The sequence below is a fragment of the Rhipicephalus microplus genome, unplaced genomic scaffold, assembly GCF_043290135.1.
Source record: "Rhipicephalus microplus isolate Deutch F79 unplaced genomic scaffold, USDA_Rmic scaffold_18, whole genome shotgun sequence".
Taxonomy (NCBI): Eukaryota; Metazoa; Arthropoda; class Arachnida; order Ixodida; family Ixodidae; genus Rhipicephalus; species Rhipicephalus microplus.
The window spans coordinates 2,569,966-2,714,144 of record NW_027464591.1 but is presented as its reverse complement, the minus strand read 5'-3'; the positions used below and the strand labels follow the sequence as shown (position 1 = coordinate 2,714,144).

Here is a 144,179-nt window from a genome sequence, read left to right as displayed (position 1 = left end):
CGGAACCTGCTCGGAGGAACCAAGCCCCTCCCATAGCTTTCGATGTGAATCCCAGACTTCCGAACCATAAGCAACAACAGCTCAAGGCCCTGCTCCTGCAATACGAAGATTTCTTTTCGTCGTCATCAAAAATACGGCTGACCCCAATCACAAAACATCGCATCATAACCGAAGAAAATGCCAGACCACTCCGTCAGAGTCCGTACAGGGTTTCGATGCGAGAACGTGAGGCCATGAAGAGACAAGTTGATGAAATGCTGCGGGATGATATTATCCAGCCGTCCAAGAGTCCATGGGCATCCCCCGTGGTGTTAGTGAAGAAAAAGGGTGGGACCCTACGTTTCTGCGTCGATTATCGCCGCCTGAACAAAATCACAAGTCAGGACGTGTATCCTCTCCCATGAATAAAAGACGCACTTGGTCGGCTCCATAACGTCAAGTACTTTTCGTCAATGGACGTCAAGACTGGCTATTGGCAAATCGAAGTCGACGAAAGAGACCGAGAGAAGACGGCGTTTATAACACCGGACAGCCTCTTCGAGTTTAAGGTGATGCCCTTCGGTCTTTGCTTAGCGCCTGCAACTTTTCAACACGTTATGGATACAGTACTGGCAGGATTGAAGTGGCAGACTTGCCTTGTGTACTTGGACGACGTCGTCGTGTTTTCCTCGAGTTTCGACGAGCATCTTCGGCGCCTTGAAGCTGTACTTTGAGCCATCAAGACGTCCGGACTCACACTGAAGCCAGAAAAGTGCAGATTTGCGTACGAGGAGCTCTTGTTTCTGGGGCACGCTATTAACAAGTCTGGAGTTCGTCCCGATCCACGGAAACAGCCGCCATCGCCGACTTCCCGCCGCCCACTGACAAGAAGGCAGTGCGCCGATTTCTAGGCCTGTGCGCCTATTATAGGCGGTTCGTGAAAAACTTCGGCCACATCGCCGATCCTCTCACTAACCTTACCAAGGCTGACGTGGAGTTCAAGGGGGAAACGTCACAGGAACACACTTTCCAGGAGCTTAAACATCGCCTCCAGATGCCTCCGTTGCTTGTCCATTTCGACGAATTCGCCGAGACACAAATACCTACTGACGCAAGCAGCGTAGATCTTGTCGCCGCTCTAGTGCAGAGGGCTGACGGACTTGAAAGGGGTAATAGTTACGCCAGCCGATCGCTATCCAAAGCAGAAGCCAATTATTCCACAACAGAAAAGGAGTGCCTCACCATCATCTGGGCTACGTCGAAATTTTGCCCATACCTCTACGGCAGGCCCTCCAAAGTTGTGAGCAACCACCACGCCTTGTGTTGGCTAGCCACTTTGAAGGACCCTTCAGGTCACCTCGCACGATGGAGCCTGAGACTTCAGGAATATGACATTACTGTCATTTACAAGTCCGGCAAGAAACACTCCGACCCTGACTGTCTCTCTCGTGCGCCTGTCGACCAACCACCCCCCGACGACCCGGATGACGACTACTTCTTAGGAACAATAACTACCGACGACTTCGCTGAACGACAGTGGGCCGACCCGGAACTTAAGGCCCTAATAGAATACCTCGAATGCAGGACCGCCGAAGTCCCGAAGGTATTCAAGCGCGCACTTGCGTCGTTCTTCCTTTGAAACGGTCTTCTACAAAAGAAAAACTTTTCACCACTTCGAGCTAAGTACCCCCTTGTGGTGCCTTCATCTCTGCGACCAGAAATCCTGCAAGCCCTGCACGACGACCCGACGGCAGGCACCTCGGTGTTTCTCACACGCTCGCGAGGATTCAAGAAAGGTACTACTGGCCACGTCTTACCACCGATGTCACTCGTTATGTGAGGACATGCCGGCACTGTCAGCGACGCAAGGCACCGCCGACAAGGGCAGCGGGAATTCTGCAGCCAATTGAACCACCTTGCCGACCTTTCCAGCAGATTGGTATGGACATACTAGGGCCGTTCCCGACGTCGGCTTTCTAAACCAAGCGGATCGTGGTAGCTATTGACTGCCTCACTCGCTACGCCGCGACAAAAGCCCTTCCCAAAGGCAGTGCATCCGAGGTAGCTAAGTTATTCGTCAAAAATATCGTCCTACGTCACGGTGCCCTGGAGGTCCTTATCACCGACAGAGGAACGGCATTTACTGCTGACTTAACTCAAGCGATCTTGGCATACAGCCAGATAAACCACCGCTGGACGACAGCGTACCACCCACAGACCAACGGCCTCACCGAGTGGGTAAACAAAAACGATCGCCGACATGCTGGCAATGTACGTCGATGTCGAACACAAGACGTGGGATGCCATTCTTCCGTACGTGACCTTCGCATACAACACGGCGGTGAAAGAGACGACCCAGATATCTCCATACAAATTGGTCTACGGAAAGAGCCCGGCAATGACGCTCGATGCCATGGTACCCACTGTCACCGATGATGAAAACATCGATGTGAATGAGTACTTTGAACGCGCCGAAGAAGCCCGACAACTCGCGCGACTCCGTATCAAGAATCAACAGACGCCGTTACAATCTTCTACGACGCTTTGGGGAATACTAGCCCAGTGAATGTGTTTGGGTGTGGGCGCCGATACGCCGACGTGGACTAAGTGAAAAGTTTCTGCGACGGTATTTCGGACCGTACAGGGTGGTTCGACGTCTCGGCCCACTTGATTACGAGGTGTTCCCCGACGGCATCACGAACTTTCAACGACGCCGATCGCGACCTGAAGTCGTCCATGTCGCGCGCCTCAAGCTGTTTCATGCGCGTTAACAAACTGAAACAGTGTTTTTTTTGTATTATTGTTGGATTGGATTGGATAAACTTTTATTTTGTATTAATGTTGTATCGTAATTTATTCATTGTAATTTCTTGCATTATTATTGTACCTTAATCTTTAGTTAAAGCATCGGGACGATGCCTTCTTTAGAGGGGGGCAATGCCACGTTTCATTTCTCAAGTTTTGTTATTGCCCCAAAACATTACACGATTCAGAGCGCAAAACGCGCGTGCAGTTTTCGGGAAGCTTCCGGACTTTAGTAGATCATTTCAATCACGCCCACTCTGCGAACTGTACAGATTATTCTGGAACCTACGCCACCGCAAGCGATAACGCTAGAACATTCGATGGCAAGAGTAGAAATGCCGACGCACTTCGCCGCTTGTCAGTAGTTGATCGACGGCCGACGCTCTGTTCGCCGCTATCAGTCCAAGGCTGCTACTGTAATCGGACTTTCCGTTTACCGGGCACAGGTTCGCCCAAATAAACAGGTAAATTCCAACGCAAAGTCTCCTGTCTTAGGACACGTCACGACACCGTGACAATATTGATCCATATGTGGGTATAGTAAAAGCTGGCATATGGACATATAAGGCCTTATGTGAGAGCCCATATATGAGTAATAAAAATTTGTCAGATATGGAAATAGATGCGTTATATATCCATATCTGCCTAATTTTTATTATACCCGTATATGAATTTTTTTATAGGTCCACATGGAATTTCCATTAAGAATAGTATCCGAAATAAAAAAACCGGTAAAAAGCCCGGCGAAGGAACCGCAGACGCTGCGACATAGATCCCGAAAAATTCGGAAGAAACTCCTTTAGAAAAGCCGTCGATGCTGCGGCACGGTACTTAGAAAAGAAGCGCTAAAATAGTTTCTGTGAAGGATCCGTGGACGCTGCGACATAGCAGCAAAAAAATACTAAATGAAAAGCTCCTGCCGAGAAGCCGTAGATGCTGCGGCACGGTAGGCAGAAAAAAGCGCCTAAATAGTGTCTGCGAAGGAACCACGGACGCTGCCACATAGCATTCAAAAAATATGAAAAAAGGCTCCTGCTGAGAAGCCGTAGATGCTGCGGCACGGTACGCAGAAAAAAAGCGTCAAAAGAGTTTCTGTGAAAGAACCGCGGACGCTGCGACATGGCGAAAAAATACAAAGAAAAAGGCTGCTGCCGAGAAGCCGTAGACGCTGGGGCACGGTACTCAGAAAAAAAGCGCTAAAATAGTTTCTGTGAAGGATTCGTGGACGCTGCGACATAGCAGCCAAAAAAATACGAAATGAAAAGGTCCTGCCGAGAAGCCGTAGGCACTGTGGCACAGTATTCAGAAAAAAGCGCCAAAAGAGCTCCCGTGAAAAAACCACGGACGCTGTGACAGAGCAGCCAAAAACACGGGAAAATGCTCATGCCGAGAAGCCGTAGATGCTGCGGCGCGGTAGGCAAAAAAAAAAGCGCTAAAAAGTTTTCGCGAATGAAACCATGGACCCTGCGACATAGCAGCCAAAAAATACGAAAAAAAGCTCCAGCCGAGAACCCGTAGACTCTGCGGCACGGTATACGCAGAAAGGAAGAGATAGAGAAGCAGACTTTATTAATTTCCGGCAGATTGCTGGGATGGGCTCCCACCTAGGGACCAACAGAGAGACCGTGTCTCCCGGCAGCTTCCTTGGCCTGCTGGATCGCCCAAAGTTGTTTGTCCAGGCCCGAACTGAGCAGCGCAGTCCACCAACGCGCCCGAAGGTCTTCATTGGAGGCCGCGACCCCAGAATTTCTGACTAATGCTGGACATTCCCATAGGGTATGGTCAAGATTGGCTCTGGTGGTACAGCACTGACACAGATTAGAACTATAGACGTCGGGATATATATGGCGCATGATGATAGAGTTTGTGTATGTGCGTGTTTGTAGCTGCCATCACTTAACGGACTGGGCTCGATTTTGCTTGGGGTGAGGCGCAGGGTACTCCCGCCTTTGCAATTGATATTGTTGAATTATGTCATTAAATTTAGTGAGCCGATTGTCCCATTCCCACACTGGCGCAGAAAGGTCCGTTTGGGTGGCCGATTCGTCTGAAGTGACTCAGAACGTAAGACCTCGAGCTACGTTGGGCGCCTCTTCATTGAGACTGTCCTCCCCGTTACCTAGTGATGTGTGGGCAGGGAACCACAAGATGTGCACGTATTTGCCTGCCTCGTGAATTTCGCCTGTACTAAGAATACACAATGCCTCGGGGGAGATTCTGCTGCTGGCGTAGTTTCGAACGGCTGTCTGCGAGTCACTGATTACGCATGAGGCGTTAGTGTGGGCTATGGCCATCACGATAGCCACTTCCTCTGCTGTTTCTACGTTCCACGTGATGATTGACGTGCTGCTTTTGCATTGTTGTGTGTGGCTTACGACAGCAGCCACGAAGCGGTGACGTTCCTGGTAGCGTGCTGCGTCCACAAAGACTGCCTCATGGTTGTGCCCAAACATCTTTGACATGGCTCTGGTTCTATTGACACGCCTGCCCTTGTGTTCACGGTGCATTTTTCTTGGTATGGGTGGTACTGTCAGCTTAGCTCGGATAGTGCGTGGTATGTCGTGTTTCTCTCCATGTTGTGTGTGGTAAGAAATACCGAGGTTACATAAAATCTGGCGGCCTGGCTTAGTCTTGGCTAATCGCTCGAATTAGGAGATTTGTTTTGCCGCAGACGCTGAGGCAAAATACGCAGAGAGAAGCGCCAAAAGGGTTTCTGCGAAGGAACTGCGGACGCTGCGACATAGCCAAGAAATACGGAAAAGAGGCTCCTACTGAGAAGAGGCTCCTGCTGAGAAGCCGTAGATGCTGCGGCATGGTACGCAAAAAAAAAGCACCAAAAGTTTCTGCGAAAGAACCGCGGATGCTGCGACATGTATGCACCCGACTGTGGACCAGAGGGTAAGATGAATCTTTTTGGGTCACCTCAGCATTGTTGGTACCGACCGCTAGGGATACCAAGGAAATGAAACTCTTGCTGAACACATTGAGACGCTGAAGTGTCAATGCCCTTTTTGGCGCGTTTTCAAAGGCTTCCTCGGCGCTTACAGCAAGGCTACGCATGGAAGGCTTGGTTTTGCTGCGCCTGTTGGCTGAGCTGTGCGTTCTAGCGCTACCATCAGATCTCGCAAACTTCACTGTCGGGTGCCTATAACATCCGGGTGATTCCACGAGAGATTGATACAGGTCCAAAAGTAGATATTTTAGATTTAATTGAGTATTTTATGTTTCGAGCACCTCTCACCAGGTAGCCCGAAAGTCAACTTCGTTTTATGATTAACGGCATAACTTACGAAAAAAAATATCAAACTTCACCAACACGGAGGCACCAATTTCGTCACCTGTCATTTTCGAAAATTGCAGATGCTATAAAAAAACAAATATTTTTGTTTCAAGGAAGATATTTTTTACCTGAAATGCATGTCTAATGAAGAATGAATTCTTATGGTTTTTAGTTTGTAGACCTTAAGAAAATAGCTCTTAAAAATGTCTAATTTTGCGACAGTTAAAAATAAGTTACGTATTTCCGTTTTTTTTCTCCGAAAGTAATGCAAGCAGCGTTTTCAAACTTGACACGTTTTAGGATATAGTGTGTTCATTAGGTACATAAATTATTGCTGCCATAGGGAAATTGTAAATTTTCATATATTGCCTCAAAATTCTCATATTGGCCAAAGTGTACTCCACTGAAATTGGAATAATAAAAAACCCCATCTTCGATTTTTCTTAAAATATTGTAAATAGACAACCGAAGGCCATCATACAGTAATATAGAAAAACATGTTGCACTATTTTGTTTTTAGTGACAAAATTCGTGGTACAAATCAGAGCTTTTCGATAATGCACTGATAAGCTGAGAAATCTAGAAATCAGAACGGAAAAGCGGCAATGAGCTTCAAACGCGAGTAAACGTCACCGCATTTGGTGAGGAAAGGCTGTTTTAGCAGATAGGAGTAACTATTTTGAACACGATATTCTACAGTATCTGAATTCACTCTTATACGTAGAGCACTGAGACTTCTAATATGTGGTGCCTCTCCATTACTGACACACAGATGGAGCTGCTGTGACGGCCATGTGTTTGCAACACGTTGGGTAAGAGAATTGAATGTTGAATGAGTTCATAAACGATTCATAACAAATTTTTAACATTTGGGGCACAAAGACAGCCGCATTAGACTGAAGAACACGCTTCAGGGCAAGTTGTCTTCCGTCGTCTGCTCTACAAATGAATTGCTGTGCGCCGCATCTCGGAGGCAATGCTTTAGATCATATGGTTCAAAGTAGGGACAAAGATTACGCCTTCCGTAATTTTATCGACAAAAACATTGTGAAATTCATTTTAACGTACTATACTTCAGTTTTTATACACCAATTCAAGGTCATGCCTTTTGGGTTGTGCAATGCCCAGGTTACTTTTGAACGTATGATGGACTCTCTTCTTCGCGGTTTCAAATGGTCGATCTGCCTTTGCTATCTGGATGATGTAATCGTTTTCTCGCCCTCCTTCAAAAGCCACCTGTCTCGTCTCTCGACAATTCTTGACGTTTTTTGTTGCGCTGGTCTCCATTTGAATTCGTCGAAATGCTCATTTGGACGCCGGCAGATTAAACTACTCGGCCACCTTGTTGATGCACTGGTGTTCAACCCGACCCTGACAAAGTCCGTGCAGTCCGAGAATTCCCGGTTCCGCGTTCCACACAAGAAGTTCGCAGTTTTATTGGGCTCTGCTCATACTTTCGCCGCTTTGTCTTCAACTTCGCGGATATTGCTAGGCCCCTCACGGATCTCCTCAAAAAGAATGTGGGCTTTTCTTGGGGTATAGGGACCAATAACATTCCTTCGCGTCGCTAATTACCGCCCTCACATCACCACCTGTGTTGGCTCACTTCGATCCAGCGGCTCGAACAGAGCTTCGCACCGATGCAAGCGGCCATGGCATTTTTTTATTTTATTTTTATTTGTCGCAAAAATATACACGCATTGAGGTAGTATATACAGAAGGAGGTCCCATAGCCCAAGGGTGAAAGGGGACCTCCTGTTAGAAAATGACATGTTGATAAGTACAACAAAATGGCAAAAAAGCGATTAAGTAATTATTGATAGTAACAAAAACAACGCAAACATGCAATAAAACATGCCAGTAAAAATGGTAACAAAACAATGTTCAGTAATTGTGCATAACAATGAAAACAACGAAACATGCAATAAAAATGGCAGTATAATCGGGAACGAAATGACGTTAATTAATGATATACAGCTATTAAAAGAACTCCAATGTGCATGGGTAACAAATGTGAAAATAACGCACACAGCAATAGCTGTAAATGTAAGAGAACGCCGATATAAAAATGAAGATGAGTTATGATTGCGAGATGAGATGTTTAAGTTCTTTTTTAAAAGCAGGTAATGACAATTGTTTAGTGCTTAGTGGTACTGATATCCAAAATTGGATAGCTGCTATCCAAAATTGGATAGCTGCAAATATGGTAGTATGCTTACCGTAGTTAGTGCGTGCATGTGGTAGTAAAAAGTTGTTGTTTAAGGCAAACCTGGTAGGATTAGAGTTTAACAATTGAAATTTCTCTAAAACGTTGACTGTTATGGTACCGTTAAGACACTTAAATACCAGAATCCCCAATTTATATTTAAATAAATTACACACTGTTAGTACAATATGTTGCTGAAAAATTGGGGATGCGCAGGAGATTGGTGAACTGAATGTTAGGATGCGAATGGCTTGGTTTTGGAGACGTTGGAGTGGAAGGATATGAGATGAATGAGTATTCGTCCATGACGTGATACAGTACGTGATATGACTGTGGATGAAGGCGTAGTACAGTTTAAGCAAAGTCTGCAAATTGAAGAATGGTCGTGCTTTAATTAGTGTTCTGATACCATGAGCAATCCTCTGTCTTATAAGTGAAATGTGATGATGGTACTTGAGATGAGCATCTAGAACTACTCCCAAGAGTGTGCACTTAGTAGTACTAAGATGTCTGTGGCCGTTGATAGTAATAGCGGGTGTAGGTGAAAGAGGGTTATGACTAGAATGAAAGACAATGAACTGTGTTTTATTGGTAATAATGGTTAAACCATTAGCTGTGCACCAGTTCTGAATGTTATAGAAGTCAGAGGACAATTTATTAGTTAGCGCATTGATAGACTTGTCTTTAGTAACTATAGTTGTATCATCTGCGTACAAGAAAGGTTGACTGTGTGTTAAAACTGAGGTTAGATCATTAATATAGATTAAGAATAAAAGCGGGCCCAGTATGGATCCTTGCGGGACACCTTTGTCAATAGATTTAAAAGTGAAGAGGATGTTAGAGACACAAACAGCTTGCTATCTATTAGATAAGTAGCTATCAATCAGCTCCTTCGCACTACCGACGACACCTATTGAGTTGAGTTTACCTAATAGTATGTTATGAACTATGGAGTCAAATGCCTTAGAGAGGTCAATCAACAGTGCTCCTGCAAAACATCCAGAGTCAAGCGCTTGTTTAATATAATCGGTAAAGAAGAGTAGTGCGAAATCTGTTGAATAGCCTGCACGAAAACCAAATTGTTGAGTGGATAAAATACGAAACTTATTTAGATATTTAGATAATCGTTTTTCAATACACTTCTCTATGATTTTACTGTAAGATGAAAGAATGGCAATAGGTCGGTAGTTACTAATAGAAGTTCTATCACCTTTTTTAAAGACTGGAATTATCTTGGCCTTTTTAAGCTGTGATGGGAAGACGCCAGTTTTAAACATAAGGTTAATGATATAGGCAAAGGGGGTCGAAATCACGTGAGAGATGTATTTCAGGTGAATAGGCAGAATGTTATCGAGACCAGCACTTGTTATTTTCATGTGATTAATTATTTCCACCAACTCATCTGGGCCTGTTGGAAAGAGGTAAAAAGACTGAAGACATTTCCTAATTGTTGGCTGGTAATCATGAGGCAAGAGGGAAGTGTTAGCACAGAAGTACTTGTTGAAGGCGTTCGCAATGTCGTCTGCCTTTCTAAGAACACCCTCTGATGACCGTAATTCCGTTATAGCTGGCTCACTTACTGATCTGTTTAGAAATGAATTAATTGTTTTCCATTGATCTTTGCTGTTATTACCAGCGTTATGTATCCTGTGCGTATGATAATTTCTTTTAGCTTCTTCAAGGACTTTGTTAAGTAGGTTGCAGTACTTTTTATATCGCGATCGCAGGGCAGCATTGAAAGGCCGTTTCTTTAACTTTTTATATAAAGTGTCTTTCCTTCGCAAGCTCTTCATTAGGCCAGATGTGAGCCATGGGTTGTGAGGGGCCGCAAAGTTCTTGCGACATTTGACAAAGCTGGTAGAATCGTCTAAGCACTTTTTGACGGCAGATTAAAAAGAATTAAAAGCATCTTCAGGATCACTAATCAGTTCTAAGAAAGACCATTCTATGGCTTCTACACACTTGACGAAATTTGTTTTATCCAATATAGTTTTTTGAAAAGAGCTTCACTGATTAGGTATGGCACATTCAAATCGGCAAACTACAGGGTAGTGGTCAGTTAAGCTGGCTTCGAGGACGCCACAGTCGTTTGATGGAATGAAATGTGATAAAATGTGATCGATTAAAGAACTGGATGCACCAAGTACGCATATAGTAGGAACCGAGATTAGAGATTCGTAGCCAAATCCTAGAAAGCACGCAGTGTAATCAGAGTACGCTGAGGTGCTTGCATCGAGAAGATTGATGTTTATGTCACCTAGGATCACGACATTCTTGTTTTCAAGAGATAACTTGTTGAATATGGATGAAAGTGATGAACAGAAATCGGGAACAGAGGATGACGGTGAACGATATATGCAGCCTATGATTGTCTTATTACCGCTCGATGGCAAAGATGGGTTAGCGATTTCAATCCATACGGACTCGGTATTCTCAACGGAAAGGCGGAGGTCATATCTTCTTTGATATGGAATTGATGCAGATACGAATATAGCTGCACCGCCAAAACTACCAGACAATTGATAACAATACTCGGGAACGTATGATGGGAAACAGAACATATTTTTGTCGTGGGGCGATAGCCATGTTTCAGTGACGCAAATGAAAGAAAAGTTCAATTGATATGACGACAGAAAGGCATGTATGCTATCGAAATTTTTTTTAAGACTACGTGCATTAAAGTGAACAACAGGCAAATATCGATCGCAGAAAAACTGCTGAAGTTGATCCGCGGTGAAATACATTGTGTGGAACCGGTAAAAGAGAAGAAGAAACGAGAAAAAAAAGATATGCGCTGAACTGCTCGGTAAATAAGCTATAAAAAAGGTTCAGCCGGTCTGCTGGAAAAATGAGAGGTCTTCTTCTGAATAAATACGGAAAACACGGCTTTCATTCGACTTTCTGGCTTTAATCTGGCAATTATCAGTCCATAGATGTTGCCTATGTTTTTCTTTCTTGAGTGATAGAGCCTTTGCGAAAAGCCGCTTGTTCTCTGGAGTGAGGTGGTCATTGACAAATACAGCGTTTGAATGAGAGCCAGAAAAGCCAAGGTCACGAGAAGTAAGCCGAGCCTTTCTCGCTTTGTTTACGAATTCTCGTTTTTTTTGCCCGAGAACAAAATCTGGCGACAATGTTTTAGATGCGGAGCATCCTATACTCGCGCCTTGTAGTGCGCCGTCCGCGCCGTCCGCGCCGTCCGCACCGCTTCTCGAACATTCGACAGCTGACGCGCGCGCATGCGCCGTCGCCCACTCTTCCACCATCTGTGCATCCCTTCCTCCTCTACACACCGCGCGTGCTTCACTACTCCACCATCTGTGCACCCTTCCTCCTCTACACACCGCGTTCGACATCTACAATTCTCCTGATTCTCCAGTGGACGCGCATGTGGCGTCGCGCTTCGAGAACATTCAACAGCTGACAGTGCATGCGCCGTCGAGCTGTATATATACTCAAGGTCGGCGCTCGCTCGCTCAGTTGCCGCTCGTCGGTTGGTTTGTACGGCGCGTCGACGTCCAAAGTCGCGGTGAAATGAATTCCAACGAATCCACAAACACAATGATCGACGTCCCTTCGACCAGCGCCGCCCTTTCGCATACGTGTGTACGTGTTCACTCATTTAACACCCCCTCCTACAACCACGTTAACCAATTTAGCCATCGACCCAAGTAAGTCGCAATTTAACACCCCATTTCACAACCACGATAACCAATTTAGCCATCGACCCAAGTAAGTCGCACTTTAACACCCCGTTAACCAATTATATGCTCCGCATCCTCCTCAGTGTTCCCCCGAGGGAAGCTGCGGGCAATTTTTTGGTAGACTCAGTCTTTGGGGGCACTCGATGAACGATGTCGATATCGGAGTCAGAAATCGTGCAGTCAACTTTCGAGGCAATGGTTCTAATGATCGCAGAACAATCCTCACCCTGAGAGTAAGGAACTCTTTTCAATTCTACGTTGTTCGCCTTGAAATACTGTTCCATTTGGGCAACTTTTTTTGCTCAGAATTTCGTTCTTACGCTCCAGATCCTTGTTGGCTGAAACGAGGGCTGAATTTTCTGATTTGATTGCCTCAATCACCGAATTCAGTATGGTGATACTAGATATGAGGCTCTCGATTTCAGCTTTAGGAGTCGCAACATCCGGTTCAAAAGAACGCATCTTCTCTTGAAACTTTACAAGTAGCCTTTCAGCTACCTCGTCCAGCTTGCTTTCGGATAAAGCCTCAACTTTTTCTAGCCTTTTGGCCAACTCGGTACAAGTAGGCATTGCGACTAATGTACAACAAAAGCACAGAAAAACAATGCAGGTACACTGGCAGCAGCAGTTGCAAAATATAAAAAAGCAGAGTGACAATGAGCAAAAAAAAAAAAACAAGCTAACCTGCGGGTACAAAGAAGTGAGTATAAGGCCCGTATTCACGAACGCTCCTCCACTCGACCCTTCACTCGAAACGCTCCTTAAGTGGCGTTTTTTCATTCACAAGCCACCCTTCATTTGAAACGCTTCCTTCACTTGAAAAAATCTTGAGCGTTTCCTCGAGATTGTGAAGGAAGCGATCGAGCTACCTTGAATCGTCCCTCGAGTGAAATATTTGCGCCAGCATCGCGTCCATGGCGGAGCCCGTCTCACTTTGACGGCGTTTCTCGATCAAATAGGCTGCCACTGCCGCGTTTTTTCGACAATGACGGTGCGCGTTTACTACGGAGCTGTCTTCGAACGGTTCAGCAATGGCTACTGTGGCGCCGGGACAAGCGGGCGTGGTGTCAAAAGGGGAACTCACCAGTGCCGTGATGTGTTGCGTTCCGCGCATGAGCCAGTGGATTACCTGCCTTCGGGTATGCGTATACTCTTCGTGCGAGTGTTCCATGACTTACTGCGGAGTCCAGTGCTTTGAAGTGTTTTGATGAAGCTCGCACACCGCATCAGTTCAAGCGTGGTGCGAAAGCTTGACAAGCAAGCGGCATAGACAACTTTTGATGCGCTGGGTTCACCGTACTTTAGAGTGGCTTCCTCTCCGGTGAACCTTTGCTGTCCTAGCCGAAATTTACGACGAAGCACACCTCCGTTAGATGACCATCTGAACCAATGAGAAGGAAAGTTCTTCTGTGTTTTTTTTTATTTGTTTTCCTGCTTCGGTCAGATTACTATTAAAGACAGTTTAAGAAAAGCACAACACAACACATTGGGCGCAATTTGTGTGCTGCTGTAGCTACTACGCGTGAAACATAGCTTCTTTATACAGTGTCTATGCAGCTCACAATACCAATGAACAACCAAGTACATATTTAGGGGATCAAGCAGATGATCATGCTCTGTGAAACCTGCATGTACGCAAAAGTGCGTCGAGTGTCGTATGAAAGCGCAAACATATGAAATATAAATACAGCAGATACATAATGAGATTGTTTTTTTAATTTAACCCCATTCCTACTCCCCGAAGAAGAATTGCTGGCTATGGCACTGATTCGTGCAATTAGATAATGAAATTATATACCCATATGCCTGGTCAGCTGCCCAAGTGCCTGAGCCAAACATGTGTCAAAATAGTCAAAGCTCAATACTTCAACCTTGTCTGTTCTTGAACGTGAGACATACTAATGAATGTGTGCACAGCTAGAATTAAAGAAAAATGCGGCTTTTGTATCCAAGCTATTACGTTTTTCCAATATTATTTCTTGCCTCTTTTGTGCAGGGGACCAGCTGCCGACAGAAGAACACAGAGAAAAGGCCTCCTAGAATCTGCCGTATTATCAATGCATTGCAGAGTTTGCACGACTGTATACAAAAGCACAAAACAGCAGTGAATGCGTGCAGCTACACTGCATTAGGCGCGCTATGGTGTCTACTTCCTTAATCTTATTTATCATGTCCTCCGAGCTCGTACTTTATTTTTACAGTGTGGAGGTTGCATATGTTTGATTGACGAACACTTTTCATTTGCATTCTTATGTTTGCCACGTTGCTCCTCATCAGCCACATAAAATAAAGGTCCATTTGCCATTCACAACTTCTGTTTTGTTCATTTATCAATACATAATTATCGTCGTGTTTGTCTTTTCATGATGAGACAGGACTGCAAAAACCACTTCTCCGATACTACAGGAAAGCAGTTCTAGGAAAATTAAACTTGTTTTATATAAAGCAGCACCACTCCTCTTCCCAGTTAGCAAGTCTACCAGTTAGTACCACGCTGAGATGGCGTGGTTCTAACTGGTAGACTTGCTAATGATGCAGCAATAGCGAATATTTTATTTACAGGGTTATGACCAGATGTATCCGCGATGACTGCAATACTCTTGAGCATTTTTCACCGCTTTGTTGCACTGGTCTTCAATAAATAAGCAGAATAATATACGCTGCTCTTGACGACACTTTCTTGAAGGTTAAGAGAACCCACAGGATAGTTTTAAGTGTGAATACACTTTATAAGCGACCCCAAACCATCCACCTACTTCGGCGGCGTCCGCAGTCTTCTCTCTATATTTAAAAGAAAGAGGACTGGGCGGGCCGCAGCGCGACGCTCTACCGAATAAGCCACGAACGCGGCGCTGATATCGGTGTCAGTAACGCGCCTTATACCCCCTCCCCCTTCGCTCGCGCCTCCACTCTCCTCGCTCACTGCAGCTGCGCGCGCACCCCTCCCTCTCGCGCGCCCGCCTTCTCTCTCAGTCTCCCGTCGAGAGCGGGTCGTGAAGGGGAGTAAAGTTAAAATCCGTTGGCATTCGCCAGTGAGTTAACGTAAACTCCCCCGCGTGATCAAATTGCGATTCCCAGGAACCATTACACCATAAAGGCACTATAGTGTGATTAATAAATATAATAGTGCGAATTAATAAAAACCCCTCATAGCATCACCCCGTGTATTCGCACTTAACCATGTTCACCCTCGGGGAAATGCTTGGGAGTTTTTAAAACAGAACAGCGCTAAAAGTCAGACGCGGCTTCAACTTTATGATTTCCAAAAAAATAAAACATCCCCTATAATTTATGTTGTGCCGGGGCTTTGGAATGCAGCACAGACACCACAATCCTTTTCAACAGGTATTTCCAGTAGTTATATTGCAAATCAAATCCAAAACGTTAGTGCGAACGTCATTCATGCACTAAAGATCGTGCTTCTGAGCATTCAGATGAAGGAGACGGGAAAAAAAATTTAAGACGTTGCCGCTGTGTGAACTTGGAGACGGAAGCTACAAAAATTTAAAGGTTACTTCTATGCGAATCTGTCAAATTAGACGCATCCACAAATGCAGGGCAAATAGAAAAACAATGCAAAAACAATAACTTATTCCTTGGAAGTTTAAAATGTTAGAGTTGACACACACACACACACACACACACACACACCAGTCCCTGTTAACCGACTATATATGTTACTAAATGATGAAAACAACTTTAAAATGTATTTTTCGCCAATAGTGAAAGAAAGGCACACGATCGCTTTTCTTAACTTGCGTAGCAGTCTAATTCGAACGCTCAGCCACGAGTATAACATGCCTAGTTTTCAACGCTACCCTGGTGTAAAGACGAGCAATGTCTTTCAAGTTTCCTATTATACGCAGAGAAACAACTACGAAGGCGCCACGGTGAAATTCGCAGTAAATGAGAAAAATAAACATTGCACAGGCCCCTGAAATTAGGAACTGTGCACGTACTCCCGTAGCGAGAACGAACTTACGTACGAGTAATCCTTATACATAATGCGGTGGCGAATGCTAAAAGCACGCCAACATAATGTGATATATAGTAAAAAATACTCATTTCACCGCGTTATTTATTAGGTGGCTACATTAGTGATTAGAAGGTTCTCAGTAAAGCGAAAGTAAACAAAGCAACAAACCATCTATTGCGCTTCCTGCCATCACTCACGTACTTCGTTAGGCACCCCGGCGAAAGTAGGTTCTCAAACGACACATACGCAAACACTACAGTAAATATAAACTGCAATTAATAGACGCATACAAGACAAAATAAACTAAGCAGGTAGACACGTTCAGCAGCAGACGACATGCCATCAGCTCTTCGTTCAGCTGCCTGGGTTCGACTGTTGCCAGACTTGAAGGAGGATTTCGCTAACTCTATCGGCACAAGGCTTAGGAAAACAACACTACCACTCTAAATGCACGTATTTTGCTGTAATGTCAATTTAGAAAAAAGAATAACTAGAAAAGGCGTTCTCTTAATGTACATAGATAGGCAATTCTCAACCACAATTGCGAATACTGTCGTTATCAGGCGCTTTTCTCGGCGCATGCAGTTCACTCAAGTAAAGGGAGCATTTCCAAGGCCTCCCTTGGCGAAGGAAGTGTGGAGGAGCGTTCATGAAACGCAGCGGCCCCTTGAGTGGAGGAGCACGCTCCACCTTGACTTCGTCAAGTCGAGGGGAGCCCTTGAGCATAGCCTCCTATATTTTTTTGTGCCCGCGCATTAGCGCTAAATACATACGCGCCATCCGTCCCTTATAGTTTTGGCGCTCGCCGCCAGATGCCGCACCGATCCCATAATAACAGCAGACGACGCGGCCTATGCACGCTTGCGTTTATGACGGTCTAGAAACCGTCTACATTGCATTGGATTATGCGTATACGTTAAGAAGTGCGCACACACCAAATTTTTAACACAAGCACTGTATGCAGAATGCAATGTGAGCTTTGTTATTTGATTTCGCGCTCAAAGCTTGAGCACTTTTCGAGACAATGGTTTGACATGAAAATCTTTTGCCAAGTCGTGTTTGTCAGTCACACTCGTCGCGAAGTTCAGAAAAAGTGGGCGGAGAAACTTCACGAGCACAACCTCCAAAAGTTTTTTATGATGTCCCGGGGTCGAGCACTTGAGTTTGTCACGTTTCTGTAGTATTTGCGCGGCGTTGTCAACGGCAGCCTTCAGTGGCTGATTCATCTTTCTCGCTCTTGCGAGGAAAACTTCCGCGTAATTCTTTAGAGAATTTAGAACCATTACGAGCTCAGTTGACGGATACAGGAGTCCACCTCTGTCCTGGTGCCTAATTAATGCATCCGATGGCGCAGAGGTGTTTGGTTTAGTCACCAAAGTGAAGCATTCATCACAGGAAATGGTTTCGTGGACTGTTCTTGCAATATAGCCACCAACCATTGCTAGTGCAGCAACATCTGGCGTTGGGAGCAACGTCTTCCCCCTGTCGAGGCTCTCCTCGAGGATCGTGGTTGATTCTGCTGGAAATGCTTCACCGTCATTCTGCGCTGCTCTTGCCGATCGCTGTAGGAGTGCTGATGTGGAGCAGCTGCTGCTGTCTGCAGTAATCACGTTGCTGCTGCTTGACGTGCAGGCTATGCCAGTCTTCAGTGCTTTCTCAATCCCAGACAAAACTGCCCTAACGTCTGTCTGGTCGTTCGAGCCTGCAGATTTCCTCAACCACCCAAAGAAGGCCTCTATTGGGTCAGAGGACATCTTCCTAGTCAGAACGAAACGGAAGCGTGTGGCCGTGAGAAGGTACCGAACGCACTCCACGTTTGAGATGGTTGTTATCAGCAAGCCCTCGTACGTTTCCTTGGTCAGAAAATTCTTAGCCGGGCTCTGCCGCTTGATTTCGGCCAGGTAGTCAAGAAATGATGTTTCAAGCCAACCTAGCCGTTCGTCGTCTTCGGATTCGTACTGCTTGCAGTCCGGGTTGTTCTGGTGGAAATGCTGGGTGCAGTTGCTTACGTCTATAAGGGTGAACCACCGGTACATGGTGTCCATGAATACGACGGTTGGACCAACGTGGGCGAAGCTTGCGTCACATGTATGACCTGCCTGCTCTTTCAAGAGCTTCAGGGCCGCGGTCACAGGTGGCGAAACGACTTGCACTGCCCTCCTGACGTTCATTTTTTCCATGCTAGTCGGGTGTACGTGCTTTCTTGTCAAGAACCGCACTGGCTTGACAATACTGCGCTGTTGCATTTTGTAGAGGTCTTTCAGGTACTGGGCAGTTATTTCGCCATCCTTTCCGATATCGCGTGACAGAAACTGTGACCGTACGTTTTTAATTAAATGACACTGATCGAAAGCGAGAAAAAGTTTGCCATCTTGATTTGTTGGATGTGGTATGCAGTGCTTGAGGTTACCCCCACATAGCAGTTGGAACGCCTTCACGTTAATCCGATGGTTGTCGGTAACGATCCGCACGATTCTAAAACCTATACTCTCAACTTCTTTGAGTACGTTCATCATGATCTGGTGAAGGTTTTCACCGGTGCAATTTCTAGTAAAAAAATAGGCTACGGGAATCTTATATCTCGTTGACAAGCCACTTAAAATGAAGCAAAGCAGCGAGTTTGCAAGATCTGGCTCTTCTGGCTTGCTCGGTTGCTTCTGCGGCAAGCAGTCACCGTAGTCTACTTCGCCAATGAAGGCATCTCTCTGCTTGAGATAGAGTAAGCGCTGCTTGACCCTCATTTCGTCCACAATGAGCGAGCACGTCTGTGACTGAGCACTCGTGTGTGAAGCGAGCTCAGCTGACAGCCTCTGCTTAATCAAGTCTGTGACGCCTACTTCATTGCGTGACGAACCGAGGAAGCGCTCCAGCGTGCTTCGACAAGGTAGGCGGAGTAGCCCTGAGCTCCTTAAGTGTTCGTATGCCCTCGCTGAGAGGTTACGAAGGATCACTGCGTGGCGGACTGTAACTTCGGACCACGTCGGTTTCACCTTCTGAAAATGTTTGACCTGCTCCAGCAGTATTGAGGCAGCCAACTCATTTTCACTTGCCTGCTCGACAACCTGCAAAAACGCTGGGACATAGCAGTCTTCTTTAAGTTTCTGAAGCTCCCTTTTATATTTTTCAACAGTTCTTTTGAGCCTTTCAACCTGCGCCCTCAGTTCGCGTTCCTTACGCTTCCACTTCCGTCTTTCGATGGTTGGCAACGAAATGCGTGAGGCTACTTGCACTGCTCTATCCACCTGCGCCGTTCTCGGTACGAAGCCTTGGTCAGTCCTGCTGCTGGAGTTGGGCACTTCTTCAACAAGTTGGGAGTCCGACGCGCACGACTGGTCATCTCGTAAGTCCGTAAACACATGTGGTGCACCACCACCGACTGCTCTTTTTTTTCTTGCTGGCTCGTCAGTTAATACAGCCGCAGCACGCTTCCTGAGGGCCGCATCGCTTCTTTCGGTTTGTTTGCAAGGTTGCAAATACGACGGGTACTCGTGGAAGACGCTGGGCACAGAGCCTTTCTTCAGTCTTCGCGTCGTGCACCCTTCTTTAAAGTCGGACGGGACGAAGTGTCGGCTGCAAACGGTAGAATAGCAAGATGTGCTGTTCGGGGTCCAGTTGTCTCTCGAGATTACCTTAAGCCACTTTTCGCGAAGTTCTTGGTCGCTCGGAATTTCGTGAAAAGATACTCCGGTTTCTTTCCGGCCGCTCCATGATTTGCAGCGTGGTACGCAGCAGTACGGCATTGTGGAGCGTTCGGGGCGCAGCCAAACTTCTGACCATGCATGGGCAGTCGCCTTTCTTTTTACGGTAGTGCTGCAGATAACAAAAATACAGCGTTTAGGCACGATTCCTTGCAGCAAGCGAATGTCTTAACGATGTAACACTTTTAACAAAGAACTTACCCGAATCGCACTTGATACAGTCACGGTTGTCTCAGCGAGCGCTGCAGTTAACGAAGCTCTTGGGGGAGACTATTGTGCCAGAAAAAACATCAAGGGCAAGCAGAAAACACAATGGGCCAAGCACAGTTTTACATCGAGCACGCCAAACCAAATTTGCGCGCGACGGGAAAACCGCGGCGTAGCGGTGTGCGCCTGTTGCTGCAGCAAGCGAGGCGCGAGCTGGATGGAATGGATGGATGGATGCTATGAGCGTCCCCTTTATAACGGGGTGGTGACAAGTATGCCACCAGGCTCGACAAAAAAAAAACCTTTTTTCTTTTTTTATGTTGGCCTAATGCCTCTACTTCGATAGATTCTATCTTAATGGAAAAAAAGGTAAATTTTCAGCTTAAGTTCTCTGCCATTTACGGCACACTGTCCATATTTTATTTTTCCAATATTTATTTTTGTCCTTTCTCTCTAATTTTCTGCCACCAATACTCTAACCGTCTCTTACTTATTTCAATCGCGGGTGTGTTCAGCTTTCCATTGTTGTCCCTAAAACCCAAGGCTTCCTGTAGGCTCGTGCCCAAACGTACACCTGGGTGGATATCTCCACATTCAATCAGAACATGCTCCGCCGTTTCCTTATCTTTCCCGCAGCATGTGCATTGTTCTTCTTCTTTACTGAATCTTGCTTTATAACTACGCGTTCAAAGGCAACCCGATCTCGCTTCAAACAGTAAAGCGCTTCCCCTTGAATTATCGTAAAATGCCTCCCTCCTTATTTCATTTTTGCCCTTTCGGTAGTTACTCAAAGCCGGTTTTTTCTCCATAGCTGCCATCCATTCTCTCGTTTTGCGCCTCGGCGCTCCGCCAGGAGCGCTCGCATCCCATAATAGCTCGGGGGATGGCGCTGAGGGACCGACCGCTCGGGCACAAAGTTATAGAGGAGGCTATGCCTTGAGTGAAGGAGCGTTTGTGAATACGGGCATCAGCGTTCAGTCAGCGTTCCGCTAACTGCAACCGCTGCTGCCAAATGAAAGCCGTGGCCAAGGTTGCGTTGGCTTTTATGCTGAAGTGGTCCGAGATGCTGAAGGCAGTGCGCAGGCAGTCCACGCACGAAGATAATCCGAGCGTAATCCACGCTGGCGGACGGGACGCTGATCGGCAGAAGGGTTCCACGCTTGATCGATATGACGCAAGAGCAGATGCGTTGAACAGGCAGCACGAGCTTGAAGTTCACAAAGGGGCCATTCACACTGCGGGCATTGGTGCTATACTCGCTCAGATGCAGATTGGCACCAACCGTGTGATAGCCTACGCTGGCCGCCTTTTGTCGCAAGCGGAACGAAATTATTCTATCACTGAGCGGGAATGCTTAGCCCTTGTTTGGGCTATTGCGAAATTCCGTCCGTACTCATACGGACGTCCGTTTCAGTCATCACGGACCATCATGCGCTTTGCTGGCTGTCGACACTTAAGGACCCTACAGGAAGACTCGGCAGATGGGCACTTCGGTTACAGGAGTACACGTTCTCGGATGTTTACAAATCTGGAAAGCTGCACAGTGATGCTGACTGCTTATCCCGGCACCCCATTGATCCACCTAGCTCCACTGATTTGGAATCCGATGCCTGCGTTTTAGCCATCACTGACTTTCTGAACGTGACCGACGAACAGCGCCGAGGTCCATCGCTGCTCACCATCATTGACCGCCTTCAATCGCGTTATGTCGACCCTTCTCTTAGCAGATACCTGCTTCAAGACAACATTTTGTACCGCCGCAACTTACACCCTGACGGCGCGGAACTTTTACTCGTCGCACCGCATCACCTGCGAAAGGATGTTCTGCGACAATTCCACGACGCTCCAACTTCTGGACATCTAGGAGTCTCCAGAACTTACGACCGCACTCAACGACGAGTATTCTGGAAGGGTCTCTACCGCTCTGTCCGCCGTTACGTCGCATCTTGCGACCTCTGCCAGCCCTGAAAGAAGCCTACGACTCCCCCTGCCGGTCTTCTTCAACCTATTGAAGTTCCAGCCGAGCCATTTTATCGAGTGGGGTTGGCCTTGCTAGGTCGTTTTCCTACTTCTACAACTGAAAATAAATGGATTGCAGTGCCCACAGACTATGTCACTCGGTATGCAATCGCTCGAGCGCTACCAACAACCTCCGTCTCACCTGCTCACAGACCGTGGTCGCTACTTTCTATCTCGTGTGGTTGATGATCTACTCTGATCTTGTGCTACCCGTCACAACTTCACCACATCTTACCACCCTCAGACTAACGGCCTTACGGAATGCCTAAACCGCACATTGACAGACATGCTTTTCATGTACGTATCTACCGACCACACTGATTGGGACATAGCTCTTCCGTTCGTAACCTTCGCCTATAACTCGTCGCGTCATGAAACAGCGGGCTATTCCCCTTTTTATCTACTTTTCGAACGTCATCCCTTACTGCACTTCGACACACTGCTCTCATGAGACCACCCATCCTCCACTTCGTACGCTCAGGATGTGATCACCCGTGCCGTCACGACACGCGCGGTAGCGCGCGCTCGGTTATCGTCGTCGCAAACAGCACAAAAGTCCCTTTATGACCGTCGACATAGAGATGCCGTTTTTTCTGCGGGATCACTTGTTCTCCTGTGGCTCCCATCTCGACGTGTTGGCCTCTGCGAGAAACTACTATCGCGATACGCTGGGCCCTACCGAGTCATTTGTCAGGTCACACCTGTGACCTACGAGATTGCCGCTACCACAAACTCATCAGCTGCTGCACCCAGAACGGAAGTAGTCCACGTTTCTCGTCTCAAGCCCTACAACGCCGACTCGCTCATTTAACAGGCACCGAGACGGTGCCTTACGGGCCAGGGTGATGATGCGTGTATGGAACTGTCGCCCTGACACAGCTGAATTGGCACCCAAATGAAGAAGACGACAACGTGGTTGTTGTGGGTTGGACTCTCGAGCTTCTCCCGTTGGCCTGCCTGACTGTGCGCTCTTTAACCCGTTATTAAGACCAGCTCTTGGTGAATAAATCTTCCCCGTAACAATATATATATATATATATATATATATATATATATATATATATATATTGTGAGCATTATTCATACGCGTCATCTTATATGTACATATTCATCATCAGTCTGACCTGTGTTGTGGGGCAGAGTCTCGGCAAGTAAAAGAAGTGTCTTGCAGCCAAAAACGTTGCCTTACAAGTAGTGCAGAGCGCTTTTCGGTCCCCTGTCCCCTCCTTGCAGCGCTTTTTCGTTATCTTCGACTACGAACCATCCCTGGAGCTCCGGTCGGGTCGCCATGTTCGCAGTCAGCCTACGGTCATGTCCCAAGACGAGCACAACAACACGGCTTCATCCACCCCGCCTGCACCCCTGGGAATGCCTTCTTGGACTGTCACCGCCCCTCAAAAAGATCCACCGATGTTCGCCGGCCTTCGCGCTGAAGACGTTGAACACTGGTTGGATGACTCACAAGAGTGGAAGCTAGGGCTATTTGGTGCGTAGTCATATTTGCAAGATGTTTCAGCGCGCGAACAAAGGAAAAAGGACACGGTAGACAGAAAGAGCGCTGACTTCCAACTAACTTTATTTCACAGAGTGGCAAGAATATATACTGCTAAAAAGGATGATAACAGAGCATGAAGGTAAAATGCAAGCCTAATCTACACATCAGTAACAAAACACGTGTGACGGCAAGAGAGGACCCGTCACACGTGTTTTCTTACCGATGTGTAGGTTAGGCTTGCATTTTACCTTCATGCTTTGTTATCATCCTTTTTAGCAGTATATATTCTTGCCACTCTGTGAAATAAAGTTAGTTGGAAGTCAGCGCTCTTTCTGTCTACCCTATCCTTGTTACTTTGTTCACGTGCTGAAACATCTTGCAAATATGGTTGGATGAGTACGACTGTGTGAGTGCGCTTAACTATTGGCATGATTCTGTCAAGCTGTCCCGCGTACCATTCTATCTGACGGGTGTCGCTAAAACATGGTTTCTCAACCATCAGCTGGATTTTCCAGACGGGCCTACCTTTAAGCTGCAGCTCCGTCAGGTACTTGCTAACCCTTCTGTACGTGCAGACATCACCAAACGGAAGCTTGCTTAACGTGTGCAGCACTCCGGCGAGTCCTATACTTCGTACATTGAAGATGTCCTCGCCCTATGCCGTCGCGTCGACAGCTCGATGGCGGAGCATGACCGCGTTTGCCACTTGCTCAAGGGCATAGGCGCCGCCGCATTTGACGCTCTGGCGGCAAAGAACCCGACCACGGTCGCCAATTCATCAGTACGTGTCAGCGACTCGATGGCCTTACTGATACGTTTACAACCTGAAACAGCTGATATCAGGCCAACGCATGACGGTAAGCTCCGTGCGCTGATACGGTCCATGATCCGCGAGGAGCTGCAGTTCCAGGCCACCTCATCATCTTGTGAGCTCCGCATGACGCCTTCTGCAGGCAGCCTCCGCAACATTGTGAGGGAGGAACTAGCGTCCATGACGTGTGAGCAAGTTCCGAGCTAGCATACCACTACAAAACCATCGTACGCTCAGGTGGTTGCAGCGTCACCTCCTCAGCAATCACCACAGTATGGGTCAACTATGCAGCCTTCACTGAAATTCCTCGCCCCAAGAGCAACGCCTGCTTCTTTTCAAGCCTGGTGTCGATCTAGACCAATTTGCTATTATTGCGGAATGCGCGGCCACATCTCACGGTTCTGTCGTCGACGTCAACAAAAGGTGTGGCTATGGTGACTTCGAGAGGGAGGAGTTTGCCCCTGCTCCACAACATCGCCACCCATACCAACTGTACCAACGCCGCTCACCCTCTCCACAGCACTTCGATGCAGCCAGTACCTTCCGCTCCTCGCGCCGTCGCTCCCCGTCACCTATGCGCCGTTCCTCGTCACCACTTCGTCCGGCTACAACGGCGTCTGATCATCGCCCGGAAAACTAAACAGTGCAGCTTCAGGAGGGAAAGCTGCATTTTGCGGGCTGCATCGAACTCCTCCGGAACGCCCCTCAAATGTACTTTCGGTGTGTTGAGGGCATATGGACTGAAGCCTTGGTGGACACAGATGCATCGCTCTCAGTTATTAGTGTGGACTTGTGTTCCCGTTTGCGCAAAGTGAAGACACCGTATGATGACCCTCCCCTTCGCTGTGCTAATGCGGTTTTTGTTCAGCCTTCTGGTGTTTGCACAGCACGAGTTTTTGTTGAGGGCATCCTTCACCATATACAGTTCGTCGTTCTGTCATCCTGTACCAATGCGCTCATTTTAGGATGGGACTTTCTCTCCTCAGCTTCAGCCGTGATATCTTGCCGTCAGAGGGTCATTCGCATGTCAGATACTGCGCTTTCTTCTGATAACTATGCCCATAGCCAGCGTTTTGTCACCGCTGATGGCTGTCTTATTCCTCCAGGTAATGAACATATTCTGACCCTGACATCAGATAAGATGGGTACTGGTGATGTGTTCCTAGCACAGCGTGGATGCTACATCTCTGGTGGACTTACCATCGCTTCTAGCCTGGTGCGCTTTCGTGATGGCAGAGCATTAGTTACGGCAGTGAACCCCACTTCACTGCCTGTTGCACTGCCCCAGGGCACCAGTGTGGTTTGCTTCACAGATACCGAACCACTATCTCTGGTGCCCCTTCACGCAGACTCGCCATCTTTCTCTACGAGTACTGATGATGATGCTACGATGGCTGCTTTAACAGCCACAATAAATCCCGATCTCACGTCAGCGCTAAAGCAAGAACTTTTGGGTATGCTTCAAAAACACAGCGCTTCATTTGATGTATCTTCCAAGCTTCTGGGTCGCGCTTCTGTCACCGTGCATCGAATTGATACGGAAGGCAATACAATCGTACGCCACCACCCATATCGAGTGTCATCCGCAGAGCGGAAAATCATCGAGGACAACGTTGCTGATATGCTCAAACGAGATGTTATCCGGCCTTCGTCCAGCTCGTGGTCATCACCTGGAGTGCTGGTCCGAAAGAAGGATGGTTCGGTGCGATTCTGCGTCGATTATCGATCACTTAATAAGATCACGCGCAAAGACGTCTACCCGATGGCACGAGTCGACGACCCACTTGACTCTCTGCAAGGCGTTGAATTTTTCTCCAGCCTCGATTTACAGTCTGGTTATTGGCAAATACCTATGCACGAAGCGAACAAAGAAAAAAACTGCCTTTGCAACACCAGACGGGCTGTACGAATTCAACGTCATGCCATTCGGTTTATGTAACGCTCCTGCCACGTTTGAATGCATGATGTACACAGTTCTACGCGGCCTAAAATGGAAAACATGTCTCTGTTATCTAGATGACGTCGTCATTTTCTCCTCTTCTTTTCGTCAGCATCTTGATCGTTTGGACGAAGTTTTGACGTGTATTTCTAGTGCTGAACTTCAGCTTACCACAAAAAAATGCCATTTCGCCAACAAGAACATCAAGGTGTTGGGCCACCTTGTCAGCAAAGATGGCATTCGTCCGGATCCAGACAAGCTTGCTGCCGTGATACGCTTTCCTCGGCCAGAAAATCAGAAACACCTACGAAGTTTCCTGGGCCTGGCATCTTACTTCCACCGCTTCATTAGTCAATTTGCTGCCATCGCTTCGCCACTGCACAAGCTGCTCACATCCGTATCAACTTTCGCTTGGAACGATGACTGCGAGCGTGCCTTTCAAGCCCTCAAGAATGCTTTAACGTCCGACCCTGTTCTGTGCCATTTTGACGAGAACGCACCTACATGTCTGCACACCGACGCGAGCGGCCATGGCATTGGTGCAGTTCGTCTACAGCGGGATGCCACTTCACGGGAAAGAGTTATAGCGTATGCTAGTCGTGCTCTTACGTCTGCTGAACAGAACTACTCCATAACTGAGCAGGAGTGTCGTTTGGGCCATACAAAAATTTCGACCGTATCTTTACGGACGCCACTTCACGGTTATTACAGACCACCACGCCTTGTGCTGGCTCTCCACACTGAGAAATTTGTCTGGTCGCCTCGGTCGTTGAGTGCTCCGCATACAAGAGTACGATTTTCGTCATCTATAAGTCTGGCAAAAGACACCAAGATGCAGATGCTCTCTCTCACTGCCCTCTTCCGCTTTCATCATCAAGTACGTCAGCTTATTGCTCGTCTGATGGGCAAGGCACTGCGTCACCGCTCACATTATCACACCATGCGGTTATCGACACGCCGGCTTCAAATCGCTACACCCAGTTCACCACATGCCAGCGTGATGATCCATATTGCAATCGCATTATCCAACGCCTTGATGGCGTATAACCTACTCCTAATGCTAGATTGCGCTGACAACTACGGCAATTTAAGCTCGATAACAATGTGCTCCATCGTTATGTTTACACTACTGATGAACACCGCTGGGTTCCAGTAATTCCGCGTTTTCTACGTTATCAAGTTCTCGAAGCCTTTCACGACGACCCATGTGCAGACCACTTGGGATTTCGCAAAACACAAAGCCGCATCAGAAACAGTTTCTTCTGGCCAGGCATCTCTACCTTTGTGGCCAAGTACGTTGAATCTTGCTATCTGTGTCAATGGCGGAAGCGACCAACTTCGTCTCCTGCTGGCCTTCTGCAACCTATCCCGTGTCGCGAGACTCCATTTGCCATCGTTGGCATAGACCTACTCGGACCTCTCCCCATCACGCCAGCAGGTAATCATTGGATTGTGACTGCTGTCGACCACCTGACACGGTACGCAGAGACTGCTACACTACGCACAAGTTCTGCTTTAGACGTCGCAGACGTCTTTCTCAACGTCAATGTATTGCGTCACGGTGCACCTCGCGTCCTTCTGAGTGATCGCGACAACACGTTCCTGTCCACCATAATCGAAACCCTGCTCACAACCTGTGGCACAGTACATAAGACGACGTCAGCCTACCATCTCCAAACTAATGGACTGACAGAGAGGTTTCATCGGACACTAACAGACATGCCTTCGATGTAATTGATATTGATTGATATGTGGTGTTTAACGTCCTAAAACCACCATAATGCTGTCGATGTACATCGCACCGAACCACAACAACTGGGATACAATTTTGCCTTTTGTGACGTTTGCCCATAACACCGCTGTTCAAAGAACTACTGGCTACTCGCCTTTCTACCTCGTGTACGGCCATTCACCGACATTCACCATCAACGTCTCTTTCCTAAATGTGCCAACCGACGCCTCGGCGACCGTATCAGAGCAGTTCATCACAAGGCTCGAAGAATGTCAGCAACGGGCTCGCCTTAATACAGAAGCAAATCAGCAAGATCGCAAGCAATGCTACGACAGCTCTCATCGCGACGTCTCCTTCAGTCCGGGGGATGAAGTGTTGCTTTGGACGTCCATTCGTACTCCAAGATTGTGCGACAAGTTTCAGTCACGCTTCATTGGACCATATACAATCAATGAACAAACGTCCCCCGTGAACTATCGTGTCACTCCCACCGACCTTTCTTCGGATCGTCGCTGTCGTGGTTCGGAGATTGTCCACGTATCGCGTCTGAAGCCATTCATTCGACGTTCCGTTTCCATCTAAGACGCGTTCGGGCTGGCCGCTTACGCGTGGGGGGAAATAAGTGTGAGCATTATTCATACGCGTCATCTTATATGTACATACTCATCATCATCAGTCTGACCTGTGTTGAGGGGCAGAGGCTCGGCAAGTAAAAGAAGTGTCTTGCAGCCAAAAACGTTGCCTTACAATATATATATATATATATATATATATATATATATATATATATATATATATATATATATATATATATATATATACATAGTGTGTGTGTGTGCGTTTTTCTGTGTTTTCCAGGTCTTCATCACCAAGAGGGTCGGCTACACGCTCGCGCATATTCTATCCAGATAGAACAATACTTACCTTATAAGGCTTTCAGAGGCATTGAACAAAGAAGAAGCCCGTGGTTTTGAAAGCAGAAATGAGATGATTGTTAGAGATTCAAAATGAACGAGAGAAAGCGCGAACTCACCATGGCTGACGCTGGTGACGAAGGCGTGGTCTATAAATCCGCAAAAGCAGGCAGTGGGCCAAGGAAGGCGTGAGATGGCAACTAAAATTCTGCTTGGAGCACGTCTAATTTCACTCAAGCCCGAGCAGCAACAATAAACGCGGCCGTGAACGCGTACCGTGATTACCGTATCTTTTGTACACAAAGAGAGACGCTTTAATTTGATTGCACAGGTCAACATCGCATGTAATAAGCGGGTAACCAGTCCAAGTCTTGATAGGTTGCCGCGGCCGCTCTGCAAAGGCGCTGTTGGTACCCGAGAACTTCGAGTAAGGTCGGATTAGTAGCGTACGAGGTGGAACAGCCCACATCACATTTATAAGAAACAACATAAGCCAACCATAAAAAGGTCAAATAATGCAAGCTTACCTACACTTGCGCTACAAGCACTAAGCTGATCAACAATAATCAACTTTGTCCCGATGAAGAGAATCGGCAGTTCCAGGATGAATACTTGGCGTAGAGCCCCTGTGCCACTTGTACGGGTGTTTATTAACATGGATAGCCAGAGCGGTCAGTTTTGACTTTGTGTTAGTTTAACGTTTTTACAGCCAGTGTAGGCGGTGCCACTTCTAATAAAATCTTTTATAACAGGTATGCGAGTGCTCACCAGGTTGGATGCGGTGCTCATTCGGGATATTGAGGTGTCGCGAATCAAAACCACCATATGGTGACGAGGCCAGTTGTAGCGAAAGAACTCCAGATTCGTATTGATATTCATAATTGATTGAAAGTGCACCTATATCGAAAGACTACACAGCTGTTTCTGTGTTTTGACCCCATTGGGCTTCTGCTGCGCTGGACTGTGGTGAGACATGCCGAGGAAGTCAATCTTCTTGTCCCAATGCGTCCTGTTCAGCTGTTTGTCACTGCGGAGAAACAATATACGTGAGCCATTCGGTGCCGTTTCTGCGGAGTGTCAATCCAGTCGGTCATTCAACATTCTTGCTTCGTAATTACGTAATCGTTCATTCTGTGACATTATACCTGCTACTCTTGATATACAATTCCCATTTCGCCTTCTATTACGAAGAGCGCAGTTCTAAAAGCGACTACTTGGTGCTAATGACAGAAATAAACGCCTCACATCTACGCAAGTTACTTGCCTCAACCTGAGCAATACGTCAAGACCAATGGCTCTGGCTCACATGCCACAAGGTCTGCAGAAGGTTTGATTGCAGAGCGGTATTGGCGAGGCTGGAAGCCACAGCCACAACTATATCTACGCCCTCATTCATTCAGACAAATCTAGATCAATAAATCATGCCTTGCGAGCCGCTCAACTGCGGCAGTGGCCTATGAATCGCTCCTTTGGTGCAGCTATATATTTGTATACATATATGATAGCGTTTGAGGCCGGACGGACTTTGACTACACTAGCGCCATTCTCTTTAGGCAAAATGTGGTTCATTTGAAAAGCTTGAAACTATGTGACTTCTCAACAGCATGATGACTCAGCTCCGAGATGTTAATCACTCTTCCCGGTTCATCATCATCATCAGCCTGACTACGTCCACTGCAGGACAGAGGCCTCTCCCATGTTCCGCCAGTTAACCCGGTCCTGTGCTTGCTGCTGCCAATTTATACCCGCAAACTTCTTAATCTCATCTGCCCACCTAACCTTCTGTCTCCCTCTAACCCGCTTGCCTTCTTCGGGAATTCAGTTAGTTACCCTTAACGACCAGCGGTTATCCTGTCTACGCGCTACATGCCCGGCCCATGTCCAATTCTTGCACCGTCTGCATCGTTTCGAGATGCGCGCGTTGAAACGAGTGAAAGGGCAGGCTGCCGGGTGATACGGGACGAGCATGCGCAGTACGCGCTCCCGGACAGAGCCGTGCAGCCGCCAGAAGGCGCAGAGACGCGCCTCGGCACGCGCTCCCGTGGTCTCTAAAATTATGCACTCGACTGTACACCATGATCGCAACATCGGCACCACTGAGCGGTTTTATTTGGACTTCTTTTTGCCACGTGTAAATCCCTTTTTTTCATCGCAAGACGTTTTAATGTCTAAAACGGAGTTGGACCTCCTATCGTTCGGAACATGCCGGGCCTTGGCGCATCCAACCATTCCAAAATGGCTTGGTTGGTTCTTACCTCAATGCATTTCTGATGAGACACGTGTAGTTTCGCCTCAATCACATGCGAGTACCGAAATTCGTACTGAAATATGGCGCGTGTAAGTAAAGTGACGAGTCGGATTAAATTTCGGTAACGGTCGAGTCCACTCACCACTCTTCGCAGTGCGTGTCCTACTTTCATCGCTGCGCAGAAGTTCAACCACTAAGAGGTGCTATCTTCGGACCGTATTCCAAATTAGAAATATCACCATGATATCACTATTGGTGCACGCTGATGTGAGGGCAGACGAAGGCGGGCACGCTGTGACGGCCGTCACAGAATTTGCCAGGTTACACTTCGCACAGAGCGACACATTCAACGTGAGGCTTGGAATACAGTACTTTTCTTGCTCGCTGACCTCTTCTACGCAACTAATTCTCATTACACTTTCCATGCTGCGCGCTATCAGGTAAAATATGAAAAAAAATAACATGCTCATTATTTTGTTTGATACTGTAGCCTACAAGCCATTTTCGAAGGCCACACCCATCTGTCACATACGACTCATTATCCTTTTGTACCTACAAATTGCGAATGCTTGCGATAACACAAGAAGGCCGCCGGCACTAGGCATGCTATCGGCAACGCTCGCAAATGTTTCTGCGATGCTGTAATGACAGGGTAGCTTGGCAAACAATCTTCTTTACCGTTGATGAACTGAAGCCGTCATCTTGATAGCCAGGGCTGGCACTTCGAAATCTTAATCACTGATCCGGTGAACGTGTATCATTTTCCAGAGCCCTGAGTCAATGGTGATAACATGTATCCGCTGACGCCCTCATGACCTCTGTCGCTGTGGATGCGACAACTTTCATATCTATAGAAACAGTAATACGGTGAGTCTTTTCGCCCTGACAGATTGACTCAGCATGTACTTATTTCACAGCACAAAGCATTAGCTATTTTCCTCCTCAGGACGTTGTTTTCCAGACTCGAGCCAACGCATCACACGTCACCAGTGACGACGGCTCACAAAAATCATTTGTCAGTTAATCCCTCGCAAGTTTTTTTAAATGCGTGGCTGTCGTGATACGCAACAAAGTACCGCTGCCAACATCCTTAAGTCAATGTTAGTGCTAAAGCTAGTACAAAGAGCGCTCGTCCAAGTTACCAATCGTCGTATCCGTGTTAGTAAATCCCCTAACACAAAGAAGAAACAAGAGAAGCACAAAATTAGTACACTTGAGTCGGCAAAGAGCTCACTATATACGTGCCCCGTTAGTACCAGACAAGCCTTACCTCGTCCGCGGCGGTCGAGTTCCAGACACTTATGTGCCTGCTGCGCAGCGGTGGCGGTACTGGCCTGCGGTAGCGGCCGCGCTCTTATCAGCAACGACTGATATGTCACCCAAGCATCGCCAGAATTGCCGCGTATTGCCGAGCATATCATGCTGTCGGGTGCTCGGCGAGGAGGTGGCACCGTAGCGCATGCGCATAAGGGCGCAAACAGAACACTATGGCTGTGAGCTCTGGCGTGGTCAGAAACCGCCATGAGACGTCGTTCAGTTGCCGCGGTGACAAATCGCTTAAAATATCGACGGCTCACGCTGGTTACGCCTAGATGTAAGGTTGGAGACCATTCACTTTGAACAGGATTAGGGAAATGCTTGCGGCCCGGATGGGTAAGAGAAAACAAGACTGTGTGAGCTTGGCTGACATTCTGACCCACCAAAAAAAAAAGAAAGAAGAGAGGAAAAATGGAAAAAGGGGCGAGATTATCGTCACCTGCATTTGTCTGGTTTCAATATAAATATGTGCATAATAGTTAAACGCTCGTGATTATGATGATTGGAAAAGGCAAGGGTCATAGAGAAGCGCGCGCGCGTGTGTGTCTTTTGAAAGCCTTGCGTGCACGGGCCATTCAAACAAGTTAGATATATATGTGGGGTTCAACGTACCAAAACCACCATATGATTATGAGAGACGCCATAGTGGAAGGCTCCGGAAATTTCAACCCACTGGGGTTCTTTAACGTGCACGGGCCATTCAAACAAGATAAGCCAACTGAACATGAAAAATGAACATATATGCAGCTAAGCAGGTGGCTTGCCACGTGTGATATACAAGCGCCTCCTGTATTTTGAGAATGATAGCCAGATGCATCTGATCCAGCCGTTCATTGCCATCTCTTTTAGCCCTTTCCTGTTCTCCCCATTACCGAGCTTGCGAGCGCTTTGCGGCCACGGGGAAGAGAGTCCCTCATGCAGTGCCGCACGACGGGAATAATATAAAGTAATTGTTGTTCAGTTGTGTACATATTCGGGGGGGGGGGCGTCTTGCATTCTTTCTCATCACAATGTTGGTGGTCACGCTGGCTCTGTAAGCGATACGATGTTTCGAGCTAGCGCATTGCCGTTCGCGGTGCTATGCTTGCAACGAATGGGAACACGTCATGGGGACACTGCTGCAAAACTATAGTCGGTGACAACCTGAGAATAAATTTAGACTCCCCCCTACGACACCGCATTGCTTCTATTTTCCATGCATCCACGCTACAAAGGTAGTAGTTCCAAAAAAAGGGCAATAATTTTATAGCATACAAATGAACTGTGGTATACTTTACTTTTTATGCTCTGCTTCTCACCGACTGTAGCGCTGTGAGGTGGCGCCACAAAAAGGAATGCAAAAGAAGGAAGCTGACAGACGCATGGCGAGCGGCCGTGCGCATGATACTGGAGTGCGAAACACGTACTTACATCGCGTTTCCGGGGGAAACTGCTCGGAAGCACGTGTGGGTCACGCAGCCATGCCCCTCAAGTAGCATGACGATAGTTATAGCACGAGAACAAAACGACGACACCGAGACAAGAAGGACACGAACGTGTCCTTCTTGTCTCTGTGTCGTCGTTTTGTTCTCTGCTATAACTATCGTCATGCCATACCAACTAGCCCAAGCTGCCAAACTTCTAAGCCTCATGTAGTGTCACGCCCCAGCCACTCTCTGAACTAAGGCGCATCGGCGGCTCCCGTCGAAGAGCGCGCGTTTGGACTGGTATTGAATGAAGTAAAGGAGACTGTGATAATGCAAATCCACGTCTCAGAAGTGACCCACTGGACGGTTAGGAGTCGCACTGCTAAGCTTGAGGGCATGGATTTAATACTCGTCGTCTGCTGAGCTCAGCGCGCATGTTCGTACGATTCTTTCCTCACGCTGCATTTTCTACACAAGAACATTTGTGCTTCGTTTGTTAATAATAATAATGGTTGGGGTTTAACGTTTCAAAACCTCGATATGATTGAGAGATGACGTTATGGGGAACGGCTTCGGAAATTTCGACCACTTGGGGTGATTAACGTGCACCTTCACTATAGGACGCAGGAGTTCCTTGCTTTTCGGTCCTATCTAAATGCTGCCGGGAACAAAACTCGCGCCCTGCGGTTCGTTGGTTTCCAATTAAGCTTTGAATAACACAAGTGGCCTCAAGCGTTACGAAACTTGAATGCAATACTGATTTCGAGTTGCGAGCACGTTCTTCTGCAAAATTTTGATGAAATCCAGCTCTTAAAATGCGAAATAATTATTACATTCGCGTTTCAGGAGCGCGACCGAGCACAACCATAACAACCTTAACCGTAACCACCACAACCACTGTAACGCTGAAGCGGACTGCGCAATGTCCCTCGAAGAATCGGGTTGGAACTATAAGGCAAAAACCACAATCATAACAACCATAACAGTAATGACTACAACCACTGTACCGCTGAAGTGGACTGCGCAATGCCTGGTTATGGTAAAGATTGGTATATGCTCGTGTTATAGTTCCAACTTATGGTCATGTTATAGTTCCAACCGATTCTTTGAGAGACATCGCGGAGTCAGCTTCAGCGGTACATTGGTTGTAATGGTTAATGTTAAGGTTGTTATGGTCGGGTTTGGTTGCACGTTAGATCCGAGCCGAGGTGATAGCATTTCGTTGGAGGTGAATGTGCCAGAGGCTCGTCTACTGTTCAATGTCCGTGCAAGGTAAAGAACACCAGAGGGCCGCAATTTTCGGAGCCGTTCACTACAGCGCGTCCCATAATCATGTCAAGGTTTTGGCATGTGAAAGCCCAGATATCACGAAAGGGAATGTGAACGATTGTTAACGCACTCCAATGATGTTTTGTAGCCAATCTCAAGGGAGTGATTTAAAACCTCTCTCGAGAGGCGCGATTCAGGAGCAAGAAAATAGGCAGCCAGTCGGTTCGAGACCTTAAATGGCCTCTAAACCACCCAAAGGTCGACTTTCAGTTGATATGGGGAAGTTCTGCACGAGTGCACAACGACAATGGACTCGTGAGAATTTTTCTAAATGGTACCAAAATAGCCTCTCAACGCAACGCTTGGTGGCGCTGTAACTCTTGATAGCCAGCGCCATCTTTGCTAGAAAAATAAAAACAGGGGATGTACGTCGCATGTTTTGCCTTCTCTACGCCGTGCCGCTGCTCGCTCCCGTGTACGTGAAAGGCATTTGCAGCGCCGCGATAAGCAAAGCTTGAAAAAAATCTTCCAGCGGGACAGACACTTCGAAAAGCAAACTTAACCAAAACAGAAGAGCTCAATAACGTCTACGTTGTGAAGCAGATGATAGCTGCGCCTGAATTTACACGAAATGCATTTCCGAAGTCCGCGACATAACCTTCTATGATAGGTCAAAGTAACCTTCGTTTTGTCATACCTTAAAGTGGCCCTGACACACTTTTTTAAGTAACGATGGAATGAGTTCACTGAAAGAGCTCATTAAATGAGAAGTGAGCGCCTGTGGGTCCTCTCCCAGTTGTTTGAGGTGAAGCCGGGAGGAGTGTTTTTAAACTCCCAGAGCATGCGTTTTCTCATGAATATAACGCCATGAAAATTTTAAGAATCCATCTGGTGCGAATGAATTAAGTTACAAAGATTTGACGCCTGCTGCAATTGCATTCTTTCTTTTCTCGTCCCGACAAAAGAGTCGGAAGCTAAGCAGGCAGAGATGGCGGAGGCAAAGAAAACACGTCACGCGCGCCTCGCGACCTTAAGTACTTTTTTTTGGAAAGCGCGGGTTTTTCGGTGTGATCGGGCGTGCACGCGTGGATAATTCGGGGCCTGGCGTGGCGATCTCTGTAATGAACCAGCGCGCCACGTTCAAATCAGCCAGTGGCTAATAGATGGCTTCCTATGAGCGATTTTTGGACTGTTGTGCCAATCCCCCGGATCCATTGAACGCAACGCGAGCACATGAAGAAAAGCGGGGTTTTACAGTCATCTTCGAGCACATGACAGTGTTCATCTTCACTGTCACCGTGGCAACACGATCTGATCGGGAGTGATACAGAGGCTGTGCCAAGGGCCTGTTTTCCGGCTGACATCTAATACAGACCAGGTCACCACGTTCCGGCCTTTGTCGTAGTCACAAGGCAGTCATTGTGGAGCTCCCCTATAAAATATGCTGTAAAGTAAAACAGTAAATAGGTTTTGACTCATAAAACTTTTCATCAACTACTATATTGTAGCTTATTTAGTGAACCTACGTTTCGTAATTTAAGAGAGCTAAGGCCACTGTTCGTATATGCCATTTGAAGCCAATAGGCTAACACTGCAAGGCATTTCCTAATTAGCAAATACATGAATGAATCAGAAATATTTTTTCACGTGAAGTGCTTTATTTTCTTTTCTTTTTACAATAATGCTTACACGTGTATTTGAAGTGATAGCATGGGGAGGCTAGTATCCGGTACAGTGTTCAAATTAAATATTCAGCTCTTCGTGCGAGCAGGCAAAATACACGCTGCAGCCAGTTTCATGTCAGGTTACCGTCGAATTTTGGTGTCTGTCCTACTTTAACTTTCATTAAAAAAAATCTTAGTAGAGGCGGCGATGCTCGAGACAACGTGCCATCGCAATAGAGGAAGAAGAATCTGTCCGTGATCTAGCACGTGCTGCTCCACGCGTTCTTTTACGAACACTAGGCCTGATATTGAAGATGCATGTTGCTTTCGAAGAGCCTGGGGAACCTGCTCTGCAAGCGCCCCAAGGTGAGTCAGCGCCAGTTGATTATTTCCTTAACGATTCCTACATGACTTCTTATAGTGCGGACAGATATTGTGGCGCAAATACATCGAATAATGATTGCTTACATTACATGCGACAGGAAAACTGTCTTGGTTGATGCACCTGACGCGTAAGCTTCCAGCCGTTGCAAAACCATAGCGGGCTGCCGTTATAGTTTGTTTTGAGCTACAGCGCTAGTAGGTGGGAGTTGTGCGCTATAGCAGGTGGCACTATTGTGGTGGGCCAAACGCAACCACAAAGCGTCGTAACGGCTCTTCCTTTCAATGTACTGCGTCATGCCACACGATTTTGCTGTAGGGCGCAACAAAGGAACATATTTTTTGTGACAAAGGTATCTGCTTGCGATTCTTCGGTTCACAGTGCGTGGCCTTAGATGACACGGCCACAGAGGGTATGTCTTTCAGTATATCAACAGCGTATACACCATTAACTGAGTGCGGTAGGCAAATCTTGGAAGAGTTTTATCGTGTTATTTTGATCACCGATAAGAAGGCACGAAACACGTTTTTTTAAAAATCGTCACTCCGATCGTTGCATATCGCTAACTCTACCACCTGTTAATTGCCCTACAGGGTGTGGTCACCCATGCGCACGAGCTTACCTCATGTTCGGGTGGTTTGCACGGTTTCTGTTTTCTCTAGAAAGTTTGTATTGACGTTACGTAGCAAACAATTGTTACTTCCCTCACCGCAGTGACCACTTCTGCCAAAAGAGCGTTCTGCTGAAACACGAAGCAGGAACTGTAACAGGGCTTATTTCTCAGCTGTCCTTTGTGTACCTGAGCGTTCTCTTTTGTGTTTGAGGAGTGTGTTTTAAGTACTAAACTGTGACAGTTTGAAGTTGGTGGTCAGCCCATGTGTGTTTTTTTCGTGCACTCGTTGTGCTTGAGCAGCGCGCTGCTAGTTCCGAGTTGCTTGCCGTGATTAGCGTGACATTCCGATTTGTCACTATCGCATTTATTGCTTCGCCTTAGCGGTGAAACATACCTTTTTCAATGAAGCACATACGTTAATGTTTGAAAAATAAAACTCGCAGTCATGCCTGACATTTATATTATCGGGGCATAAAATTGACAAAATGAAGGCCAGTTTACTTTCAAGACAATTAACCCTTGAAGGCTCGGTGATTCAGAAACGGATGGTAATTTTTGTAGGTCAGTCAGCGACCACATGGTAAAAAGTGAGTTCCTCCGCAAGAACTCAGACTAATAAAGTGGAATGCTGGGCCAGTTGGTACATACTTCTACATTAACTCAGACTAATACCCCTGTCACACGTGGCACCTTAAGTGCACTTTGTGTGAGTGTACTTACGCTCACGGAGAGTCATTTCGGCGGTTCGCTGCTACATGAGAAAGTGAAGTGCACTTAGAAAATGATGGCAGTGGCGATTGCCAGATTTGTAGCACAGCGTATATTTGTTATTTTCGCACCTGCGTATCATCTTCAGACCACGTTGTCTTCGTGGAAGTAGCAGCTGTGGTACATGTCATCTTGAAATACTAGAAAACACCTTACCTACACATGTGCAAGTGCATCTGGAAGTAAACAATGCGACGGACGCAGCCATTGCTGTGCATGTGCTTCCGCATCCCCCTAGCGGGGTGGTTGGAAACAGCCCAACGGGGAAAGTAGCGAGCTTATTGTCCTATATTATCACTAGTTTTATACACAACAATATCTATCGTAACAAGAACAATGGTTTAAACATATAAGCGCCGCTTAGGCAACAGCGTCCTTCTGTACAAGCCACTGCTATACCGAGGCTACACACTTCATCGCAGCTGTCGCAGTGAAGTAAGGTTAAGGAGCACGCTTGCCACCAAGTGTACTTTGCAGCGAGTGACACTAAACTTGCTCGTGTGAGAGCGCGCAAATGACACTCGCAGCTAAGTGTACTCGCTCAAAGCGCACTTAAGTTGCTACGTGTGACAGGGGTTAAGTACATACTGTCTACCCGGCGCACACAGCAAATACAAGCCATCTGTTTTCGGAAAAAACTACAAAAGCGTTACAAATTTAAAAATAGCCGGATCATAACATTAGTCACTGTGGCGATCAGCTAACGTGCTTCGGTCACCGAGACGGTGCCGCTCCGGACTTTTTAGCCTGTATACTACTCACCAGGCGTTTCATAATTATGAGGCGACAGTACAGAGCCAGCATTGCGGAAATTGGCTATAAAATATGTTTCTCAGATATTTACACAGACATAAAGGCGTGTGCTACGGCTTAAAAAAACAATATTTGCGCTGCATTCAATGCCGGTGTTGTGTGAGGAATGAAACGTTTGGGCGAATCGCCGCGTGCGACAATGGAGGCTTTATTTTTTGTCGAAAGCTACAGTGGAATATCGTTTACTGTATTGAAATGCCACTGCTGTTGTCGCATAAAGGACATTAGATGTTCAAACACAGGAGCAGCGCGGTTACGAAGAATATCGGTAGGCACAGCTTGGAAGGAATTGAGGCAAAGATCTTTTTTTCAGGCAAGGCGGCTGGTATTTTTGCCGCAGCCACGTAATACACGCTACGCCTAGCTCAATTACGTAATGTCCTGTGGGCGTGCGATGAAGAAAACCAAAAGCGAATATTCCGATCCAACACAACGCCTTTCCAATAAAGGTTGTTCGTTGTTCAGCACCATTACGACGAAAGCAGTCTTATAAAATTGCTTCAAAGGGCGCTAACTTAGGACTCACTGTCACGTATACCTCACAGCAGTGGCCCGCTACTATTGCAGGTGCCAATGAAGCTGGCGATGTTAAAGCGGGTAGCGCAGAGTGTGCGGCCTCCGAGGCGCTCCATCCCGGTGCATCTCCCTGGCGCCAGCTTCTGATGGTGCTGTGGAAGAATATCTACATAAAGCGCATGCAGCGCCACAAAACCACCACGCTGCTCGAGATTGTGCTGATGGTGGTGCTGCTGCTGGGCATCCAGGACGACGCCGTGGTTGTTGAACCCTTAGTGCGCAGAGGCGACACCTACTTTCGGCCCATCAGCACCTATACCTACTGGAACACGCAGCCCGACATGGCACAGATCACCCAGGTGGGAACGTATACGTTAGTCTCCAGTACACTTCTACGGTGTATCACGATTTTACAGAATATATTCGAGCACAGTGGCTGAGCAGTTGTAAGATTAACGAGGTGCTACAGATTATTTTTACGTAAAACACGTGGGCACCGCCATTTTGGTTTCTTAAACGAGGAGGAGGAGGATGAGGAGGATTGAAAGAGGAAGGTAGGGAGGTTAGCCAGTTCTCACGAAACGAGTGTTTCCTCCTTTTTGTATATTGCGGTGTGAATCGATAAGGGCAGGAATTGCACCAACCCATTGCATATCATGGCGTAGATAGCAGCACCTTTCCCGATATAGTTCATTACTAGTACAGTATTGTGGAGAGTACCTAAGCCCTCCGTACTGAACGTGCTATCGCGTCTTAAATTGACTCTCACGTAGAACTGCTTCGGGCCTTACTCCCTCCAAGCACCTCCACCAGAGAAGCCGGCAGCACTGCACAACGTTACAGCGTCCATGAAAGCACCCATCGCTGTTACTTCAATATGCTTTGATATAAAGAAGGGAAGCTCTGCCAACGCGTACAGTGTATCGCAACATTGCTTAGCTAAAAAAACAAAAAAACAAACCACCATGACTTGTTCCGACAGTATATACTAGTAAAATTAGTTGTTGAAGGCTCAAGTCACCACACTGTAGTCACCACACTGACTGCTCTGTAGCAGTCATATAGTAAACTCGAAACACGGCACAATACAACAGATGGAGGTTACAAAGAAAATTCGAAAAGGAGAGATCAGGTCACCAGGTTTACATCAGAACCAATGAAGTATCCGTATCCACTATTGCGCAGTATTCGAAAGAGGCCTAGTTAGTCCGAGCGACACATGATACAGAATTTTTTCTTCTCTGAGTCTAACTTTTATTTAATAGTGTGATTATGTACCAAGAGCACGTAATCGAGCTTTTATAAGACAGTACGTTACGAAACAAACAACGAGAAAATGAATTTACAGGAGAGGCACTCACATGACTTGAAGCATATAAACCCAGCTCCTGTGATGTCCTTCGTTTCATAACGCACTGTTTTATAAAACAAAATTAACAACCAACTCGTCCTAATTACCATATAGTGCCCATCCCAGTTGACAAGACAGCAACTCGCGTATTATGAAATGCTGGAAGAAACCAAGACTGTTAACTTTTTCTGATACGCTTAAGAAACACGTAATGGCCGCATTATGGTATAATTTTCCGCACAATTGGACGATAATGAACTTGGTGATGACACTAAAAGAAGTTTTACTATACTTGGAAAGATGCTTGCACTTTGTTAAACCCCGTTTATAAAAGCCTCCAGGCAGAACATCATGGCCACTGCTGAAATTGCCCGAGCTTCCTAGTAATTGATACTGTCACGATCAAAAACCGACCCAACGACAGAGGATATCGAAGTGTGGGGAACGAGCAGAAACAGCCGTTTTTTTGTGATGACGACGGTGTTCGAACCTTTTTTCTTTTGATCTTTCAAAGTAGACCTTGCCTTTTTCCACAGCGCCAATGTGCAATGGTCTCGCCCATAATGAGACGATATCCACAAAATATGAGAGTGCATTGCTTTCTGTGCCTCTTCTTTTCTCATAATGCTCCCGGACAACTGTGATATACCAAAACATAAGACTCTGCGCCATATTGTGGAGATATAAATATGTAGCCTCCATCATTGCGAGTCGGTGAACTTGCACGCAGCCTGTTATTTTAACTCTTTCGTCAGCATTAGAGCCACTTTACACCGCACCACAGAAACTCCGCAGTCAAAATTACCACAACACCAGCATAACATTCATTGGCTACACGTGACCTTCGGGAACGACGTAAGTATTCTTGCTCCATGGCGTTGCACCACACAACCCGGCTTACAACCATGACTTTGCCGTCTGTTGAGGTGCCATTGGAGGTGATGTGAGTTGAAGCTAATAATTACCTTATTATCACTGATAATTAAATAATTGAGAATGCCGCTATATTTAACGCGAAAGTAAGAACGAGCGTTTACGATAATTTTTAGAGACAAGCATCGTCCTGTCCTGGTTGACTTGACTGTGTGGTGCGGCCCGTACAGGCCCCGCACTTTGCTATGTATATAGAAAGGCACGTCATTAATTGTTGAGGCATAAATACTCAATGTTGTTCACTTAAATTATAATTACTTGCATGTTCCGTACTCATTTGCACTTTGCTCACGGGCCTTCAGGTGTACTTCGCACCCGTAGAGAACAGGTACCTTGCGAGATTAACGCATGATGCCATGGCGGAACTGCGGGTGCACCACTTGACTGGATTCGCGACCGAAAAGGAGCTCGTGGCAGCCATGCGCCTCCAAAACGGCACGCTTGTGCACACAGTGGCGCTGCTGTATACGGACGTGGCTCCAGGGGACCGAGACAGCGTGCCAGTCAGCCTGCACGTCAACTTTTTCGGAGGTCGGCTACCATTCGACGTGCGCGTAAGTACACGAGATGCTACGACGGATTCAAGCACGCGCATAACAGTAACGAAGTAATAGTAAGGAAGTGAGACGAAGCTTTCGACAGCAAGTTCATAAAGAAACATCATTACTGTGATAGCTGTCTCAGATCACCTCCAACCGGTTTTCCGCCATCGTTGTGTATGCGATGTTCCGTAGAATGTACTGGTGTAACCAGCTCTAGTCGCCCACTGCATGATTTACGATGTTAATACCAGTTAAAGCTGGGAAGAATACCAGTAGGGAGGCACCAGTAAAAACTGGGAGGTATGTGTTTGCCAAGAAACTCTAGTGGTTGCTAAGCATGAAGGGCGTCGCGTTGCCTCACCATTTCGCGGTCGATGGCGCCAAAGTGAAAGAACACCGACGTATTAAATATGCGTGAATGTTTAAGAACACTGGGCGGATAAAATTATTCTGGAGTTTCTTACAGTAACGTTCCCCAAAATATTTTGAGTGCTAGAAATGTGCTGCATGGCACAATCACCTCGACCAAGGTGCAGAAAGAAAAACGAGAAGAAAGGGTGCGGACGTAGTGATTTATTTTTCATAATCACCAACAAGCCTAAAGGCTAATTAATCTGCACCCCCAGAGCTTTCCACTTGTTGGGTCCCCTCGGGCTTCGATTGCCAAATCAGCACTGTATTTTGAAGGCGCTCTTCTTGTGTGATGCTGCCGCCCGACTTCCGTACTCCATTATGACGTTGTACACAATGTTGGCGATTATTGCTCAATGATTTGTAGTTACCTCGAGTAAAATAAGTCTTTATCAAGGTGTCTAGCAGGAACTGGCGTGTACCACGTGAGGGTCATTTTATTATTAGATGGGTTTATAGGTGCGCTTGAACTTCCGCAGGAACGGTAAGTTCAGATTGAAATTCAGCTAGCTACACCTAGAAGTTCTGAATGGGAACGTCATTTGGTCGAAAGAGGAAACGGCAATTTTTGAGACCATTTGAATTGGTGCAGTAGAGTCAGTTTGCGTGCCCTAAAAAAGCAACTTCAGAAGGTTCACATCCAGCACACTATACTTCGCGATAACGATGCAAACGTTGCAAAGTGAAATCTGTTTGATGTCAAGTCACATCTGTTTTATTACTTTCACTCAGCAACTGCACATCTTTTAATGGCACAGATTGCGCGCCACAGTCGCTTAGAAACAACTGGTGCAGACCTGTTGGGGCGATAGTAAAATGAACTCACACCTTCCCTTATTCTTGTTTCCAAGTTACAAAATCACAAATAAAATAATCAGGGTGACCTGGAACACACCGAGGGAATAGACAACAAAACGACACAGACCGGTGATGAGTTTGTTGAAAACCAGGAAGTGTACGGATTTGTTTTGCGATCTTTCGTTTGGTCGTATCAGAACAAACCGATGCAAAGCGATGTCGTCAAAGAGGTAAGCAGCAAGTAAAATGACGGAATTCGGCGCTGTATTATTATGTGGAATAATCTTTCATCGTGAACCGCAGCTAGTTCAGCTGACCTTTGCTGCTGCTGCCTAAAAAATTACTTTCTAGTGATAAATTGACTTCCTACGCTCAGTTTTGGTTTTTCCTCCCGGTCTCCTATTTCAATCTAGTTCCAGTTCGTACTTCACTTTTTGTTACTTTCCTTTTCAGTTCGCGCCATAGCTTACCTCTGTGACAAAACAAGCAAATTCTATATCAAAGCTTGAGCTCCAAGGAAACATAAGTCGTAAGTGATGGGGAATATGATCGCCGTCATGTCTCACTACATTTGCTGGGCGGAGAGTGCGACCAGGAGATGCAAATTAATATTCACCGGAGCACGTTGGATTTAAAGGGACTGACAACATCCCAGAACCTCAAATGATGTGACCTCACGGATGGGAAGATTTTTTGCCGCATTGACTCAAATGAACCCTGTTTTTTTTTTCATGAGAGGGTGCTTTGTATGTTTATCTCTTCATTGAAAGCCACGAAAAACGACCTGTAATGCTTCTTGCGGCAAATTATGAACGATCTGATGTCTCCGGACCACGTGGCCATGGACTGCCGTACGTGGGCGACAACTTTAAATGCGAAGCGTTTCTTAGCGAACTTCGGACCCTTTGAGCATTATCTATCTATCTATCTATCTATCTATCTATCTATCTATCTATCTATCTATCTATCTATCTATCTATCTATCTATCTATCTATCTATCTATCTATCTATCTATCTATCTATCTATCTATCTATCTATCTATCTATCTATCTATCTATCTATCTATCTATCTATCTATCTATCTATCTATCTATCTATCTATCTATCTATCTATCTATCTATCTATCTATCTATCTATCTATCTATCTACGACATTTAGTTCTCCTGGCCGTTTTCATAATGATATCGATACGAAACTTGGTATGGCATAACATGACCTAATGAAGTTTGTATTTGACTAGTCAAATACAAACTTCATTACTTCACATGAGACGTCATGATCCTGCAGTAGTGGTAGTTTCGTTCACCAGGCATATTGCAAAAGCTGGTATGGTATGACATGACAGTCCGGTGAACACAAGAGACAGACCCTAACATGAAAATTATGACATGCGTGTCATGTAACACGTGACTGCATGCCACGCTCATGATTCACTCGCGGCCGTTTCGCTGGCGTCACATGTACCACATATGGTATAACAGTACGTGAATGGATGACGAAGGTATGTGACTGGTGCAAACATGATAATCATTAGATGCGTGTCATGTGATAACATGACAACATGCCACAGTCAAGGCGCTAGTACATGGCAACGTGACGCGGTGCGCGTGCTCAACGGCGTTCGTTTCGTCGCGTCACGCCGACGGTGCCTCGCCAGGCACCGGTGCTGCCATATACTCGCAGGCGTGCTCCACTCTGCGTTGCTTTGACGCGTGCGCGTTTCAGCGTATCCGGCGTCACTCCGTCACGAAAAAAGGGGGACGTACTGTTGTCTGGGTAGCACATCGGCGCCAAATGCAGCATGTCGCGTTTCGCACCGGTTACCGTCGCACCGCGCCAATGAACGCTGGTCGCACCTGGCGTCAGACTATATAGAATGCTCGCGTTTCGCTAACGTAGCGTCGCTATGCCCAGCGTGCGCGCACGTCAACACTTATGATGCGCTCGCGGCCGTTTTGCTAGCTCCACATATACCAAATTTGGTGTTACGTGACGTCAATGGATGACGATATATATGACTGGTGCAAACAAGATAATACTGACACGCGTGTGATGTAAGAACATGACAACATGCCACGCTCATTGCGTGCTCGCGGCCGTTTCGCTAGCTCCACTTATAATAACTTTGGTATCACGTGACGTGATTAGATGACGAATGTAAACAACACATCCAAACATGATAATCACGACACGGAAGTCATGTACGCATCATTACCTCCACCTCATAACGTTGTGCTGATTTTAAACTGACATATTAACATTTCCTATTCGTGCTGCGCATATCATCGATTTCCACCGTACGTGGGATCTGCCAATTTTTTTCAATAGTATTCAAGTATTGTTTGTTTTGTTATATCAAAACATGTTACTCCACAAAAATGTCAATATAAACCTGTGTTATCTTCATGCATTAAAGTAGCACTTCCTTCGTGTGACGTAATGACCCTATGATCATCAGCGCGTCTTGAGCTACATTTCAGCATGCTCATGCCACCATGCACGCAATTTCCAGGTCGCTAAGATTTTGGAGTGGCCCCACTGCGGTGGTATAGTGGCTAAGGTACTCGGCTGCTGACCCGCAGGTCGTGGGATCGTATCCCGGTGGCGGCGGCTGCATTTTCGATGGAGACGGCAATGTTGTAGGCCCGTGTGCTCAGATGTGGTTGCACGTTAAAGAACCCTAGGTGGTCGAAATATTCGGAGCTCACCACTACGGCGTCTCTCATTATCATATGATGGTTTTGGGACATTAAACCCTACATATCAATCAAGATTTTGGAGTGACGTAGTTTGGCCACCTACACTTCTTCTCAGAAACGACGTGCACTGCTACTCAGCATCACCAGATGTTTTGGATGGTTTAGCTTGGTTCGTGTACTGAGACAGCAGCAACGCCGGGGCACGCCAGACATGACACAGGTGCACGAAGCATGTTGCTAATACAGAGGTGTATGATGTCATGTCATCTCAACGTAATAGCGTGTTGTTTTTGAAAACAGTCGGAAATTCGAAATCACGATGGTCAAGCATAGTTACAGGAACTCCAGCGAAAGCAGAACGACGACAGCTTTCTCAAATTGCGAGAAGGGCTGGTGGCGTCTCTATAAATTCTCAATGTTGATGGAGCAAAGGTACATCTGCGTTTAGAGCCTCTCATGCAACTAAGTTCTTGTGATATTACCTTCCGCAGGTACAAATACTGCTGAGAGAGATATTAAGTGTGAATACACTTTATAAGCGACCCCAAACCATCCACTGCCGTCGGCGGCGTCCGCAGTCTTCTCTCTATCTTTAAAAGAAAGAGGACTTGGCGGGCCGCAGCGCAACGCTCTACCGAATAAGCCACGGACGCGACGCTGATATCGGTGTCGCTCCTCTGCTCTCCTCGCTCGCTACAGCTGCGCGCCCACCCCTCTCTCTCGCGCGCCCGCCTTCTCTCTCTGTTTCCCGTCGAGAGCGGGTCGTGAGGGGGAGTAAAGTTAAAATCCGTTGGCATTCGCCAATGAGTTAACGTAAACTCCCCCGTGTGATCAAATTGCGATTCCCAGGAAACATTACACCATAAAGGCACCATAGTGTGAATAATACATATAATAGTGCGAATTATTAAATACCCCTCTCAGCATCCCCCCGTGTATTCGAACTTAACCACGTTCACCCTCGGGGAAATGCTTGGGAGTTTTTTTTCTATTACACCGCAAAAAATAGATCAAGAAACGTTTCATCTTGGTCCCCTTAGGATAAAGTTCCGAGAGACCTGCGCTGTATGTATATTTTTATCGGAGAGCGTTAGATCTTCTGCAAATATTGTTACAATTTTTATTCTACGTACGTGTCTACAAGCGGCTTTTAAGAGGTTTCTGCACTTTGTCCGCAGGTCAACTATCCACAACGCCTTCTGTCGCAACCCGAGGGGCCCTCGAAGGAAGAGCGCTTCCCCGAGGTGAACACGCTGCTGCCCATCATGGGCGCCCTGCAGCAGCGGCACCTCGAGTACCAGTCAATTAGGCACAATCGCACCACGAGCCGGATGCGGCCCGTGCTCCTACAGCGATTCCCGTACCCGGCCTACATAGAGCACAAGGACACCAAGAACTACGCGCTCGTACTGACGCGGTTCTGCGTCGGAATGCTGGTTCCGTTCGCCGTCTTCGTTGCTAGACTCAGCGAGGAGAAAACGTCTGGTGCGAACAAAGCTTTTTCTTTTCATGCGGACTTTTATGACTTGCGAACATATGTTTTATATTTTCTTGTGTATCTTTCTGCCGTTTTGGAAGGGCTCTTATAGGGGCCTGAAGAACAGGTATTGGGATAACGAGAGCCTCCAAGTTGAAGGAATGTTTACTCCAGGTAGTGCGCGTGTTTAGAAAAAGTGGTGAACGATTCAGAGTACTTGGTAGTCTACTATGGATTAGCCCAAAGCCGTCCCGGCGGCCAAGACTTGTGCCTAGAAAATGTGGGTAACGATTTAGAGCACAAGGTATACTCTACTATGGGAGAGCTCAAAGTCGTCGCGTGGTTCTCAATGTCTGAGTAAGCGTTGGAAGATATTTGATTGTTTAAAAAAAGTGGTTAATGATTTAGAGTACTTGATACTCTACTATGAGTGTGCTTGATGTCGTCCCGTAGCGGAAATTGTGTTTATAAGAAGGTGTTAACGATTTTGAGTATGGCCTGAAACTGCGCCATATTGCTGTGTAGGAAGCAGATTTCGGCATCACGCGCGAAGAGCACGACACCATCGAGTGCATAGAAGAGGTCCCCCTATTTGCGCCGCTTTTCATTTCTTGTGATACACTCTATCAGGGGTTTGTAGACGATTTGCTGTTTCTGAAGTGATGATCTGGTATATTCTCAAGGTCACTTCTTACATTACATCGCCATATTTGATTCCTAATTAAGAACACATGACCATTATTATTGCCTGCAGAATTGGAGTGTATAGCCTCTAAAAGGGTGTAAGATTCAATTTATTTGTATCTTGCAACGTGGCTTCTAAGTACTTAGATGGCGGCACAATTGGCCGATGGTGCCGATGGGCTGATGGTGCATTCCGGGCTCAATAACAGGCCAGGGAGTCCGAGTGCTGGCAGCAACTGCGCGTACCCATGATTCGGCAAATTTTCAAGCCGCTCTAGATCGCGAACGCGAATGCAAGCGCTGGTGGCCGGCGGATGCTGCAGAACCACACAATCGAGTTACCTTGCCATGTCAAACGCTTGCACCAACGCGAAGTGGTGGCGTCAATGTGGTGATTGTGGGTACGCGTTCGCTGGTAGTTTCTGCAGCTGTCGTCTCTGACCACTGGAGTCACAGGTGACGTCTGTGACCACCTGTGGTTCGAAAACAACCACTGTGATTGACGCGTTGTAGAACGAACTTAACCACTCATTACAGTACTGAATGACAGTGAAAATGCAAGGTATATGTGCTGCACGTGAAATAAGCATTGTGGTAACCCCAAGACAAACAACGGGTGTGTGACTTCATTAAGAAGAACGAACTTGCAACGAATAATGGTGAAAGCCCCGCCATGGTGGTCTAGTGGCCAAGGTACTCGGCTGCTGAGCGTCAGATCACGAGATCGAAACCCTGTTGCAGCGGCTGCTTTTTTGATGGAGGTGAAAAGCCTGTAGGCCCGTGTGTCAGATTTGGCTGCACGTTAAAGAACCCCAGGTAGTCGAAATTTTCGGAGCCCACCAATACGGCATCTTTCATAAGCATATGGCGGTTTTGGGACGTCAAACTGCACATGACCGTCTATCAATATTTGTGAAAGGCTTCAGGGCTACGTCGGCTTGAAAGCACTGCTAAACACCATAGCCGCACGTTTTAGCTTTCGCTGGTTCACGATTTGTATGGAGGGCTTGGCTATGCTTTTTTATTGTATGGTAATAATAGGAAGTTTAAATTGGAGATCGCTACTACGTAATCGATAATGCTGAAATTTACTTGAGCTAGTGCAGCTTTCGCATATGGCTGTATTGTGTGTAATGGGTACAATACCATAAACTACAAGCAATTGTGCAGGTGAAATGTCTTTGAACTGGCTATGCACCCGATACGTAGTCTTAAGGGAAAACGCGCAGTAGGCTGTGGGCTTTTTTAATGGCTCGCCGGCTTTACAGCACAAAGTCATTATAATAATCACTTGTTCCGACACCCGATGGAAAGTTATACGCTTGAACCACGCGACATTAATGCGACATTGCATGTTGCATTACGAATCCTGTGTACAGAAAGCGTTTATACATCTTGTAAAATGCTTTCACTGAATTTCCAACCAGCGGAAGGTACCTCCAGTTTTTTTTAAGCAGATACGTGGCTGTGTGGTAGAACATTTACTGGTTCCACAAACGACCCAGGTGAATTTAATCCTCACTTAGGGCCAGCAAATTTGATTTTTTATTTTATTTGACTTTTCTCAATATATTTGATGACGGACAAGGTATTTTTTCCCCACAACCGACCCCGGCACTAGAATTTCTGCGATATGAGTTTTTTAACGCTACCGTTCATTTATACGAAATTGAGATGCTTCCCTTCATGTTAAGCGACATTGTCCATCAAGAACAATTCTATTGCCAGTACTTGGGGTTCATCGCGTGAGTTGTACGCAACCCATATGGCATACCAAATAATCACATGTTCATCAAAAAATTTAAGGGTGCTATAATCGGCACATCTGAAATAATGACATAGATATATTACGAGTTTGAATAATGAGTTCCTGTTATTTGTTTAAATACACTGAACTGAATGCTACCAGGTATTCTGCATGAGTGCGTGATACAGCAGAAAAAAAAGCTGAGGTGTTGCGTGTGCCGAAGCTGGATAACGGCGAAAACGGGGTCACTGGGGCTGAGCGTGTTCGCGCATGTGGCACGAGCTTGAACCGCGTCCCCAGAGGAGCCCACTTTCCTTCCATTAAATGAAAAGAGCAGTCCACTCGAACGCAGCAGAAGGTGAAATTTTTGTATAATCAAGAGCTTACTATGCATGTTGTTCGAAAAACACGTTGTGAAAGCCGTCACTACTAAGTGCTATGCCATAACTTTCAGGCTCCGAAATATGACTGCAGTATGACATAGGTAGCTTCTGGCTGGTAATTTGAGCATCTTTTTACAAGTAAATGATTATCAAGTTTCAACGAAAAGCGGCTATCACTTACATTGGCTACAGTATAATTGCTCTAAAGCAGTTTCACTCGTTGCTAAATGCATGGAGTAATTAGTTTGCACGCAGAAAATTAGTTTGCTTTATATATTTTGTCATTGTATCTGAACCATCTAAATTCCCTTTCTGGCGACATATCCAGCTATGTACCATCACTACATTTTTTTAGTGGCGCATTGTGCGTTATCGACTAGTTAGGAACCTTACTTAAAATAAATAAATTGAAGAGTGTAAGTACATAAGGGCAATGCATGGAAGGAATTGCTGCGGTAAGTTTTCTGAGTAACACGACTTAACACTTCAATGTAAAACGTTGCTAATTCATGCTTCGTTAGCGTTGGCACTCAGCCTGCCTTTTTTTTAGAATTTTTTGCTTGTAGTACTATTTTTTTCTAGAAATACCGTGTTTCTAAGTAAACTTATAACTTACGTGCAATGGCCTTCTTTTTATAGAAAAAATTACAGCTAGCACAAGTGGCGCAAGTTTGAAGGAAATAGCTGCGCTGGTGGCCAACTGACCTTCAAACTTTTTGCTTGTAATGCTGAAGGTATGGTCACAGTAGTACTAAGTAGGGTCCCACATGGTAATTCACCCATTTGGATCGATTCGCCCCACTACGTAATTCTTGTATGATTTTGGCGGGGACTATAGCTGTTACGTGGTTTCGGTCGGGAACGTGGCACTTGACATGTAATATGATGTTGCGCGAACATAGCGACGTGACTGATTATTACGGGCGTTACGTGATTTGAGCCAAACTACAGTTGTTCTTCGATACGACATAATTTTTCGTCAAGTGACACGCTTTTACCCGACACCGACACCATGTCATTTTAGTCGCGTGTGTATGTCTTGTGATGTTACACAATAGTGGTTACATGATTAGTTGTTATACGCAGTTTTTTGTGGCAACAAGTCATGAAACTGGCGGTTACGTGATATTTAGTTACGTTACTATTGACACGTAACCAAGTGACATCAGTGCCCGTGTCCCTGATGTCACTTTGATACGTGATAGCACATAATTTTAGTAACGTTATGACATGTGATTTTTAGCCGTGTCACTAAGCTTTATCTGACATCATATTTATTTCTGTCTTGTGACTTCTTTTCGCATGAGATTTCTCGCTTTTAGTGAAATGACCAGATGCTTCGTGATATTGCGCGTATATATATTCGGGACGTGAGGAGTTGCTACGTGAGGATGCGTTACTTTAGTCTCGTGACTCGATTTTTACTTGATTTTAGTCACGTCACTTGTTACGTGATGTTACGTTATTTTGGCCATTTGACTATTGTTACATAACATTGTGTAATATTTGGTTACGTGATTACAGGTACTTGATGTGGAATTTTTGTCTGCTCACTAAGTAGTTAAGTGGTGTTGCACGTTAAATATTTGTCAACCCTAGTTTCCTACTTCTCTATCTTAACGAATCGGAGGACGTGAAAGACGGAAGTGGAGTACGAAGCGAGCGCATGTCACTGATGGTTTCACGATATATGCTCTTTCCACTACATGGCCCTGAGCCGTGCTCCCAGTTCGGGCTGCTGAATCCACGTCTTTTCCTTTTCTCAACCTCTCTTTTTTCTCACTACGCGGTACAATAACAGGCTTAAGCAGTTGAACTGTTGAAACTCACACGCCTAAGACTACTAGAAGTCAAAAGCCATCCTCTTTTTATAATTACTCTTCGTCTTCTGTATGTACTGTACTGACCCTATCTCGATACGTTTTCTGCAGCCTAAATGGCTTTGCATGGTCTCGGTGATCGGCCTGTTTTCGGCACCAAACGCCGATGTCGCGAGATGATGTCCTTATATGAGGCCATGGTGACGACATTGCGGTGTTACAGGGACTCTCTGACGTTACATCTTTCTGCTTAAGTGACAGCATGTCTTGTCACAATGAAACTTTGGAACCATCGGTACGCCATCGGCCCACGTACGGGTACATGAATATCACGTTAGTTTTGACAGTTTATTATCACTTGGTTGGTCTTTTTCGCATCATTCGTGCTGACATCACCGTCTCGCGATGATACGGCAGGATGCATCAAATTTTTTGATTTCATGGCAAGATGAAGCATGTAAGGCTTCTTCCTTGAAACATGCTTGGTGATAAAAATCAAGGGCCTACCAATCGTTCGAAACGCATAGGGGCAAAGACGTTTCGGTGGCAATATGGAAACGTTGATCTAAGTTATCGATTGATATATGGGGCTTAATGTCCCAAAACCAGCAGGGTGATGAGAGACGCCGTAGTGGAGGGCTCCGGAAATTTCGACTACCTGGAGTTTTTTAACGTGCAGCCGTATGTGAGCACATGGGCCAACAGCATTCTGGTCTCCATCCAAAATGCAGCCGCTGCAACCAGGATTCGATCCCACGACCTGCAGGTCAGCAGCCTAGTACCTTAGCCTCTGGACTACCGTGACGGGGCTCGATCTAGGTTCTCGTAGCTGGACTAAAATGGCTCTGTGTTTCCGTGTGCGATTGTGTACAATTGGTCAGTGCTTGATTTATTTCGCCACGAGCTTCCGACCGCACGGGTTCACCTATAATTCTATATTTTAACGAGTGGTTGCCTTTCGCTCAGGTATGAAAGAGATGCTGCGCGTGGTAGGCCTCAACGATTGCGTCTACTGGGTGAGCCACTACATCAGTGGCTTCTTCATGCACCTGATCATTGTGACCCTGATGCTGCTCATTCTGTGCGTCAAGAGGAACGAAGATGGACGCGCGTTCATCCAGTTCAGCGATCCGTTCCTTTTGTCCTGCATCCTTATGTGCTTCTGCAGCTCGTGTCTCAAGCACGCCACGTTGCTCTCCATGATTTTCGCCAGTCGTGAGTATTTTTAAATGTGAAGCATTTCTTAGCGAACTTCGGCGACTTTGAGCGTATCTATCTATCTATCTATCTATCTATCTATCTATCTATCTATCTATCTATCTATCTATCTATCTATCTATCTATCTATCTATCTATCTATCTATTATCTATCTATCTATCTATCTATCTATCTATCTATCTATCTATCTATCTATCTATCTATCTATCTATCTATCTATCTATCTATCTATCTATCTATCTATCTATCTATCTATCTATCTATCTATCTATCTATCTATCTATCTATCTATCTATCTATCTATCTACCTATCTAATCTATCTCTCTATCTATCTGTCTGTCTGTCTGTCTGTCTGTCTGTCTGTCTGCCTGTCTGTCTGTCTGTCTGTGTAGCCGCCTAGGACTTCTAGCTCTCCTGGCCGTATCGGTAATGGTATTGATTCCAAAATTGGTATGGCATTAAATGATTGTATGATGAGCATAAGTGACTAGTCATAACATGAAAATCAAGACATGTACGTCATAAATGTCATGATTTACATTCATGGTCTTGCTGCTCTTGCGGTGGTTTCGTTCACATGACATGTTGTAAAACTGGTATGGTATGACATGACGGCATGGCGAACACAAGCGACAGACTGTAATATGAAACTCATGACATGGTGTCATGTAACAACATGACTACATGCCGCGCTCGTGAAGCGCTCGCGGCCGTTCCACTATCTTCGCATATGCCAAAATTAGTATTACGGGACGTGAATGGACGAAGGAGGTATGTGACTGATGCGAACATGATAATCATGAGATCCGTGTCATGTAAAAACGTGACTACATTCCACGTTCTTGATGCGCTCGCGGTCGTTTCTCTAGACTCACATATACTAGATTTGGTGTTACGGTACTTGAAAGAATGACGAAGGTATGTGACTGGTGCAAATATGATAATCATGGCCTGCGTGTTATTTATTCACATGACTACATGCCACACTCATGATGCGCTCGCCGATGTTTCGCTTGCTCTACATATACCTAATTTGGTTTCACGTGGTGTGAATAGATTACAAAAGTAAATGACACGTACAAACATGATGATCATGACATGGTTCTCATGTACGCACCTTTTACCTCCGTCTCGTAACGTTGTGCTGATTTTAAAGTGACCTAGCAAGCTTCTTCATTCGTGCTTCGCATGCCTTCTATTCCCACTGTACGATGATTCTGCCAGTTTTTTTACATGCGCTCTCTACGTCAAAAAAAATATTTGCGCATTTAACGGTATGGGAACGTATTTTACCAGGAAAGGTGTTCAATGAATTTTGTGTAGTTCTTGTTTTTTGCATTTATGGTAGCACAGCCAACATATGATCTCTACTAGACTCTTACGCAGAGGGTACAAGTAGTCGCTAGCCTGCATGATAGTGGGCAGGTCTGCTACATTATTTTCTGTCTCACATTTTCCTTGTAAGGTATATTGGGCGTGGTTAAGACTATAGGTACCAGTAAAACGTCTCAATTGTTTGTGAAGAGAAGAAAAGCTCTACAAATATCTGCTCTGAGGCAAATCCCTTTTTAACCCGACCAAGACGTGAACAAACCATACACACAAACCAAACAGCACTTGACTATCTGTGCTTATAGGGCTCTAGCTTGCTTAAGCAACCCTTCTATTATTTTCAAAAGTGTGCACTAGACTTTGGTTTTAGTCGAGGACCACATGAAATTTTTGTCTGCACCTGGTGGTTTTCTTACCACAAACTGCACCCAGTTTCGTGTTTTTAAAGATTGGTGTAGCAAAAACTGCCCAAGCTTCATGCTGTATATTATAAAGTAATGCACTAAATATTTGCTGAAAAACTTTTGCTGCTCGCTTAACTGTGGTGAAACTTAGATATAACCCAACTCGGCTCCCGTGTCTTCGCGTTTCAAACAAACTCTTCCTCGACTAAACGTTGCACTAAACTTCGCTTCAATCCGTTCTTGCAGCACCCGCGTTGACGTTAGTTTCAACTGGGTCGACGCCGTGCGCACGACTGCTGCTTCGCATCCCATCATGGTTCATAATTTTTTTGTGCTTGGATGCACAAAAATGCAATTTCAGAGTCAGCGATTCAATAGGTCACTATCTGACTATCCCTCATTTTCAAGAATGCTGTGCTACTTACATACAAGTCGGCAGAATCAGCTCTACGAAACCCTGATCTAACTGCGTTAGGTGGGAGTTTGAAATCAGGCCAGTATTGCCAACAGTTAGGCTGGACGCTGAAGAGAAAGCCTCGAGTGCAAGTAGTAATAGGTAGCGCCTGATGTGCCACATGAACCAATTCATGATGCCTATATCAAGCTAAGTAAAGCCTATGAAATCCTTGCTTCTTCAACTTATCTTATGTTCGAATCTGTATAGAATTCATCGCACATTAGAAACCGGCCCCAGGTGCTCCTGTGAGCAGACCAGCGTGCCAGCACACGCATTCTGTTCAGCCGCCATCTTGTCTTTGCAAGTTATTAGCCTGCACGCTTTTGTATTGGACGCCGACACTGCGAATCTGTCTACTATGTCGCCATGGTGTAAACACAAGACTTCAATTGGCCCGTAATGCTTAGGTGTATATTGATTTACGTGCAGCTTTATTGAATATCTTATTATTATAATATATTATATTATATTATATTATATTATATTAAATAATAAATTTCTAACAAGCAGCTCTAAAGTATTATCCGCTCAAGGTGGAAACTGCTCAGCCGGAGTTCTTGCTTGAGGTTTTGTCCCCTTTATTAACGCTCCATTTCCCAAGTTTTTGTTATCGTCCCAAAACACCACACGATTCTCAGCGCAAACCGCGCCTGGAGTTTTCGAGAAGGTTCTGGACTGTAGTAAATCATTTCGATAAGATCACGCCCACTGTGCGAACGGTACAGATTGTTCTGGAACCTACGCCACCACCAGCGATAACGCTAGAGCATTCAACGGCAAGAGTATTAATGCCGACGCGCTTCGCCGCTTGTCAGTTGTTGATCGAAGGCCGACGCTCCGTTCGCCGCTATCAGTCCGAGACTGCTATCTGTGCGAGACTGCTGCTGTAATTGGACTTTCCGTTTACCGGGCACAGGTTCGCCCAAATAAACAGTTAAAGCCCAACACGAAGTCTCCTGTCTTCGGCCACGTCACGTCCCCGTGACAATATTTATAATCACTTTATTATTTTTATGTCGTCCGTAACCAATGCCTGTAAACTATTTGCCTATATATTATTTCCTTACCTCTTTCCAGTTATACAGACACGAAATATGCAGTAAAGAGGTACCATTTCACGCCCAATAAAAGTATTACGCAGTCCGTCACGTAACTTCAGACATTGTGGCATTTTAATGAAAGGTATATGACATCAATTCCGATGGCAATATCATTCCGTGAACCACTGAGGTACTCAGCCCTTAGCTCCTGGGAGTTCGCAGTGGTGAACGCATGCACTTGCCGAAGCAGTGGGGCTTCTATATCTGTAGTCACAGACTCCCCAGAGGAGTATGAAGTGACGCTTTTAGCCAATGAGCGTGTGGGAACAGAACGTTGCAAGCGCAATGTTTACAGAGTCTCGAACGGAGCTGAAAAGCATATCGAAGACACGTGATGAACTCACCACGACGTAGAGCCGGAAGGGCCTCAATTGCACCTAAGGTCACCTAGCATTAAGTGGACAGAGTAGAAATATGGCCTAAAACTCTCAGATTTGTGGTTCTGCACACCTCGCCCTTTGCACTACCTTTTTTTCCGGCGCAGCACACACTGCGGTAGCAGCTGCCATGTTGTACTGGACCTTCAGCTGCCTGATGCCGTTCCTCGCGCTCGAGAATGCCGGTGGCCAGGGCTACCACTTCATCAAGCGAAGCCACAAATTGTTGACGCCCATCTTCCCCGGCATGAGTTTGCACTGGAGCTTCCGCGTTCTCGAGCGCTTCGAGAAGTTCGGTGAGACACTGCAACTTACTGCGTGCCTTTCGCCGTGCGCAAAATACTGAGAGGGAAATTGTGCCCACGTCTCACATTGCGTGCTGTCTTATCAATCAATCTATATATATATATATATATATATATATATATATATATATATATATATATATATATATATATATATATATATATGTGTGTGTGTGTGTGTGTGCGTGTGCGCGCGTGCACGCAGGAAGCTGTTTGAGCAGATATGCGTTGTAATATTCGCTCTGAGAAGGAAATTATCAAGGTAGTATATAGCGGTTGACACGACAGCACGAAGCTCACCGAACATATATGCAGCCTTTCACACCAGCCGATTTGCATTTCTTTTGCCTGTTTTTAGCTTCACGGAGTTGGCATTTTTTTTTCAAATAATTAATTGTGAGAGAGGGCCGCCAACAGCCTATCGAATCTTTGACGATGACTCTAATTCTACAGTTCTTCAAAAGTACGATGTAAGATCAGGTTGTGTGACCTTTTGCGAATAGCATTGTACAGGGGATCGTATCAAATAGGAAACTATTTGTCTGGACAGACGACATTGGAGGTCAGAGGGCTATCTTCTTGTTCCAGACTAAAGTTAGCTGGAAGTAAGCATTTGGTTAATTCACCGTTAGAATTCAAATTTTCAACGTGACTCAGCGCAATATACAGCTCAAGAGCACACGCAGGCGTGATCATAAGTGTGCAGACCACCGGATTCCGTGGTCAAAAGCATCGACGCGCGATCTAGCGACGAGACGCCTGTTCCGGTGTGTATGCGCGTCCCCATACTCCTCTCCCTAGAACACTGGCGATGTGTACATAAGCGGTAGAGCGCGCGTTAGGAATTCTCTCAAGGGCGTCTATAGATGGCTTTCGCTTGACTTGTAGCTTTGATTGACTCTAGTAGATGCGATGGAAGTAACAGTATCTTCAACCAGTAGTCGGGCACAACTCAACATCAGCATCCCACCACTCGTAGAGACAACGCTTTTCTTTCATTTGATAATTAGGAACAATAAAGACGAAATAACAATTAAGCAGTCCCAAACCATACCCAGTTACGCAATTTTCGCGCGATACCCACTCCCCCCCCCCCCCAATCTCACTCGGCGACGCATTTACTCGAGTTTCACCTTGGGAAAATGCGGGCGGCTTTTTGAAAGCAACGCTCGATTGCAAAATCTCTCAGACTAACAGGTACTGTTGGAAACTTAGTTACCTGCATGACTTACTCTAATTTAGATAGAAAGCTCAAGTTATATTTCCAAAATTAGTGTTGTTATCGTTGCTTTATTTTCTGAGTTCTCTGTGGTTGTTTTATGCTCTGGGGGCTTTGCAGTGCCCTTTGGGGCAAACTGGTCCAACTTCGCTAGCCACGCCGCCACACCTGACAACGTGACTCTTGCCGAGATCGTGTTCGTGGGCCTGATGTGCGACTGCTTAATTGGAGTAGTGGTCTGGTACTTGGACAACGTAATGCCTATTGGGCCCGGAATCGCCAAGCCCCTCCTGTACCCATTCAAGGTGATTGATGTCTTAGTTCATTGCGAAGCACCGTCTAATGGTCTACTCCCACAGCAGAAACAGATTTAGAGTCTTACAGCGTTTTCTCGAAGATGATACAGAGGCCACAATGATCGGCGTGTGCGTGGAAAAAGGGGAAAGGGGTGCACTGTTGTAAATTGTACCAGTTACCAAGAAAAGGACAATGCACTGTTCACTTGTCGGGTAAAAATGGCGGAGGACACTAGTAATGACTGCTCGTTCATTTCAGGTCATGTAATTGGCCGGAAATAGATGTGGCGTACTCGAGAGCCTGAATAAGGTAGACTCTTTGTAGCCAATCTGAAAATTAAGTGTTAGGGAGGAGGCCGCCATGTATGAAGTGATCAGCAGGACGACCTTACATACCTCATCACATTCACACAAACGTACATAGCTGCTGCTTTGGGGTCACTTTGAGAGGTACAAGCGAATCGTGCTGCTGAATAGATTTAATGGTGAAACTATCGATAAAAAATGTTTTTCCACAATATCGTACAGACCCTGTTTTATATTTGCCCCGTGATCCAAACCTCTACGTGAACACGAGAGAGGACCTTTAAAAGATGGCACTGTAATACATGGGTTGAACTTGAGAGGTATCCTCATCTCGTTCTTGTATGTAAAGTTTGAAAGTAAGAAATATGCGTGCAGTCTTCATAAATATTCATGAAAATAGTGCTGATCCAGCAATCATATGGTTTTCCTCCCAATATACTGCGCAGATGGAGTATTGGCTGCCCAGTATGACGTACCTCAAGGAGCCTTTGAGGTCGGCTAAAGAGGTTGCAAACTTCGAGCTGGAACCAAGAGATGAATGTGTCGCTATAGACCTCTTTCACGTCAGCAAGGCAAGCACCAATCGCCATCAACACCGCGACCCGAAGCAACCATGATATCGCTCTTACTTTCCCCTAATAAATATACTTGTATACTAGTTCTTAATAGTTTAAATTTTGCACTTGGTTGTCTTGGCGTCTCGGGGAACATTTTGAATAGTTCCATGTACTGAGAGTGTGCCAAAACAAAAACGAATTGTCTAATCACCTTCCGCTCAATTACATTCAACACAGGGCTTGCGGCGGATAAGCTTTCAGGACCGAGAAGAGCTTTCAGAACGAGATGGTCTGCTTCTAGCAGCTAGCTAAGCATAAACAGTTTTCAATCAATAGGTAAAGCAAAGAAGGGCCGCGTACATACAACTAGGCACTTCCGATATATGTTATCTCATGCAGTCATATGACCATGAAAAGTGAATACCAGTTGACATTCTGATGGACCTAATAAAAGTTGTTTTTTATTGATTCATTCACAAGTATTTACACTGCACAGAAAGGAAGTTTGACACGTCGCTTCTGATGCGTACGTGTCGCAGGATTACGATGGTGTGGAAGCCGTTCATGACGTCAGTTTGCGCATCTTCAACAACCAGATTACCGTGCTTCTTGGTCACAACGGCGCCGGCAAGACAACGTTGCTGAACATGATCACCGGTAAGTTTGACAAGGTTTTTCAGAGGCTCAATTCACGGAGCCTGCGAGCGAGTGGCGTCCACAAGCAGTACGGCGCAGGGACAGACCCACTAGATGTCTCAGCAGAGGATCAGCCACTACAGCGTTCATTTCTTTTGGTTGGTACCATGTTCCCTAGCAGTCCTGCAGAGCTTTCTCTAACCAAGCCTTTGATCTCCCATGTGGAGACGTTGAGGCTATTTAATGGCATGATTTGGCCGCAAAAGAGACACACACAAGAAAAGGAACAGTCAAACGACAAGCACAGGCGGCACAGGCGGTTGAGGCTATGCCTGACCACCAGTTCACGGGCTTACTTGGACGCCCAAATTTGGTTGCCGAGGCTGGGTATCTGCAAGGAAGTGACCAACTTTGGCTACAATATATGTCTGGAGCTCTCAATTCTTAATATTCACACTTAGTATTGCGGTTGCATAGTGGAACATGTTTCGGCGCAAATTGCATTGAATCACTATTGATTTGCCAGCGTTTTAAGATTTCCTTTGTGACGCACTCTCAGTAGATTTTTATGTTGACATGCGATACCGAGAACTTAGTACAAAGACAATAATGAATTGGAACTGCATAAATGTTAAAGCAAGTTCTCCGTTAAAGCAAGTGAACTCAATAGGGCTATATGTGTAGTACTGGCGATGCCCGAGAGGGAAGACTTGGGCTACTTCCGCACAAACTAAACATCTATTAGTGCGACTTCAAAAAGCAGCATTGCTGCTGTTTTTGAGTTCGTGTAGAAAGTTGTTTAGACATCACCTGCCACACTGGAATTTTATCGTCATTAGGCAGAGCCTCTGTTTTCTTTTTGTACGTCTTGATCTAATGCGCTTCCGATGATTCACAGATCAGAGATTTCGAGTTAACAAAACAGTGCCTTGAATTTCTGCTTTTATATGACTCCATACCTCCGTAAATTATTCCACCAGCACATTGATCATCAAGCAGAGACTCAGCTTGGGAATAAGCGCTGCGAAAACCTATTCCAAATGAAAACCCCCGTACGACGAAGCGTAGTTTTTATATGCATTGACGTGGTGTTGAAGCTCAGATACCATTACATTAAAACCATGCAACCTCTAATGCCATTATGCAACGGCGGCTTTCTACTTATGCTAATATCCACATCGATGGCAGCGAGAATGCCTTGCGATGAGCTCAATTTCAGTTAAATTACGTAAAATCATAAAAAGTGTAAAATATAAGAATAAGTGCACGGAAAAATGTTAAAATAAGGCCAAGTCTTATACAGAAGTGTGCATTTTAAAGCACACCTTCTTGTGCTTATGGAGGAATTGAAAGCAAGTTCTTTTTGTTATTTTCAAAAGTAAAATGTTTCATTAAAAGAGGGACTGCGCAAACACTTCTCACTTAAATTCTAACGAATAACTAATTTGTTCTAGACACATGAAAGAAGCTTTTACAAGCGCAATCAACTAAAACAAATCCGACAAGATAATAAATAAAACGTGAGGGCATGTTACGAAAAATATTGCTTTGACAACAGGGACACCATTGACACCATTGCAGAACAAGCCTTCATAATATACTTTCGTGCAGGGTTATATTTCTTGAAGTTATAGCAGCAGTCAAATTTTTTATTTGTAGCTTGGTTTTCAGTGTCAGTGGCACGACAACATGCTTTCTCCATTGCAGTGTTGTTCGCTTGTGAGGCAAGCTCATGCAGTGTGGAGGCAAGTTCATTGAGAACTTGCTACCCGGCATCAAATATGAGTCTGTACAGACATATTTAATTGACTGACAGCGTCACGCAAAGTAAATTTGAGGATCGTTAGAGTCACGCGCACCTGGTTGAGTGCAAGAACACATGTACGACATTGCGAGTTTATCAAGGGAAAGTTTATGACTTTTGAGGTTAAAAATGTTCTCTTTCAGTTTCACTTTCGTTCGAAAGAGGGGTCTAACACTTTTTTCTTTTATCTGCTGAAAAAAACCGCGTAAACAGAATAACTTGAGCAACATTATGACCAAATACAAAAAAAAACAAAAATACATTTTCTTCCTGGCCTCATACTTTGATATTTGCACTGGAGAAATCTCAAACCAAAGAGTAGCAGTGATATTTAGATAAGGTTCTGACACGCTGTTGGCAACAACAACGAGCTTTCTTAAACTAACATTTCAGGGTTCACTAACTCCACCTCGGGCAATGTGCTGGTGGGCGGATATGACGTCTTGACGTGCACCAAGGATGCCCGCGAAAGCATCGCCTACTGTGCTCAGGACAACATCCTGTTCGATGACCTCACCGTAGAAGAGCATCTAGTTTTCTTCGCTGTCGTAAGCTTCCCATTGCTTGTATGGTTGCATGCATCACATGGCTTCTGCGTAATCTTAACTACCACCTTGCCTGCTTGACTGTTCACTGTCATTTCCAGGTTAAGGGCACCCCATACGACAGCGTTTGGCTGGAAGTGGTCACCCTGTTGAATGAAACTGGTCTGATTCAGTACCGTTCTGATCTGGTGGACACGTTGTCCTTGGGCCAACAGCGACGCCTCTGCGCTGCTCTGGCCATCGTGTCCAAACCGAAGGTAGGGGACAAAATATGCAAACGTTGGGAATGTTGTACACCCTGTATTCAAAACAATTGTGCAGCCAGACATGGTACGATGCATACGAGCCATTCATTTTATGCCGTATCAGTGCATTGACAATGCGTTCTGTCCGGTAACAATGATTGTACCCTGTGGCGTTGTTATTGCTGAAATAGGTTCGTCTTTAACACTTCCCTTCACACTGCTGTAAGCATCAGCAATGCAATGGTACTTAGAGCACAAACAATACAATGCAGAGGTGTGTAACAATGCGAAAACCACGTTTGTAGATTCGCTCAATCTTTTTATGATATACCATGATATTGGGCTGGGGCTGCACTTGTTCAATTTATTCTTATTCTAAACGATAGAATGCCGAAGTTATGTTTCATTCTCGATAGAATAATAGCACAGAAACAGTTGTCTACCCACAGGCATATTTAATAAAGTACTGATAATTGCTTGGTAAAGCTGAAGATACGATGAAAGTGGCCGCTGTTGTCATAGTGAACTCAAGGCAGCTTCAATACACAAGTAATTCTAATTCAAGGCTATGAAACTCACTTTGGCACACACCACGTTCGTTCATACGTGAAGGTGGTGGACGAAAGTTCGATGCAGCATTGGACAAGTGGGTAACAATAGCTGCTTTCGTCCACCACTGTTGCAAACCACATGCGTTCTCATAGGCTTTGCTCTTTAAAAGCTAGCGAAGATGACTGATGCTCACAAAGGAAAAAAGCGTCATTGAAGTGCAGTAGCATAAAAATGTTAAAAACTACACCCATCCAGCACTATTAGACAAATCTTTGCCGCCTATAGAAAATTCTTACTGGCCCATTGTCATAGTTGATATTAGGTCCTTTGTTCAGTAGTCGCTCTGCCATGTTAGCTGACAAAGAGGCTGCCAGATTCCAACTGAAGCAATTGACAGTTGAAACGTCTGATATGAGAAACTAGGCTAATTAATCCAGGGAAAACACGCGCGCTGTAGAGAGAGTTAAAATAGACTTTGATTTGAGGAAACGCATTATGCGCCCAAGGTGGGTGACCTCCTTATGAAAGGTAGCCGCGGGCCTTCGCCATCTCTCGCATTCGTTGAAACATGCTTCTCTGATTCTTCAGGCCCAGGTCTGATAACTGGGCCTCCCACTGCATTTCGGTTAGTGTAGTGGCTCCAGAACGTTATTGAGAAGGAGTGGTTGATGATCCACCAATAATTTATGACTTTCTTTTAACAGTGATGAAATATGTCTTTCTAAGAAGGTTTTCCTCGCAGCTATAGGCTGTGTTTCGCTGTAAGGCTGGATTTTCACCTTCAACTCTACAGAATGTGTGACAGTGAGGGAATGTGAATTTGTGGACTGCCGCAACTTCACCAGATTTAATCGGGTGCCATTTTTTTTCTCGCGGGCTTAATGTTATCATAGCTATAGCGTGTCACTGACTAAATCGCAGTAAACAACTACCCAGGTGATCATCTTGGATGAGCCTACGGCCAACATGAACCCGGAGGGCCGCCGTGAGATGTGGGAGCTTCTCCTTAAGCTCCGTAGGAGCTGCGCGCTATTCCTCACGACCCAGCATCTTGATGAAGCGGACGTCCTGGCTGACCGCATACTCATCATAGTGAATGGCAGAATTCGGTAGGCGCCGCAGTTTTCATTGAATGTTGGGAATCTATGAGTAGCTATACCGTTCTCACGCATGTTACGAAAATCCTGACAACACAGCACAGGGATGCCTGTAATGTATTGCGCGCATGGTTTTAGAAATGGTAATGTCGCCATTTTGACTCCTTTTACTTCGGGCTGCCATGAAAAAAATGCTTATACTGTGATGATCTTCGTGCCAGAGCTCGAAGCTTCATCATGCATGCTCACGTGCATGCCCATTCGTATAGTTCCTTCTTGGTCTTAAAGGGGATATGTGAGCACTAGAACACTGCTTTCGGAGCTAAGCTTACAGTACTTCTTTGTACCACCTTATAGATCCTGGATGCTGCCTCTCCGAGTATTAGACTGCACAGCTACACATCATGCACTCTTGGTGGCTAAGATGACATGACTTGTGTGATTATGGCAGCAATCGGTACCGTACAGATGCCTTATTATCTGTTATTGGTCCACATAAGTGTATGTAGAGTGTGTGAATAGGGGATTTGTTTTCATTTAGTCGAGAACGAAATGACTGAGAATTATTCCTACAAGCAGAGCACGCGTAGTGAGCTATTTAAATTACCCACTATACCAAGCCAGCGAAGGGAACGCTACAGACGCATTTTATGGCACGATTCGCGTACACGAACTAAAGATCTTAAGCTTCGTTGCACTGCTCGTTTATTGGTGAAAGGGGTAAAGAGGCGTACAGTATAGTCACCCTACGTGCTTGGTGTGGGCTGCCCCCTGGAGTTTATCTTTTGCGGCTCTTTCCTTTCAGACAGTCATACAGCATATTGCACGCCTAAATGGCCTACGACATAATCATAATATATAATAGTTCTACTAACAGTGGACACAACGCCATTACGTGACTCTAAGTAAACAAGTGTTCCTTGAAGGCACCTACGAACTAAAGTTTAGCAATAAAGAATATTTCGTTTGGGGTCATTCGTATGCGCAACGGTTATCTTCAAAAAAGGAAAAAAGAACCAGCGAAAAACCACGCGCAGACAGTGAAGAAGAACACCACACAGGACAAGCGCTTGTTCTTTTCGCTGCCTTCGTGTGTGTTTTCGCTGGTTCTTCTTTCCTATTACTGTAATCAACTCGACCAAAAAGCTGACAATGATAATATGTAGGGTTTAGCGTCCCAAAGCCACCATATGATTATGAGATACACCGTAGTGGAGGGCTCTCGAAATTTTGACCACCTGGTGTTCTTTAACGTGCCCCCAAATCGGAGCACACGGGCCTACAACATTTCCGCCTCCATCAGAAATTAAGGCGCCGCAGTACCTTAGCCACTAGAACACCGTGTCGAGGCTCGCCCAGAAAGCTACGTTACTGATTATCTCCGAACTCCATATAATGTGAAGTTTATATAACAAATCAAATGCCAACAATTCTCTAACTCCCAGTGAGAGAGTTGTCTATAATAAGTTATTTGAGCAATAACAGCGCTGAAAAAAAGGACCTTGTTCGTTTTACCATTACGGAGACATTTATTTAGGCACATAAAAATGAAAGCTCATTCTTTTTGTTTTGTCCAGATGTGCTGGTTCTCCGACATTCCTAAAGCAGCGCTTCAACACTGGCTACCGAATGTTAATCTACAAGAGCCCCACTTGCGACGTGAATCGCATAGAGATGCTTCTCCGCAAGTATGCACCTAAAGTGAAACTCCAGAGCGACTCCTTCAACGAGGTCATCTTCCTTTTGGGACATACTCCCTCCACTAAACGTATCATCAACATGTTTCGGGTGAGTTCACTCGACATGTTTTAACGCAGCTGTTCGAGGGCTGTACCAAAACTGAGGTTACAATTGAGCTACAGTCTTGAGAGAATGTGCTAGGGTAATTACAACAGCAGTACCATGAACAGTGAATCCCCCTCTCTCGAGCACACCCGTGCGTGATTCGCTACGTCCCTCAGTGTTCGCTTGGCAGCCGTCGGAGATGGTGTTAATCACCGCTCCCGTCGAGTGCGACGTTTGAGCATTACTTCACTTTCTCCACGCAAGGAAACGGCCACCCATGAAGGTTCATAGGAAAATTACCGAGGTTTACAGTGAATAGTGTATGTCCGTTTAGCACGTCCGCAAATTGTGCAGGGAAACAACCTATTGTTGTTGCAGGAAGGCAACGAAGTGAAGTTGTTGGACTCTATCGTCACGGGATATTAAACGTGGGTGTTTGATTATACCCCAGAAAGAAAACAACATTCTCGTTTGTGGCGTCTGTCTGGTTCACCGCCACCACCCTTCAAGAGCGACGATCATGTCTGAACAGAGGCGATGTGCTTCCTCAATGGGTTGGTGGGAGGCTTCTTCAACTGAGCAATACAAACGCTGGAACACAATCTTCAAAAGTGTGTCGAAAAATTGAAGCTACGTTAAAAACCAGACAAAAGTGTAAGCTTTTTAATGACGTATCAATTGACAACAATATCAGTTTTTATTTGTAAAAAGTGTGGGTATTTTACTTTTGGTAGAAAACTCGTACATTATAAAGCACAGGCAGGAAGTCAGTGTCACGCAAAAAAAAAAACAGTCCTTCAACTCATTTTTGCGAGTCCTTACTAGAAGGCTATATTTGTCTTTAAGAATAGAGGTGAGTTCTCTTTGGAGGTTTTTATGCCATTGTTAGAGAGTTGTACCAACCAAAAGGTTGTTAACACATCTCTTAAAAGACGTGAAATAGGCGATGAGTAAGATAAGAACACAGTATACTATACAGATGGGAGACTTCAATGCAAAAGTAGAGAAGAAACAAGCTGGAGAGCAGGTAGTAGGAGATTATCGCATCGGTAGTAGGAATGCTACACGGTATTTCTACTACAGGAAGCGAGGGAGCCGTAAGTGGCCATGAAGGAGCCCTAATCGCGAAACTAACAAAGTAGATTTTATACTGAGTGCACACTACGGCATCGTACAGGATGTGGAAGTGGTTGGCAAGGTACGATGCAGTGACCATAGAATGGTACGGTCCCGAATTCACCTAGACTTGAAGAAGGAACGACAGAAACGTATACGCAAGAAGCCAATCCATGAGTTAGCACCGAGAGGGAAAGTACAGGAAATCTGAGTCTCGATTCAGCACAGGTACTCGACTCTTATCGAGGAAAGCAGCATTAGCGTTGAGGAAATTAGTGATAATCTGACAAGTATCATTACGGATTGTGCAGTGGAAGTTTGAGGTACTGTAGTTATACAGGACACTAGCTAGCTGTCCCAGGAAACGAAGAATCGCATTAGGAAGCATCAAAGCATAAAAGCCTTAAGTACAACAGACAAAATAGAGTTGGTAGAGCTTTCGAAGTTGATTAATAAGATTAAGGTATCCAATGCAAAGAGGTATAACATGGAGAGAATTGAACACGCTCTGAAGAACGAAGGAAGCGTCAAAGCAGTGATGAGAAAACTTTGGATAGGCAAAAAACAACAAAAAAACAGATGTATGCACTAAGGTACAAAGAAGGCAAAGTAACTACCAATATGAATAGGGTAGTATATTATCGGAGAAGTTTTACAGATATCTGTACAGTTGCCAGCACAAACACGACCTTATTATAAGAACTAGATGGAAACCTGATGACACTCCACCAGTAATGATGGAAGTCAGAAAACCCTTAGAAAGCATGCAAAGAGGCAAAGCTGCTGGTGAGGATCTGCTGAAAGATGGAGGACAGATTGTGTTAGAAAAACTAGCGACCCAGTTTACGAGGTGTCTCCTGACGGGAAGAGTACCAGAATCTTGGAAGAATGCCAACATCATTTTAATACATAAGAAAGGAGATGACAAGGACTCTAAGAATCACAAGCCGATCAGCTTGCTCTCCGTAGTATACAAGCTATTTACAAAGGTAATTGCTAACAAAAGTAAGACAACGTTAGAATTCAATCAACCAATGGAACAAGCAGGATTTCGAACAGGCTAATGAACAATCGACCACATTCATACTATCAATCACGAAATAGAGAAATGCTCAGAATATAGCCAACCGCAATACATAGCCTTCTTAGATTACGAGAAGACGTTTGATTCAGTAGAAATTTCAGCAGTCAAGCAGACACTGCGGAATCAGGGCGTCGACGAAGAATATATAAACATCCTAAAAGAAATCAACAGGGGATCAACTGCTACCATAGTGATTCATAAAGAAAGCAACAAAATATCAATCCAGAAGGGTGTAAGAAAGGGGGATACAATCTCCCCAATGCTAATAACCGCGTGCTCACAGGAGGTTTTCAGAGGCCTAGAATGGGAACAGTTAGGCATAAGAGTTAATGGAGAGTACCCTAGTGACCTGTGCTTCGCCGATGACATTGCATTGCTGAGTAATTTAGGGGACAAATGGCAACTCATGATTACAGAGTTAGACAAGGAGAGCAAAAAAGTCGGTCAGAAGATTAATCTGCAGAAAACGAAAGTAATGTACAACAACGTCGGAACAGAACAGCGCTTCGAGATATAAAACAGTGCACTTGAAGTTGTAAAAGATTACATCTACTTAGGATAAGTAATAACCATGGAGCCGTACCAAGAGATTGAAGTAACTAGAACTATCAGAATGTGGTGGAGCGTATTTAGCAAGCACTCTCAACTCATGACTGGTAGGATACCGCTATATAACTCAAGAGGAAGGTATATATCAGCTGCATACTTGCGGTACCTAGCTACGGAGTAAAAACCTGGAGACTTACAAAGAGGGTTGAGCTTAAATTGTGGATGGCGCAACGAGCAATGGACAAAAAAAAATTGGACGTGTAACCTTGAGAGACAAGAAGAGAGCAGAGCGGATTAGGGAACAAACCGGGGTTAAGGATATCTCAGTTGAAATCAAGAAAAGTAAATGGAGATGGGCTGGTCATGTAGCACATAGACAGGATAACCGGTGATCATTAAGGGTAACCCACTGGATTCCCAGAGAACGCAAGTGGGTTAGGGGGAGACTGAAGGTTAGGTGGGTATATGAGATTTAGAGGTTTGCGTTCAGAAATTGGCAGAAGCAAGCATTGCACCAAGTTGACTGGCGGAAAATGGGAGAGGCCTTTGTACTGCAGTGGACGTAGTCAAGCTGATGATGATGATAATGATATACGTGACAAGTGGGAGCTCCACAAAAAGGATAACACATAATTGGTTTATCTTTAAAAGAGTGCAGTGAATGACTTCTTGCGCATGCCCCATTTTACTAAAAGCACAGCCTGCCACCCCAGTGTTTTTGTAGGCAATCAGTTTCAGTATGCGCGTTCTATCACTATACGTTGAACCTATTCAGCCTCCTTCCATTTTGCAGAAGTAGACGTTGCATGCAATAGCAAAACTTCCCTTAAATTGCTTCATCATCTCCCCTATCATTTTCTAGAAGCTACCAAGAGTCAAATGGAGTGCAGTGAATACAAAGAAAAAAATCATAATATTTCAACGTTACAGGACATCGAAAAGCAGAGCAGGCACTTGGGCATCGAGTCGCTGGGCTTGACGGTGACCTCACTCGAAGACGTCCTCATAGGTGTCGCCGAAGAACACCACGTGCACCACCATAAGCTCACTGAGACCATCAAGCAGCATGAAGCGTCCATGATCGAAACCAAGGGTGAGTCTTACACCATGCACAGCTATTACAAAATCACGGCCGGCTGTTGCCTACCTACGAGCTGGACGAAAGTTCATATTGCTTTGAATTCGTGTGAAAAATAGCAATTGTAAAAATGTGGTAACAGAATAAAAAAAACTACAGCAGAATGGCCAAACGTATGACTAAAGGATGCGCCCGAATCACTCGCGGACTACAGTATAAAGCTCCTGTACATTATCAGTGCGTCCACGTCCACCTTACGTGAACGCCACAAAACTGCTTAATTTGAACAATTATTCCATTTTTGGCGATGTCTTTTCTGCGAATCCCACATTGACACGTAACTGATTTGAAATTTCCAAACATTCTTTAGATTATAATATACACGTAGACTGAGCAATAAATATTAACAGCGTGTGCTGCATGGAATTGCTATGTAGCAAATGATATTTGTTGTTATCGAATCACTATAACCTCTAAATCTGGGCCTATTTTAGGAGGAGATTCACCACTTCCGCGTGCTCGAAGCGTCGCTTTCTTCTCTTGTGATCTTTCCTCGGTATCGCGCAGTAACGTGGCAACTTTTAGGATAAGATATTTCCTCTCTTTTTTAGTGCGAAAATACCTAATGAGTAAGTAGGGACGATTTCATAGCTTGGACATTCGATGTGGTCAAACAAAACGATATTTGCTACAGAAATCTTTATTTGATCATCAAGTGTGCTCCTCCATCTTTCGAGTGTCACCGGTTGTGACTCGGGGGACAAAATAGAAAGACTGTGTAATTGCCAATATTCATAAATGCTTTAAGAATCATGAGGGGTGGTACTCATAAGGGAGCATAGCTTGAAATAACCATGCCTGGATTTAGTGCTCTTTCATGAGAGGAAAACAGATGATATATGGAGTGTTATGGCACAAGGGTCAATACGATGAAAACTAGTTAAACTGCCACTTCTTACTTCGTTTTGTAGGAAACGTGCCGACATAAAGACTTGGTTTTGTGCTGTAAGATGCCTTTCAACATCTTTTTTAAATATAACGCAGAAAACTGATCTGGTGTAGTAAAACAAAATAATGAGCGTTCTTAGCTCATGTACACACATCTGCAAGTGTGATTCGAATTTTTTAATAAATTATTTGTGGTGCAACTAAGATAAGCATGAAATAAAGAAGGAGACAGGGTAGTGTGCGAGACTCGAATATTCCCTCATATCACCCAAGTATACTTGATTACAGAAGACGCACAAAGAGGGAGCGCCGCCTAAGTGACTATCACATTGCACGAAAGGAAAGTTGACAATTTTCTTGTATTTTAAGCACCTTTAACACTTTGATTCCTTGTGACGATGGCCCGCCGCGGTGGTATATAGTGGCTGAGGTACTCGGCTGTGGACCCGCAGGTCGCGGGATGGAATCCCGGCAGCAGCGGCTGCATTTTCGATGAAGGCAAAACTGTTGTGGGCCCGCGGGCTCAGATTTGGGTGCCCGTTAAAGAACCCCAAGTGGTCGAAATTTCCCGAGCCCTCCACTACGGCGTCTCTCATAATAATGGGGTGGTTTTGGGACGTTAAACCCTATATATCTATCAAATTCTTGTGACCACGTAAAAAATGTTTTATCTCCTATTATCCAGCATGATAAAGGTATGACGTTTACGCATGAGCCACCTAAAGACAATCATATGAAGTTTTTTTTTACACCAACCTGTTCGCACATTCGTCTTGACTATACAACCCCCGTTCACGCAAGACCTTCTACCTTACGAATCTGCACCCCTCAAAAACCATGAAATGAGCTGTGGAATGCCCTGTCGACGAAGGACGGATATCAACATGAAAACATCCATTTTCGATGAAGGCGTTGATGCTGTAGGCCCATGTGTTCGCATATGGGTGCATGTTAAAGAACCCTAGGCGGGGAAAATTTGTGGCGCCCTCCACTACGGCGTCTCTCATAATCATATGGTGGTTTTGGAACGTTAAACCCAGCTATCTGACGCAACATCACAACTAACGTGCGTTCGCCATGACACAACGCTTACATCAAACGCTTATCTAACCCAAAGAGTTGTTTTTATCGTGCAGCAAGATGTTTACCTACTAACCAACCACGATGGACCATCTATAAATCTGCATCATCCATCTACATATCTGCACTGAAATATGCTAAAGACAACTTCCGTACTCACGTTTTGCCGTCTATGTTACACAATAATGCGAAAAAAATTCTGGCGAGCTATTAACACCTATCTGGCAACCATATTTTCTTGATTGACGCATCCGGTAACAAACTTAGTGAAGCCCATTGCGCTGCTGTTCTTAACGATTCGTTTATTTTTCGAGAAATTACTAGCAAGAATGACATTATTACATAGCAGTCTGACATTAACGCTATATCTAACTGGTGTGAAAAATGAATAATAGACCTAAACACTAAAAAGTGTAAAAACACGCGTGTATCAAGAACTTGCACTACTTCACGTGTTTGTTATCTTAATAACACTCCTTTGGATTCTGGTAACTGTTATAAGTATCTTGGAGTTCACACAACAACTAACCTCAACTAGTCACCTCATACTGAATACAATATTAACAATGCTAACCACATGCTTGGCTATTTAGAACGTAACTTTTGTAACGCTTCACAAGGTTAAAAACTGCAGCTTTATAAAGCACGAATACGTTTCAAACTAGAATATGCTACAACAGTGTGGGATTCTGCCTATACTAATCTGGTAACTTTCCTTGAGCTTCATAATTGAAAATTTTCTTGAAGCGCACTAAAAAAACAGACGGACAGAAGAGGCTGACAAGGACAGTGCTTGCCTTTTCTGTCCGTCTGTTTTTTAGTGCGCTTCAACAAACTTTTCAATTATGAACGTAATCCAACTGGCCCAACTTGCCATCTTCCCTTCAGCTTGTTCAGAATAACTCCGTTCATTTTATATTGGCAAGTTATAACAGAACCGCGAGCGTTTCAACCATGAAAACTTCTCTTGCCCTCCCTTCCTCAGAATCTCGCAGAAAAGTCCCCCGTTTAACTTTATTTAATAAGATATACCATCATCCAATCTTGCATGACCGACAACTACCTCGCTGACAGCACATCTCCCACCGCATTGACCACCATCACAAAGTAGGCATCCCTTCATGTAACACACAAAAACTTTCTTCAATTCATTTTTGCCTTGCACATCAAAGTTGCACATCAAAGGAGTAGAACAGACTTCCCGGTGACATTGTTGCTATCAGCGATAACAACTTCTTCCGTGTCTCATTAGCTAACATTGTGTAATAAGTTCTTTTTGTTACTGTAGCTAACATTGTTTACATCGTGAACTTACTTACAGCGCAACACCAGAAAAAATACAGGACAGGGAAGGAGCAAAAGAGAAAGAAAAGACGGCACTGTCTTTTTTTTTTTTGCTCCTTCCCTGTCCTGTATTTTTTCTGGTGTTGCGCTGTAAGTAAGTTCACGATGGATCCTAACCAACTGGCCCAACTTACCGTCTTACTAATATTGTATAATTAGGTTCGGTGTTGTGTTACTTAACATGCATTATTATTTAGTGTATTAAAAGACTTTGTACTTTTCAGAGATTTATTTGTACGATCTAACCGTATATTGTATAATTAGGTTCGGTGTTGTGTTACTTAACATGTATTATTATTTAGTGTATTAAAAAACTTTGTACTTTTCAGAGATTTATTTGTACGATCTAACCGTATTCACTGCTTTTTGCTCATTAAATTTTTTCATTGTAAATAGCCCACCCCCCTCTTGATTGTCATATGTCCCTGAGGGTAAAATAAAAAAATAAATAAATGTCAATCATATCATCAGGAAAACATAACTGTTTACTGCCCCGCCGTTGTGGTCTAGTGGCTAAGGTATTCGGGTGCTGACCCGCAGGACCCGGGTTCAAATCCCGGCTGCGGCGGCTGCATTTCCGATGGAGGCGGAAATGTTGTAGGCCCGTGTGCTCGGATTCGGGTGCACGTTAAAGAACCCCAGGTGGTCAAAATTTCCAGAGCCATCCACTACGGCGTCTCTGATAATCATATGGTGGTTTTGGGACGTTAAACCCCGCAAATCAATCAATCAATCAATCAATCAACATAACTGTTTACTCGATCTGTTGTAAAAGCGTCAGATCGAACACATTGACGCCACGCTTGTCAGAAGCAACAGAGCAATCATCAAACCGAGCCTGGAAGCTTATGTTTTATAGCAAGTAGTGGTGACGTAAGCCTCCGATGAAGTTGCGGTGGCACTGTTCCTAATCGGAAGTGTGCTGCAGCGAGTGGCGGTGCACGTCGGCTTCACCAGAGACGAGACGTGGCTGCGCAGGTTTGTGCACAGTGTTTGCCAATGTGTCTGCGGTCTGCGTTGTTGAAGTCATGCGAGTCCACCATGACGGACAGTTCCAGGTGTTCGAATCTCTGGTCCGCAAGCTTGAATGGTGCAGCAGGTAGCACGAGGCTGTGCAGAAAAAGAAACCACGGGTTCCGGCAACAATAAAAAGAAAACGTTCTACACAGGCGGGACGTTTCAGTGGTCGTTTCGGCCCCCAATTTGCTATTGCAGCTCTGTGCCTGAATTCTCTGTATTTGGTGCTCCATCTCTCGAAAATAGAGGAGCCGCCGCAGCGAAATTTTGCAGTTTTGCCCCTAGACGCTCAAGTGCAACTGAGTACGAATATAGAAAGCTTTATGCTGCGCCGACGTGCTTAGTATAGATGCGCACGACCATGCATGGACTTGCCATTTCGTTGTGCTTCGTGCGGCTGCGCACCACTGTTCGGACGAACTCCTGTGATAGGACGAAGCAGGCAGACGTTAGCACGTGAAGTACTTGATGCATATCAGATACAGATAAAAAGGAACGAATGCGTCAGGGTCCCATCAATCGTTTTGTACAAGAAAGAATGCCTATTTCTAGATCGCGCTGTGCTATATCTTTGCTCCATTTTTTATGCAATGTGAGAGTTGCTTGTGCTGCACTTCCTCTTTGCGCACCTTCTGGAAGCATATATATTTGGGTGATGTGAGTAAAAAATAAACGAGTTGAAAGCCCGGCGCTCAACTTCGTCGACGCCTTTTTTTCTCTGCTTAGCTGAGTTGCGCGACAAATATTTTATTAAACTGTGCACCAATTTGCCCAACGTCCCAATGTTCTAAAACAATTCTGTTTTTTATTTCATTCGGGCACATAGCATCTCTAACTGTGGTATCTTGGTGTTGGAGCAGATATACCCAGCAATTACAGTCGATTCATCATTGCTTGAAAAGGTCAGGCTATACAGGAATCAATCCACAAATTCTATTCCGCCTTCGTGCAGACACCTTAGTAAACGTAATGGCGAGCACGGTCTCCTCGAATCCGGGATGCGCACGCCGCATGTGGGCGGTGTTCTGCAAGCGAGCCACCTGCGTCTCGCGGCAACTCAAGATCCCGCTCTTCAGTTGGCTGCTGCCCATGATGCTGCTGTGGCTGCTCTTCACTTTCGAGGACGTGGCACTGTACCGCAACGCCATCGTTGCTGAACACGTGGGCAACACGCTTTCCTACAGCTTCGTCGAGCTTGTCGGCAAGGCCAACGTAAGACTATTTATCAGCGTGGTCCTTTTTTAGTATTAACTAACACGCCAAGGATGACTAGGTGCATTTGACAAAGATAGGTCCTCCCATCGAAACGCCGGCGAGCCTGTCTAAGACAATTCCACTGTTCACCCTGATTATCCCACTACGTGTTTTTATCTGTCGTCTCCCATCTAGATTCTGAAAAAAAAGAGACAAATTTTGGAGCACGCTGTTGAATGTGTGTCTAATTTCTTGCTTCTAATATTATATCAACAAATGAAACACGCTGACCAGCATAACATAAACAGTATCGTGGTCATTTTTTGTTATTAACTATTATTCTCTCTCTATTTGGTGTTCCATCTCTCGAAAATAGAGGAGACGTCGCAGTGAAATTCTGCAGTTTTGCCCTTACACGCTCAGTGTGACTGAGTACGAATAGAGAAAGCGCTATGCTGCGCCGACGTAATTAGTATAGATCCGCACGACCATGCGTGTACTTAAGTATGGTATATACACAATGCTGGAGATAGTTTAGCGATGCCGACGTCCAAGGACCTCTTTTTGTGATAATTATATACCTTTCTATTGCGAAAAAAAATGCAGATCACATGCCAGGCGATCAAATGAGAAGCATTCTTGCCTTTTACGTTGTCTTTACAGACAGACGCAGGAACGTCGTGTCAATCAATCTTGAACTGACTAAATCAACACAGGACGTGAAATTGCCAGGTCTCAACTTTTAGATGCAAAGCTTAAACGGAGCGTTTTGCGTGAATAGTTAGAAATTTTGATATTACGATTAGATCGACGTTTTCCTAGTGTTAAATAAAAAAAACATCCCATATTGTAGTTAGTTAGGTGAGATCTGCATGCTCAACGCAGAAAAGCGAATGTATTCCTTCGGTCCTATTTACTTCTCATATTTCTCTTTTTTGAGTGGCTGATCCCAGCGATGTTAATTTTCCTTCTAAGACATCCGTACAAATAACAACGCTGTTTTACGGAACCATACTGGAAAACGTACACGTCATATCTCACAAAACAGGAATACAAAACGAATTTCATTGCAAAAAATGCAGTGCCAACTTTTTCCAATTAGCCCACGTTTTCTACAACCTGCGTTCAGGTTACCTTACGTGGGTTAGGATTGACTGCCTAGGTAGTAGGTTAAGCATGACTGAAAGAAACGGATCTTCTCTCCGCTCTCTCCCTGTGTCTCACAGAAACGTGTGAACGCACACAAACATGTGTGGACGAGCAAGAAGTCTAGCGATTATTTCACCTTGAAAACTCATCCGAATTGTTTACCTCTCCCCTCTACAATTTTTCCTTGCTTTGATAAATAACAACTGCACGTTTGATGTGTTCTTAAGCCTTTTGCACGCAGTTAATAAGATAGTAATGAACGTAGCTGTGTCTCTTTTTGTTTTCATTCACGATCACGGTGCGGCGGCTCCAAATCAGTGTATGACAGGCTAAGCCAAGTCATTAACACACAGCTTCTAATCAGTGGGTTCGTAGTCCCTTCCTCGTGTCCCGATTTGAAGCGGCTTTTTCTGTCCCACCTTGCGTTGTCTAGCGAGGAACGTGAGATACGCAAATGCAGCCATCGTGTCGGTGTCAATTTCGCCACTGTTATTTGAACACAGCCAAAGCAGAGCAGCTGAGGCTGCCGGTGGCCAGCTCGCCAGCAGCAAGCTCGTTCTTTGTGCTCGAACGCGTTTTGAGCTCTAGCATAAGTTGCGCGAGTGATGCGTAATATGAGGTAATATGTCGACGTTGAAGAGCACTATGACAATGGTGGTAAATTGAAATGATGACGCCATAGCTTTAATGGGTGGTTCTAGTGGCTTCGTGCCACACACTGTGAAACATTGGAATGGGTTGGTGTAAAATGCAATGAAAGAGGCATTTCAAAGATCATTTCAAAAACGACCCAGGTACTGGCTCAACTTGGTCGTACATGCACCATCCCTTGCTTCGCAGCGTAGCATGCGTAATACAAAAGTACAGATGTAATTCTATAGTCGTCGTTCTCTAAATTTTCAGGTTTGTTCATCTATTTAATTATCCACAAGGCCCACATGGATTACTTAGAATTGGGCATTACGTACGTTCACAAGAATAAAAATGGTGATTTTCTTTAATAGAATAATACCTACATTGTGTAATACATTGGTAATACTACAATATTACACACTATGTAAGCCAATGAATTTATATCAAGACATTCGAAAAAGAGAAAGAAAAAAATAGAAGTAACATTGTGAAGCACTAAAAAGGGAAATAGCGCCTTGCATGGAAGAATATGAAACATAGCAGTTACGATTTGTTCACCAAACGCAGCAAAAAAGAGTTGTGAGGTCACTGGTAAAGTACGCATTAAAACTACAGTCGTTAACTTCAGCCCTTAAGGCGGTAAGACAATTCCACTTTTTCAATGTACTCAGTGAACAAATTAGGGAATGTGTGAGTCTGCATGATGAAAGTTCTCGTGTTTTACATGTGTGCAGAAAAGAGCAGGCGACACTATTAGACGCAGTTTTTCTGTCGCTGTCATTATCGAAACAAGTCCAAGTGATTATAATCTTCCGGCGTGATGTGCTTTATGGAAGCAGTGAAGCTCTGCCGACGAACATGGCTCGAGCAGTGATGAAACGAGCCGGGTGTCTCCGCCGCGCGAAAGGAGCATGAAGGTTGCCGAAAAAAGCTGTGGGTAGAGACGCCTTTGGTGAGGAACACAGCCAAAAAGGCTGCTCTAGCCTCCCCCGCAATACTGATAAGGGTGGTGTTGGAGTGAAAATAAATACTAAAAATACTGAAAATCTGCATTTTTTCTGAAAGTCGATGTTTCTAGCTTCTGTACTCCTGTACGAAAACTTTTCTAGCCACGGATTTCCTTGTCACTCAGGAACAAAGGATATCGATTTACCATCTGGGTGGAGTCACCCGGGGTAGCGCACGCCCTGTCTTTACAGGTTCTAAACAACGGTTCATACTTTTGTGCGTGTCGAGTCCTCGTCGCCAAGATCGTTTTTAATTCAAAAGTAGCACGAACGCGGCGCCATTCAATGCTGCGGCTGTGTTTACCAGCGGTGATGTAGGGGTCACGGCGCTCCACAGCTGTCTTAATTGCAGGTCATACGATTGAATCATGGCCCCGCAGCTGCGTTTTATATGAAGGTGAAAATGATTCAGGCCCATGTAGTTGTAGACTTAGATGTTTTTAAATATAAAACCCCATATGAACAAAATTTTTGGAGCTGTCCTGTGACTTAATACGAATGGCTCACTGCAGAAAAGTCAAAACTCCAAATTCTGATTAAGAGAAGTCAAAAACAAGCGCTAGGTTTGCCTTAAAACATCAGCACTTAACTCCCCCTTCAACTGGGTTTACATTTTACCCTTGAGGAATTTATCGAGGCACAAGAAATCTTCCGATTCAAGTGATTAGCCAAGAGTAAGCCATGGTGCCAGATTCTACCCAATCTCAGAATTTCTTACCACATTTTACACAGAGACAAACATGAGATACCACCCACTATCCGTGCTGAGCTCATAGTACCACACATACTAAAAACATGCACCCTGAACACGACAAAAGCATACGTGTCACTAGAGCCAGAGCCTTGTTCAAGATTTTTGGGCTCAACAATGAGGTGGTCTTTGTCGACGCAGCACGCTACCAAGAACGTCACCGCTTCGCGGCTGCTGTCGTAGATCACTAACAACAATGCAAAAGCAGCGCATCAATCATCTCACGATACGTAGAAACGGCAGAGGAAGTGACCATCTCGATGGTCATAGACTACATGAAGTGTCATATGTGATAAAACGACTCCCTGACGGCCGTTCGAAACTACGCCAGTGGCAGAATCTCCCCCGAGGCATTGCGGATTCTTAGTACAGGTAAAATTCACGAGGCGGACAAACGTGTAGACATCTTTTGGTTCCCAGCCCACACACCCCTAAGTAACCCGGTCGTCAGTCCGAATGACGTGGCTTACAACATGGCTTGACATCTATACTTTCCGAGTCGCGTTAGACGAAGTGGCCACGCAAACGAAGTTTTCTGCGCTGGTATGGGAATGGGACGATCGGTTCGCTAAATTTTGTGACATATCTCAACACTACCGAATGCCAATGCGGAAGCACCCTCCACCTCACGCCAACCTAAATCGGGTCCGGTCTGTTCAGTGGCGGCAGCTACAAACACGCACACACACGAACCCCATAGTCATGCACCACGTATATCCCAAAGTCTATAACACTAATCTATACCAGTACTGTACCTGCAGAGCCACTCTTGTCCATATCCTATAAAAATGCCCAGAATTAATCAGCGATGCTTAAATGGCAACCTCCAATGAAGACATTCGGGTGCGTTGGCGGAATGCGCTGCTAAGTTGGGGCCAAGGAAGCAGCCGGGAGACGCGGCCTCTTCGTTAGCTCCTATTTAGGTGGGAACTCCACCCAGCAATCTGCCAGAAATTATTAAACAGTACCTCGCTCTCTATGAGAGTGTATTCTACAACCAAATAAAGTTTTTGGGACGTTAAAGTCGATCAATTATCATGACTTAGAAGCAAACGAATAGCCTTACCTCGTAGAACATTCCGATTTGTTGCTATCGCGTTTATTGATGTACTTGTGTGGAAAACATATTCTCGCTTTTCAGGGGTTCGCACAAGTTAGAGAAGATGGAGTGTTCTACGTCGACTACATACTGCCCTTATTAAGGCCAGGCGTAACCACCGTAGAGGTCATCCTTCCTGACGAAAACGTGGACGAGTGGCTGCTCCAGTTGGCCAAGGACGATTTGCGTCATTACGTCTTCATGACGCACTTTGGCGTGCAGCTGCTGGAACAAGGAAGGTACCACCGTCAGGTCACTAAGCTACCACTGCGAAAAACTGTTCAGAATAAGTGATAGGCATGAATGGGCAAAGCGAAGGACGCTGCACTTCAATAAGTGTTATTAGGTGTAGCGGCAGCGAGTTACATTTTTTTGTGTGCTTCTTCCAAACACGTGCAATTGATAACTTACTTCAGGTTTTGCGGCTACTGACAAAATGCGCTTAACAGAAGTAAAATTGCTATGATATCTATACTTATACTTTATGTTATGGTATTTTACATAAATATGATATTGAAGCATATGTCTGAGTAGTATAAGGGCCAGTTATTTGTCAGAATACTTGTTAAACTCATTGAAACAGCAGGTGGTTTTCATGACAGCAGCTAGCGCCGTTTCGCCTCCTGCAGGCTGAGATGGCAATCCTGATCTTTTTTCTATGTGGCTTCTGCGGTACGCTTCGGCAGTGCGACGAATGCTGAAGCACAAAATTTCAATATAAGCGTATCGTGTTGTGTTCGGCGTTACTATTAGGTGATTACACTCTGAAACCGGCAAGTTTTCCGCTAGCGCCGTATCTTGAAAGCAGTCGCTTAGTAATTGTTTCCATTGAGCCCATCAGCACACCATACCTCCATTCGTATTTTCATTTAGGACACTAATTATTGAGGATTCTGATCACCCAAACCCTTCGTCATTTCACGATCCTCTCAGAACGGTTCTCTGGTACAACGGCGAGATCCAGCACATGGCGCTATTGGTACTGACGCTGTTCAACAATGGGCGCCTGCACTTCGTCGCCGGTAAAACCGACGTGCTCTTCAGCTTCGAGGTGACTGTGCTCGACAGCGCCAATGTGGGTGGTGAAGGAGAGCACAGTCACCTCGAAGCTGAAGAGCACGGGGAGAGCCATGGCGCCTATCGGGAGCTGCTGCCTCAGATCCTGCGCTCCATATTTCTGCCCATGGTGTCCAGCCTGATGTGCAGCAATTTTGTGCTTTTTCCGATCACCGAGCGGGCACTGCAGGTATAGCTTGCCAAACTTTCATTTTTTTAGGGGGAACGTGGCAATAAGAATGAATTATTCGGTCAAAATGTACAATTTTTCAATTTATCTTTTTTTGCAATCCTTAGACCATGTTTGTTTATTGCATGGGGATATATTAGACCAACGTAAGTAAGGTAAGTCAAGAAAAAAAGCATTTTATTAGTGTGCTCTCATCAAAAACTATGACAAAGTGGAGCTTCGGAAAATGAGTATCTGCAGCTTTCCTTTAGCACACAGTCACCATACTAAGCATAATTAACATAATTGTAGAGAGGAGATATTCGAGCTCTAGATAGCATTAACGCTGCATTTCTACAATAAAAATAGACCCTACTTTTTTCGTATATTGGTTTTCTTAGCCTCTAGCTCCAATTTCTGAGACCGGCATTTTCTCAGCTTCCATTTTCTGAGCTGTTTCTGTCAATGAACTCTGAGCCATTCCACATCATATGAAGATATAGCCATTCTGTTTTCTTCACCTACTTCCTAAGACATTTGTGAGTACCATAAAGCTTCCCACATAGAGGTGCACATCGTACAGATTTTTATATTTGGCTTGTTGTGAAAAGTCCGAGCAAGAAAATATGTAGAAAGCTTTAAAAAATTTATGTGTCTCTTTGAATATAAAAAAAGCAATAGCATCATGGCACAGCACAAGCCCTTGTGAATATTATTATGCAAAATTTTATCACATTGTTTTCCTAAATGACAAAGACCTTCATTGCAGCTTGCCCACTAATTTCTACCGTCTTACATGATAATGCGTGTGAGACACTGCTGAACACATGACTTTTTTATATATTGCTTGTTCTAGGTATGAAGTGGACACAATATTTTTCAAGCAGCGCCTTCCTAGTAACGCATTTCAATTTCGTTTGAGATAATGAGTATTAGTATGTAGTGCTTTACACGCCTTTAGTAGGCCTAGAAGACGAACAGAAGCAGTCTTCTACGGCACAAAACTCATTATATGTCCCCACAAACGTTTAAAATGAAGAACACCTTGTGATGATGGTTATTTGCAGGCGGCGAAGAAGCGTCTTATAAATGCCCGAGGTATTTATTTCGAAGTGCAAACCACACCCACAGCCACCACGTTTCCGAAGTTCGAATAGTTTTACGTCCGAAAACCATGATATCATTAAGTTGAATTCTGTAAAGGAGGGCTCTTTCGCCCAGAATGTCTGGACTTCCTAAAGCCAAGTGCATGACCCTACGACGTTTGGACTTAAATGAAATACAACTAAAGCGGGTGGAATTCAACCCTCAAGTTTTCTTCGCCTGCATGAACGCAGTTTATTCGGGATGCAGAATGCTAATGGGACGTGACCGAAAGGCTGATTTTGGATATACCACTTGTATTCAGTGTGCTTTGCTGGTGAAACAGTGATCGGTCAGCTGCATTAAATTACAAGCCTCGGTAATGCGGGCTGTAAACATTAACTAACAAAAGAGTGCTCTTTATTTTGTGTATCTGCCATATTGATGTCCAGGTGTGGCTCGGCGTTTTACTCTATGGGTACTCTAAAGAGCGAGGAGCAAATACACCTTAATGAAAAAAAGTACTTGAGGTCAGACCTCATATACACCGATTTTATAGTGTTTGACTGAATGGCTGTATTAAGGGAAATCGACAGGGTGTGGTGATTTGTTGTGACTTGGCTTGACATGACGAGATTTTGTGATACCCCGCGAAGTTCTGAAAGAAAACTTTGCAATAGTATTGATTGCTCCAACTTTGTGGGATCTCCGCACTCAAAACACGTGCATTCGGGATGCTGAATGCTGATGGGACGTGACCGAAAGGCTGAATTTGGACATACCATTTGTATTCAGTGTGCTTTGCTAGTGACCGATCAGCCAGCTACAATAAATTACAAGCCTCGGGAATGCGGTCTTTTAATCCATAAGCTGTCCAGATTACTGGAAGGGTAAATTAGGCTACTTGTTTAGGAGTTAAAGATATGTCCCTGCGTCGAATTATTTCTAGAGGTTCGGATGAGCAGCACTGTCAAAAATGTGGGATAAAGAGCCTGCAAGTAAAATATAGTCGGATTAATTTAGCGTCAAGCGCGTAAGCTGGCCCCCAAAGACTACGCTAAACAGTTTTAAAAGTTTAAAAATTCGAAAAAAATATCACAGGCTCACCCGGGTGGTGCAGACACAAAGAAGCTATACACTGTATGTTGGTCATATTTTCTAGATATACTTCAACGTTTTGCTTTGCGAACGACACAACAGGCACTTTCAAACTTACAGAGCAACGACGCATTGTTGCAATCTTAGAGAGCGGTCGTGCCCAGCCCTAGCTAGACTGTGAGGTTCGCAGTTACGGCGAACTTGAATACGTGCCCATTGTTTCCCACTTACAACTAATTCTGCTAACCGGGTGTTTCGCTCGGCTTCGGCTACAATGTATAGCTCAGTGCGTGAAGCTTATGCGTTTCTCCTCGCTGGAAGTGCATTTAAAGCTTGCTTAATTATTTTTTACTCGCAGGTAAAGCACCTCCATATCATTACGGGAATCGAGCCATTCCTCTACTGGATCACCAATTTCCTTTGGGATTTTATGTTTTACATGGGCACCGCCATTTTCATCTTGCCACCCATTGCTTACTTCCACGCCGATTCGCTGGATTTCAACTACATTCGTAAGTCCTCGAGTTACGTAGGTGCGGGTACACCTTCGCCCACACGCCCATAGGGCGTCTTCACTCCTCTTCATGTGTTTGGCAATAATTCAAATGTAGTCTATATAAGCAGAACCTCCACATGCAAGAAACTTTCGTCGATTATGAGTGGTTGTTGTGTCTATAAGTTAAATGCGGCTGCCCGAGTCAAAGGCAGTTGTTGTACCACACACGCTATGATGTTTTGTGCCCATATTTACGGGTAGAAGAGAGTTAACGTACATTTGCCTTTCAGAAGGTTCGTTTATTAATTGTATGTATTTGCGCACAGTGGCATTTTGATTATAAGGCCAAATAGCATTATAATAAATGCGAAGAGTTTCTTAGCGAACTTCAGCGACTTTAAGCGAATCTATCTATCTATCTATCTATCTATCTATCTATCTATCTATCTATCTATCTATCTATCTATCTATCTATCTATCTATCTATCTATCTATCTATCTATCTATCTATCTATCTATCTATCTATCTATCTATCTATCTATCTATCTATCTATCTATCTATCTATCTATCTATCTATCTATCTATCTATCTATCTATCTATCTATCTATCTATCTATCTATCTATCTATCTATCTATCTATCTATCTATCTATCTATCTATCTATCTATCTATCTATCTATCTATCTATCTATCTATCTATCTATCTATCTATCTATCTATCTATCTATCTATCTATCTATCTATCTAGCCGCTTACGTTGGAGGGCACTCGTGTTCACCCCCTTAACTTGGCCTGTACCAAAATTAGCATGGAAGGGTGAGATGGCTTGACGAATAAGAGGCGCTGCTGAAGACCTCAATAAATTCACAATTTTGTCACGTACGTTGTCAAACACGTCCCGCCAGGCAGTGGCACATTACCCACGGGTGGGTATGTGCCACAGGTGATTGACAATTTGTTTCTACCGAGGAACGACGCGAACACACATGGGCAATTTTAACGTGCGAGCGTTAAAAAATACCCAAAATCGGTAGCGTCAAGCCCACAAATGCAAAAAATAAATGTCAGGGTCTCAGCTGAAATTGAACCCATGCATTCTGCGTAGCAATGAAGCATTTTACCACAGAGCTACGCTAGTTCTCGGAAATACTTTTCAAATAGACGGTAATCTTCATGAAACGTCAATAGTGGTTGCAGTGCTGCCTACCCAATTAACATTACACATGTGCTCCTTTCATCTCTCCGTCACGTCGGGTTAACGTTAATTGTGGTTGCCATCCGCTGAAGTTGATTCATGTGGCAGTGTTCAGGGCCAGCATCCTCGCGAGCATCAGCGCTTCATATCAGCTTCTGGTGTTGCTAATGCGTATGTTCCAGTTGGCATCGTTGCGCAAGTGCAAATAACTGCTGATATAAACATCTGCAACTCTTCAACATATGTCTGTGCGTGCAATGTTTGCACATATATTTAGCGTCACTTCATGACGTGTCACACAATAAAATTGCAACGCAGTCACCTTACCTCCGCATGCTTCGCATAACGTCGATTCCCAGGTGCATGAGATCTGCCATATTTTTTAATATTAAAATGTAAATGACATTTCTATAAATAAATATTAAAAAAGATACCTTTATTCCGGCTACCCATTGAGGTGCATTGTCCACATACGTGGTCGTAAGTTAATTTTGCAATTATTTGCACTAGTGGCTAAGGAAAAGGGAGTTACATTGTGCAAAAAGACGAAAGTCACTTTTGCGTAGCCATTTTTTTATGTGCTTCGTAAGCTTACAACTGACCACTTAGGATGTTCAACAGCTATTTCGCCGTGATACGTTCCAAGACCACAGTCAAAAGTTAAGCTCCAAATGAACACAGCCACAAAAATTTACGCACGCTTTCAAAACCTAAGGTATGTGTCTATTCATGTAATAATAGAATATGACTGGCTGTAGAGAAAATAAATATTTATTTTAGGCCAATGAGCAATAATTGCTGAAACACAAATAAAGACATACTTATTTTTTTTCTTCGGTTCTAATATCCATTGCTGTAGAATCCAGTGAATTTGATTCCTTATCGTACAGTTGATAATTCGCGCCTGAAGAGGCTGCAGGGTTTCCACCCTCTGCGGCTTTTACTGTAAGGACGCATATCAAATTGCTCTCGGCTCTCAGTTTAAATAACTTCCTTGGGTATTGCGGCGCATCCTCCAACTATTACTAATCAGTGGTGTTCCCTTAATTGCTCTCTCCTTGGCTTGCAGAACTCATCTTTATATTGAATATACTGCATGGCTACGCTGCGCTACCGTTCATCTACATATGTTCCTTCTGTTTCGACAACCCTGGCTTCGGATTCTCTGCGCTTGCCATCTCTACATTTATAATATGTGAGTAGGCAATTCGCTTTGCACTGCCGCAATGTATGGGGCAAAGCTAGCCTCAGTTTAATTTTATTTCACAAATCAGGCACAGTTAGGCTTCAACTAATCCATGAACACTCTTTTGATTTGAAGTGTAGCATGGGTTCACGAGAACGTTCATGCTGCTTCTGATTATTCTCTTCATGCTAGAAAAACTTGCATATGATTGAAGATGCGAGCTTCACTGTACTTTGAGACGAACATGGTGTGCCCGATGCCCATACACTAATAACGTTAAACCAGTTCTCTTTCATTTAGGCTTCTCTATATATAGACAAGAATTTATGAATCCACCAACCAGCGGCCATATTTTCCCAGAAAATCCGGTTAAGCTAGCCGACTGCAAAGAAAGGTTTTGGTTCAATTTTTTCTCATGATTACCAATGGCCGCAATTTTGGAGACGTTCTTATCAGCTGTTAGACCTTTTTATCCTACAATACACACTAACAATACGACCAGTGGAAGACGATGGTGAATAGGCGTTGGTATTGAGGTGTAGTCTATGCCACAGACACGACTGCGTGGTGACCGAGGTGATTTATTTGTCTGCGTGGTTTCAGAAAACAGAATTCTCCGCTTCTGAAAAGTATTTCTTTGGTCGCCTGCGAAGACGCGAACCGAACTTTTGGTGCCAAAAGGGTTCATATTTTTGATGAGTGCGCGCCAACATTTGCGGTGAAAAACAGACGCACTGATTTTGTGCAGCTGGCCTGCGTCTCCGTCGGTCTCACCAGCCTGAGTTAAAGTGATGTGCTGTTTAGGTATCAGTGGTATTTGTATCGTCACCGTAACAGTGAATACTGCCGATCTCGCCTCACCAAAAAACAAAATGCCTCTATGACAGGGTTAAGCCGGCACATAATTATTCGCGTATGATCGGACGCAAGCAAATGTGCATACTGTGCGTGATCGCAGACAACGTGTGGATTCCAAACTTTCTTTTCAAGCTTTTTTATTTTTCTGTTTTCTTTTGTTGTTTGTCACACTGACTTTGTAAATAACCACAGCTTATTAATCATGGTGTTCGCTGACAGGGTAAATTTCGTCACACTCGTAATTACACACATATTGTGTACAAACAAATTGTTCACGTCGAACCGGTTAGTCAAGAATGCTCATATCTGTCTATCGTTCATGTCCAGCGTCACTTTGCTGCACGGGTGCCGTGTTCATGGAGCACTACGCGGAAACGCTGAACAACTTTCCACTTGTGGTCTTCATCGAGACGATACTCCAAATGGCGCGGCTTCTGCCTTCATACTAGTACTCGCGTGGCATAACGAAAGTGCTGCAGTTGGCCACCAAAAACGTGGTGTGCCGACGCGGTGGAGAGGACCTCGAGACTGCCTGCCAAGAAAAGTCTGTCGCCTTCAAGATGTCACTGCTGCAGTGCTGCAAGCGTAAGAGATTTCGCACGTCACGCATTAATGAAATAAAGGTCTTGCCTTGTGTTTGCGCATTTTGGAACGTACTATGTGCAAAAAAAAGTCTTGTAAAGAAAACAAAAGTTACAAGAGCCCTTTACTAGCGGAAAATTTCAGAAGCTAAGCTTGTCAAGTGCGTGCCTCAAATACAGCTTTTTTGCACTGTATGTATGGCTAGGAGAAATGAGAAGTCATCTGGAAGTGGGGTCACAAACGTCCTCCATTGGCTGAATTATCAGTTACGCCGTTTGCGATCACGTGCGCCATTGGCTGGGTTCCGAGTGACATCGTTGCAGCCGTGGTGCCAAGCCCACATCCAACCGTTTCTCCTGAAACATCCAGTCAACTTGGATCGCGATGTCAGATGCTTGCAACAACGTGATGTTTCGGCGTCAATGTGATGATAGCAGGAACACGTTCACAGCTGCAAACGCCACTTTCGGCGGGAGTTTCTCCTGTGCCACATTGGCTTCGGCTGCGACGTCTGCGACCACCTGTTGTTCAAGAACAACCACTGTGGTTAACTCATAGCGTAACGCATTTTACAATTTATTACATGCCACCATGACCGTAATCGTGCGAGACACTATATGCCGCACGTGAGATAGACGCTTTGATGAACCCGAGCGAAACGTGTACCGAATCTCATTAAGGAGCACGAAGACATGACCAGTAATTGTGAAGCTCTTTAATGTCACGTCGGGTGGAACCCATTGCTAAACACAGGGGCCGCGAGTTTCAGCTTTCGCTGGTTAACCGTTTGTATGAAGTGCTCTGGCTGTGATTTTCTATTTCTTCCTGCCTTTTTAGGGGTCAAGTTCCTTAAGGCGTAGGTCGGTCGCCTGTATGTATGCATGTATGTAGTAACCACCTCACAGCATATCCACGGAGTGAATGATGATGAGTGGAGCGAATATTCGGAGGGTTTCATCGCGAAACCATGCGCCCTCTGCTGGACGCGTCCGTGCGTCATCTGTTGTTCTGTCTGTCTGTCTGTCTGTCTGTCTGTCTGGCTGCTTTAGCACGGATGGACGCATGGACGAACGCAGGTATGGGCAACGTTTATAGATACTTTTTCAGTTCCGTAACTCCGCCGCCGCAGGCGGCCGCCGGTTTTACCCGGGCAGTGAGATGGCGCCACAGTCGCGAGTTGCGCTGTCGCGGGCGCACGTGTTGCCGGTGTTGCTCCTCCCCGCAGTTGCTTGGCCGCGTGCGCGGCTGTCATCGCGCTTTTTTTTTCTCGTTGTTGTGACCGTGCGCGCACGTGGTTATCCTCGAAGACTTCGATCATCTGTGAATTGTGACAACCTAGCACTACCGGCCACAGGACGTCTCGGAGCTGCCAAGCTTTACGATGCCAACTTGCTTCGTGCCCGGCTGCACCAGCGGGTACAAAAGCAATCCAGAAAAGCGGCACTTTTTTGCACCGCCGTCCGATCCGCAGCTGCTTGAAAGGTATTTCTTTGAAAGGTATTTCACAGTATTTCTTTTGCCATATATGTGTTTCATGAATGTATACATGTATGTGTATTGTTGCAGATTGGGGATCATAAATTGAACTATAACCACTACGAGCAGCTTTATGATGCCGAGAAGAAGGTGGAGATAAAGGTGGTACCAAAACTGACCGAGTATCACATCAAGCCTCAGAAGCTTCAGGCCATGAATGTTCGCCTGGCAGCTCAAGTAAGACATTTAATATGACCTTGCTTGTCACCTGTTTCTTAGTTTATTGTAATGTGCTGAATGCTCCTGCTACATACACTTAATATTTCTTAATGTAAACATGGATTCATTGGCAAACAACATAAGTTCATCTGGCTTGCAACTCGATTAAGTGCACTCGCAATCGAACTAAAATATGAACCTCTTTTTCAGCTGTTCAGCCGCAGTGTGGCGATTGGTTTGAAAATCTACCGGCAGCTAAATGTACCCGGCTTTGATGACACTGCAGGAACTGAAAAAGTTACATCCCTGTTAAATGATCTTTTTGACATTCTGAATGCGAAGATCCCCCAGGCTGGCATAAGAAAAGGTTCCCCTAAAATTAAGGTAAGTGGTTTGTGTATTGACATTATGTGAGCAGCAAAAAAACCTTGTGATCAATTCTTATATTTCGATACACTATTCCCACTTTCTTTTGCACCATTTGTATCACTTTTGTTATAGTTTCGTAGACTATTTTTCATGCATTCACGCATAATGTTTCAGTTCCTGGAGGAATTTCTGGACATGCTGAATCAGACGGAAGCAAGAAAAAATGTCAAACTCATCGCATCAAATCAAACTGTCGAGTCCTTGCGCGTCACGTTGATGTCAGTGTTATCCATTATAGAATTCTTACACAACGAGGGTGTGAGCTACATCCTAACAGCCAAATTAAACCAGGATCCACTTGAGGTAAGAGTTCTGTTGCCGCGAGGCAACCTAAGGTGCTTACATCTATACTTTTTTTGCAGAGATTTTTTGGCCTTGTGAGGTCATTTGGAGGGGACGAAGACCATCCTACAGTGACCAAGTTTAGCCAGTTATTTAGGCTACTTTCCCTCTACACCCCTGTCAAAGTGGCTGTCAAAGGGAACTGTGAGAGCGGCAGTGATCGTGTTTTGCTTAGCGCTTTTGAAAGCCTCGGAGAAAAACGTCGTGAGGCCCTCGTTCGGAAAAGTGCAATGAAAGATAAAGTTTGGCAGCAGCTGATGTCCATACCATTCCATGCCCTCTCAAGTGATGCCGACGATCATGAATACAATGCACCATCACCAGAAGCGACCGCCTTGTATTACCTGGCAGGCTACGTGGCTTTCAAGTTGAAGAAAACTACACGCTGTGAGGTCTGCAAAGAAGATGCCCTTGGTAGGCGTGATTCACTGTCGAAGGAGGCCATACTGGTCATCGAGCGCGAATACGTCTGTGGCAGCCTTGCATACCCTTCAGAAAAACTGCTTGCGTGTGTGAGCACGGTAGAACGCACTATAAAGCATGCTAGCAAAGGCACATGTTTTGGTGACTTATTTTGGGATGTGCTGGATGCTCTAGTGAAGAGAGGCACAAATATTGTTGGCTGTTCCGAGCATGCTAATCAGCTTACTGCTCAAACAATTCACTTTTATTTAACAACTCGTATGCACTTCTTCGCACGAGCCAAATGCTTGGAGAACAGCAGTGCCGTTCGGGCACAGAGAGAGCGCAAGAAGGCAAAGCTAGTTTAACGAACTTCGCAGTAAACCTGCCGACAAATCTGTGCCGTGTACGTGTAATGAAATGTGTACGTCAGTTTTCGATCTATTCGTGAGGCGTTTTCCCACCGCAAAAAAAAAAAAAGACGAATAGCAGTGTTTCATTCATCCAACAAAATTTACTAGTCGCCAAGTCCTCATGTTACGTAACCCCGAGTGCTATAAGTTTAAGATTTCTATTTCTTTTAGCGCGCTGAATTGTAAACTACTAATGTGGTCTTGATGCAATGGACACAGGAAGGCGCAGGGTGAAGCGATCACTTTGTCACTGCGCAAAACGGATGCCTGCGAAGTACGTACAGGCTTTTTTTCAAGTTCGTGAGTCATACAACGCGCACGAATTAAAGCGCGTGGCCTCTGTTAAATAGCGAGAGTAAAGACCAAGTACACTGTTCGCACAATTCTCACTCGGGCGCACGCAAAGGCTCACGCGACACCCTTCGCGCTAGCAGACGACTCTCGCTCTCCTAGCGCAAGGCGCGACTGCAGCGCTGCGGTGGCGGGTGCGGCGGCCGGCCGCCTTCTCCCTGGGCGCGGCGCGAGGAGTTGCGGAACTGAAAAAGTATCTATAAACGTTGGGTATGGGTGCACGTACGTACGGATGGACCTACGTACGGATGGACGTACAAACGGTCGCAGGGATGAACGCATGGAAGGACGCATGGACGGAAGCATGGAGGACAAACGGACCGATGGACACTCAAATGGACGCACGGACAGAGAGACGTATGGATGGATAGACGCACGAAGGAACGCACAGACGCAAGCACGGACGCGCAGACGAACGGACGGATGCATATACGGACGGATGGATGCACAGATGGACGGACAGACGCACAGATGGACGGACAGACGCACAGACGGACGTAAGCAAGAACAAATGGATGGACGGAAGCGCGGGTGGACCGATGGACGCTTCACTTCACCACACTCATCAATATTCTCTCCGTGGATATGCTGTGATTTTCTTCTTTATTCACATTAAACACGACGACGGCAACTGCACCTAATCGTGACCCAAGACTCACGATTCGGTGCTGGCCTTGAATGTGAGTCTTTAGCCACGATTGGTTGATATGCGTTCAAATCAGTTAGCAATTTGCATAATCTGCATATAAAAACGCTAATAATTTATAAGCCCACAATTGAGAGAGCATGAGGCAATGAAAAATAATGCATGCATATTCACGTACGACTGGCACCCTTCTGAGGGTCACTTCTGTAGGGCTGCTGGCACCAGCTGCTTCCTAGTACGACGATGCCACCACTTAAATCTTGAACGAACGGATGTGAGCGGATGGACTTATGCTCTTCCATAGTAGAGTACATAGTACTCTAAAGGGTAACCACAACTTTTAAACACGCTTTGGATAGGTACAAGTTCATTACACTAGAGACGGTTTTATGCTCTTTCACGGTAAAGTACCAAGTGCTCTAAATTGACACATATTTTGTTTCTAAGCACGCTTTGCTTTTGGCCTTGAGCCACCGTCAGAGAAATAAGCTAAGGCAGCGCCTCCTCAATTGTTTCGAGGAAGTGCTGGCTAAGGATAGCTAAACAAATCTTTTAACATACTGAATGTCTTTTGCTATGCGTGCAGACATCGCTGACCCTGATCCTTATGGTTACGCAATCAGCCCTCTGGACGTGCACTCGTACTCTGCTTTTTACGAGGTGCTCACCCTGTTTCTGGAAGGGCCGCTGCTTTTCATTCTGCTAGTGTACGCCGACTACTACTTGCTGCGTCAACTCGACCGACACTTGACTGCGCCCGAGGCCGAAAACAATCTGCGCCTCCTTGTCCCACCTGCAGAGCAAGGGGTCATAGGAGGATTATCGCTCTCCAAGGTACATATGGATGGCTTTCTGTCGGGTGCTTTACGCTGGAAGTTTTCAAAACCGTTCATTGGTGGCATGAGTACCGAGCGAAGCTTCTGGTTGGCCTCCAAGCACTTCTGGTTGGGCATGGGCTTGTGGTTTTGAGAATAATCAGAAGTCTCGTAGAACACAAAACTGGAACGAAGGTTATGATGCTGACTGAAGAGAGGAGTAACTATGATACACGTTGTATCACAGTATAAGTTTGCCTAATTTGTTGGCCAAGTACCAGTCGCCCTTAAATGATGTCAGTGTATTTAGGAACTTCATTAAAAAAGCGGACGGTTATTTGTTTGTTATGAGCAGCTGGGATTTTCGAAACACCGAACGAGGCAGATCTGAATCATGATATTTTTTTCGACGCGAGTTCCGAGATCCGCTTCCACACCACGATCAAACGCTAAGTCGACCACGAAAATACAAGAAGGTCCTTGAACGCCACGGGAAGTTTCACTGCCGGTCAGCAGAGCCCATGGTCAGGGACGCCTGCATACTTTATGGATGAAGCTCCTTAGACCTGGCCTCTTCTTCTGTTGTGGTCTTGGCATGCAATCGCTGCTATAGTTGAAACATATGTGAGACTGAAAAAAGTTTTTACAATGAACAGTAAGGTAGAAGATTGCTGACACTGGTGAAAATAATCTATCCAGAAGAGTTTATCCCTTGTAAAATGTGCGTAAATGGCGAGGCTTTTCAAAGAAACCTAGCACACAAAGGCACACGTCGTGAACTATACATCCGTCATTAATTTCTTATATTTTCCATTATTCCGTATATAATTTCTGATATTAAAATGGTGCAGAGTACTGAGTAGTCTAAATCGTTAACCACGTTTTCTAAACACATATGTTTTGCGGACCTCTGCCAGCAGCAGTGGGATGGCCTTTGCTCTCCCATAGAAGAGTACAACACTCTGAATATATAATCACTTCCACTAAACACACATATCGGAAACAGTAAGATGGCACGTTCTGTATTTGCTTTTGTGGCATAGTCTAGATTTTAGCAATTAAATAAATCCTCCTTGAATTGCCTAATACAACCGGAAGGTGAAATATATTTACATATATATATATATATATATATATATATATATATATATATATATATATATATATATATATATATATATATATATATATATATATATATATATATATATATATATATATATATATATATATATATATGTAAATATATATCTATATATATATATATATATATATATAGATATATATATATATATATATATTTCAGTGAATATATATATATTTATATATATATTCACTGATGTAGCTCGACTTACAATACATGGGTCGATGCTCGGGTAACGTATGGTTACTTATAGATATGCTGGTTACTTACAGATACGCGGATAACCGCTGGTCATTAAGAGTAACTAGCTGGATTTCTAGAGAAGAAAAGCGGGTTAGGGGGAGACAGAAGGTTAGGTGGGCAGATGAAATTAAGAAGTTTGCGGGTATAAATTGGCAGCAGCAAGCACAGGACCAGGTTAAGTGGCGGAGCATGGGAGAGGCCTTTGTCCTGCGGTGGACGTAGCCAGGCTGATGATGATGATGATGACGATACCAAGAGCTTCACTGACTGGCCATTATTCACTTCATGGAGATGGCGCGGTCTCCGTTTTCAGGAGTTGAAGCTCGCCAACGCTAGTAACAAACTCGGGCTAGGCAGAGGTGAAGCAGGCTGGTCGTAATTATCGCATGGGAGTCTGAATAACTCTGAATAATGAAACACTCTGAATAATGAAACACTTTCGCCATACACACATCTCGGCACCATTAAGATGGCGCGTTCTCGTATTCGCTTTCATGCACCCTACACTCTAGCAATTTCCCAAATCATCCTTGAATGACCTAATACAACAAGAAGGCGAAATAAATTTACACTTATATAATAATTCACTGATGTATCTTTACTTACATTACATGAATAGATGCTCGGGTAACGTATGGTTACTCACACATACGATGCCCAGAGCTTCACTGACTGGCCATTATTCATTTCGTGGAGATGGCGCTATCTCCGTTTTTGGGAGTGGAAGCTTGCCAACGCTGGTAACAAACTCGGACTAAGCAGAGATGAAGCACACTGGTCACAATTATCGCATGGGGGCCGCATGCCAAATCATGGTCACACTGGCGCCGGTGTACCGATGCCAACTAGGTGCTTGGTTCATGACACCGAAATTCCGCTACGCCACTTTTAACAACTTCCATTGTCAACAGCAGATGTTCATTTTCAGTCTTTCGGTTCAGTAGTTCTTCCACTTCGTGTACGTGCTTCGCGTCTATCACTTTGTGTATGCCCTTTCGGTCTATGCTTCACCTCCGGTTTTATACGTGCTAAGGTAAGCATCGTCGTGCCTGCCCTTTTGGTCTATACTTCACTTACGGTTACAACTGTGCTAAGGTAAGCATCTGAGAGAACCTCGGTCAAAAATTGTCGACATCACGGGCCTGATGCACTGGAGCGAAAAGTAAGTGGTCCAAGAAGACACTTCTTATCATGCGGATCGCTGCGTTGTAGAAAACAGCTGATGGTTAGGAGGTTGGCTGCAAGCGAGTGCCGACTGGGTGCGTTGAATCTGCCGCAATTTCTGTCGACAGGGATATAGAACGTATATCACGCTGCAGGAACTCATCTACACGCAAGAACCCATCTTGGCAGTGCTGAGCTACCTCACGTCTATCGTAGGCAGTACTTATTATGACCCAGTAATATTGAAAAACCTGGGGAGCTTACTAAAATATTACTATAATCTGACCTGTAAGCACGCATATAGCAGTAATACAGGCCATTTTGTGTTATTGTCTACAAAGAGAAAGATTTAAGATGAAAGACTTTCCGAATGATTCATATACCCATAACGCAAGTTGTACTCTCATATTATAGATCTCTGCTATTCCGAACTGAGCTTGTCAGCACGCATGCGGCGTTAAATTTGAAACTTCGACACATCTCACTTGTGCAGAAACTGCCCGCATGTAAAGGACCCGAGGTGCTTCCTTGTAGTACAAAATTAGCATTTCATTGCTTACGGGATTTCAGGTTCTATATAAGCTATACTTGTGGGTCTAGAAACGTTATGCCGGGAACCAGTAATGAATACACCAATAACACGAGCAAAAGCTTGAACCGGCAAATCAGTCGTTACTTTCGGTTTAATTAAGGCTTTTCGCATCTCACACAACGTAAGAATGTCCATTTGGTGATATATATAAGCTCTCCTATGGGCATTGTATGCTCATGGCAGTGTGCACACTTACGTAATTAAGAATAAACGAGTTTAGTGGTGACAAAAGCTGTGAAATCCAATGCAGCTATAGCAATAATAAGCATAGGATGGTTGATTACGCTAGAAATCAATCGTTACAATAAGAACAAGCTTACAGTGTACAAACTATTTTTGTAAGAAACAATTATTTTGCAGAACAAAAGGTGATAGGGACCGAACAGAAACGTCATCACACGAATCAGTAACTGCTAACCATGGCAACCCACCCTATCGGAAAAAAACGAATGGTGGGCATGGTGGAAACCACCACCCACCATTATAGTGGATTAATGTAGTGGGTGAATGGTGGGAAACACCCACCATGGCGCATGGTGGGTATGGTGGGTGCTGCAGTGCCGGCAACACTTGAACGCAAAATGACGTCAGAATCACCGTGACGAGCTGCCACAAAAAATAAAAAAAAATTCTATAAAAACGGTGTAAAGAAACTCCCGTCCCGTAAAAAAAAAAACAAGGCGCTACGGAGGATCGAACGTGCGACCTGCGGATTCCCATTCGAAGACGCTAACCACTGCGCCACACCAACATGACGGTGGTTGCGTGTTAAATACTTAATTAGGCGTACAAACTTAAGGTTCAACTTAAGTTATGTTTGTCGTGTACACAACATAGACAAGATCTACACCTGCTACTAAATATTGCACATTTATTAAACACAAGCAACTGCGCCCTGTAACGATTGCCACTATGTTATTGGCACTAGTGCTATTTTTTTTTCACAATTCACAACTTAAAGGAAAAAAAAACAAGTGGACTGGGGAGCAGCAACAGTTTACCGGCGGGGTCTGCCAAGTTTAATATCTGTTTCGCGCTCGTTCTAAAGGGCGACATCTGCTCACGCTTTATGACGCTTCTAGGCTCATTTCATAGATACGCCCGCCTAATTTATTTGAGTGAGTATTGGGATGCTTTTCGCGCAATGTAGAGGGCGGTCGCGCCAGCGCAATGCTGTTGCTGTTTCGCTAAAGCAACAACTACATAACGGCTTGGCCAAAACGAATGCAGTGTACCGGAAACATTACGCTATCATAATGGTTCACCAAGCACGTTCTCTGGGAGTGCTTTATACGCGTCGCATCGATGTTTGTTCCTTCTTGAGCGAACAGCATACACAATGAAAAATGCTTCATTTAGGTTAATTGATGCCATATGGCTGCGCTGTATTGTCATACTTAATCGTCGTAATCGTGTATTCTGAAACCCGGAAGCACGGATAACACAATTGTACGGGCTCGGTCAGTAGGCCTAACCTTTGGTGGAAATCATGATGGTAGAACATGTAGTGTAAAGATCCCAGCTTGGTACACTATATAATTTGCCCGCCATTATAAGCCCACCCATCATCTGCTTACTGCTTCCCAGCATTATCGCGATGGTGGGCAGAGCTTCTCAGCTTGGTACACCATGTGGCCCACCATAACAAGCAGCACCCATCTTCTGCTTAGTGCTTCCCAGCATTATCGCAATGGTGGGAAGAGTTTCTCAGCTTGATACACCATGTAGCCCACCATAATAAGCACCACCCACCATATGCTTAGGGCTTCCCAGCATTATCGCAATGGTGGGCAGAGTGTCCCATTATTGCCCACTATCTAGCCTCTGCTTTCCACCATCATTTCCACTTGACCCATCATCTGTACACCATACCACCCAGTATGCCCCGGCATAACCACCATATTTTCCACTACGTCCCACCATAGCCATCATAATTTCCACCATGCCCACTATTATTTCCACCATGCCCACTATTATTTCCACTACGCCCACCATGTTTTCCAGTATCCACTATGGCAATTTTTCCAATAGGGCAATGACGGATTTATTTAAAATTTTGCTTTTTGAGATCCATTTGCACACAATACAGCTTTATTTTAGGCAGCTAAATGTTTTTCACTTGAACTCGAATGCAGATGAAGGTAGTTTTTTTCTTCAGATAATTTGGCTTTTTTCTTTCTTCCTTTACGATTTCAATCGTACTTGCAGCCGGCCGTCAGGCACCACGAGGACACGGATGTTGTGGATGAAGACAAACTTGTAGCGAATCTTGTCTAGAATCCGGTGACACCTTCGCCAATTCCACAGGCGTTGACAAACCAGCCTTCCAAATCACAGACCCAGTTGCAGGCTAAGCAGCAACCAAAGATGCCGTCCCAGGTTCCAGACAGCACGCAGCCAGCCATGGTGGTGTACCGCCTCCACAAGGCTTACGGTTACCTAGAAGGCCACATTGTGCTACAGGTGAACATTGTTCTATAATTGAAACTTGGTGCCACGAACTTCAGCCTGCACTGAGCGGTCAGCTGTTAACACAAGTAATGTATCGGATGCAACAACGTTCGGTTTCAACGCTCACACAAAAGCTATTGTAATTGCTAAGTACCGCCGAAAAATATGCGTGTGAAAGACTGTAGAAAATACAAAAATAAACACAATTTTTCACGTTTGGTCAAGGAGCTTTCGTAATTGTCTTATGACTTGAACCAACTCAGAGCTCAACCTATGAGTCAACGAGTTTAGCTTTGGGGCTTATCTTGCTGCATGGTCATTGAGATTTGCAACGTTGCAATTACAACTGCAGGCTGAATAAAACTTTTATAAGTGTTTATTAAGCAAGAAATTTGTGAAGAATATTTTGCCATTGCACGTGACAACCACATGGAGTTGCACTCATGGCCCAAATAAAGTAATAATGAGGTTAGCTGCACTTAATTTATTTGTTAAACGACGAGTCGGTCCTTATTATTAGGGAAGTTATGCTACTTTTTTACATCATCTTGTCGCTGAGAGAATATTTTATGTGGATACACAATATCTTGAGGGCTTACTCGTCTCAACCTTAACAACCTCGTTGTTTACGGGTGAGGTAAATTCGTAGAAAAGACTGTAAACCAAATTACACCCATATAGGTGTTTATAGTGTCTATAACTCACACCCCTACACCCCATGAAATAGGTGTATCAAACAGAACTACACCTATACCGTGGGCGGATTTCCAAATTTACACCCTATGGCACAAACATTTTTGGGGTGTAAAAGCAATTGTACACCCAAATGGCCTTAAAGAAGTGAGGGTGTAAAAGCAAATGTACACCCAAGTAATCTTAAGAGCGTAAGGGTGTAATATTGCTATGACTCCCTAACACCCTTGAAAAACAAAAGTAGTGTAGGGTGTAATTCGCCCAAACAGCAAAAAGGGTGTGGGGGTGTTCATGCTAAATAATGCCCCAACACCCCTGCGAAAAATACCGTAATTCGAGTGTTGCCCCTTTCCAGTAGGCCCTTGTAGAAGCACGTGAAAGCTTACCCTTTAGCAAGACCTGTCATGTGCAGATGTCCTATTGTATTGGCTCCTTCCGCCGTGTGGTAATCCTGGCCCTAGCACAGTTTTTATGGTGCATATATGAAGCACTGCATATAAGGCTCTCACATATAACATGTTCTCCTAGCTTAATGCGAAGGCATCACTCAAAATGAGCTGTCACACATAACAGAACGTTCACAAAGTCATGCCATAGTGCAAAATGAAATCAAGCTTTATTTTATTAGACACAGAGCACATACAGGCTTCAGAGACAAATTGTACCCTAATCAAAAGCCCTTTTCAGCTGTTCAGAGCAGAATGCCGTTTGCTAAAAAAGAAGACTGAAAAGCAGACGTCAATGGTACGGCATGGAGTTCTAACGAACGATGCATGCATATCAAAGTACAACAGAAGAGCCTTTATTTGCACTTAAATATGAATAACTAATTTGAACACGCTTCAATGCAGCACAAACGCACAATGCAGTGAAGCATACAAACAGCAGGAAGAGTAGTGCAATGCAGCATGCCTTATTTCTTCAATATACTGAAATAATATATCAATGCACTTGAACTGGTATAGCGCATTACGGGGAAGAAGAAACGGCCGAGCAGACCGACACAAGAGGACATAGCGCTCTGTCCTCTTGCGTCGGTCTGCTCGGCCGTTTCTTCTTCCCCGTAATGCGCTATACCAGTTCAAGTATGACGAACCAACTCGCCCAATCTTCAACACTCGTGATATCAATGCACACTACAATTGCCTCATTGATACGCCACAGTTTGCATGAGTTGTGGCATGCGTTATGCATATTATGCAAGGCTTGTGATATTCTAATGAATGTAATGATAAAGCAGTCTGAAAATGGCCTTTCCATTTCACAATAACCCTTGTGTGTTCAGACATTCAGATTACTGGAAAAACAATAATACAGGAGTGAAAACAATAGGCAAAATTACAATAGCTTAACAGTGTCACTAGATACTAACCATGCAGAATAATTGATTTAAAGATGTAAAATTTCAAGCGCATCACATAATGTCCCCCTGAAACAATGCAACATCAAGGAACATGAAATGGACACACAAAAGCGGGGTGAAAGATTAACCACTTACAGCTAGCAGAGGTAGAGCAGCCAAGCTATCATCTGAAGCAATATTTTGGAGCATCATATCTTGCTTTTCCAGGGGTGCAGGTTTCAGGAAAAACAAACGCAGCATTTTTGAGCCTGAAATTCCAAATTAACAGCATTGATTGATATGTGCAGTTTAGCGTCCTAAAATTACCATATGGTTATGAGAAACGTCGTAGTGGAGGGCTCCGGAAATTTTGACCACCTGGGGTTCTTTAACGTGCACCCAAATCTGAGCACACAGACCTACAGCGTTTCTGCCTTCATCGGAAGTGCAGCCACCGCAGCCGTGATTCGATCCCGCGACCTGGGGGTCAGCAGCCGAGTACCATAGCCCCTAGACCAGCGTGGTTGGGCTCCTAATTTACAGTAGTACAACAAATTAGACTGAATCACACAAAAAGAAAATTATATGTAGAAATTATTTGATATCCGCTAATACATTCAAAATATACGAGAGCGCAGCTATTTCAATTAAAGCACTCTTGAACTGTCCCACAGTGCAAACAATGCTAACCTCCCTATTTACGAACACTCCTCGACTCGAATCTCGTCCTTCACTTGAACTATCCGAGCACAGCACCACCGCTTGTCTAAAAATGACGCTACATTTCTCGAGAATCGCTGCAGATTATCCCTGATTTTTGGTGACTTGCTCTGCCTAGAGACTGCGCTGAAATTAATTTTCTCAAGTCAAGGTGAAGCATTTAGTGAAGGGACGTTCTAAAATACGGGGGTAAAACTCACAGTAGTATTTGCCGAGCTTGTCAAACTGTTTGACAGGCGACCCAGAAATTCCTGATATTCGTAAAGGAGGTGGCGCTCAAGGAGGTGGCGAAAAGAAAAAAAAGTGGCATACGATATTCCGTATCGTTGCTTAAGGCTGCAAAAACCTCATAAATCACTCCTAATGACGGCCAGCACCCATACTAGTACTCGTTATTGAATGGCATCTGCATGGCAGAGTAATATAGGGAAAAATATTTTGTGTCCTGTGACAGCGAGTATTAGTAGCCACTTCCAAATGATAAAGCACTTTTCCGCAGAGCGAAAGCGCACTCTGGCAAAAGCGACTTAAAAAGCGTTATGGACGTCATAGAAAGAGGGGTGAGAACTTTCTTTTAAACCGTTCTACTCTTCTTTTGCTGTGAGGTTAGAATATAGTCAAATAAAAGTTATAATTACGGTTGGCGCATTTGTATTAGATTGGATGATGATGACCCCGCCTCGATGGTTTAGTCACCAAGGTACTCAGCTGCACTTTTCATGCAGGCGAAAATGCTGTAGGCCCATTTGCTTAGATTTGGGTGCACAAGAACCCCAGGCGGCCAAAATTTCTGGAGCCCTTCCCTAAAGCGCCTCGTAATCAAATGGTGGCTTTAGGACATTAAACTGCACACATTAATAAATTTAATGGTGATGCACAAGCTTACATTGAATAATGGATTTCATGTTTCTTGATAAAATTAAGAATACTGAGAAAGAATTGAGGCTGGTTGGGCATTTCATAATGGTTTTGTGCAAAATTAGGAAGTTGTATCCAATTGACACAATTGGCGCGGCTGCTGTTCTCTTAAACATGCAAATATGAATACGAAAATAGCATGTAATATTGTGCTACAGACATTAAACATGTGCTGTAAGTAGACATGAATGCCTGAATTGAATAGTCAATTTCGCGACGAAACAACGACCGCACAAAGAAAACACATGGACAGGACGGGTGCTCACTAGCAGCTGTTTGTACCATATATTCCTAATATAGCATATATTCTTACACACAACCTTAACAAGGTGGCGAGTCGGCATGCAGTACTGATGGAGTTCGTGCCCCAAACAAACTAGCATAGTTGTGCCTGTGCATCGCTGGAAATCATGCTGAGCAGCTGAAAGGCTGTAAAAAGAAGAATGCGTGGTTATTCACGAAGTCTGCCACTGAAGTGGTTTACAAAATACCCCTATCGTGCAGAAAGAGACATGTTAGCCAGACGACGAGGCGCTGCGTCAATGATCGAGCGAGGGAACACGCCCTTACGGCAAAGAATAACCACTGTGCCCGTTCAAGAGCGCATGTCGCTTCATGTGGATTCACACCCAGAGCAATTTCTAAGGGCTTTCACAAAAGAAATGGGGTATCAATTGCGTTAGCAAAACTTCACTCATCGTGTATGAGCTGGAAGCACGGTATCTAGCGTTCATGTGTCCTATAGCGTCATTAGTTAAGGGACGGCCCGAGTAGGTTGCACATGCGTTGGCGAAAAGTGGGTTTATATGAGCCTGTTTCCTCAAAAAATAAACAATTGCAAATGAGGGCCCATCCTGTTTATGTGTTTTCTTTGTTTGTGTGGTCATCATTTTCGCGCAAAATTGACTAATATTTAATGCAAACATGCACCAACTGTCCCAACAGCCAGTTCTACTAGATATGAATGCCGCTGCTGCACGTGTAAACAAAAATAGCACGTGCAGCCGCCTTAGAACTGTAAAAAAAAGGAGCGTTATACAGTGCCTGAGAGGAGGCAATTTCAATATATTTCTTGGTAAATAAAGGGCTTAATAAGCATAGGACCTTTTTCTGTGTTCACGAAAAGCTGTTAGGGTGATTTTATGCCAAAAGCCCAGCCATTTTGGCGACCATCTCAAATGCATACGAAAATGATTGTGCTGATTAACTGTATTGAAAGCAGTGAAACGGTAGGATATTTCGGAGAGAAAAAAATGTTTGGTCACGTGGTTGCCTTCGGAACTTTCTGGAATGTCGTTTGGGTGTTGTTTATGAAAGATTTTTTTTTAAAAAGTACGTTCTATACCAAACTTTGTCTACATGTTGAGTAAAGATTCTTGTGTAAAGTGTTTGAAGCTCAGTAATAATATTGCAATTATTTTGGCACATATGCTTCTAAGAATTTATCCAAAATGTGTTATGTTTGCAATTTTTTATTGGAGTACTGCAGTTTGTATGAATATCTGAATAGTGAATACTTACTCCACGCAAAGTATATTTTGAGAAAAAAATATTTGAGACCTCTCAAGTTGGTAAACTTCAAGAGAAAAAATCATAAATTCTACAAAATCGTAATTTTTGTCCATATTAGGATGCAATTTACGCCATGTGGTGGCTCAACTTAAAACTACCTTTAGACATAAATTGAAAGCAAAAAAACAGTTCTTCTCCTATACCATCATTACGTTTTTTTGTTTTAAGGAAGAAAATATTTTTTTAGCATTCTTATTGGCGCTGTTATGCCAGCGAGTCCTCGTCAAACGTCCGTGCCTCGGAAAAAGGCAATCTGGGTCAAGGCCAGCCCGCAGTCCGCCGGGCGCGATCAACTCGACGGAGTGAACACGCGCGGCGCCTCCCTGGCCCACGTGCATTGAGTCAGCTGCGCACGTGACAGCGAGCCGGCGTCCGCGTGTCTGGTGGTCTGACGCATGACGCGGCGACCCCCATTGGAGGAATCTGCCCTGACGACCAGCGGCGCTTCTGATTGGACATTTTGGTTGGACCCGGTGTAAATAAAAGAAGCCTTGCGGCGCGTCGCGATCGGCGGTCCTGAGAGAGGAGTCCCCGTGTCGGAGAGCCGACATGTGTATGAGTCAGCGGTCTTAGGCGAAAGGCTGATCTATGTGTTAGAGAGGAGAGCTCGGCTCTTCGAGTCTCTGTCGACGCCAGTGCCGAAATTGTAACGCCTCTGTATATATGCTGTACATAAACCTTGTTTAACTCACCGTCGTCTCGTCCGCTCGTCTTATCAGCTCGGCGCAGAAGCAGTCGCGAGCTGACAAACATACGCTACCAAACGGCTGGTGACCTTCCCGGCGGAGTTGAAAGCAGTGGCGCCTCCGGGGCCGTGTTGGCGTCGCCGTCTTTCGCAACAGTGGTGGCTTCGGCGGGATCGGTCCGTCGTTCGCAACAGCGCCTATCTTCCCAGTTGGTCATACGACAGCTGCCGCCTTGAAACTCCCTATTTTCATCAATGGGAAAGTTGAAAACTTATTTTCTTCATTAAAACAAAAATATGTAATGATAACAATTGGCATATAAAAATACCTCTTTTTTCTATTTCTTTTTAGGTTTGAAGGCCATATTTATTTGAAACACTCGACAGTGAAAATCACGTCTCAATATAGACGAAAATGACAATTCTCCGAAATTCGTAATTTTTCTTGTAATGTTTAGCAGCTTAAGCGGACTCATAATATTATTCCCTCGAAACATACCTTTTGTGTAGTTAGTATTCATTACTCAGACATTCATAGAAAGTGCAGTATTACAATAGAAAAAAAGCGAATATAATACATCTTGGCTAAGTTCTTGAAGGCGTGGTAGACGAAGAAAGTGCTTAACAGCGCAAACGACAAGAAGGGAAAGAAGAGACGAGAACAGAGCCCTGAACAAACAATCAAAGTTTACTGCAAACTAACTGCAATATATTGAAAACAGAATCTGCACATAACCACGCACCATAAGCAGAATTGCATACATGCACCATACGGCCTACCTTATCAACAACCGGTCATATAAGTGGACCCCAGATAACTAACTTCTTAGCAGTTAAGAAGAATTGAGGGTACGCTAACACAGGAAGCACCAAGTTGTTGAATATAGAAGGCTTGACTAATCTCGTGCTCGCGCCGATTTTTATATCCCCCGTGATCAAACACTTGTCAAGAATTCGCTGACAACAAAACCTATTACAATGATCTGCCAAGTGGCTGAGAAGGAAACCTTTTAAAAAGTTAGCGTGCTCCCTGAACCGATCATTCATGCATCGACCTGTTTGGCCAATGTCCACAAGTAAATAATATCTTGTAGAAAATCACTAAAACACATTCAACATGGCACATAGCGTGTTTCTTAGTGCCTGCGTCTTTCTTAGGTCCTTCACTGTTGACCCTGCGACATAGGCCAGCGAGCTTGTCACGTGCGCAGAACGCAACACTTACACTATTTTGTAGCGTTAGGTACAATGGCCTCGCTGAGCCAAATTCGCGTGACACCGGTCTGCGCACGCGCAATGATGCTCCGCCGCTGCCGCGCGCAATTCGATGCGCTGCGCAGACGATCAGTGGTGTCACGAACCGGAAGCGGCACCTTTTCCAGCGACCTTCTTGAGCCTATGGGAAAATTTGTGTACGTAGGGAATAACAGCCTTGCTAGAATGAGGCTTGTTGAGTTAGCTGTTGCTTTGTGTCTTATCAGGCAATCTTAGTGACGTTAGGAGAGCCTCGGCAATAGAAGTTAGCAGGGGATTAGAAAAGCCTGCTTGTTGAAGGCGGTGAACTTAGAGCGAGAAACTGCACTCTATCTGGCGGTGACAAGAGCCAGTTAGAATTGCCTTTAGACAGGAAAAAGCGATGCTTCACTTGACTAGCTTAGAATAGGTGGACGTAAAAAGAACAAGGCTTTCCCTTGAGCAATGTTCCTTGAACAAGGAACAAGTCAACTGTAATAAAAAAATTTCGTTGCATTCACAGCCTCATACTTGCGTCAGGCAACGTGCACGTGAGGTGAGAAATTTTTTTCATTAGGACACTCTTACTCGCTGCTATTGCACGGTCAGGGTGCTACGCATTGGATAAGGGAACAAATAGTATGAATATGCATTGAATGTTCACAAGGACTGCTGCATGAAACCAATTTCGAACGTCATCTGCGCTGATGCAGGGCCTGAGCTTCAGCGTGCGCTCGGGCGAGTGCTTCGGCCTTCTCGGAGTCAATGGTGCTGGAAAGACCACCACCTTCAAGATACTGACGGGCGAAATCCTGCCGCAGGAGGGTGATGCATACATTGGTGGCGTGTCCGTCGTGCGTAATGTGTACGAGGTAGGTTGATGACGCTGGGCATCTGGCTGCACATAGCTGCACAATGTAGCGTTCAGTCGCGTCAAAGGTGAACTCAGCCAATTTTTGACCAAGTCGTAGTCGCAGTGATTCTGCGTTCCTGAGACGCTGCTGTCACAGGCCTGATAGTAGAAATACTCGGTAAGTTTAACTATAGGTTCAAGTAGGCATGGAAATGCCCCACCAAAAGAAAACTTAACCAAGCAGTACTTTCTATTTGTCCCGTAAAATATGATAAAAAGCGGAAGTATCGCAACATCCCGCAGCGCGGAGTATGATATCTTTAAAAGCGGCGTAGAGCAAACGCTCAATGGAAAGGTGACCATGGCGCAACACACGTACCACTATACCGTATGGTTAGGTGAGTGAGTGAGTGAGTGAAACAGCTTTATTCGGTCCACAATAGACGCGAGTAAACTCAGCGTCACCTGGCTAGACCCACTCGGGGACCATCAGGTTAAACCTGACGGCCCTCGCGCGGGCCCTCTGGACGGCCAGGATTTGAGAGGTCTGGTCCTGGGCCTTAATGAGGCACTTCATTTCCTCTTGGGTGAAAGGGGGACCGGCAGAGGCGCAGCCCCACAGTACATGCTCGAAGTCCGCATAACCACCACACAGGGGGCAGTCCGGGCTTGGAAACCGTTCAGGGTACATTGTGTGCAGTGCCGCAGGGCTCGGGTAAGTGTTTGTAGCAGTCGGAGACTAACAGCTTGGGCCCTGCATAGCGAGGAGTGTGCTAGAGGCAGCAGTCTTCTTGACAGATAGTGGTGCTTGCATATCTCGTTGTACGAGCAGAGAGGCTCAGGTCGCCCAGGAGATGACGCGTTACCCGGCACACGGTCAGTCAAACCTCGTGCAGCCGAGTGCGCCTCCTCGTTGGGATTGAGCGAGGCACCCTCAATGGTTCCAAGGTGCGCAGGAAACCAGACCAATGAGTGATTTTTGAGGTCTTTGACTTTTCGAATAATCTGTAGGACCTGGGGTGCCACCATGCCCATCTGGAAGGCCTTGATAGCGGCCTTGGAGTCTGAATAAATTGTGTCATGTACACCGTCCGTCAATGCAAGAGCAATGGCAACCTGCTCTGCAACGCTAGAACTAGAAGTGTGGATGGTAGCGCAGCTGATGGTGAGGTACCGCGTTTTCAGGGGCGAAGCTCCTTATAGTGGCGCCCGTTCGTCCCTCGTAGTCGTAGTAGTAGTAGTAGTGTGTAACCAGTCTTACATTTTGGCCTCCAAGGTGGTGCCGGTGGGAGAATTCTTTTGTGCGTTCTTGAACAATAAAAAGTTCGCAGTATGCGCGTTAACTAAAAGCCGAATTCTCCTCTCTCTCATTTCCCCTTAGCAGCCATTGGCATGTACATTGAACACTATCTGACAAGAAAGGGTTGCTACGTTATACTCGCTGGGCTTAACCTCTGAAACGGGTTGTTGAACAAGCAGGAGTTGACTCGGTGAAGGAGAGCTTTGTTTAGCGTAAGGGCTAACTGAACGCAAGCCTGCGATCACAGCAAGTCTTCTTCCTTTTCTATACTCGAGCTCCATGCCCATTGCCCTCGTTACAATCACCCCCGGACGATGAGGGAGCCATCCTGGTGACCTAAGGACAGGTGTACACAGAAGGGTCATGGTATGGCTTGAGCCGAGAGATGTGTACTATTTCTTTTCCCCGACGGCGCTTGTCCGGAGATGCATCCAGCGGCTCGACAAGGTAGTTGGCAGGGGATGTTTGGCGTACAACTCGATAAGGGCCATGGTACCTGGACGAAAGCTTGTGGGAAAGTCCTGAAGGAGTAGAAGGAATCCATAACCACACCAGTGAGTTCGGAGCAAAGCTCATATGCGTGGTTGACGCGTCGTGGCGATGTTTTTGGCGCGTCTGGTCATGTGACGTGAACGCACGAGCAAGCTTTCGACATTCTTCAGCGTGTGCTGCTGCTCGAGAAACGGTAGTCATCTCTGAGGGGTCCGGTCAATAAGGAAGAATGGTATTCATTGTTTATGATGGCTCGCGTTCATAAAGAAGGAAGAAAGGCGAAAATCCAGTGGTGCTTTGATTTGCAGTGTTGTAAGCATATGTCACAAAAGGGAGTATGCTATCCCAATTTGACTGGTCGGATGAAGCGTACTTGGCCAGCATATCCCCAAGTGTACGATTAAAACGCTCTGTCATCCCATTAGTTTGCGGGTGATAGGCTGTGGTAGTGCGGTGTATGATGCGACACTCGCTCAACAACGCTTTGATGGCATCGGAGAGAAAAACGCGGCCACGGTCGCTTAGTAACTCCCGAGGTGCTCCATGCCTTAAAACCAGGTTTTGCAGTATAAAACACGCAACGTCTTTTGCGGTAGCAGAAGGTAACGCAGCTGTTTCAGTGTACCGCGTTAGGTGGTCGATAGCGACAATGACCCAGCGGTTGCTACTTGAAGCATAGGGAAGCGGACCATAAAGGTCAATTCCGACACGATCGAAAGCTCGTGCTGGACATGGCAACAGCTGCAAGGGACCTGTGGCAGGTTAAGTGGGCATTTTGCGTCACTGGCACGTAAGGCAAGACCTTACGTAACGGCGAAAGAAACGGTACATACCGCGCCAGTAGTACTGCAGCTGCAAGCGGGTGTATGTTTTTAACACACCAGCGTGGCCACATTGCGGATCATCGTGGAACGTGGCACAAATGTCAGAGTGCAGATGTCGGGGGATGACGAGCAACCACTTATGGCTGATCGAGCTGTAGTTTCGGCGGTAAAGCACGTTATCCCTAATAGCGAAGTGTCCTGCTTAACGGCGAAGCGTCCTGGAAACTGGAGTGGGCGTCCGGTTTGAGAGAAAGTCCAAAACAGAAGAAATCCAAGCATCTTTGCGTTGCTCGGAAGGCATGTCCGAAATGCTGATGGCCAAGGCAGCACTAGTGGAGATAGGCGAGCCGACAGGCTCTGAAGCCAATGGCGAACATGACAGGGCATTGGCGTCAGAATGCTTCCGGCCAGAACGGTAGATAACACGGATATCGAACTCCTGTAACCGCAATGCCCAACGAGCAAGCCGACCATTAGGATCTTTTAGTGAAGATAACCAGCAAAGCGCATGGCGGTCTGTTACAATATCAAACGGACGGCCATATAAATAAAGCCGAAATTTTCCGATTGCCCAAACAATGGCGAGGCACTCCTTTTCAGTTACACTGTAATTCTTCTCGGCTTTACTGAGGGTGCGGCTGGCATAGGCAACGACGTACTCGTCAAAGCCCTCCTTGCGTTGGGCCAGTATGGCCCCTAGCCCGACACCACTAGCGTCCGTATGAAGCTCCGTTGGAGCAGACGGATCGAAATGTCGGAGTATGGGAGGCGTTGTGAGGAGCCGTCGTAGTTCCTGAAATGCATCATCACACGCCTGCGACCACGCTGACAAATCAGAACTTCCGGCAAGAAGATTGGTCAAGGGGGCGATAATGGAGGCGAAATCGCGGACGTAGCGCCGGAAGTAAGAACATAGGCCGATGAAGCTTCGAAGCTCTTTGATGGTGGTTGGCTTTGGGAACGCCGCGACTGCATTAAGTTTCGTAGGGTCCGGGAGAATGCCGTCATTAGAAACCACATGGCCGAGAATTACAAGCTTGCGAGCGTGGAAGTGGCATTTCTTCAAGTTAAGTTGAAGTCTCGCCGTGGAAAGGCACGTAAGAACTTGCTCGAGGCGGCTGAGGTGGGTCGCAAAGTCGCTTGAAAATACCACAATGTCATCCAAATAACAGAGGCACGTTTTCCATTTCAGATCTCGCAAGACGGTATCCATCATCCTTTCGAAAGTGGCAGGCGCATTGCAGAGGCCAAAGGGCATAACGGTGAATTCATATAGCTCATCCGGTGTTACAAAGGCTGTTTTTGGGCGGTCACCCTCTGCCATGGGCACCTGCCAGTAGCCGGAGCGTAAATCTAACGAAGAAAAGAACTCCGCTCCTTGTAGGCAGTCCAAAGCATCATCGATGCGCGGCAGAGGGTATACGTCTTTGCGCGTTATCTTGTTGAGTCGGCGGTAGTCAACGCAGAACCGGATGGATCCGTCTTTTTTCTTGACGAGAACAACCGGTGAAGCCCAGGGACTGTTGGAGGGCTCGATGATGCCACGTTTCAACATGTCGTCCACTTGTTCGTCGATGACACGGCGTTCACCAGATGACACACGGTACGGACGCTGCCTTAGCGGGGCTTGTTGACCGGAGTCAATACGGTGAACGACCGCAGAGGCTCGGCTTAAGCCTGACTGGTCACGATCGAATGATGAACGAAAGCGGAGAAGAAGATTTATAATCTCTTCGCGCTGAGTTGGTGCGAGCTCAGAGTCGATGGCATCCGAGAATACGTCCAGAGCATCATTAGGCACGTTGGTAGGAGTGACAGCACCAATTGGGAGCGAAACCGCAGAATCGGGTATAGTAGCCAGAAGAATGCACTCGCAAGGTTCGTAGCTTCCCAGGAATTCTCCACGTAGTAAGGATGACGGGCTGTCCGAAGGATTGCACACATAAATGGCATCGTGACCATTGCGAAAAATGACAACGGCAAACGGAAGCATGATATTTCGACGGCACGCAGATGGGACCGATGGCATAAACAACACAGGCGATTTCGGAGGGGAGGCACACGACACCGAGACAACAGCAGCTGAGAAAGGCGCAATGTCAACGTCAGAAGCAGCAAACACTCTACACGAAGCACCATCGTTGGGGTCATAGCATGGCACAGATAACGCGAGTTCAGAACGAGCACAGTCGACCAAAGCAGAATTTGACGAAAGAAAGCCCCACCCAAGGATAACGTCATGCGAAGAACGGAATAAAACTACAAATGTGACGACGTACATCGCACCTTGGATGACGACTCGTGCAGTGCACAAAGCTGAAGGCTGAATATGATGGGTCGTAGCTGTCTGCAAAGATAGGTCGGTAAGTTGTGTGGTCACTTTCTTCAAGTTTCGGCACAGTTTCTCGCTAATTACAGATACGGCAGCTCCAGTGTCAACAAGTCCGTGCACCTTAATGCCATCAATATAGAGTTCGATTTCATTCGGGGGAGAGCAGTTAGGTCTTGAAATTTTCGCTGCCAACGCAGTTCTTGCCTCCGGAACTGCACCCGTCAGTTTTCCCCTCGCGGTGGGCTGTTGCAACGTAACATCGGAGAAATAGATCGACGACGAGGAGAAGGTGGACGGCTTGCGCCGGATGGTCGGCGACCGGGACGTACGTCTAGAGGTGGATCGGCAGGAACGGGATATCGCGGCTGAGTGGGCATGGTGGGCATGTAATGTGAGGCCCCTGCAATGTCGTGAGAAGGGAAGCTGCGACGACGGCAGTGACGAGCTACGTGGCCTGGGATGCCATATGAAAAACATATCGGCCGATTATCCGGAGTGCGCCATTGGCTGACGTTAGGGGCACTGTTCGCTGAATAAGGTACCGTAAATGGTCGTGCAGGCGGCGGCGTCGTATAAACGTTCTTGCCTGTTTCATATACAGCCGGAGACGGGACGGTCAGCGAGTGGGAAGGTGGCGTCGACGAATAAACGTGGCGAGTAGCTTCGTAGATGGCCGGAGACGCTGGCGCACGTGGCCGAGCAAATGCGGCTGCATACGTTAGTGGTGCGGTAACAGTTGGTGGAGCCTGAGCTGGCGGCAATGCTTCGGCAACTTGCGATTGAATGACCTGGCGAAGCGAAGGCGACAAGGGTGCCATCGGCTCGGTAGTTCTTGTGATTATAGATAGCTGCCGGGCGACCTCCTCGCGTATGAATTGTGTAACGAGGGCAGTGGGCATGGAGCTCGAGTATAGAAAAGGAAGAAGATTTGCTGTGATCGCAGGCTTGCGTTCAGTTAGCCCTTGCGCTAAATAAAGCTCTCCTTCGCCGAGTCAACTCCTGCTTGTTCAACAACCAATTTTCAATTGCTTTATGACTGGCATCAACGCAGAGTGGTCGGCGGTGTCATGGCGATAGCCGAGGGATGAGATGTCCGCGATGTCTTGAGCAGCGCAACGTGTAGAAGCGCCAGATGTACCCCGGACCAGATGTACCCTGCACCTCCACCATTTGAAACGGGTTGTTGAACAAGCAGGAGTTGACTCGGCGAAGAGGAGCTTTATTTAGCGCAAGGGCTAACTGAACGCAAGCCTGCGATCACAGCAAATCTTCTTCATTTTCTATAATCGAGCTCCATGCCCACTGCCCTCGTTACACCTCCTTGGTTTTAGAAAGGTTTAGCGAGCGTTGGGCCATAGTGCCATGAATACAGTGAACTAGTATATACCATGAACTCGAGGTGGTTAAAGGTGGGAAGTAGACATGAAGCGCAAACCGTAAGAAAGTGCGTGTGTGCCTCCTCTCGTTCAGTCCGTAAAATGTATGCTGGATGGTGGTGCTTCTATATGAGGAATATATGACGAGAAGATGCGAGATGGTGGTACTAGGAGTCTTGAATAGTTTGACGAACGGACACACAGACAGGTGCACGGACGGACGCACAGATGGCTGCACGGACGGATAGACGTATGGACGGACGCAGTAGCGGAAGCATGAACGAACGCATGGACGGACGCACAGATGGACGTGTGGATTCACTAACAGACGCACGCACGGACGGGCGGATGGACGCACGGGCGGCCACACAAACGCACGCATGAACGGACGGAAGCAAGAACGAATGGACGGACGGATGCTTCGCCCCACTCTCTATTATTCACTCCGTAGATATGCTGCCATTTTTTAGAGAGACAAAAGAGAAAAGACACGACATTCGCCACAAGTGTGGTGTCTTTCTTGTCTATTTTGTCTCATAAAAAAGTGGTCTTCTAAACCATATGTTATAATGATCAGTTACCAGCTAGCTCAGCTCTCAACCTTATTGAATTAGACGTACCAATTAGACGTCGGACAAGGTCAACTGAGGTTCGGACACTGTTGGTGACCAACTGGAATCGCCATTCCTCTTCGATAAAGTATACCTTGTAGTGAATAAGAAAGACGTTGATACCATCAGCTCAGCTATCATCAACACAAGAAAAAGTCACGAGATCGGCGATCAAGCACCGTCACCTGGGTTCGCCTGCGTTCCTTTAGAGCTACCACCCGCTTGCTCAGTCCTTCAATAAACCCCCTTTACAATTGGTGGAACGTGCTGGGTAACTGCATCACCTACACCCTGAAATTCCGATCCCGCACCCTGCCGTCGACCATGCAAGTTGACGCGGCCCAACAGACAGCACCTCTCGCGGCCGCTACTTGCCCCGGCCCGGTTCACCAGCGAGACCCCCCGATCTTTTCGGGCGCCGAAGACCAGGACGTCGAGGACTGGCTGTCGTCCTACGAAAAAGTCAGTGGACCAAACAGGTGGGATGACGCTACTAAGTTGAGCACCGTCAACTTTTACTTGGCTAATGTGCTAATGTGGCGAAACTGTGGTACACAAACCATGAACACGAGTTCGAAAACTGGGCCACTTTCAAGCAGGCAATATCCTCGGTTTTCGGTCGCCCTGCCGTGCGGAAGTTGCGCGCCGAACAACGCCTACGCTCACGGTCACAAGAGCCGGGCGAAACGTTTACCGCCTATATCGAAGATATACTCGATCTCTGCAGGCGCGTCGATGACGCAATGAGCGAAAGTGCCAAGATACAGCACATTATGAAAGGTGTTGATGACGACGTCTTTCAAATGCTCCTTGCGAAGTCTCCTGGCACGGTGTCTGAAGTGGTAACTCCGTGCCAGAACTACGACGAATTGCGACGGCAACGAGCTCTCACCCGTCGTCCATTTCAGCCTAACCAACCACTCGCTGCACTGGACGTCGTACCAGACCACTCCCGCCTTCTAGCACAAATGAAAGACTGTGCGTGAGGAGGTCGCACGTCAGCTTTCCCTTCTGCCGTTTTGTCAGCGCCAAGAGCTCCCGCAGCAGCAGCAAGAGCAACCATCGACACCGTTAGCTCCCATGCTCCGACAAGCACTTCAGGACCAGATTGCTGTGGCTATGCCAGTGCCCTTTCAGCAGCAAGTTGTCACCGTGCCTCTTACTTATGCTGACGCAGTAAAGAGGCAGCAGCCACACCAGCCCTCGCCGTTCAATGGACTGCCGCATGTCACCGCTCCTACTCAGTCTTGCTTCGCATGGGCTCTTCCCCTCGCTACCACAGCCTCGACTCAGCCGTATGCCGCGTGGGCGGCGCCCTTCGCTGCAAATGCCTGGCGAACGCGCGATAACCGGCCGATCTGTTTTGCGTGCGGCGGACCTGGCCATATCTCCCGGTACTGCCGTCGTTGCGTGCCCGCCTACACAGACGTCCGACCACGAAGCAATTACATGGACCGACCACCTTTTGGTTATGAAAGTTCGGATCGTCAGTCAAACACGTCTTTCCGTGACTATCTGGCAACTTCGTCGCGTCGCTCACCTTCACCCAATCGACGCTCCTTGTCACCCATGCGTCCACTACCAGCCCCTCAAAATGAGGGAAACTAGCCGTCGCAGTTCAAGGGGCAAGAACTGCGCTATCGAATTGTTCAAGTCCTCGCACCTTGCCGTCAAATATCGTCGAAGTTTTTGTAGACGGCGCCCATGCATACGCTCTTGTGGATACAGGTGCCACTGTGTCTGTTATAGACGCCAAACTTTGCCGCAAGCTCTGAAAGGTGACCACGCCGCTTGATATGATGTCCTTAAGTGCAGCAAATTGAAAACCTGTTCGACCTATAGCCGCCTGCACTGCCTGACTCACAATTGCGGAGGACCACTACATTGTTGAGTTTATCGTCCTTTCCTCGTGCTCTTATGACATCATACTTGGCTGGGATTTCCTATCGCGTAATCGTGCCGTTGTAGATTGTGCCCGTTCCGAACTTGAACTGCTTCCGTTCTTCGACCAGCCCTACGACCACACTAATCAAGCCGCGCACAAGCTAGTTGTCAAAGAGGACACTGGCATTCCACCGATAACAGCTGTTGTGCTCCCTGTGGTCTCCGACGGCATGCATGATGAGGTAGCAATTTTTGAGCCATGAAGCCTCTTTCTCTTTCTAAGTCGGAAACCACTTGTGCTCTCTTATTCAGCCCTCTCAATTTCTAATGGAGCCAGTGCTCTCTGCCTTACCAATCCCTTTCCGCATACCATCAAACTGTTTAAAGGCGAGTCTCTTGGATGCGTACAGCCCATTGATAACGGACAAATTTTTACCGTGCCGCAAGAATCATCCCAAAGTGACCTCGCCGCCGTCAGTGCTCTTAACCACTCTGATCTACAGGCTTCGAAAGTGTTTGATTCGGCGATCGCAGACGGACTGTCGCCATCTGAACGATCTAAACTCCTCCAACTGCTGTAACAGTACCGTGAATCTTTCGATGTTGTTCAACCTTTACTTGGCCGCACTTCTACCACTCTACATTACATCAACACCGGTACCCATGCGCCACTACGACAGCGACCATATCGTGTGTCCGCGGCGGAACGCCAAGTTATTACCGAACAGGTGAACGATATGCTGCAGCACGGCGTCATTCAACCTTCCCAAAGTCCATGGGCCTCACCTGTAAGTACTCGTTAAAAAAAAGATGGTTCCGTTCACTTCGGCGTGTATTACCGGCTCCTAAATAAGATCACTCGAAAAGACGTGTATCCTTTACCCAGGATTGACGATGCCCTTGATACTTTACAAGGGGCCGAGTTTTTCGCATCATTAGATTTGCGCACAGCGTACTGGCAGGACCTCTTTGCAGATGCCGATCGACCAAAATAGCCTTCGTGACACCGGACGGTCTGTATGAGTTTAATGTCATGCCCTTCGGCCTCTGCAATGCGCCTGCCACCTTCGAGCGCATGATGGACTCGGTTCTTCGGTGTTTGAAATGGCAAATCTGTCTCTGCTATCTTGACGATATTGTAGTCTTTGCGCCAGACTTTGGAACACATCTCGAGTGCCTCAAACACGTCCTCACGTGCCTGTAGAATGCTCAGCTCCAACTCAACCTCAAGAAGTGTCACTTCGCTGCTCGGCAACTTACGATTCTCGGGCACGTCGTATCAAAGGACGGTATACTTCCAGACGCGGCTAAGTTACGTGCTGCCGCCGACTTCCCCAAGCAAACGACTATGAGGCAGTTCCGGAGCTTCGTGGGGTTATGCTCCTACTTTCGCCGGTTCGTGCGCAACTTTGGCTCTATCATTGCGCCTTTGACCGAACTTATAGGCAACACCACTGATATTTCGTCATGGTCTTCTGAGTGTGACCAAGCCTTCTGTACCCTTCGTCGTCTCCTCACTTCGCCACCAATACTGCGTCACTTCGATCCTACGGCAGCAACTGAGGTCCACACCGACGCCAGTGGTGTCAGCCTCGGTGCTGTTCTCGCGCACCGCAAGCCTGGATTCGCCGAGTCTGTCGTCGCCTACGCCAGCAGAACTCTCACCAAGGCTGAAACAAACTACAGCGTCACCGAGAAGGAATGCTTGGTGATCGTTTGGGCGCTTGTCAAGTTCCGCCCATACCTTTATGGCCGTGCTTTTGATGTAGTAACAGACCACCACGCAATATGCTGGTTATCTTCGCTTAAAGACCCATCGGGTCGTCTTGCCCGTTGGGCTCTTCGGCTTCAAGAATATGACATTCGCGTTGTATATCTTTCCGGCCACAAGCATACCGATGCTGATGCACTGTCACGATCTCCACTATCTCCGGACATTGCATCTGTTTCCTCTGACAACATGTTGTCAGCTCTTGACGAGGACACCCTCTCTTCTGCACAACGCAATGACCCATGGATCGCTTCGCTTCTTGACGAGGACACCATCTCTTCTGCACAACGATATGACCCATGGATCGCTTCGCTTCTTGACGCGTTATCCGAGGCACCGACACTTCCAACCACTCGAACCCTTCGCCGCCAGGCTCCGCACTTCGATATTCGGGATGGCCTTTTGTACCGGCACAACTATTCAGCAGATGGTAGGAAATGGCTACTAGTCATTCCCCGAACGCTGCGCTCTACCATCTGCGTGTCGTTTCATTCCGACCCGCAATGTGCTCACGCTGGTGTTTTCAAGACCTACGAGCGACTTCAAAAAAGTTATTACTGGCGCGGAATGTTTACCTTCGTCCGCCAGTTCATTCGCGTCTGCCACGATTGTCAGCGGCAGAAAAGCCCGCCACATCCTGCAACAGGTTCATTGCAGCTACTTCCATGCCCAGACCACCCATTCGACCGTGTAGGAATTGACCTCTACGGACCACTACCGTTAATAACGGCAGGCAACCGATGGGCTATCGTGGCAGTGGATCATCTAACACGGTACGCTGAAACTGCTGCTCTCCCCACAGCTGCAGCACAAGACGTCGTAACTTTCATACTCAATCGTTTTGTGCTTCGTCATGGTCCTCCTCGAGAACTCCTCTGTGACCGAGGGCGTGTTTTCTTCTCCGATGTAATACAAGCACTTCTTCAACAGTGCCGTATTGTTCACCGGAAGAGTACAGCGTGCACCCACAGACGAACGGCTTGACTGAGAGGTTTAATCGTACTCTGGGGGACATGCTCGCTGCGCATGTCGCTTCTGATCAAACAAACTGGGACCTCGTTCTCCCATTTGTGACATACGCGTATAACACCGCTACGCAAGTCACTACCAGGTTTTCCCCATTTTTTCTCCTGTACGGTCGCCAACCATCGCACACCATCGACACTTTACTGCCATACTCGCCAGATCCCTCCGAATGCAAGCCTGTCTCGGAAGCCGCTCGTTACGCAGAAGAGTGCCGCAAGCTAGCCAAGCGGTTTACTACATCCGACCAACAGCGCCAGAAGGAGGCCCGTGACGACGACCATCGTTCTGTACCAACGTTCGTTCCTGGAGCACTTGTATGGCTTCATGTGCCGCCCTCCGCCCCTGGTGTATCACCCAAGCTATTCTCTAATTATCATGGTCCCTACCGCGTGGTCGAGCGTACTTCACCCGTGAACTACGCCATTGAACCCCTCACGCCACCGAGCGACCGTCGTCGGCGTGGACGTGATATCGTTCACGTAAACCGTCTGAAGCCCTACTTTGACCCGCTTGTCCCCACGTGTTAGATTGCCAGGATGGCTTCAACTTTTTCGAGGGGGGCAATTGTAGTGAATAAGAAAGACGTTGATGCCATCAGCTCAGCTATCATCAACACAAGAAAAAGGCACGAGATCGGTGATCAAGTACCACCACCTGGGTTAGCCTGCGTTCCTTTAGAGCTAAAACCCGCTTGCACAGTCCTTCAATAAACCCCCTTTACAACCTGCTCAGTTATGGGCTCTCCTGGTTGTGTATTCCGTCGCTAGATGACATTGCTGCCCAGGCAACCCTAAAGGCTCAATTGTGTAGCCGTAGCGGTCGGACAAAAAAAAGCCAGATCTAAAACTTTGGGGATGGGAAAAAGCTGTTTATGATCGCTATGGGAAGAATGCATAAAATTGCAGATAATGGCGTTTAACTGTGCATTGGTAGGGTCAATGAAACATAAAGCATGCCAGTACAAGCCGCGGTAATCGTTTGGTGCGAGTGTTTTGCGACTGCTGACTGCCAAAAGTATTCATACGTCGCCCACAGTGCGACACTTGGCGCTCATCGCAAGCACACTGAGATTGCGCGGAAATTCGCATGGCCGACCAACTAAGCGCTGACCAAACACGTGTGCTTGTTGCCTTGCAGAATGCAGACGCTTTAGTGGTACGTCAGTTCCATCACTTCCGTTGCTTGGTTCTGAATGACTTGACACACACAATGTTGCCAAGCAATGTTGAGAAGCAAGGTGGCGGAATCAGGGCAATGAATATAATTAATTTGCAAAGAATGTGCGCATCTATCCAGTCTGTAAACCCTCCACGGTGCTCGAGTGCTGATTATAGTAGGCTGGGGGATCGAATCCCATGATAATTTTTACGAATGGGCAGCCGAGCTTTCATTAAAATTTACCATTCTACTTGAAGGCCTAAATTCTGCCGGAGTGGGATTCTTGCGATGAATAAATGAGCATAACTTGGATGGTTCGTTTATTCCGTCATAAAAATATAAAGCAGCTATTTAACCCAGGTGACAGAAAAGAAGATACACAAACGGCGCTGAACATGCAACGTGAACTTGGAGTTGCCATTTCTGCGCCGTGTGTGTTTCTTCTTTCCTGTCTCCTGTGTTGAGATACGGTTTGAAATTTTTATTATGAAACCTCATTGACTCGCCCAATCTGCTTGCCTTCAGTTCGTTTCTTCGTTTGGCACAACCTTTATAAAAATGAAACTATAGGAGATAAAGATGCCAAGGAGGGTCATAGCGCGGGTCGCGTTTCAGCAGATATGATGCGGAATGCGAAGCCTTATTGATAGGTCGGCTGCCCATTCAATAAAATGTTCACTTTCTTAGTGACGCACGCTGGCAACTAGGGCCCCAACCTCACCGTCATGGCTGCAAGCGGCAACACTCCCAGGGTGTGCATGCAAATTTATACCCCTCTTCCCCCGAACACACTAAGTGCCACTCTGTAACACAATGAATAAGAGCATTGGGTGCGTAATCCATAGGTTCCAGCTCGGTCCACAAGTGTTAAAGTTTGAGCAGGTCTGTTGTTTGTACTTGAACAGGTGTAGCGCATTACGGAATACAAAAAAAGGGGCTGAGCTGACCGACACAAGAGGACAGAGCACTACGGCCAAGTGACAACTTTCCACCCAGCCGGTGGCAAGTTGTCTCTTCATCCACATGTTTTCCCGCATCTTTGTCACAACCTATAAAGTTCACCTCAAACAGTACCGTTAACGCAATTGTAAAATCATTGGTTTCATTATTCGGTGGTTTTCATCAGAATTTCGTCAAAGAGCATGGCTGATCCATCTTTCTAGGAATCGGTATAACACAAAAGTGAGACATGTCATCACAGAGGTAGTTGAGCGTTTAATGTGCATTATTTCGCTAAGGGGTGAATGAATGAATGCTACAGCAACAAATCGCGAAGTCCCGCGTAGAATGGCAAAGAGCTTGAAATTCGCAGCGCCCTCCTCCACAAAAAGCACTCATGGAATGAGCATGCACAGGGCAAATGTGGACAACCAGTTTTTGATGATCTACCCTTGAAGTGCGTTGTTCAAACAGAAGAAATACGTACGAAACGAACACACAATTTTACACAGAACAAGCGCGAATAACTGCCTCAATTCGTGATTTTCCGTGCGGGAGCAGCGTGCTCTTTTCGTAAACGCGGCCGCGGCAGCAAAAGAAATGACCTTTGTGTCCTCCCGAATCACGAGTCTCATAATTGCTTGTGCTGGACAGACCACGCTCTGTGCAGGCGGCGCTCAACAAAACGCAAGAGGCGACAAGCTTAGCGCGCCCAACGCGAGCGCGTCGCGCTACTGACGACGAAATCTCGCCGAAGTTAAAGCTCCGAGGTCTACTAAAGGGCTTTCCATTAGCAAGCTTGACAACGTACGTTCTGTGGCCGAGTGGTTAGCGTCGTACGCTGCAAATCGTAAGGTTGCTGGTTTCATACTCCGCAACAGTGACTTGTTCTCTCGTTTTCATTTTAGGAGAGAAGCTCCTTAAAGCGTGAGGTAAGCGTCCCATCGTAATCGTATGTAGCCACCTCTCGTTAGTTCTTGATTCGGCCGTAGTGGGTGGTACTTTTACATTGAACGAAATGCATATGCGCTGAAAAATGAAAATGGTACGATACTAAAGGATGTTACTTGTAATATCATAAATAATAAAAATCGCAGCATATCCATGGAGTGAGTGATGATGAGTGGGGCGAAGCGTCCATTAGTCCGTCCGCACTTCCTTTCGCGCTTTCTTCCGCGCTTCCGTTAGGCCATGTATCCATCCGTTCATCCGTACGTCCGTTCATTCGTGCGTTCGTCTGTGCGTCCGTCCATCCATCCGTCCATGCCTCAAGCTCTGTGTTCGTTCATGCGTCCATCCGTCTGTTCATGCGTCTGTCCATCCTCTCGCGCGTACATCCATCCGTCCGTCTGTTCGTGGATTCGTACATGCGTACGTTCATTCTTCCTTTTATGCGTCAGACAGACAGACAGCCAGATGACGGTTGGACGCGGCCAGTGGATGATTCATGGTTTGCCGAAAAAAGTATCATACGCGCAAGGCGCGCTGGCTTGCGCTCGAAGACGGAACCCCGATGTGCGAGCGCGCGAGAAAATAGGAACGACGCTACACGAAGACGCTTGTCGTGAAGACATGTTCGTCGGCGGTGCCATACGCTAGGGGGCGTGGTGTAGCAAAGCAAAAGCCGTTTTGGCGCACGTGCGTGTTGAGAAGGTCGGTGGATGGGCAAGGTTGCAGAGCGGGGTGCGTGCAAGGCGGCGGCGGCTCGCGCTCGAAGTGAGAACCCCGATGTGTGATCACGTGAGGCAGAAGCGTGCCGTGAAGCTGTGAGGCAGTGCCGACAAGATCCCAGCGTACGACAGCGGGAGGTCGAAGCGACGCGGCAGCGGCCTGCAGATCCAGCTTCGCCCCACTCTCCATCATTCACCCCGTGGATATGCTGTCATGTCTTCTTTAAAATGTGTCAGTACATTATTTTTATAACATCACCTTCGTGACATAAACACGCTAGTGGAGGGACCTGGGGTTACATATTTTCGTGTTAACAAAAACAAGCCATCCAAACTTCCTTCCTTCACTTTTATCAAGTTTTTCATATGCACCTTTATTCTAGTAAAAATAATACTCTGGAATATCCTACGCCAGTTGATGCGTTGTTCGTTTTCTTTGCAACAAGGCACATCACACTTGCAGTAATTTATTATTCTGGGCACATAACTTCATTCGTTTGCTTCGCAACTATCGTTGAACAGCGCTATGCAGATGTACGTCCAAAAATTCGGGTATGTGCGTCAAAGTCACTCACGCTATTTCTCGTCCCAACAGTTTCAGAGCCACCTCGGCTACTGCCCGCAAAGCAACGCCCTGCTGGATGCTCTGACGGGCATCGAGACATTGATGCTGTACATCCGGCTGCGTGGGATTCCGATCACCATAGAATACGTGGAGGCGTTGCTGGAGATTTTCAATCTGAATGACATCGGAGATCATCTAGTCGGCACGTATAGGTAGGAACAATTTTCGCAAATTATGGCACTCAATTGCCTTATACTTACGTCACGTGGTCGAGTACTCACGCTCTTAGAAAGAAAGAAAAACTTGGGCGTTGCTTGAGCTTCAACATCAAGAGCAGAATGTGACAGCGTAACTGGGCCCAGTGCTGATCGCTTTCAGTTGCACCGCAAGGAAAGGAACTATTGTGCTCGTAACATTCTCTGTTTGAAGGTAAATGCAACTGCAAGTGCCGCGGCGAAATTTACACTAAAGCGAATCCTTCTTTTTTTTTAATTAAAGTGCCGCTACGCGTTTGTATGAGGTGGCGAGTGCACCTGCCGAGCTGCACACTCTGTGCTGGGTTCGCTGGTGTAAATCACCCGCTCACTGCGCAAGTCAAATATTTAGACACCTTGAAGTTATTCTACAATTCTCACATGCAATCTATTACATGCGTTAAGGAGACTCCTCTGTCTAAATACTTATAGCGTTTTCTTACGAAAATGACATTAGAACTGCAATGGTAGAACATCTGCCTGCTATGCAGCATGTCCGGTTTCTATGTTCACTCAGACCGAAGATCGTATATTAGTTATTTGCCTGTATCTTGAATTCTTACGGTCGTAAAATGCCAATTTTCACCTCATAATCAAGGAAGGCGCCGCCGACTCCGATGTAGACACCTAGATTTCGGTGAAACAAGCTGTTTAACGCTGTCGCGTTAAAAAGAATTGGCGTAAACATAGGATCATACTGTTCAGTCAATCATGACACTGTCTGTTTCCTTCCTGCAGGTTTCTTCTGCGACGCTTTTTTCTATCTGCCCGTCACAAAACTAAATATCTCGTTCATTTCTCTGCCACTGGCCCTTTACATGAACTTCATGTTTACTGCGCATATTTTCAGTTGTAGTTTACACTTCTGCCACTCTGTTTCGTTAATTAGGGAGAAGAGAAGCTTACTTTCAGCCAAGTCAATGTGCGTGACCTTTGATTGGGAAAAAGTAGGTCAGTATGCCGGCCAAATTAGGGTTGTGATCAAAGTGCCTATTTGAAGCTGGTAGCAAGACATGATATGTTGTAACAAATTTGGGCCATCCTGTTCTGTATTGAATGCCAACTATTCAGGGCCAATTCGTAATTCCTTTGTGTAAGTTGCAGGGATCTCTGAAAATTGAATTAGTCCAATATTTATAGCCACTAAATATGGCGCAGTAGGTCACCAATAAATCTACTAGTGGCATAAAGTGAAACGCGAACAGCCGAGTGCGTGGATACGAAGCGAATATACAGCTGCGTGGGTTCGCGTGTCGCCTTACGGAAGCATATTGGGCCCTTCTATGTTTGCAAGAGGCATAATTTATGGCGTAGTGGAGGCCCAACAACTGAACTGGCTGTATACCTTCAAGGATACTTTGAAACGGCCTACGTTACACGCATAGTCATTCATTTTTTTACAGCATGGTTCTGGCATGAGCTGAGAACCGACGCTAGCACAGCACGACGATAGTTATAGCGCGAGAACAGAACGATGACAAAGAGACAAAAAGGACACGAAGGACACGAGCACTCCTGTCCTTCGTGTCCTTCTTGTCTCTTTTTTGTCGTTCTGTTCTCGCGCTAAACTATCGTCATGTCATAACAACTAGCCCAAACTGCCACACTGCTAGCAATGCGTTTGAGAAGGCAATGGTCAGTGGAATCCAGTTTTCCTATCGCGTTGCTCTTTTGAAGGCGAAGCTCAAGCGTCCTTCCAGCTGTTTCTTTAAATGTAGCCGACCTCTTGAAATGTTCGTCACACTGTAGACTAAAATCTCTTTTTCATGCCCAAAGATTTGGCCGGAAGCACCTCATTAGTTTATTGTTTCCTTAAAGAACAGTATAGCAGAGCGGCTCGACTTGCAACTTGCCGACTGCCGAAGAATATGTCTTTAGAATTGCACTAATCCTGCTTATGAAAGTGTGCAGATATCTATATACGTTACTGCCACGTGCATGTGTAGCGCAGGGAACCGGCGCAAGCTGTGCCTGTGCGTGTCGCTCATCGGCATGCCGAGGATGCTCCTGCTGGACGAGCCTTACTCCGGAATAGGAATCCTTTCGCGGAAGCGAATTGTCAACTACATCAGCTCCCTGCAGAGGCGCACAAAGATTTCCATCGTGCTCTCTTCCCACAGGTAATGGACTTGACCAAACCCATACGTAGGGAAATCGAGTAGAGTAATCAACGCTAGTCAACAATTTTTAAAACTGAAGCGCTTTGCGCCAGCGTTTGGCGAATATTTTTGACTTCCTTTTCTTCACGGAAATGATTCCAGAAAAATTCGCGCGAACATGTCACCCAAATATTTTAAATATGCTAGAATCAACTTATTCAGCTGGCGATGTTGCAAAAACTGGCCTTATCCACAGCTTGCACACAGAAAAGAAGTAATGCACTTGGTGCTGTATGCATTCACCTGAGAAAACTGAAAAGCAGAAGCAATATTTTTCTTCTCAGTCAATCAATTAAACCAGTACCACCACCCGCCGAGTGACTAGCACACTAAACGCAGTTATTCTCTGCCTCCAAGATGGGAGCCACCTGGCTTAACACTGCCTCCATGATTGGCTCACTTTTGCCCAAGTGAAGATGTCACGCAATGTCTATACCATTCGAGGTCTAGTTAAGTCATAGTGACCAAATTGTCGTTGATCTCGGACAATATGCTCACCACGGAACTTAGACGGGAATGCACAGAGTTTCTTAGAATAAACCCTATGGCGGAATGGACCCATAACGTGTGACGTCATCGCGTGGTGATATTTTTAGAGGAATTGTTTTGACGCTGCCAACTCGGGACGCTGTTGAAGTTTCATGTTTGATGACGTTATGCCTTTTGCTTTAGTAATAAATAAAAATCATTTGTTTTTCTGTGGCTATCTTTGCATGCGGGTCTCTGTGGTTCAATATAGCGAGTGATTTTAACAATAGGCCACTAGGCCTTTCTCTTCTTTTCATTTTAAGGCCGTGTACAAACTTATTTAATGTAAACTGAAATGAAGCACAAAAATACGTTTTACCTACGATGCGAAAAACAATTATGAGACACTACACTTGCTGTCGAAGCTTCAGGGAAGCATTTCGTGTTGGCGGACTAAAGACAATCTGTTCAAAACTCGCTAAGTGGATATAACGAAGGGCACAAATAGAACTGCGCACATGGAGTAATTCCCAGTACGGAGCTGTCCTCACAACACACTGCGAAGAGGATTAAGCCGTGGCAGAGGCTTATTCGCTACCACCCGCAAGGTGTCGATAACACGCCCTACTTAGACGCACAGGGCATCGAAGCCACAGACCACACAAAGGTCACCTCGTTTACTGTAGCACCCGTGCTTAGTAACGATGCGAGTGGTTAGGCTGTTTTACTATGACAGTCTAATTTGCTGATATTTCATTCACTGGTTCCCCCTTGCGGTGAGACTGTGACTTTTCTGTATATTTACGAAGCAATATTCTTGTTTCGCTGTAATGAATAATGGGCTCTGAACTCTGTCATCTGTAGCCTCGCAGATGTGGAGTTTCTCTGCAATCGCATTGCATTTCTTGGATACGGAAGGCTGCAGTGGCTCGGTTCGCTGGCACACCTGAAACAAAAGTTCGGCCAGGGCTACACTATCACCGTGAAGACATACCCGGACCGCAAACAAGACATCTTGTATCAGCGAGATGTGGCCCGGGAAGTCAGGAAGAATTTCCAAGACGTGGAGCTTATGCACAGCTACGAGGCAAGTTTCGTTAAAAGAACGTCTAGAGTTACCCTTTAAAGCTCCTAGTCATTTATGCCGGGATTGCGAGACACTAAAGAGCCCCGCTTCTAATTTCATGGGGACTCAAGTGAACTGCACAAGGAGAACTTGCCGCCATTTCATTGTGATTTTGGTGACCAGGATAAGAGCATAAAATTGGTAAACCTAATTCAATGTGGCTATGCCACTGTCAAGATAATGTTCCGCTTGACATTCTCTATGAGTTCGAAAAATATGTGCGTGGAACTCTTGCAGAGCTTCGTAGCATGGTAATCAAGAATGAAATGAAAGGACCGCAAAATACCCTATTACGCTTGTACAGCCGTCAGCACCTTTACTCTGAACGCTCCGACGTGTGGCCTTGACTCGCTTGGACCGAAGTCAACGTCCCCAAGTGTTGAGAGTGATATGCTTGCTGCAGTTAAGGAAGATGTAGCGCGCGTCTGTTTCACTAGTAAATTTCCACTAGTAAGTTTCCAGCCTGCCTGAACAGCAGGTCGGATGCACTCACTTAGCATCCCGTTTTCGCCACGTATCACTCGCGGCTACGTTACCACGTGCCCGTGGCGTTCTTCAAACCCGAAAGGTGCGTGAGCTGTCGCACGCAATGGTTCATTGTCGAGATAAATATAAGACAATGAACGCCATGGGTGCAGGCGATATAATGGAGACACGAGCGAAACGTGGTGAAAACGGGATGCGAAGAGAATGCATTCGACCCTCTGGTCAGGCAGACTGGAAACAGCAATTTAATATTGAGTGTCATAGATTTAGACGTCCCGGACGGCACCGTACGGCCCCGGATGCCAGCGCCGCATTCGTTTTTCTCGGGGACGAACTGGAATTTCCGCCTACTGGTCCGGGATCACTCGGACACATGTTCATTTTTTCGCGTGCCTTGTGGCCTGCGGCTGGCCAGGGACCATCCAAACGTTTTCTTTCAGGCAGCCGACAGCCGACAGCGCGGGGCGCATGGCAGTGCGGCCATCTTAAGTTAGACACGGAAATGTTTAAGGGCTCTTGCTCTATCTTTGCTTTTCTGTCCGCTTCTTGCATGTTTCTGGATTTCGCATTGTTTGCGCACACAGTTCTTGTCATCGGTGTTCTGAGCCACGTCGAGGACGTGCGTATTCTCGAAAGTCGGGAAAACATGCGTTATACACGCTAATAGAAACAGCGGTAGAACCACTGCACCGGTCTGTGGTGCGCGCGTGCTCGAGTAGTTCACTTACAGTAAGTTGCATCACAACAGAAATGGGTATTATTCACTACCTAACTGCTGCTCAGGCTGGAATTGGATCGGCGTTGTGGCCTGTGTCACAGCTATGGAGGGAGCAGACGGCATAGCCAGCCATAGCAGATGCCACAGTGGATGCAGCCAGCATCAAGCGCACAGATGGCCCGAGGCCGCTCGGGCTGGTTCGGGACTTTAAGATCACGTGCATGTGACGTAGCCGCCTATGAGCCGAGGCGTCCGCGGGCCGCCGGCGAGTGATCCGGGACTTGGTAAATTGATGAAGCTCCGTGAAACATATGCACTCTACATCTATTCTTAACTGCAGCAAACATATCATTTTCAACGCTTGGTGGCGTTGACCTCAGTCCAAGCAAGCTGAGGACACGCGCTGGAGCGTTCAAGTTAAAGGTGCGTACAACTGTACATGCGTTCATGCAGAAAAGCTGGAGAACGCTGTATAGCTTCGCCTTCACGACAAAAACGCTGTGCTGTAGTCGGGGCCTGGTACGCACAGGCTTCAACCGCACTTCCAGGAAATAAATATTTAAAGGTGTATGACTGATCGTTTCAAAGTATCCTAGAATGCCTACAGCAAATTCTGCTTCGAAGTGCCTTCTACGACATATTTTTTATTTTAAAATTTCCGAAATGCCTGATAAGTCCATAAAGTTGCCAAGAACCTGCGCAGCTGCGTACTTTGTAAAATTGCACGTTTTGACCCCTGGTGCAATTTTATGATTTTGCCACGTAATACAAAATGCTTCTAACGAAAATGCGTTGTTTTATATTTCATATTCTTCAAAAACCTGTTTGTCATGAAGGAGCGTTTTAAAGATTGTATGAATGAGATAATGCCACGTGATTGTGACGTTGGAGAAAACAATTATTAGTTAACTTGTGCCAAGAAAAATATTGATAGTGAATTCGTAACGGAACACACACTCATCGATCTTCGAGTGATCTAATTAGCTGTAAGGCGTACAGTAAAGTAAAAGAGGACCAGAGGAAGGGTAGTAGGATCACTTTGTTGCAGCGGCAACAAAGGAAGTGAAGGAGCTGGTGGCAGACGCCTGGTATGCAATGAATGATAGCGACATTTCATGTACACAAATGTCAGAAGGGGGCACGCGACCCATAGCAATGAGTAGCGTTTACACTGCTGCGCCCCATGTGTCATGACAACCTATGTTACTGGAAGCGCTGGTCGACATAAACGTTGGGTCTGGAACCGACGTATGCTCCCGAAGAAATATCGGTGGCGTTATGTCTTCGACACGGTGCACAAGCATAATGTACTTTGTATTCACAAGCAGAAATGCCTGTAAAGTAGGTCGACATTTATGCTTTTAACCTAAAATATTCCTGGAGCATTGTTGGTCGCTGCATTGATCCTAGATTAAACTCTATCATTAGCAATGTGCGCGTAACCTTATCGAAGGATTCTAAATCATTCGGAAACTTTCCGAGATATCTCGGCACAGCCTGCGCTAGGCAATTGTTAGGCGTGTAACGAACGGGTCGTTGACATGAAATCAGAAACGGGAGCACTTTTGTGCCAATAGTATCGAAACTCAAAGAGCCGCATCGCTTCTTGTCTGGAGTGCAGGGACTGCTTGAGTTCCGGGTATCCCGGATTCAGATGCTCTGGAGCGAGATGTTCACCCGCATGGCAAGGATCAAGAAGCGCTTCAAGCTACAGGACTTCTATATCGCCGACACTTCACTAGAGCAAATCTTCCTCAGTGTGACGCGCAAGCAAGTGAGCGAGGCAGCCGCTGAAGCACTACGACGGACGAACAACCCATCTGCGACCTCTCTGGGTATATAACCAGGCTAAAGCTGAAGAGTTTGATCCGCGTGTTTCATTTATAGCCAGACGAAACGGCGAACAGCATACTTGTACATACGTAATATCCTGCCAACAACAGTAATAAAAAAAACGTAAATGCGTCAGTTTTTAATGTGAATTTTTGACGTGTTGTTTCAGCGCATTGGCCGGAACCAAACCACAACAAAAAAGAAGCGATACTTTCTGAGCGTAGACATGTACATTGATCTTGAAAGCTTACAGCAGTGTTTAGATTCAGTCGTCACCTGGTAAAGTGTCTCTGCATCGTGTCAAATAAGTCACTTGACAGATAATTGATAAACGTGTTTTTGATATCGTGGTTTAGAAGTGCAAACTTACAGGCTTATTTTTGATAGACGCAGTATTACTGAGGAATGCGACAGGTCAGTGAATGTAGAGGGTATGTTATTAGTTGTCACATCAATGTAAATGTGAAGAATGAGAAGTGGATCAAAAATGACTTGTCGTTGGAAGAAACTGAACCTACAACCTTGAAATAACGCGTCCGATGCTCTACCAACTGAGCTACAACAGCGACCTTCCCCCCTCTCCCCTCCTATTTGTGGTGTATATATGTAGAAGACTGGTATCACTACGTGTTCGTTCTTATTGATATTGTAGTGAATAATTCAATGGCACATATTGCGATAACAAATCACCCAAATTTACAGCACGAGCGGTTTACTATTAGATGAAACACTACAAGGGGCACCGTTCATTTCCCTACCCTCGAACAGCACATCGATATAAAAAAATATGTTCTTGCATCACCCAAGTCGGTCAAAAGGATTGAAACTCTCAATCCCCGGTGGTCTTATGTAAACTTGAGCCACTGTGATTTTGCAAGATTTAAATTCAAGTATGGCGGCTACGCTAGTGTTCCCCTTAAGAGTACGCGCAATATCTGTACATAAACATTAGAGTACTGATGTAGAACAAACCCATTTACTCACATGTGTTCATTCGTAGGCTGTCTGCTTCGCAATATAGAGTTAATAAAAGTATTAGGCAGTAAGGAGGCAATGATCTGTATTTAAACGCAAAGTTACGTACACAATGGCGACACGACACAGTGGGCTCGAGTGATTGAAAGTGGAAGTAGTCGTGCTCACAGTAATATGTAAAGGTGAGTCAATGTGTTTTAAATGTACGTTGTTATTCTTTCGTTATTATCAGGTTTCTATCTTTTAACAAGCATTTTATTTACATTTTCGTTATAAGCCAATATCTTTTAGGCGACAAAAGGAACAATGAAACACTACCCCCGTACATGCATTTGAATCGACAGTTGGGTGTGTCGATGCACGTAAGATTATAGTGAGACAGCGGGAAAATATTCACCATCTGCCTGAAGGAAACCGTGATGGGATGCGAAGCAGCAGTGGTGCTCAAGGCGTTGACCCTGTTGAAACAGGCGTCGACGCGGGTGCTGGAAGAACGTCCGTCCATGCCTTTCTCCATCCATACTTCCGTTCGTCCGTCCATCCACGCGTCCATCAGCCCACTCGCACGTTCGGACGCATGGATTGATGGACGCTTCAACCCACTCATCATCATTCACTTCGTGCATATGCTGTGATTTTTTTCATTTCGAGTGATATTGAGGACACTGGTGGGAATGGCGGTGGACAACTACAGAGCCAAAAACGGTCCACGTTGTGGTAACGTAACGGGTTCAGTTGTAAAAAGAAACGCGTTGCCACGCTGGCGCGTCTGTCGAAATCAAACGGCCGGAAGCATCATGGAAATGTTACATAATGTGCGACAAGTATGCTGGAGTTCTTCTGGGGGAGTTCCACCCACCCCTTTTGTATTCAACAGACAAACTTCCGACATATATGGTAGCGCTGATATACTACGGTCCTATTATCGATCTCATCCGATTTGCAGTGCTCCGGGTTTCATGATATATGGATGTCTTACAGTGGCAGCTCAAAAGAACGAAGGGAAGACAGAAACACATCATCACCGTTTCTCAGTGCATTTCGTATTCATTTTTTAATGAGCAGCAGCTTTTTGACCCACGCATGCCATGCTGTACGTACGAGCATCTGTAAGAACACGCCGCAACGCGTTCTCCACGCCGCAGATGTTGGAGCTCTATCAAGCGGGTCAGGCCGCAGCTACGCATTCACATTACGCTCTTCTCACACGCTTCCCTCCCAGATGCACCCTGACGTCATTCTTGCCGTCACACGCAGCACGCTCGCCCCAGCACACGCATCTGTCGGCTCCTCCGCCCACTCCCAACAAACTTCTCTGTCGCTGCACCCTCTCCACCAACGGCAATGCTCGACCGCACGTGGAGTGGAAACATTCTTTCGGCTCGCTTATCTGCGATGAAACTTACACTAAAACCATCCCGCCTGTCGTGTCTTTTCGTTTCAATTAAACGCTTACTCGAGTAAACGCTACCAAAAGTTTCGCATCAAACAGTTCTTCCAGCACTCGCGTCGGCGCCCGTTTCTACCGGGTCAACGTAGGGCACACCGCTTCTGTTTCGCATCCCACCAGGGTTCCGTTTCTGGAGATGGTCCTTACTTTGTTCAGTGTAAAAGCTAGTTTTGTTTTAAATGTGAAGCATTTCTTAACAAACTTCGGCGATTTTAAGCGTATCTATCTATCTATCTATCTATCTATCTATCTATCTATCTATCTATCTATCTATCTATCTATCTATCTATCTATCTATCTATCTATCTATCTATCTATCTATCTATCTATCTATCTATCTATCTATCTATCTGTCTATCTATCTATCTATCTATCTATCTGTCTATCTATCTGTCTATCTATCTATCTATCTATCTATCTATCTATCTATCTATCTATCTATCTATCTATCTATCTATCTATCTATCTATCTATCTAGCCACATACGACTTTTAGCTCTTCTGGCCGTTCCGTTATTGGTATCAAACCGAATTTGGTTTGGCATAACATGACTGTATGGTGAGCATAACTGACAAGTCGTTACATGACTATCATGATAGTTATGTCATAAATGTCATGATTTACATTTCATGGTATTGCTGCTCTTGCAGTGGTTTCGTTCACATGACATGTTGAAAAATAGGCATGGTAGGACATGACTGCACTGCGAACACAAGTGACAGACCCTAACGCGGAAATCATGACATGCATGTCTGTAAATCATGGAAGTCATGAGTCATGACTACGCGCCATGGTCATGGTACACTTGCAGTCGTTTCCCTAGCTTCACATATACCACATTTGGTATTACGTGACGTGAATAGATGAGAAAGGTATGTGACTGCTGCAAACATGATAATCATGAGACGCATGTTATGTAACAACATGACTACATGCCACACTCATGATGCGCTCGCGGCCGTTTCGCTGGGATTGCATATGCCAAATTTGGTATTACGTGACGTGAGTGGGTGACGAAAGTATGTGACTGCTACAAATATGATAATCATGAGAGGTGTGTCATGTAAAAACATGATTCGCGCCACAAAAGACATCAAAAAACTTCTACGTGACCCGGCCCGCGTGCACGTCGGCGTTCATTTCGTCGCGTCACGCCGGCGATGCCACGCCAGGTGCCGATTTTCCTGGCATATACTTGCAGGCGCACGACGCGCTGCGTTGCTTTTACGCACGCGCCTTTGAGCGCGCCTGGCGTCCTTCCTTCACGAAGCTAAACAGACTCGGTGCTGTCTGGGTAACGTCGTTCCAGGCGTCCAGGTAACCATATCCAGGCGTCCGTGGTCGGACTATAGAGTGCTCGCGTTTTGCTAGAGTAGCGTCGCCGCGCGCAGCGTGCGAGCGCGTCAATGTTACGTGTGCGCGCCGCCGTTTCGCAAGCTTCACATATACCAAGTTTGGTATTACGGTACGTTAATGGACAACGAAGGTATGTGACACGTCCAAACATGATAATCATGATATTCGTGCCATGTAAAAGTTGACTATATGCTATACTCATAGCCCGCTCACGGCCATTTGGCTAGCACTACATATACCAAATTTGGTATCAAGGGACGTGAATGATGACGAAAATAAATGGCCCATTCAAACGTGATAATCATGACATGAAGTCATGTACGGAAGAATTTACCTCCGCTTTGTAATGCTGTGCTGATTTTAAAGTGACATATTAACCTTCCACATTCGTGCTTCGCGAATCAGCAATTCCCACTGTACGTGGGATCTGCCAATTTTTTCCTTTTTACGCAGTGTCATGCTAAATAGTCACTGAAGATGAAACTTTCAATTCAACTACTTCTAAGAAGATACATTTTATTTTCTGGCTAAACCAATTCTTTTGACGGAAGGATCAACCGTGGTTTTTTTAAACTATGAAAATGGTATACGCTTGAGAGGGAAAATTGGGGAACCCTAATCCACATCTTCAAATGTTGGATGCGATAGCAATATCTTGTCCCTAGTGCGTGCCTCAGCAACTTAGTGCGTACTTCAATTGTTTGATGTTACACAAAAAAGTTAAAACGGTAGATTACTACAATGTAATTCATTAGGTTGAAAGTTGCTTGTGTCTAGGAAGCTTTCGCAGATGGCTGCATTATTTATAACGGGTGGCATGCTTTAGATCACAAGCACTTATCCACGTGAAAGTCTTCCAACTTGCTATGGACCCACCACATGGTCTTAAGAGAATAGGCGTAGTAACGTGTGTGTGCTTTGTTATCGGTGGCCGGCTCTAAACTATTAAGTGGTTAGGATGACATGTTCTGATGGCCGATAGCAATGTACGCTTGTACCACCCAATATTACTGCGATATTACAAGTTTCAATTTGAAGCCGTTATGACGCTTTTCTTTAAAACATCGTCATTTTAATTGCATTTGTAAGGAGAGGAAGTTAACTGCGTATGTAAGCAGGCACATGGCTGTGTGGTAGAACGCCTGCTTGCCACGAAAGCGGCACAGGTACGATCCTCACTTGTTCCCAGAATTATTTATTTTATTTGCGTCTTTGAATTTTCAAGTCACGCTTAAGGTGATTTTTCGCTCACAAACAACGACGCCCATGCAGACACTGATGGTGACACAAGAATTTCTGCGAAACAAGCTCTTTCATTCAAGAGCATTAATGTTTGTTGACGTTCAACGTTTCGAAACCACACTGCCGTAAATTTCGACCACCTGGGGTGGGTGCCCGAGTTATGGTGCCAAATATCAAGGTACATTTTTCAGAATTAAGGGGCACTGTAACACCGTGCGGTAGCTTGTGCCCTAATAATTTGAGGTAAGCTGCTTGGTATATGTAAGCGTGCGCATGCAAAGCCCGTACGGCTACAAAGCAAAATATTACTTCATAAAGCTGCACCATTTCTGTTAAGTAATACACAGAAAATGTCAGGGCCACGACCTCAGACAAGCAGTACTATTCATATTAGCACGGCAAATAGGGCTTGCCGGGTGGAAATCGTTAGATACCGCGGCCATAAAATGTAAGTGACGGGGCTGCGGGATCTCTATGTTGGTGAACTCTGTTCTACCATTAAACGCGAATGCCTTTCTAAATCGGATGCTATCCTGACATATCACCTCTATACCACAACGTTTGCCAGCAAAAACTCCAAAGTGCCTTGCTTAGCCAAGTATTCAACGTGGGGTCCTTGCCGCAAAGTGTCTCTTATGTCTTCTAGAACCTCGTAGGCTTTCTCGACAGAATTCTCAGCGTCATGTGAGGAGCACAGATGCCATGCTCAGCGACTCCCCTATGCATCATTGAATGGCAAAAAGAGGCGTCAATACGCATTCTCAGATGACGCTCCTTATCAGTTCACTCTTTTTATCCATATAGCTTGCCCCAGCGTAGCAAACACCAGTGCATAGAAAAAACTGGACGTGCGTGAGGCGGCTTTCTTCATCCATTTTTTACCCTTGTTTTTTTTTGCTTCCCCAGCTCCCTCAACAATGAAATATAAATCCGAAATTAACGTAACGAGATGGTTCTGCCTGCCAACATTCGGTATGCATTCAACTTCAAAATCAACGAACTGCGGAGATCTGCGAGGTACAGTTGCGAAGATATTTAATGAAATCATCAGCTTTCGAAATTTCAGTATCATAGAATAAAGTGAGGTGCGATTCGACACCAAAAAATTTCTATAAGTTCTCGAAACCATGAAGGGGCTGATAAGGTAACACATGTAGGTGTTCATCACGACAACATGTGATGTCAGCGCTGATTTGAGAGAGCTGTTGAAGTATAGGACGTGTACAAATAAACAATACAAACGATTCTCCGGTTCTCGTCTATAAACACTGTGGGTGCTGTATTTTGCAAAGTAACGGTCCTTTAGCAACCGGTAACTTTCAGAATCACCCCACGCAGAACGTTTTTTTTTTGTAAAATGGTCGAATCAGTAAATGAAGTAGCGGGGTACTTTTGGTAAAAAAAAGCACGATGTCTGGTTGAAATGGCTGACTTAGCATCCCCTAAGAGAGACTCGTGTTGCCATCGGCCACATGAATCAACTATACGTTCGAATGGGTTTTGGTGGCTGTACTTTCAAACTCGGGACAGAGACGTGGCATCAGAGTTTCGAAGCTTTTCTACTCTGGCTCGGTGTCATGGACGTCTGTCACATTTTTCTCAGATGCTGTGGCTGTGGCCTCCTGGTTCTTTTGTCTCAGTTGCGTCATTACATCATGACTGTCCTTATCGTCACTTACAAACCTGACGCTAGCTTCGTCTCCTTCTTCCACAACGACCACAACACTTACAGTCGCCACTTCGGAGTTCAACGTTAAGCCTTCTTCTCCTGTGTGCTGATATTCGTCGCCGGTGACGTTCGGCAATGGCCTCGCGGGGTAGTAGCTCGGCAGATTGGTGGGAGCCAACGTCGTCACCTCGGAACCCTGCTTAATGGCGATAGCTAAATAAAGAACGAGGATCATGACTATTATAAAAAGCACGCAGAAGTAGAGGTGTATAAACGGCACCCAGTCTTTGTGGGTGGCAGGCGTTGCTTCCATGGCACGTTCGATAGCGACGTCCCTGGAGTTTGTCATCTTAAAACCACCAACTTTGCGACCGCCATCGGGAACTGGCTGGCCACCTTGCGTGACTTTGGTGGTCGGCTCATCTCCGGGAAGGGGCGATGGTGAAAGACCAGATGATGCAGGTACCTGAAAATTCAAGTGGAAATCGTGTTCTATGAAGTGCAGGATTGCAGTGGTTCGAACAATCAAACTGGGAACGAGGAACGAAATGGTTCACAAGGCCGTCCTCTCTTGTCTGCCCTCCTTTTGTACCTCCTGTCGAGTTCCTCTCCACGAATAAGATATACTTAGGTGCCAACTAACTACATGCAATACCCTTGTAAATCTACGTCACCTCGTTTACGTTATTGTTCTCGATTTAAAGATTTTGGTGCTCATGCGTAGGAAACGAAAGAGGGGTCAAGGGACTGTGTAAATATCTTCAGCCACCTGGAAGGCAATGCGATTGTCGTAATGATAGCAGAGCTCAGAGCTATTCAACGCAATTTCACACGCACGAATGCTCTCCGCTACTCCTTTTTTTTAGAGGTAATAGAAATGTGGAATAGATTACCTGATTTGGTTGTGCAACAAACGACGCCATTCAACATTAAAGACGCTTTAGACAGCTTCCTATGCAGTGATAGCTGCTAACTTCTGGTGCAAGCATTCGTTTCTCGATTTTTAATTGGCATAGTCACTGCTGTTTGTTCCTTCTTTTCCTGATGATAATTATTCCTCTGTTATTACTATGTGTTATTCAATACTGCTTTATTGCGTGAATACTATGTATTATGTGACACTTTCTCTGTAATGACTCCAAGCACGGGGTCGACAGTATCAAATAAATAAAAATAATAAAATTACCTGCTCTGCGTGGTGTGCTGCATGCGCGCGGGCGCCAGTTGCATGCTGTTGAACGTTTATGAAAGGGACATCGTTCCACCTGACATTCCGTCATATATGTAACGCGCTGCCGTTACAGTTCCCCTATTCGGAATGGAACGGTGGCGTTCCTTCGGTCTTCCCAAAAGGAACTAGTTTTTCCAACGTCGTTCCTTGGAACGGCGTTTCGTACTACACTGGTTGATATATACCCCCGAAAAACTGCAATCGATCATGTGGTGATGTGATGCTATGGGTAAGGTGTGTGCTTCGAATGCACGCGGTTGCGAGTTCGTAATTTGTAGTGTAATTTGTAAGTGAATGTCACAGCTTTGTGCGAATCTGCTAGTGCCCGTTTTCTAATTAGTTTGTTTTTCTTCCCCAACCTGATTAGGGCCGCATACAAATAGGCTGCCCTATGGGCTTTCACGTGTTATGGCAGGCCGTGCCTAGCCAGGAAAAATATGACTTAAAATCCCGGATAATCTCTGTTACGGCTATTCTGAAGGCCACTTTAAACAGGGCCGCTACCTCAGAGACATGGCTACGGAGCCGCGTAACAAACCGAGTGTGCACATATATAGAGAAGCAAGCATAATTTGACCGGATTTCCTCCCTGCAGGCGTGTATTCCAGCCATGATTTGTAAAGAGTGTACCACTTTTATTGTCCAAAAGAATTACATGTAGCATCCGCGGGATAAAGTTCTGCAGCTGTAGCGATTTCAGGTGGGCAGAAAATTGCATTTAGTGGTAGATGAGATTACGTCGCATGTTTGCGGCATGAAGCGCCGTAGGTCACCGCCACCTCGTGTTCAGCACTTAAAATAGTTTGTCGATACTCGCACATACGGAACTGTAAGCATGAATGCTAAACGGGTCCTGTGGCACTTTTTAATGTAGTGGTCAGAAAACGCAACCGATCGTCTGTAGTCGACATTCTCCAAAACATGCAAGGCATATATTATTCCGCCAGCATGGGATGTCTCCACGTGCTGGCAGACTTTCAACCCCCCCCCCCCCCCCTGTGCTTGACGGATTGAAAATAATATCGCGCACTGAAATGGACAGACCATTTAGGGCACAGTGACAATGTATCCTAAAACTGCTAATTCTATATATACCTGAATCAAAGAAGGCCGCCGCACAAGTCTACACGTAGCACAGGTCTTCACGTCTCTACAACAGTTGCTCGTCTGTCGAACATGAGCATAAGTTGTTGCTTTACACTGCAAACGCGTTGCCAACTTTCTCCTACCTACTTCTTCCTCTACCTATTATAATTTCGCAAAAGGGCTTGTCATAGAAGTGTACACCAATGCCTCCTCATACGTGTCCAGTCGTGTTCTGCATTCAAAGCGGGTTATGCTGCCAAAAATCAGTGTGCATACTTACACGCCAGTTTTTGTACGTGCTGAGCTTCCCAGGAGCTTCCACAGGTGCACGGGGTGGAGCTACGGCTACAGGTTCCGATGTGCGGGGCTGAACTATTCTTGGTGGCCCGTTGGAGTTGAAAGATGGCTCTAAGCCCTTAGCGTAAGCAACTGGCTGGAGGCTCGGGGACACTACGGTTTGAGTTGGTGACAGAAAGGAACGGCCCATCGTTGTGAGGTCCTCTGTTGCAGCAGCTTCAGCTGCACTGAGTGGCCCTGTAGGAGTTCCATGAGCACCCACTGGCGTCTTTGGTCCATCAGGTGATGACGAGGTTGTTTTCCACTCATTGTTTTTTTTCGTTTGGTCACCTAAAAATTGGCTCATGGCAGCGAAAGAAACGTCTTCTTCTTCTTTGATGCCTTTTCCGTTTCTCCTTTTGCTGTTTTTTCGATCAAAAGTAGAAGTGAAATTTGTACAGTTTTGTTAGTTCTTCAGTGACCTGCCGTAAGCCGCCTTAGTAGCCGCACTATAAATGTGCGTCAGTGTTGCCTATAACATAAGCCACTTTCGGAACAAGTACACTACATGACAAAATACACGAGGGTGTACAAGAGTTGGCCAATAAGCTTAAACACTTATAAAGACGGTAGATGTAGATAAAGATGTAGATCTTAACGTTGCGGCACAAAGAGAACGGAATGCTAAACATAGCAAAATTCAGTTGTTCTATGTATAGCATTTTTCATTTTTTGTGTGCGTTTATGCTGTTATTGTTTTCAAGGTTTTTTGTTTGTTAAGAATCGAACACCTTTAAATTATTACCTATATTACGTAATGAATTGAACTCTTACTTTTAAGAAGTGAATTAATTTAAAAAGCAAGTCAGCGTTCCATTCATGGCCTATCCCCGTGGGTGGGTTGCGCCAAGTTGTTGAGGAACCAACCAACCAACCATTCATACTGGGGGATCGGTCAAGAATTGGTTAGCTTAACAAAAAAAAGGATTATATATTTTGAAATACTAGCGAAAAATCATTAACAGAAATAATAATTTTTTGCAAACTATTCTTGAGAAAAACATTGAAGAAGTTTCTGCTGAAAGAGTACTAAATGATTGATATCGAAAAAAAAACTCCTGTAGCCTACAATGGTTAAAAGAGAACCTTTTCGTATTGAGGTTATTGAGTAAATCTTATAGACTGTTCAATGAAATCCTGCGCGGCTTCGCACACTTTCCCGTTACTGTACCCAAGAATGTGCACCTAGGGATAGTAAATTTGTCATTGTCAAAGCTAATCCAAGAATTCGTAGTGGTATTTCTAGTGATAGCTTTCTTATTGTTTCAACAAGAGATCAAAAAGTGTTCCACAGTTTCCTCTTCTCATCAAAAAGAACAACGCAGGGAGGGAGTAAAGCTTCCTCTAAACAACTAAAGATTTAATGAAGGAATACGACAGCGCAATCGAGTGATTAAAGCTTCCAGGCATCGGTGTTGACATGGGGAAGGTTTCAAAGGTGTCAATAGAAGGTTGAACTCCGGGGAATTTCTCAGAGATGATGTAGAGCATTCTCGCATCACCATTTCTCTGCGAATATTAACCGCTACTATAAAATCTGTTGTAGGGGTAATATTGATAGCTGGTCCGTCTAACGCCGCTCTCGCTAGTGCATCAGCTGTTTCATTTAAAGTTATGCCTCTATGCACCAGCACCCATACTAATCGCACCCGAGTTAAGTGATTTGGTACTTGAGAGTTGAATTCACCTAGTGCTTTCGACTCTCCGGATGCCGTGAGCGCTCTGCAGACCGACAAAGGATCCCTTATTATTACGGAGGAATTCACTGATTATGGCTGTTTTCGAAGAGCCAATGCTACAGCTATAATTCTGCAGTAAAGATAGGTGTGAAATCTGGAATTTGGAAAGAAAAGGACCATGCAGTCTTGAACAGGGCAGAATATATCGATGGTACTCTTTTCTTCTCTATGTGAAGCGTCCGTCACAATGGTGACCTGCTCTTGCATTCCTCGGTAGGTGTTTAGCACTATTAGCGAAAATGTGATCAAAGTATATTTGGAGAGAACTTGGAGAGGTACGAATTGGAAGAACCTCTCAAATTTGCGTGGACAGTGGGTTGAGAAGAGACCGTACGAACTTTAGTTGAGATGTGTGAAACTTTGGCCAATGACAATAAAAAAGTCAACCAGGTTGCGCAATGAAAACTGTTTCCTTACGCCTTAAAGGAGACTTAAATGCCCTTTAGCACGTTTTCACAGCCAATAATTTGAATCTGGTGAGTAGTAAGGTATTTGTAGCTTCCATATATGAAACGTTATTTGCTACAAAGTTAGGTAGCCCTAAGCACATTTTAGTGCCTGCTTCTCCAGAAGAACAAGAGGACGCAGCTTATAGGCAGGTTCTCCGGAGTACAGGGCGCATCCAAGTTTTAGAACCGGCTTGACATAGATGCAATATGTTAATAATAACGAGGCTTTGTGCATTCCTGCCCCGCCACTGTGGTCTAGTGGCTAAGGTACTGGGCTGCTGACCCTGTAGTGCCATCATCATCGCCATCATTTCTTGATCACTGCGCCGCGCCTCTCGCGCAGCTGATGCTAGCTCGAGCTGCGCGAGAGAGAGAACGAGCTGACACGCCTGGCGTGTCTTTTGGAGCTTCCATTTCTGGTTTCTGTAATGGCACAGTATGCGCGGCCGTCCGGGACTATATTGATGAAACTAATAGGTTGACTAATTAACCAGTTTCATTATCTTAACATGTTCGCGTAATTATATACGTATAAAATCAGACTAATGCTCTATTCTAAGAATAAATTTGTTTATGTAAATATTTGTATGCATTACATTAAGCACCACACTTGCCTATAGGCTATCGGTAATCTTTCTGTTATACCTCCATCATTCTAAATCTGAACAGTAAATTTTAAAGCCACTCCATTCTTGGCCAATCCCCCACAGTGGGTATGTGCCACTAACAATAGGAGAACAACAACAACAACAACGCCTGGCGTGGCGGACGCTGGTAGCCGACGTGGCTCCGCTTCAGGCCTGGAATAAAGTGGCGAGATCGGCACGGCCCCATCGGCCGCCTTCGACGTCATCTCACGTCTCTCTTCTCTCGTCGCTACATTGGTGACCCGGAGAACACGCCCTTCGCCGAGCGGCCCGCTGCCATGTTCCCGCAACTCTGCCCGCCAGTGCCACCGTTCCAATCGACTTACCCCAGGGTATGGTTTATGCAGCTCGACGCCGTTCTTGCGGTGAATGGCATCACGGACCAGCTGCTGATGCACGCCATTCTTCTCGACGCCCTTCCGGTAGAGTTGCGCCATCTCGCTGCCAATTCAAGCACCAGCCCGCAGCCTTACGATGCCCTCTGCACTGCGGTGCTCGCCCACACCGGCAACACATACCGTCCGCTTCCGTTTACCCGCACCAGGCAGGTTTCCCAGGCGTCGCAGAGCAAGGTACGAACCGGTCCGCAGCTAGCCCTCCATTGACCGCTACCTCGGTACCCCGGCTTCGACTACTTTACACCTGATCCGGTCGCAGAAACATCCACTCCTGCACCTGATCACGACCGCGAGATAGAAGACTCCCCCACTGCGACTGACCTTCCCTCCGAGAGGTACATTCCCTCAGAGCCCCCGTGCGGAGCTTCATCACACGTACCTGCCACCTGCACGTTTTTCACGAAAGCGACGGCACGTGACACCGTAGCCCCACCAGACTCCATGACGACCTCGGCTGGGCCAGCTGACCTTCCTGCAGACTCCCCGCCTGTCCCGGTGCCTGTGGAGGCCCGTGGCACCACTCGCACTGTGGACCCAGAGCCCGCTGTGACACTCCACGCCATCAGTTTCCCCTGCACACCGGTGCCTGCTGCTCAGGGCCTTGTGTACTGCCGGCGCCTACTGACATCATCCTCGATGTGTCCTGCGGGGGTTCGGGCCCCTGGGCATGCACGGCTGGACGTGCGTGATGCTGTGGCGATGTCAGGGGGTCCCGAGGGCCGCACGCCTGGCTCACCGCGGGTGGAGCACACCGTGCGTGCCCCAACGGATGCGCAGTTGGGCCATCCGCATGCCACTGCGTGCGCGTGCTCGAGCATTTCGGCGCCGTCGACGGCCCATGACGGCTGTGACGCCGCATGCCCGCCGCTCGGTCTCGCATCACCGGACGTCGGGTTTGGCTCGAACAGCGCGACGACTCATCGGCGTACGCCTACGCGTCGCGCGTCGTCAGAGGTCGGGGAAAGCGGTCTGTCAGTGCCCTCTGGGCCGGCTCGTTGTCACAGTAAACCATGTCACACTTCGTCGGCCCAGAGCGCACCGTTTCAGACTTATCTGCACCCTGCTCGGCCGACCAGGCGGCCGCCGCGCCCGGTGATGTGCCACCGGAAGCGACGGTACCGGCACGGTGGGCGCACTGCCAGGGTTGACCGCACTCCCTGTCGTCGTTCCCACCACCTCCAACGTGGAGGTAACGCTGGACCCTCTGAACTGGCCGTGCTGCGCTCATGCTGTAGTTCATTTTTTGAGCATCAGCGTCCGAGTGCGCGCGACAATCGGCCGCGCCGGG

The 144,179-nt window shown here is 45.8% G+C and overlaps 2 protein-coding genes across 2 annotated transcripts; both read left to right on the top strand.

Moving 5' to 3' along the window:
• The first annotated feature begins 36,980 nt into the window (after window positions 1-36,980).
• Window positions 36,981-88,485, top strand: LOC142785166 (phospholipid-transporting ATPase ABCA3-like). Its single transcript, XM_075883621.1, has 19 exons — window positions 36,981-37,032; window positions 39,810-40,117; window positions 42,345-42,596; window positions 47,674-47,980; window positions 53,573-53,821; window positions 57,604-57,792; window positions 59,141-59,325; window positions 60,069-60,194; window positions 60,719-60,836; window positions 63,013-63,167; window positions 63,266-63,421; window positions 64,898-65,070; window positions 66,636-66,846; window positions 70,523-70,685; window positions 76,012-76,271; window positions 80,935-81,131; window positions 81,826-82,138; window positions 84,657-84,810; window positions 88,364-88,485. Exons 1-19 carry the CDS (start codon window positions 36,981-36,983, stop codon window positions 88,483-88,485), a joined length of 3,690 nt encoding a protein of 1,229 aa, XP_075739736.1.
• A 3,977-nt stretch (window positions 88,486-92,462) lies between these two features.
• Window positions 92,463-130,323, top strand: LOC142785165 (phospholipid-transporting ATPase ABCA3-like). The gene is made up of 8 exons (XM_075883620.1): window positions 92,463-92,472; window positions 93,483-93,730; window positions 99,162-99,317; window positions 107,182-107,340; window positions 123,300-123,481; window positions 125,470-125,643; window positions 127,015-127,237; window positions 130,102-130,323. The coding sequence occupies exons 1-8, from the start codon at window positions 92,463-92,465 to the stop codon at window positions 130,321-130,323; spliced, it is 1,374 nt and encodes a 457-aa protein (XP_075739735.1).
• Window positions 130,324-144,179: the final 13,856 nt, after the last annotated feature.

What these genes read in the sequence shown, in the direction of transcription:
- LOC142785166 (XM_075883621.1), top strand. Translation starts at nt 36,981, where the DNA reads ATGCATGTTGCTTTCGAAGAGCCTGGGGAACCTGCTCTGCAAGCGCCC. An exon ending in ACCTCTTTCACGTCAGCAAG is followed by an intron (nt 60,195 to 60,718) that starts GCAAGCACCAAT and finishes TACGTGTCGCAG; the next exon opens with GATTACGATGGTGTGGAAGC. An exon ending in CCATCGTGTCCAAACCGAAG is followed by an intron (nt 63,422 to 64,897) that starts GTAGGGGACAAA and finishes ACAACTACCCAG; the next exon opens with GTGATCATCTTGGATGAGCC.
- LOC142785165 (XM_075883620.1), top strand. An exon ending in GAGGATTATCGCTCTCCAAG is followed by an intron (nt 93,731 to 99,161) that starts GTACATATGGAT and finishes CCAATTCCACAG; the next exon opens with GCGTTGACAAACCAGCCTTC. An exon ending in ATCGTGCTCTCTTCCCACAG is followed by an intron (nt 125,644 to 127,014) that starts GTAATGGACTTG and finishes TGTCATCTGTAG; the next exon opens with CCTCGCAGATGTGGAGTTTC.